Here is a 141,403-nt window from a genome sequence, read left to right as displayed (position 1 = left end):
CGGATACCGTTTGAAATTGTTATCAATTTCCAGATTATATCGATTGAGATTATACACAACTAGTATTGGAATTGTGTTTGTGGATTGATTATGAGTTGTTGATTGGTGTATACTGATCATGCATTGCCGGTATCTCGAGATTGTGCTGTTATGCCGTCAAACGTATTAGATTGAGATTTCAGGTATTGAGTTGTATATTGATGTTATGCTTCTCAACTATATCATTCCATATTGATATTGAAGATTTCGAAGACAGAACAGAGCCGAACATCGAGAAAATAAAGGTATAAATCAAAGTTAACCGGGAGATATAACTCGAGTTAGATACGACTTGAGTTTCCCAAAACCACATACTTACTTGTTATTGTTTTAATACCTTTGTAATTCTTGAATTTGTATGCTTATTCTATGGATTTATAGAAAAGCAGATAATAAAATATAGATATCGAGAACGGGTCTTTGGCAGAGGTGCCAAGTTTTTTGTAGAGGTGCCAAGACACTGGATGTGTGGTTTATATCGATGGGCTTAGGAGTAGATCGACTCCTATTGCAGAGATTCGATATAATGTGCCAACGTCCGGGAACCGAGATCCATAGACTAGAGAAGAGTCGAGTCAGAGATTAAGAGTCAAGGAATTTGATTTACACTTTTATATGGATTCATGTTTTTCAGATTTGGATACATGTTATTGATAACTGTTATATGCTTTTGTATATATTTATATGAAATGTATGTATACGTTGTATATACTGTGAATTATATTCTCACCGAAGTTATCCGGCTGTTGTTGTGTTTGTATGTGTGCATGACAATATGTGAAACAGGATCAGGGTCGAGAAGAAGATGAGAGATCAAGATTAGAGTGGAGATCCGGGCTTAGAAGTAGAGTTTTTGTTCATCACCGGACTTGTAGTAGATAAACACTAGTATGTTATGATTTTATTTTGTACAAGACTTGTACATTTGGATTATATTGTAGAAATCAAACTTGATCTTGTAAATGAAATAAGATTGATTATCATATGTTGTGCACTTATGTATTTTTTTTTATAAAAAAGTTAGACCCATATTATGTAATTGATTCATTTAATCCCAAAAACGATTTAAGAAAATGAATTAGGTTCGGGTAGCCACAATATTCATTCAAATTCAACAATATAAGTTTGAAATATATTTTGAAATTTTGAATTTTTATATCAAATCAAATCAGAATATAATTCAATTCCGACTTCAAAACTTAGTTTCTTGTCAGTTATTCTACGACATATATGGATTTTGACTTCAAATACATGCTATTCCAGCACTTTAATAATTAAAGGTGCTAAAACTAGAAGAAGCTTACCTCAAAAGAAATCTCTCGACGCGGAATTCTGAATATATAAATTGTTTCAAGTTTGGACAACGTTTCGAGGTAGATTCGAATGATAGAATTCAATTTTCTTTCTTTTCTCTCCAAGATTAAGCAAAGGAAATGAAGAAATCTGTACAAAAACTCATCCTTATCATTCTTAAATCGTGTGCAACAGGGCGGTGCGTGCATGTGCGCCGGAACTCGCGCATGTGCGCACCTTGTTCAGACCGCGCGCGGGTGCCTGCGCGAGTGCACGTCTTGTTCTGTCCAGAACGCTATTTTAGGTTCTGAATTTGCAAACGTGGTCAACATGAAGGTTGTAGAGCTATGTCTTGGCTTTCATGTGCCACTAACCTTACTCAGTTTGGATATCGGACGTGAGAGTTATGCTCATTCTCCCAAAATGTGTCAGTGTAGGAACCACTATGCACACATTACAATTCGGGATGATTTTGCCCCTATTTTCAAATGGATTTGGACAAAACGCAAAACATGAAAGTTTTAGTACTATGTATTAGATTTCGAATGCAATTAGTCTCGTTTCATTTTAACTAATACTCAGATAATTATGCTAAAAACCGTAAAATATGTCATTTTTCTATTGAGGTTCAGTACGCCATTCAAGCACAAATCAATTTCTAATACAATATTTCATTATCACCACCTACTCGCTCACTTCCATTGTAATTATATTCATCATATACGTAATCACATGAATTATCGATAACCAGCATAAGGTTTACGATAATACGATACAGGGTCCTTACATAACTCGTGTAAAACGTTCCCCCAACAAACCCTAATCATGGCAGCTCCTTCATGTAAATAATTCTCAAGTTTTGGATAAAATCTCATGCTTTAAAACACATGTTTTGCACAAAAATGAAATAAATAAAAGAGGTACTTGTTTTTCATGCAAATCATAATCAAATACATATTTATGGTTTGATAGATGAGAAGGAAAGAATTATGGCGTGCCTTTGCGTATTTTGCGCACGAAATTTCGTTGACGGTGCGAAGAACGACGACAATAAAACTCTAGGCTGAATTCCCTTGAAAAATTCGAAGCTTTTCCCTTGAAAATAAGTGTGTGCCGTGTGTTTGATTGAGGGGAAAAAAGTCATTGTATTGCTAGAGGGTGGGGCGTGTCAGCATGGGCGGCCCTGGGGTGGTCAATATGGGGCCACCGCACAGGGCCCCCAGCTGGATAGGGCCCCAATTAAAATGGGGTTAGGGGTATATGAGGTTGGATATTTGGGCTTCGAATTTTATTTTCAAATTTTCTAAAATTTAATAGTGGAGAGTGGGCTTATCAATCTGATACTTCAAATTCCATGTTGACCCCTACATTTAAAAAAGCCCTTACATTTCAAAGAGTTTTTTTTTCCTTTTTGCACCTAACCATTCAAAGTCTAAGATCGGCCCTAGGCGTGTGTTTAATGAAATAATGGGGTGGGGTTTGTGCTTAAATATTTAATCAAAACACTTAATAATAGCTTTGGCCCATTAACATAGTTAGTTAGGCCCATTAAGCTCATTAGTGTATTAATAAAATATTTTTTTTAGTACAGTTCGTGAAATTATTAGCCGAGTTGTCGAAAAGTTCGTATTTTTGTTGAAAGTCGAATACCGATAAAAATTACATCTCGGCGTATAAAATCACCTCAAAAACTCCTTATTTTCAAAAATAATGAAAAGCATCAACCTTCTTTAAAATAATTAAAATTACTTAATAAAAACATTTTTCATTTTTCAGTCATCGACCTTCGTTCCTCGATCGTAACTCAAATAACCTTTAAAATTACATTTTAATACATTCAAGTAGAAAACTACTTTAAATCATATAAACATAACACACATAATTAATTTGCAATTAAAACCAATTAATTAGCTATTTTCTATTTTCCCTATATTTGCATGCAGTTGGATTACGTCGTCTTAAGTTTGGACATTACAAATATGATCAAATTCACCTTTGGAATAATTTTTTTAATTTTCTTATAAAATAAATAATTAACAATTGGTAAAAAAAATGTTTTACAAGAAATTTAATTTTTAATAAATTAATTGGATAATTAGATAAAGATGTTTATTTAATTTATTAATTTATTTTTTATTATGACGATTAGTGATATATTTACAAGATACATGATTTATTAATAATATGTGATATTATGGTTTTAATATAATATTTGATATTATATATATTACATGTTATTTTAATTTTTTACTATTATTTAAAGTGTGTCTGGTTTATGGCACGTTCTCACCCCTTAAATTTGTATTCCAAGGTTCCATGGAAATTTAATGTAAATATTAAATTTATTGGGAGATCAAGATTTAAAGATGATGGGCTCAGATCCTCGAGTATTTTGAAGATCGAAGACATACAAATATTGGAAGCTAATTTAATATTGCATTTGCATCTTGTATTTACCTAGGATAGGAACTTGGATCCATATTTGGCTCATATAGATCAATTAGCTATCTGTTATCGATCATATTTTATTATTTATAATGCATGTGATATATTATAAAGAATTAGTATGTTCCTTATATTATTATAATAAATAGAGTTGCATGAATGTGGCAAACATACAAACAAACATGATATAATTTTAAATTAATTGATGAGACAAATTTTAAAAGTTAAAATATTTCATTTTGGATAAGATTCAAAATTTGTATCAAGCACATAAAAGGAAAGTAAACATAGCATTTTCTTTGTCATCCATCAATGGTAGTTACATGATGAACACTACTCATAGTCAGTGTTTGGCTCATATTATTAGGGATGCCTCAAACTTGATGCATAATACATGAGGATTGCAAGAGGTTGAAATTGGGCTACCCCTTTTTGAAAGTATGATTCGAGATCGTAATTAGCAATTTGGTTTTGCATACTCATTAAGAAAATTGGATTTCTTCTTTTCATTAGAATGTGGTGAAAATGTCAAAATAATGGAGGCAATTCATAAAAAAAAAATCATATTTTATGTCTTATAAAATATTTTAAAATAGTTATTAATGTTTACCCTTTTTCCATTTCAATATATTTACAAAGTTGTCTCGAAATACTCTATCTGTTACACTGGATCAAAATAAAATGATCAGACCGAATCTAAAATTTATTTTAAATTCCGAGAAAATAGCATATGTAATCAACAAAGCACCTCCAAAAGATGCCGCTGCCAATGTCTCTGCTGAGAAATTGGCTCTTGAAAAATAGTTGGACCGTGACTTGCAAGCTAGTAGGTGTACGCTAGCTTCTATGTCAAACGAATTGCATAGGCTGTTTGAGGAAGCTGTAAATACTGCTGACATTTACGTCACCTATAAGAGTTGTATTGTGCACAAACACATCTATTAAAGCATGCTACTGTCAAGAAGATCATAACACTATGCCTGAAAGAAAGATCCTCAGTCCATGATCAAGGTGTGATGATGATTGAGCTAATCGAGAAGTTAGTGGGCCTGGATCTTATCATCCCAAATGAATTGTTCACGAAAATTCTGCTACTGTAACTATCGTACTCGTTTGATGGGTTTGTATTGAACTTCAATATGAACAAGCTGTAAGCTACTCTTGAAGAGTTATTAAATATTCTTACCACGTATGAAGCTACCATCAAGAAAGAAAACCATGTTTTCCTAGTGGGCTCCTCGTTTAGGACGAAGAAAAGTCCAAAAGAGAAGAGAAAGAAACGATTTTCTCCTTCCAAGAAACACAAACCCACCAAGAAGCAAGCTCCAAACACTTCTAAAGAACCCACAACGTCCAACAAGACAAAAGATGTTTGCTTCCATTGCAAGAAACCTGAAGATTGTAAACGCAACTGCAAGGAATATCCCGCTAGCGCATAAAAGTCTGGCAATAATAATTTTTATATTGAAGTAATATCTCAATTAATTCAACTTCTTGGGTATTAAAAACTGGATGTGGTTCTAATCTATGTAATGATTTACATGTGATGACAAGAAATAGGAGACTAAATGATGGTGAAACTCTTCTAAGAATGGGCAATGGAGCAAGGGTTGCGGCGAAAATCATAGGAAATATTTACTAATTATTAAACAATAAATTTAAGTTACTGTAGAGATATGTTTTATATGTTCATGACTTGGTTAAAAACATTGTTTCTATTTCAATGCTTGATAAATATGGAGTTTTTTGTTTATTTGCTAAATGTGTTTGTAATGTTTACAAGAATGAATGTTTAATTGGAACATATGAATTACAAAACGATCTCTATAATATGAAAATAGAATGTATTCTAATTAAAAATGTCTAAATGAAAACGATTTCAACAACAAGAATGAATGTTTAATTGGAATAGATGAATTACAAAACAATCTCTATAATATGAAAATAAAATGTATTCTAATTAAAAATGTCTAAGTGAAAACGATTTCAACAAAAAACAAAAGAAAACAAGATAGTCTAAATAATGCACACTTGTGGCACACTAGGCTACGCTATATTTCCGAAATAAGAATGCACAAGTTAGTGGGAGATGACATGTTTGACATGTCAGATATAAATTCTCTTGAAACATGTGAGTCATGTATGAAAGAAAAGATGATCAAAGTCTCTTTCCTAGGGAAAGTGGAGCGTACACATAATCTATTGATTTGATCCATACAAATATGTGTGGCCCACTAAGTGTTGGCACGAGATATGAGGAATCTTACTTCGTTACCTTTACTAATGACTTCTTGAGAAATGAGTATACGCATTTAATGAAATACAAATCTAAAGCGAAAAGTTCAAATAATTCAGAGCTGGAGTAGATAAACAATTAAGAAATAGTATTAAAACACTTCGATCTGATCTAGCTGGAGAATGAGATTCTCTCACATTGGACCCCACCTGCCGAACCGTAGCTCAATGGTGTGTCAGAACGTCGTAATCGGACATTACTGAACAAGGTTCAATAAAACTCCATATGATATAAAGATGGGAAAAAACCCAAATATTCTTTCTTAAGAATATGGGGTATCCTACTTATGTGAAGCAGTCAGTGAGAGACAAATTAAATAATAGAGCCAAATTGTGCTACTTTGTGTGATATCCAAATAATTCCGTTGAATATGATTTCTAAGATCCCAATTAAATAAATATGTTTGTTTCAAGGAATTTCACCTTATTAGAGAAAGAATTTCTATTAAATAGAAAAGTTAAGATGTTAGAACTTGCAAAGATATGAGAAACACTCACTCCAGAAATACTAGAACTCATACCCCAGCAGTCATTTGAAAAGACACAAGCTCCAAGGAGATATGAAAGGGTCTCAATGCCACCTAATAGGATGAGCCTGCTTCTTGAAGAGTGCCAAGTTGAGCTCATTCATGGATGTGATCCAAGAAACTTCAAAGAAGCATTATCTGATGCTGATTCATCTAAATGGCTTGAAGCCATGCAGTGCGAGATGGACTCTATGTATTCAAACCAAGTATGGTCCTTAGTAGATCCACCTGAGAGAATTTTTATCATAGGAAGCAAATGAATTTATAAAAGAAAACTTGGGGCGGATGGGAAGGATTCACATCAGTAGGAAGTGAGCATAAAGTATGAAAACTTCATAGATCCATCTATGCACTAAAACATGCATTGAGGAGTTGGAACCTCAGATTTGAAAACACTATCGAAGACTTTGACTTTGTTAAAAACCTTGAGGAACCTCCTGTGTACAATAAGATTAGTGGGAGTGCAATTAAATTCTAGTACTTTATGTTGATGACAAACTATTCATTGGGAATAATGTAGGAATACTGCAATCAACTAAAAATTGATTAGCTACTAAATTCTCCATGAAGGATATGAGTGAAGCATCTTATGCATTAGGGATATAGATCTATAGAGATAGATGAAAAAGATAATAGAGCTCACACATTGATACCATACTGAGGAGATTTTCTATGGAGGAGTCCAAGAGAGTATATCTTCAAATGTGTCATGGTATGACTCTTTCTAAGTCTATATATTAAAAGACTAACGAGGAGATAGAAACCATGACTCGCATTCAATATGCTTATTCCAATGGCAGTATTATGTAGATATCTACTCGACCTAATATTACATTTGCGTTGAGTTTTGCAAGCAGATATCAGTCAAATCTCAGTCCATTGTATTGGAAAGTCGTGAAGGATATTCTTAAGTAGTTAAGAAGAACTCATAATTTTTTCATGGTTTATGGGAGTAGAGAATTATAATTGGAAAGTTATATCGATTCTAACTTCTAATCAAATGTGGATGATTCGAAAGCAGCCTTTCGATTTTTATTCAAGATCGACGTTGGTGCTTGTCTCTTGGAAGAGCTCAAAGCACGACACCACAGCAATTCAACCATTGAGGCCGAATACATAGTTGCATCAACTACAACAAAGAAGATTGTTGGATGAAAAATTTCGTTCAAGAGTTGGGTGTCATTCCTCAAAGAGTTGATTCGGTCCCAGTCTACTGCAACAACACTGGTGTCGTTGCATAAGCAAAGGAAACAATGTCTCATCAGCGATCTAAACATATACTAAGGATGTGTCAAATAATCCGAGATATTGTAGGAAGAAGAAACATATCAGTAGAGAAAGTCGCCTCAGTAAATAACGTGTTGATCCACAGACGAAGCCCACACCAGTACCGTTGTTTGAGAAACATCGTGAAGCAATGAGTTTGAGATCTATGGGTAGTTTCTATAAGGCAAATAAGAGATTATTAGAGTAGATGCCAAGTGAACCAACTTGTGGTTTAATATTTATTGACTCTTATGTAAAAACATTCTTTGTTTTAATAATATTTTACCGTTTTATCCAATTATGAAATTTACTTTATTTGATACTCATACAAACTGTATATATAAAGTATTTGAACATACAATAGGTATCATGAGGTCTACCTCCCAACATAAGATAGTGAAACTCGTTAGGAAACATATTGTATATTCTAAATTGGTTCTTAGTCGATTCAACCGCATAAAATAAGGATAAAGGTCGCTCGATCATTATACTAGCATCTATGATGTAAACTTCATGTTTAATTGGTAAGGACGTGGAGATTTCCATCATACAGATGAGTGATCATTTGATATTGCACTGAACAAACCTCATTCAGACTTTTCAAGTGGTTATCACTTATCGAGTATAATAGTATGTGGTTATGGTTGTACACCATTAGTCCTTTGACCTGGGACAACGTGGATACTCTACGTACTGGGATACACTTTTATCTGTTGACCAACTCTATTGAGGGTCATTAGGTGGCATGGTTGGGTATAGTTTCGAATTACTAGGAGTCAATTCATGTAGTCTAGGATTCACCTTTCGCCTACGGGTGAAGATATGATATGTAATCTGATGAGTTAATAATGCAATAAATCTTTGGCCAGAGTAAGACAAGTACATTTTGGTAGCATATCATCAGTTTCACATATCATATTACTATTATTAATCAAAGATACATCACATAGTTATCTAATTCATTTGCAAATCTCGATATATCAATCGTTCATTATTTGATCGGGATATATGAGTAGAAGGGGCCGTATTGTACGTTAACCATAAATTAAAAGTTCTTGCAGACAATATCAGTGATATGGGAAGATGCTACTAGACACTCTTACCACGATCCGCTCTTACCATGATCTGATGGATGCAATCAGGCTTCAGTTATGATGTTCTTGATAAAAGGATTGATGAAAAGAATGAGGCTAATTGGAGTAAGCCCAAATATGAACAAATATTATTTTGAATCACATGGCGTTGTGAATTCACATCTAGCTATATCCCTGAATTATTGAGTATCACACAAATATTGGATTCTATGTTCTCTTTGAGATAGTAAAATTCAATGAGTTGAAGTTGGCAATTGTAGTTTGATGGAGATTAAACAAATAGCTTATACAGAGTTTATAAGTTTATTTTATGTAATAGACGTTGTAGAAGTTAGTTGAACTGCTAATTAACTGAAGAAAGTAGAACTGTTTTCTTTTCACTGAATGAGTTAACAAACTGACAGCTATAAAAAATGGATCAGTGAAAAATTTGTCATTTGAATTCTCGTTTTCCATTATGTGAACGAGATTTTACAATCGATACATTGACGATGTCTTATTATCGACCAGGGTTATAATGTATTCATAATTATTAATTAAATAATAAATTAGTAGTAGTGACTATTATATATTGTATTATCAAAAATAATAATAATTTAGTTATGCATTATATTTTCAAGAGCGATAAATATATACATGATAGTTTTTTAATAATGGAAATAAAGTATCCTGATTCTAGAAAAGTCTTGATGAGATCGAAAATTAAAATTTATAAATATTTCGTTAAGAATTATATGAAATAACATAACTTTTACACACAAATTTTTTCAAAAATTTGTGTGTAAAAGTTATGTTATTTTATATAATCTTTAACGAAATATTTATAAATTTTAATTCCTGATCTGAACTGGACTTTTCTTGAATTTGTCCACCAAACTCTCTCCCTCCTCACAAACGTCAACCACCTCCTTCTATGGATTGGGCCAACCACCTTCCACCGCATCGTAACCCTGCTACTGTCTTCTGTCGGAATTTTAAATTACACGATATATTCTCAACGTAAATTTCGTATAGATATCTAGTACGATATATATGAGAGACAGAGTTTCTAATCGTGTGCCTGATTAGAAGAAGGAAGATTCAGTATATTCATTCATAGAGAATTACAATAAGAACTATTATCTCTTAAAATCCAGAAAAGTTGGGGTCGATATTAAATATGTGACAATAAATTATTCTAAATACCCTATTAATGCTTTAAATCATATGATGCTCAGATAATTTTTTGAACATTAAAACAAAAAAATTTAAATTCTCACCGCACTTGGGTACAAGAAAATAGTACACCAATATATAAATGTCCAGTTGGCCAAAGACATATAAGATATTGACTATGTAGACTCAAGATTTGACAATAAGAGAGTGAGAGGGCTTTTTTTTTTTTAAACAGTGTGGGCCAATTTAGTATATATATATTAGTGTAGAAATTGATGATTTTTTTTATATATATATTGTAAATATATGCATATTATATTGTAATAATGTCTGCATGCATAAAGTCAAAATCAATCTGAAAATTCTGATGGGGGCAGGCGGCCTTCAAAGAACCCATAACATTTTCACATTCAATCCGTCCCACATTCCATGTATCCCACATGCAGCCATTATTCTGTCACACAAATCATTAAACTGCTCCCCCTCTTCAAACGGGGGACTTTCCCTTTATTTCTCACTGCAAATTTATTAAAATATACTGTTATATCTATATACACACACACATCTATTTATATATATATATATATATATATATATATATATATATATATATATATATAGATTGATATCACTTTCGAAATATATATTGTTCTATTACATATATCCTCTGAACTCTGAAGTCTGATCTGCTATGCATGCAGTTGTGCTCTTTTGCGCTAACAACGATTCATATATGGTGTAATGAATTCCTTAGGAAGCTGTAATATGTATTTTAGTTGCTGTCTGTTTTTGTTCTGTTAAAAAATATCTTTGTTGTTTTACGTTGAACTAATAGACAACTGTTTGTTTAGGGTTAGTGAAAATTATATTTTTTGTCAAAACCTGTTTTTCATTTTTTATATCGATCAATTTATAGTCTTAATACTCTAATTTGTATTTTTTTCGAATTTAATGGACTTTGTTTAAAAAAACTAAAATTGAAAAAATGTAAATTTATTGGAATAGGAATGTCAATTAATTGATAATGAAATCGAAAGTAAATATCGTACAAATTACAAGAAAAAAATTATGATTTTCCATAAGATTAATATTAGTAGACATCTGTTTAGGTTTTTGAATTTGAATTTGTGGTTTTTAATTGGATATAAAAAAAAAGTATATTTAATCATTACAGCCATAAAAATGGCAAAAGTCTGAATAATAAATTCTAAAATAAGACTCACTGAATTCGACACCATTAGATAATTATTATAGTTAAAACTTTCATTACTCGTTTTTCTTTAAAATGTGTTAGAATTTTTTTTTTAAATCATTCGTCTATGCATTTGGCCAAAAACACATATATACATAATTTCTTCTCCTCTCCCAACCCTCGCTTCCAAATCCATATGCGGTAAAGACGAAGAAAAAATCGAGATCATAGAAATATTCTATTGCTTATCGAGACGACCATCTATTCTCTTTGTTTTACATCTTTATTACTGTAAATTAAGGTTAGTTTTTTTCTTCCAATTTGTTGTTTCGTTTGTTTTAGATGTAGATTCGTAAAAGAGATTGTAGATTGTTTCGTTTGTCTAATTCTAATTTGGCAATATAATAATTTATTATTGTAGTTACAATCATTAATTTTTTAATTTTAAAAATCATTACTATTAATTTTTTATATGATTTATTAAATATTGAAAAATATAATATTTATCAAAATATATATTTTTTTAAAAACAATTGTATGATAAATCTCAGGACTTGCATTAAAAAAAACAATTTAATATTATTGATAGGAGAAGAAATAAATATTTTTAGGTATAATTTTGCACCATTTAAAACTAAACCAATTAACTATTATTTGAAAATCCATAAGAAAGTAATTCAAACGTAAAATCGTAAAACATCGACCAATCTAACCTTACATTGTTTCAAAAATAAACTTAACCCTAACATCATCTCAAAAAATTCTCAAAAGCTTCATAAGCAATAAAATCTTAAAAGAACTTAAATCATTAGCATAAATAATAAACATAAGTACGGAAAACTAGCGACAGTCCTCGAGTTATGTGCACTTTCAGTCCAGCTAGTTCAACCATCAAGTCCTCCATTAAAATCAACATCATGCTCACCTGCATCAATCACACCTAGTGAGTCTATTGACTCGGCAAACCTTAACCATAATAACAAGTAATACATATACAATCAACATCACCACATGCAATAGTGAAAATACTTTTACTTAAAATAGCTTTTCATGTACATGCATAAACTTAAACATTTTCCTTTCATCATATCATATCATAATTCCTTTCATCATATCATATCATATTTTCTCTCATCATATACGTATATGTTTTCTTTTTATTAAATTCGGATCGTTAATTGTAACTTTCGTATCAGCTGAAGGTCGATGGATCCATTTTCGTGTAACCGCATATTGGGCGGAGGGACATCAACGATACTCTCACCCGTCAACTGAGCATTAGCCTTACATATCATCGTATCATCATAACCATCGTATTAGCCACGGTCAGTTCACCTCCTTCAACGTTTCATATTTTCATCACTTATAAAAATTCATACATCTATAATTTTTTTTTTAAACCAAGCATGCAACATGTCTTTTAGCATTAACTTTTCATCATATAATTTCATAAACATTTTAACATTATTTACAGCGTTCAGAGCACTGTCAGGACATCAAACAATTTTAAGTGTAAAATGACCGTTTTACCCCTAAGAGCATAACTTTTCATATTTATCCCTAGACCTCGAAACGACGCCCGAAATCATTCCAAACTTAACTTATTACCTTAAAACACTTCATTAAATATTCCTTAGGCTTAAAATTCAGGTTTTCGCTAATTTCCTCGATTCATTTTTAAACTTCGACGTGTATCTCGGTTTTGACTCGTATTGATTCAAAACTTAACCAAACTTGGACCAAAACTTAATAACACCTAAACAAACTGTATACAACCCAATTCAAACCCATTAAGACCCTCAATCAACCTAGGATACCTACTGAAAATTTCTAGATCAAATCCTAGCTTCTATTTTCGAACCCTAGCCTTACAAGTTTCGATCCTAGCCCTCAAGCAACTCGACCAGCCTCTATGAGCCCTTCCTAGGACCATGGCTGAACCCCTATAGACCCTACTGGACCGAGCTTAAAGGACCTAGAAGCCCAGCCCCTCAAACCCGATCACTCAAGCATACACGGCTCTCCCTACTCCACGTGATCCTCAAGCCCTTCGAACCACCCATTGTGCAGCCACCCTAGGACCATCATCCAGCCCTATTAAGTCTCCTGGTCAAGCCATAAACAACAGATAACCACCGTGGCCCTCAAAATGTCCTAGCCAAAGAGTCCTTGTCCCATAAGAGTTTTATTTTCGAGCAACCCCTTCCTCCTTCACGTCCGGCCCTTGTGTCAGCTTGTCTAGGCCCTTAAACTCTCTTAAATCGTCCTATTCCCATAGCCATATGATGGCAGCCCCTGTACGCATCATTAACACAAGTTTTAGAACATAAAAACATGAATTTTTGACATAGCATGACATAAAAACAAAAATAAATGCAAGGTTACATATTTATCATGCAAATATACATCAAATCCACATTTCTCCCATCTCTGGATTCTCCTCATTTGGGAGGGGTCGTGTATCTTCAACCACACTCTGATGGCCCTCATCATTCTCTTCTCGCTCCTGGCGAGTGGCTTGTCCTTCAATAAACATAGACTCTTAGTTCTTCTTCATGGCTTCATCTAATATCCTGGTGATGAACTGGCCCAATTGTTCCAGGGTCAAGTTCTTCATATTCTCATCGAGATGAAGCTGTTCGGCCCTCGTTTCAGGATGAGTTTGTTCACGACCTGTCTCCTCAAGAAGAGGCTGCTTGGGTCTCATCGAAGGACGTGATGACACTGAATTAGTTCTTCTCTCCCTCTCCGGCCTACCATCACTACGTCTCAACTCAAAATTCTCACAGACGGCACCAAGTGATACTCATTGAAAATTTAGGGTCTGATTCCAGTAGGTGACGCTAGTCCTAGGGCAGGCTTCGACTTGGCTCTAAGCCTGAAATCAAGAAGAATATTGTTAGAAGGGGACCAGGAGGATGTCCCGACGTAGCCCCTCCAACGCTCAAGTTAGAGACTGAGTATATTAGGAGAGAGCAGCTAATGATGCTGCTGAAAAACAATATATTGAATGAATAAATTAGACACTCAAACCTGGTTTTTAAAGGAAAATATTCGGGACCGTGATGGGCCTTACACCTTAGTTGAGGATGGGCCAGGGGTCCCCAATCTAGTTTGGACCTAACCTTAGTGAGCCCATCCATGGGGTATCAGAGGAGTTCTAGTTGATTAGGGGAGGGGTGGCGTGTGTTTGTGGGGTTTTGGGGTAGGGTTTGGGGCTTTTATTTTGATATAAAACAAGTGGTGTAAGCATAGTCCCATTAAAATGGTATAATAGGTCCATTAAGTCCATTATGTAATATTTAAAATATTTTGTTTAGAAAATTTTGTGAAATTATTAGCCGAGTTCTCGAAAAATTCATATTTTCATCGAAAATTGAATATTGTTTAAAAATACGACTCGACGTATAAAACACATCAAAACACTTCCTTTTCAAAAGTACCATATATATAACATATATCATATTTTAAATAATTAAAAGCAATCATTCAATAAAAATATTTTCTTTTTTCAGCCCTCGGTCTTCGTTCCTCGACCATGTATTGAACAATGTTTAAAACACAGTTTTTATGCATCCTAACAATAAACCATATTTTTTAAGCATATAATCATGCATATCATAATGAATTCATGTCATTATAACCATTTAATTAGTCATTTTCCATTTTCCTTAATTTTGCATGCATTTTGATTATGTTATCGTATTTTGGACCTTACAATAGTATACGATAAGAACTATAGAAATTTAATTATTACATAAAAGTTAAATGTCTCACATTGAAAATTAAAACAATTCGTAATGAAAATAAATTTTTATTAACTTTAGGGAAAGTAAATTTTTTGTTATGTATTTTTTCGAGTTTCAATTTTAGTCATTTATTTTTCTATTTTCATAATTTTATTCATTTTTTATCTAGAGTGATGATATATTTTCACATGTCAATGCCTCATTGGTATTAAATCAGGAAAAAAAAACCTAAAAATTACACAATATTAAAGATAAGCTAACTAAGACCGTAATTTAACAACATGAAGCCTAAAATGAAATTAAAAGGTTAAGCATATTAATATCATAATTATAATTATAATAATGTAAACACTAGATTACTACGTTTATACCCCCAATATGAAGACACTAACCCTCGTCTTCCGGTGCGTGGGGTTTTATATATACATATATGTGTGTGTGTGTATATATACATATATACACACACATAAATAAACACACATAATTAAAGTGTAAATCTGATTGAATTATTGGCATGTCTCTCTTTCTCTTCCCTTCCTCGAATATTGCAAAACACAGTGAATTGGGTTTTAAGTTTGACCGTGGAAAGAAGAGACTCAAAAGACGGTAAAACCACTTGGGACACCCCAATTGAATAAATAAGCAGGCAGACTCTTATTTTATATTTATATTTATATTTAAAGCCTGTCAAGCCACGGTAAAAACTGGTTCGGTCGACCCTACTCCTGCGGGCACTGTCCGCAGGGGTCGATCCAACGGCTCGAATTTTTCCGAGTCACTTTTTTTTTTACATGGAGGTGGGCCCGGATCACTCATGTGGAGTGATCCGGGCCGTTCATTGTCTGCCTGCACGGGTAGGGTGAAACAAACCGTAAAAACTCAACCATTCATTAATTAATATATATTAATTATGGTCTCGATAATAACATCCACCATTCAAATATAACCATGATTTTTTTTTATCTTTTCCCGAATAATAATTTTTTTTGTCATATATCTAACTTTTTTGGATGTAGTAATAAAATTGTAAAAATGTAAATTTATACAAGTTTCATGTGGATCTAGATATCTTGTATTTCATATATACTAATTACAATGTTGGAAGTAATTGGCATGTTTAATTTAGTATAATAATAGCAGGAGAATTAAAGATATTAGTAGTTGTAGGGAGTAGCAACTTTTTGACCCAATTTTGATTTTGAATCCACTAGGTCACACACACACACACTATGATCATTGTAATTATCTTCTTCTTCGGATGGAAAATCATCTTCGTGAAATTCTCTTACTTTATATTGTAAACAAAGATGGAGTTTGATGTGTTATGTCATACTAAAAATAGCATTTCTTGTTGGAATTTATTTTAGGACCAATACAAAATTTTCTTTCAGATTTTAAATTGGTTTTTAATCTAGATTAAAAGTTCAAAACTTTTTTTAAAAAAAATGTGGCACCTAGAACTCGTAGGCAAAGACGAAACAACTATGGGGCAAAGATGGGCTATTGCCCGTCAGAGTTATTCCACAACCATTAAAATGATTATAATTGTTATATTAAAGCATAAATTAAGAACAACAAATAAATACTATATCTCATATGATATGATCATATGAGATATCTGTGAGACGAGTTGATATGATCCATATTTGGAATGAAAAATAATTTTTTTTAATATAAATACAATATTTTTTCATGAGTCGAGTCGGGTTAGAAATTCGTGACATAAAATTGAAATATGAAACTGTCTTATGAAAGTCATTGTGACAAGCAAAAATGTATCCCTTCAATTCAATAAACTTTGAATGGAGAAGAGAATAGTTATCATATGCACGATATTTTAAACTTGAATAAAAAAGGGCGGCCATATTTTTAATTTTTATGGCGAACTTATAAGTTAGTTTAGAATTCGGATATTAATTTTAAAATAACAGTGTAGAGTTTCGATTAAATTATTACGAAATAAAATTACAAAGATAAACATATGTATTTGTAGATGTTTAGAAATTCATCCAAAAAAAAGTATCCACACATTAAAAATTTCTAGTTACGTCCCTATGCATAGATCTATTAGTCGGCGCCTAGGCATCCTTGCCACTTAGGCTAGCCGACTAGCACTTTTTCGATGTGGTCGGCTGATGCCTAGCACGTAGGTCGAATTTTAGAACACTGGTATATATTATATCACAACTAATAACTAGGGTATGACCAAATTACACAAAAATAATATTACTATTACTAATTTCATTAATTAATAAATTAAAAAATAAGAATTATTTAATTTAACAGGCTATATATGTAGTAGTAGTACTTTCAGAAATTAAAAGTTAATAAAATAAAATTAATATTAATTTACATGCATGCATATGATCATCAATATTCCTATTGTGTGGCAGTGCTGATGTATATTTTTTCAATTGAATTGTACTATTTATATTACGCGCAGTATTTAATTAATTAGCAAAAATGAGAATGGCCAGATCTTTATGTATATATGATATAAAAATACTAAATGATCAGTATATATAGATAACATTAATTTTGTCACTTCACATGCATGTTTTCTGTTTTAATCATGTAACTTGTCGATATTAAGTTTATCCAGTAAGTGCATGGTGTGTTTTTTTTTTGGTTTTGATCTTTTTTTTACGTCAGAAAGAACAAAACACATAGAATATCACATATTTGCATGAATGCTCTCTTATGTAACACCTATAGCTAGAATAAATATATATTACACATATTAAAATAAATTTAAACAAAAACAAAGTGGAGCAATAAAACAAAATGACGTCAAATATTCCAAAATATGAGGAAAAAAGCTTGTCCTTGATATATATTTTTTACTTTTAATATTTATAATATAAATTTTATTCTCGTCGCATTAGTCATATAAGACATCGGTCCGAATAAGTAATATTTGGTAAATTTATTATATATTAAAATGTTTAGAAAGGGAGAGAGAAATAGGGGGAAGGGGAGGCGGTGGGAAATGTGAGTGCGTTGGAGAAATCGTCGGAGAGCACCCGTGCGTGCCTCCTCGGAAAGAATTACCATCTTCATTTTATATCCTCCACGAGATAAGCTAAAAATTCATTATTAATAAATTAAAATGTATCTACGCTATCTATATTATATGGAATTAATATTATTTAAGCTGTATCTTCTTGCTATATTAAAATACGTACGTACCAAACATTTGTGGGACAAAATACATAATATGTCGACTAAAAAACGCCGTAAAATCGATAGATAAATATGTAGAAAAATATAATGTATAATTCGCATTTCTTTGATTTAATATATAGATTGTTAAAAGTGAAGCCATATATACTTAAATCTCTTGGGTTTTGATGCAAGATCGATCGAGAGTCCCGCTAACTCGAAGACAGCATAGCATGCAGCTACTTGGGATTCAAACCCTCTTGCTTTGACTTGGACCACCACCCATACGCATATATATATATATATATATAAATATATATAAATATATATATATATATAAATATATATATATATATATATATATATATATATATATATATATATTGTGTGTGTGTGTGTGCGTGCATATACCATTTGTATCTTAATCAACTGATCTCTAATTTTTTAGTATCATTTCTCCATTTCCGATTCTTGAAAATGCAGAATGCATGATCATGGCGTTTAATTAATGTATGCATGTCTTATCCACCCCGATCGTAATTATTGTATATAATATACGTGATGTATATGCGTAACACATCATCTTATCTTACACGCAAAAAAAAAAATTTATGATATAGTGTCAAGTAAAAAAATTGAGTGAAAAATGTTGGCATATGGTAATAATATTATTGTTATTTGATCTAAATAATATTCTACAATTATATTTCTGGTAGTCACCCCATCTTTCAGCATACAATTTTGGTTTACCCATTTTTTTTTTAAAAAAAAAAGAACTAAACCAGGGCTACGTTACCCAGATTGAGAGAAGGTTGACCCTATCACTCAGGCTGGCCATCAAGGTTTCGGGCATGGTTTTGCCCGTATGCTAATCGATTAGGTTTGCATGTGTGTATAATTATCTCCTGTGTAACTCGAGATTTAATTGTAACAAAAATAGATCTCTTGTGAGACGGTCTTACGAATCTGATAGATCAACATTATCAATATTCACAACAAAAAGTAATACTCTTAGCATAAAAAGTAATATTTTTTAATGGATGACCCAAATAAAAAATTTGTCTCATAAAATACGATCCGTGAGACTATTTCACATAATTTTTTGCCTTGTAACAAATATCTCAAGTTTTTTTTTAAAAAAAAACTCGATGCATTTCCAAAATAAATTGTTATTAATTAATTGATAACGAAGTTCAACGCAAGTCGATATGGACCTCTACCATATTCTTGGCCTCAGATTAACTCCGACCATTTTACCAGCACTTGCGTTTATCACACGCACACTCACACGCATACACACATACTTAGACAAAAACTTGGGAACATTATCGAAGAAAGTAACCTAAAACATTCCCCTTTTCATATACGTAAGAAACTCGTGAATAAAAGTTTTTTTCCCATTTCGTTTTTTACATTATTATTTATCAAAATTTTCGAATGTGATTTCATATGTCTGCTTGAAAGCTGAAACAACAGATACACATTTAAGAACACAGACTAAAACATAATTTTCAATTTGGACCACAGTGACAAAATACAACAACGCCTTTCATAATAATACCAAAATTTCATTGGGAAACATCAGGCATAAAATTCAACAGGCTATCAAGATTTCTCACTACAAAATAAAATCTTAGACAACAAAAACTTCGGTGTTTTTCCATCAGCTCTAGAGGTCTTGGACGCTCAGACCTATGAATAACAGAACGATTCCAGTTATTTAACGCAGGGTTATAACCGAGTCGGTGATCATGTTCAACGAAAAAATGAAAATAACTACTTAAAAAGAATTTCTAGCATCAACTCGTACGACCAATATACACGTCTAAAGAATGCAAATCATGCACAATAACATGAACTACTCAAAATATAAATAAATCATTACAATAACAATGTAAATTGGCAACAAAGATAAATTGTGTAAACAAGAGGAAAGGGTGTCGAAATAACTATGGCATACCTGGTGGGAGGGATTGCTTCAACTTTTCTGCCTTCTCAGCATCAAACACACAAAGAGTGTAAAGGTACTTGGAGCACCGAACTTTGAACTTTACAGCACCTTTGCTTCTCTTAATTTTAACAGAACGGGCATCCTTCCTTCTTGCAGTGAGAAGGAAATCCTTGATCTCATGGATTTGTTTAGGCTGCAAATTACAAATAGGCAGACAAGAGTTTGCTTAACAGGGCTTAACTGAAGTAAGATAGGAGCCAGCATAAAACATTATTCATTCTTAAAAAATTATATTTAGAATATCTTAAATAAAAATAGTGTGAAACGGGCGACAGGCCTAAAGCATACAAAGATACTTGCGGAGAAGACAAGGCCCAGAAGGGTAGGTTGTCCCCTCAGCCGCTTCTTTTTTCAGTTTTCTTTTAAAACTAGTATAAATTTCATGTGTAATATGAAGGGGAACTCCAAAAGTGATGCAATAACATGTATTAAAAAAATTTGGAACCAAAGCTAACTTTATAAGTTTACCTTTAAACCCTGATGCACTAATAACTAAGTTATCCTATATATATATATTTTAAATGGCAACCTTCTAAAACCTATTTTGGAACAAAAGAGATCAATTAAAAGCAAACTTAAGATTATAAGCAGTAAACAGACCTGGTGCAGACAGCAGACATATAAAAATTTCTAGTTTTTCCAAAACTGGAAACTCAATATTTATATCACACTTACAAATAAATCTTCAACTATCCTAAAGCAATTTTTAGCTGATAGAATAAGCATATATTGCTTGTAAGCAATTTTTCATTGACAAAATCAAGTGCACATAAATAGTTCAGGGTACTATATATCCTAGTTATCACACACCACAGAGCTTGCATTTCGGCTCAAGGCTCGGCCTCTTGGCAGAAAACACGTTTTTTGGATTTGAAGTCTTATGATTCAAACACCACCAACTCCACCTTTCAAAATTAATCAGGTTCAGATGATAACATGGCTTTGAAGTTGAAATCACAAAATCATAACTTTACAAGCAATCGGTCGCAGAACATTTTGTTTCCACATCACTGAAGCCAGCAAATTCATTCAAATATAATCCAACATCAGAGAAGCAACGAATTCTCCTATCACTTTCAAATTTACCACAAAAAAAAAAAGGACCAAATCCTTATCGACAAACTCAACAAAGCATATATTTTGATAGTTTTCGAACATTTCCCATCTAAGTCTCTCCATGTAGAAAATCAAATTTATAAATATCAATTAAACTAAATACATTAGCGGATTAAAGAGTGTAATTAGCAAGGTACCATTGTTTCCAACGAGAGATCGACGGAGACAAGAACCCTAAGCCTCCTACTATTTGATTATATTTTTCTACTTCGAATTCAAGATCGAAGCCTCAAAAGTCAAAACCCAGACGATAATAGCTATAGGACAACATTCGGCCCAAAAACAATTTGGCCACGGCCAATAGACTATCTACACTATAATATTTTAAGTGCGAGCGTATTCAATACAGAGATTTAATTAATTTTTTAAAATAATATTTTTATAAGTTTGATAGATTTTTATTGACTTTTATAGCATCTCATAAATTTATAAAATATTTTCTTATATTCTTGTGTATTTGGTTTGGGATATTATATGCATGACGGATTAATGGTCTCGAAAATGTGTTCTTTCCCTTTTTTTTTTTCTTTTAGAATTAGAAATAAATAAATATAACTGAAAAAAATTTGGTTACAAAAACATACTTACATACTTAGAAATAAATTAGTATCTAATACCTAGCATATATGTGTCAATGCTTGTATTACGCAAATGCCATATATTCAGATTTGCTTGATTTATTCGATGTCACCTTTAGGATATTGCCTTGATTTGTATTCAATGGTTATGTTGTTGATGAAGAGCATTTTCCGACGATTACATCAATTAACATTAATACTACTTATTTGAGATCCTTAACCAAGAAAAAAAAAGGAGAGAGTGATGGGGGAATCACATTTGAAGCCCAAAAAATTCATTAGAAAATATGGGGAACCAAAGGATAAAGTTTATGAACTGAGATATCAATATGTAAAAAGAGCAAGTAGCAAAAGATGAAAGTATAGTGGAAGAAACACGTGTTATAATTGAAAATATCATGAATATATCTATGGCTGAAAAGCCAAGGAACCATCTACATTCACTGAGAATTGAACATGGAAATGAACATCAAGTTCTGTGGTGATTACCAAAACCAGGAGTCGGATGTGATCATTGGAGGTTTCACAGAAGTTTGCCAAGTATAGTTGATCCTTGTGGAGTTTAAGGACATGAATAAAAAAACCCGAGAAAGTTGATTAATGGAAAAGGTTTGAGCAAAAGAAATTTCCGGCACGACTCACTGGAACTCTGAAAATGAGGGTTTTAAGAGGAAAAGTGGCACAAAGAATGGGTACGGTGGCTGAAGCTATAATAGACGTTATTATGTGATAGTGGGTATAATTATACCAACGATGACATAATTCTCGTTGAGCTAATACCTCACTATGTAATATATTTAAACATTTCATCTCTCGGTTAACACAAAAATTTTGTTAACAACTTTGTGAAAATTTTTGTTGAGCTAATACCTTTTTGTAACAAATTTGATCATTTTAATCTCTCTGTTATTTTTTTAAACATGCAGACCTCAGTCTCTATGACAATATTACTCCAAATACTCATCAATGTTTTTTTATATTTTTCATTTTTTCACGTTTAATATATGATTAAATAAATCGAAACAATTGTGATAAATTTGGATTTGTTGTAGAAAAATAGAATTTTTGGGAATTAATTGACTAATATGTTGAGTTAATACCCCATTTGTAACGATATTAGCTCAACGAAAATTTGAATTAGCTCAATATGAATTTGAAGTTGTTCAACATCTTAATCAATTAATTCCCAAAAATACTCATCTTCTACTACAAATCAAAGTTTATCACATCTGTTTTGATTTACTTGCGTCAATTAATCATATATGAACGCAAAAAAGAATGAAAATACGAAGAAAACATTGATGCGTGTTTGATGTAATTTTCTATAGAGACGTGTGTCTGCATGCTCAAAAAAATATAACATAGGGACTGAAATGTTCAAATCCATTACACATGGAGTATTAACTCAACGAGAATTTTCGCAGGGATATCGTCGCAATTTGCATATTAACAGAGAGACTAAAATGCTCAAATCCATTATACAGAGGAATTAGCTTAAAGAGAATTTCACACTAATATTTGACACAATTATCGTATCAAAGAGTTTTTTTTTTTTGTGAGGTAATATAAAGGAGTGTTTTAGAAAACAAAGAATACCGCGAGAGATACTATATAAAATTGTATACCATAGAAATATATTTTTAAAAACCAAAAATCATAATATATACCAAAATTTGGCAAGTCAAGAAAAATACCTTACTACAATCGAGGGACTCTAGTTTCCGGAATTAAATCGAATTAAAAAAAAAAACAAGTTTATTACTTTTTATATTATTTTAAAAATAAGTTTTCAAATGAAATAAAGTAATATATTTAGAAAATCCAAAGATACAACCCGATAAATTCCCACTACATCATAACCGAAATTTGGATTATTGGCGGCTCTACTCTACATTAAGCTTGGAGCATTGCTTTTGAATGAACTGGCGGGCGGGCTTCGAATACAAGCTGCTTAGATTCGGGAAGCTAAGGAAAAGTGTGAAAGGCATGAATCATCGTCGGGTACTCGAGGAAATATGCTTCTTTCACGGATATCTTGAGCCGCTCGTAATACCTTTTCAGCCAATCTTTCTTGGAATCGTATCCCGCAGCCACCACCCAACTTGGATATGTCCTCTGCGTTTGGGCCGTTCACGTTGATCACTTGGTGGTCTCGGTTCATGCCTTCCCCCTCCGGTAGAAACGCTTTCCACATCCAATCGGTTCGTTTAACCGACACGAGTATTTCGACCTCCTGTAGCTCTGTCTCTGCTTTGGTGCGCTCCTCTCCTCCGAGAAAAACGGCTTGATAGCCACCACTCCGATCACCTTCGACGCAGGATTAGTTGACATGAGTGTGTTTTGTTTAAAGACACATATAATCCATTCAATAAATTAATCAACTCGCCATATTTCTTGGTGGGTAGTTGCAAATGGAAATAATTATCAGAAATATTTTATTTGCTTGGCTTCAGATTATAGGACTATATATTGAGCAAAAAATGTATCATAAAACTAATCACCTTGTTATTGCACATCAAATAGTTATTGAATTGGAGATAAGATGTTAAATCATCAAATAGGGAAGAAGTATTCCAGCTCCAGGGTAGAGTATCATTTCACTCGCTCTTGCTAGATTTCTTGTAAAGAAAGCTATTGATACAATTTAAGATACGGTTGAGACTGCCAAAAAAAGGCCAGTTCACTAAAAGAAACATGGTAAACCTTCTTGCAGAAATAGTCCGCTAGTTCTTTATAAAACAGCTCTCTTGTGCCAGTCAAGAAAGTCGTAACCAAGAGGTTAGATGCCTGAAACAACCTGCTGCAATAGAAACACAATCACCAGTCATTGAACTAAGGATGAGTTTCTTATAGTTTTTAAGGATGAGTTTCTTATAGTTTTTAGAAAAGCTTCGGATCAATGAACTGTGCAGTGATAAAGCAAGGATACCGACAGATGAAAGGTCAAGACGTTTAAAGAAAAATGAGTTAAATACATACCAAATTTGTAAGAATAGGTCATCTTCTACGCACTGCAGCGGCCTGACCGCGTCCAGCAATCGCCTGCTGTGAGGCTGGTTGTCCATTAGCTTGTTCCTCAGGCATGTTCATTGCTTGAGTCATGGCATTCATGGCAACGAGCCCAAGAGGGATCAAGTAAATCCACTGAGAAAATAATGAAATTAGCATTTAGCGTGTATTTGTATCCACGTTAAGCACTAACTTGAAGATGAGGGGAAAATTAAATAGCAAAACAAAAAGGAGTGCGTCAGTTTGAACTCACGTATTTAGCCCAGAAGGACCTCTCTGGCTTCATTTCTTCACCTTGTCCATCTTCACCAACAGCTCCTGCTTCTGTAAATATTGGAGTCCTGCTTCAAAATATTGATTCCAATTACAACAATTCCTATGATGACCATGAGCTAGAAATATGCATTCTAGGTTGAAAAAGATTACTATAATGTGTTTAGGCTTATTTTAGAACTATATCATGTGCACTTATCCTAAAATTCTCTACTTTCAACTTGGAACAATTATACGAATATTTGGTACTTTGAATAAATCAGCTCAGTGGCAAAAACATTTTGGGCACTTGGCACATAATAACTTTTTTTTTTTTGATTAAAGACTATTTTGATATAATAATAATTTTGAGTTACAATAAAACGCGGATAAGTAATCCGCGGTGAAGTAACTCCTTTGCTAACATAACCTAATTTGAACCACCGATGAAACTATTGACCTGGCAATACAAACTTCAAATCTCTAACTACATCATTTATGCATAAATGACTAAATTCTTGTAATCTCGTCGTCCATGTTGCAATCCTGAATTTTACTTTTTCCCATACTTGTTCAGCTGAATCATTTTCATCTTCAAAAATTCTTCTATTCCTTTCCAACCATAAGGACCAAAAAACGCAGTAAATAATCATATGCCAGAATTCCTTCAATGTTGATGGTAATGGGCAATCCGAATCAACATATAACAACTCTTTAGCCTGGTTTGGAAGTGCCCATTGTACTCTCATTTCTCTTTGAACTTTTATCCAAATGCAGCGCGCGAATGAGCAATGCAGTAGGATGTGGTCCTGGTTTTCTTCATCTTGCCGACATAAGCAGCACCATTGAGGCCTTAGAACGCAACTCCTCCATCTCTTTTGCACCATGTCACAAGTAGGCAACTTCCCTAAAGCGACGATCCACGAGAAAATCTTAATCTTATGTGGGACATTAATTCTCCAGATTTTTTTGAAGCAATTGAAGAGTGGAAATTCAGAATCGGGGAAAAAAGAATTGTAAAAAGATTTGACAGAAAACACCCCAGACAAATCCCCCAACCAAACTCTATGATCCTCCAAACCCAAACGCAATCTAACTCCATCTAAGACACCTAACATAATTGTGAACTCTCCTATCTCCTCATCAGATAAATCTCTCCTAAACCTCACATCCCAAGTATAAACAGAAAAAGCACCAGTGTTTGCGACATGAATGAAATGACTGATAGGTTTGTTGATTGAGATACAAATACGAAACAATGAAGGAAATCTGACATTAAACGACTCCCCACCCTCCCAGACATCCTCCCAAAATCTAATGAGATTACCCTGATTTGGCACCACCCTAATAAGTTGATGAAAAGCCTGGTAAGACCGAGAAATAAATTTCCAAGGACTTTTGAACGTTGTTTTCTCCGCCAATCCCAAATCCCACCCGTTATCCTGTAACCCGTATTTGCTTTTGATAACCTTTTTCCACAACGTGTCCCTCTCTATCGAACATCTCCACAACCACTTTCCAAGTAGAGCCTTATTTCTGAGGCCGATATTCCCCAATCCCAAACCTCCCTTTTCTTTTGGTTTACACACCTGCTTCCAACCTATCACATGACAATGTTTATCTCCTTCATCACCATCCCACGAGAAATTCCTCATTAACCTTTCCATTTTTGCCGCCACATTTCTTGGAACTCTGAAAAGGGACATAAAATAGGATGGCATAGCGCAAAGGACTGAGTGGATCAAAATAAGGCGTCCACCTCTAGATAGAAAGGCTTTTTTCCAGCTTACTAATTTCTTAGCCATTTTTGAAATCACGGGTTCCAAAACTCCATCTTGGTGGGATTTCCTCCCAACGGTAGACCTAAATACTTGATGGGCCATGACCCCTTTAGCCCCCCAAATGTGACTGCCATTTCTTCCACTTCCTCATCTGGAAAGTTCAGACCAAGCATGACACTCTTGCCCATATTTACTTTCAGCCCTGAAATGATTGAAAAACGTTTGGGTGTGTTTACTATCGCCATCACATCATTCTTTGAATCTGCGAAGAACAGAGCATCGTCTGCGAACTGTAAGTGTGAGATTTCCAGCTTTTCCTTTCCAATTTCGAACCCCTTAACCTCTTTAGATTCCCTAGCCTTATCCACCATTCTTCCCAGCACATCGGCAACAATATTGAATAGAAAAGGTGATAATGGATCACCTTGTCTTAGCCCTCTTTCCCCTCTAATTTTCCCACACGTTCGCCCGTTCACAAATATCGAGAAAGAGACGTTAGAAACACATCCCCTAATCCACCTCCTCCATCTCTCACCGAATCCGTTATGGAGTAGAGCAAAATCTAAAAATTTCCAGTCGACATTATCATATGCTTTTTCTAGATCAACTTTTAGCACCCATCCCTTCTTTTTCTTTTTACGATATTCTTCCACCATCTCGTTCGCAATGAGACAACAATCCAGTATCTGTCTTCCCTTGATAAATGCACATTGGTTTTCCGCAATGGTGTTATCCAAAACCTTTTTCAATCTGTTAACCAAAACCTTTGCCAAAATTTTGTACAAACTTGTAACCAAGCAGATTGGTCGGAAATCCTTAATCTTTCGCGCATCATGTTTCTTGGGAATGAGACAAAGGTAAGTTTCATTTGTGATTCCATTGACCACCCCAGTTTCAAAGAATTCTGCAAACACCTTTAACACATCCATTCGCAATGTATCCCAATTTTTTTGAAAAAATTCCAAGGTGAATCCATCTGGCCCTGGCGCTTTTGTGCCATCACAATCAAACACTGCCTTTTTGATTTCTTCCTCCTCAAAATGTTTTTCCAACTCCTCTGCTTCAACACTCATAATCGGTGCCCAATGCAGCCCATCAATGCCCATCCCCGAATCATCGGATCTCCCCCCTTCCCCTTTTGTCTTCGTGAACAATTTCTGATAAAACTTTACAATTTCAAGCTCAATCTGCTTTTCCTCAGTAATAACTCTGCCGTCTTCCACTTCCACTCCCTCAATCAATGCTTTGTTCCTTCTATTATTCAATACTGCGTGAAAGAACTTTGTGTTTTGGTCCCCTTGTTGTAACCACTTAAGTTTCGCTTTTTGGCTTTGAATCAGAAAATTTGCAAAGGATGTTTTTTCCAGCTCACATTGTACCACCCTCCTCTCATCGTTCAACTCCTCTGACCAAAGTCCAGCTGCCTCGAGACCATCCAGTTGCTTAATTTTGTTGCTCAGCTCTTGGATTCTCACACGGACGTCTCCGAACACTTCCTTATTCCAATCTGAAACATCTTTTTTCATCATTTTCAGCTTCTGCATGAATTTATATCCTTCCCACCCCTGAACCCCCTCTTTGTTCCACCATGACCTTACAAGTTCTTTGAATTTGCGGTGAGCCAGCCATGCGTTTTCAAATCTGAATGGGGCCGGTCCCCATCGCAGCTTAGATGTGTTTAGCAAGACTGGGCAATGATCCGAGGTGAGTCTTGGAAGCACCGTTTGTCTGAAGTTCGGAAATAAATGCCTCCATCCTGCAGAAAATAAAAATCTGTCCAACCGACTACAAATTGGGGCTGCTCTGAAGTTGGACCACGTGAATTTGGCATTTAATAGCGGTGGATCAAAAAGCTCCAACTCCTCTATCAAAGCATCAAAGCAGGACATACTTGTAGTTAATGAATTGCTGTTTAGTTTTTCTCCCAAATTCCGCACCACGTTGAAATCACCTCCGAGGCACCAAAGATCACCACAAATTACTTTCAACCCCGCTAATTCATCCCAAAACAATTCTCTCAACTTCGGCTTCACAGGCCCATAGATGGCTGAAAGCCACCAACTTATCTCATCAGACTTGGAAATCTCAATGGATACCGAGAATTCCCCAATCAGATTGTTAAGGACTTTCACTATTCTGGGATCCCACATGATAAGAATTCCCCCAGACCTACCAGCCGAAGGCAAACAAACCCAATCAACAAATCGTGATTTCCAAACACTTGCCACAAAATTGGTATCTATCTTTACACGTTTTGTCTCCAAAAGAACCACAATTTTCGGCCTTTCCTTTTGAATTATTGATCGAACTAGTTATCTTCTCCTCACTGCCCCCCACCTCTAATATTCCAAGCGCAAATCTTCATCTAAAAAATTTTGGACCCCTCGAAGTGGAACCTTATCATAACTGATTCCGCATTGAAGTCTGTACATTTCCCTTTTTAAGCGACATTTCAGCGGCTTTTCTTTGTATCCTACATTTACAGCTAAACCAACCCCTGCTTCTTGTTCTTCGAACAAGTCCTTATCCTCCCCCACTTTCGATGCTGATAAATCTCTGATATTACAAGGCTTTTCATCAACTTTACCTAACCCACTCCCTACAAGACCACTAGACTCGCCCAAGGCTTTGAAAGGTGACGATAAAATAGCATTTAACGATACAAAATGATATAGAAAGGATGAATGATTACCGATCAATACCTGTCCCACAAAAGGTTTATTAATTTCTCGGCGTTCATCGTTTGTGTTGGTCTTTTTAAGCGTTGGGGTTGGGATCAACGCATCCAAATCTGCAGCATATTCTTCAACCGGTTCAACGTTTGAATTGATCTTCGTAGACTTCGGAGTTGAGAACAACTCATCCAAATCTGCCGCAGCGTCTTCAAAAGGTTCAGGATATTCTGAACTGATATACCCAACACTGTCTGACTCGATGGAGTCAAACTCCTCTTCTAGCAATTCATCCAGGGGCGGATTTAGTGTAGGGCGAACGGGACCGCGGCCCCCCCAAAAAATTTAAAAAAAAAATTTAGTATATATTAATTTTTTTTAAACTAAATATATAAACAGATATATATATACATGGCCCCCCAAAATGAATGATACGTCCATGTATCTCAGTGGCTAAAGCCAATTATAACATTTGCTCCACCCGATTTCGAAACCTGATCCCTCACTACAAAAAAAAGACCCCATAGCGACGGTTTTGTTAAAACCGTCGTTATAATAGCGACGGTGTTTACACAAACTGATCGGCGACGGTTTTGCAAACCCGTCGCTAGGCGAGCCGCCGTCCCGGGTCAGCTAACAACTGGATTCAGCTGCGTTTTTGGTAATTATTGCTGGAAATAATTGACAGTACTCATACTTATTTTCAGAAAGCAGGTAATTCTACATCCTCTTGAACTTATGGATTATTGAATTCATGTTTGATTTATGAGATTTTATTGTGTTATGATGTTAGTTGATTTAAACGATCAGATTTTATTTATTGTTTCAGGTGTAGTTTTTTTTTCATAAATGGGAAAATCCGGTACAATTGATAAATTCTTTAAGAGGAAGATACCAAATCAATTAGATTCACCCAACTCTACAGCTCAGTCCATAGCCTCGGATGATAATCTTCCACCTGAGGTTGAGTCTCAAAAGTTTAGAAAGGTTGAAAATATCGGGGTTGATCTTAACTTGTTAGAGCGTGATCCAGGATTGCGTCGACAAATATGGGAACTCTCCCAATGAACAAGAGGAAATTCGTCGAGCTTATCTAAATCTGAAAGCATTTCAGCCAATACTTTCAGAATACCCACTAAACAAAAACAGTCTTCATCCTCGCAGGTTTCAATCGTCCTGGTATGAGCTTTTTCCTTGGTTAGAGTATTCTCTAGCAAAAGATAAAGCTTTCTGCTTTCCATGCTTTACCTTTAACAAGCCATCTGGATGTCCGAAGCAAACTGCATTTACAGTTGATGGATTTGATAATTGGAAGAAGGTTCGAAGTGGAAAAACATGTTCTTTCCAATGTCATATTGGAAAAGATAATGTATCATCACCCCCATCGTATTGCAGAAAAGGCATGTGATGATTTAATGAACCAACCTCGACATATACAAAGATTTTTAGAAGGGGCGGATCTAGGATTTCGACACTGGGGGGGCCGCTTACAAAAGACAAACAAAAATTTAGAAGGGAAAAGACAAAAATTCTACGGGTTATATTGAACAAAACATCAACCGTACGTTTCTTAACAAAAGTATTTCTAACTAAAAGGAATTCGACGTTCCTTAAAGTTTTCAAAATCTTCAATGATAGTATCAATACAAATATTTTTAGCAATTTCTCTTTCAATAAATATCATCAATGCATCCGAGAGAAAAGCATCCTCCATTTTGCTCCGAAACCGAGTTTTGACGATATTCATAGCAGAGAATGATCGTTCTGTAGTAGCTGTAGAAACTAGAAGAGTCAACACAAGCACGATCACTCTAAAAACAAGGTCGTATATATCAGCTTTTTTAGTCTTCACCAACCATTGACACAACTCAGAAAGAGTTGAAAGACTTTTGTAGTATGGCCCTATAGCTACATTATGCACATAATGCTTCAACTGCATCTCTAGTCGCTCTTTTTCGTCACTAGTAAAATCTTGTGGATAAAACTTTTCAACCAATTTGCATATATCCAGATATCTCAATGAGTCACATGCATTTTGAGGATTTAAGGCAGAACTAAGCATAAGTAACTCCACCGCATCTTCATTAAAACGCACATTAATTTCTTGCATTTGTGAATCTATCGTAGCATAAAATAAGTCTACCCGATAATGATGCTCAATGGTGAAATTGCCTTGATGACGACGAGCTCTACCTCGCCTATCAACATATTGAGCACTAAAATCAGGAACATCAATATTACGAGCCACGCAAAAAGACTTCACTTTTTCAAGCAAATCATCCCATTTGTCATCCCTTAGCTCTTGAAGTAATTCTTTTGTAGATGACACTAGCTCCATTGCATTCAAAATGTCTTGAGACTTACGTTGCAATGTCTGACAAAGAACATCTGTGATCTCCATAATTTCTCTCATAAGATGCAAGATGAATACAAAATCAAATGAAGTCATTTCATCATAAACAGATGTTGCATCTGCTCGTTGGGAAGGAAGCCCATCTTCCATAACTTTGAGCAATACCGTACATGATGCACTAAACATCTTGATCAAGCTCGACACAGATCTAAAATGAGAACTCCAACGCGTGTCAGCTGCCCGTTGTAAAGTGCACAACTGATTAAGTCCACGCCCTTGTCTCAAGTTCATTAATAGAAATCAACTGAGCAATGTCATCTGTGTGAGCTTCCTTCAATTCATCATTACGCTTGCACGAAGCACCAACAATATTAACTATGAAAGTTAATTTATCGAAAAACTGATGAATGGGAGTTACATTTTTTGCTGCTCCAACAAGAGCCAACTACAGTCTATGGGCAAAGCAATGAACATAATAAACCGACTTACAATCTTTCAAAATCAAAGCTTGCAATCCATTGAACTCACCCCTCATATTGCTAGCACCATCATAACCTTGACCTCTAATATTTTGAACATCCAAATTGTAATGTGCCAAAGAAGAATATATAGCATTCTTTAATGTCAAAGCTGTCGTATCTGACACATGAACAAGCCCAAAAAAACGTTCTTGCATGCATCCATCTTTGTCCACAAACCTCAACACTATAGACAATTGTTCTCTTTTCGACTCATCACGAGCTTCATCGACGACTATGCAATACTTGCTCCCTGCAATTTCTTCACGAATTATATTTTTCATTCGGATTGAGAACATGTGAAGTATTTGCTTTTGAATATCATGGCATGTGTACTTGGCATTTTTCGGGGCTTTCTCTATTGCACATGAAAGTTCATCATTATACAAGGCCACAATATCAAGAAATTCAAGAAAATTTCCACGATTAGATGAATTAGAGCTCTCATCATGACCTCGAAAAGGAACGCCTTGAAGTGCAAGCAACCGAACTACATGTATACCAACTTTCAACCGAAGACGATTTCTTGCATCTGTTTCTGAGCTAACTTTGTCGAAAAATCTTTGTATATGTCGAGGTTGGTTCATTAAATCATCACATGCCTTTTCTGCAATACGATGGGATGATGATACATTATCTTTTCCAATATGGCATTGGAAAGAACATGTTTTTCCACTTCGAACCTTCTTCCAATTATCAAATCCATCAACTGTAAATGCAGTTTGCTTCGGACATCCAGATGGCTTGTTAAAGATAAAGCATGGAAAGCAGAAAGCTTTATCTTTTGCTAGAGAATACTCTAACCAAGGAAAAAGCTCATACCACGACGATTGAAACCTGCGAGGATGAAGACTGTTTTTGTTTAGTGGGTATTCTGAAAGTATTGGCTGAAATGCTTTCAGATTTAGATAAGCTCGACGAATTTCCTCTTGCTCATTGGGAGAGTTCCCATATTTGTCAACGCAATCCTGGATCACGCTCTAACAAGTTAAGATCAACCCCGATATTTTCAACCTTTCTAAACTTTTGAGACTCAACCTCAGGTGGAAGATTATCATCCGAGGCTATGGACTGAGCTGTAGAGTTGGGTGAATCTAATTGATTTGGTATCTTCCTCTTAAAGAATTTATCAATTGTACCAGATTTTCCCATTTATGAAAAAAAAAACTACACCTGAAACAATAAATAAAATCTGATCGTTTAAATCAACTAACATCATAACACAATAAAATCTCATAAATCAAACATGAATTCAATAATCCATAAGTTCAAGAAGATGTAGAATTACCTGCTTTCTGAAAATAAGTATGAGTACTGTCAATTATTTCCAGCAATAATTACCAAAAACGCAGCTGAATCCAGTTGTTAGCTGACCCGGGACGGCGGCTAGCCGAAGAAGACGCCGGAGCTTTGCCGGTGACTGGAAATAGTGAGGAAATCAATCTGGAAACAGGTGGAACAAATTACAAACTAATTAATTACAGCAATAAAACAAAGAGCAAAATATTAAAAGATGGAACAAACTAATTAATTACAGCAATACAGCCCACGAAAAATCAGATGGAAGATCACATCGACGAGCAAATCTACGAGATAAATACGAAACAATGTCAGTACAAAATAAAAAAATCGATACTCCGAAAAAATTGATAAGAGTATAGAAAAATAGCGACGGTTTTATTAAGAACCGTCTCTATATAGCGACGGTAAAGCATGTTACCGTCGCTATATAGCGACAGTGATGAGAAGCCCGTCGCAATATAGCGACGGTTTTGACAAGAACCGTCGCCGATCTGGATCGGCGACGGTTTTTGCAAACCCGTCGCTATATTGCGACGGGTTTAACCTAACCGTCGCCGATCTAAACACCGTCGCTATTATAACGACGGTTTTAACAAAACCGTCGCTATGGGGTCCGTTTTTTTGTAGTGAGGGATCAGGTTTCGAAATCGGGTGGAGCAAATGTTATAATTGGCTTTAGCCACTGAGATACATGGACGTATCATTCATTTTGGGGGGCCATGTATATATATCTGTTTATATATTTAGTTTAAAAAAAATTAATATATACTAAAAAAAAATTTAATTTTTTGGGGGGGGCCGTGGCCCCCGTTCGCCCTACACTAAATCCGCCCCTGATTATTTCCCAAACCCGCCAATATCTTCTTGCCATTCACAACAACTTGAGCGTATGTCTGCTTTTCATAAACTTCATAACCCTTTGAATCAAAAGTTTCAACCCTGATTCTGATCTCTGTAGGTCTTCCTTCCAATGGAATACTCATCTTGGTTTGAATAAATCCACCTTCAGTACCCTTCACCTTAATCTTCGCTGCTCCGATCATTCTGAAGTGTAGTGTCTCAGGGCTAATGGCCAACAATCCCCCACAAAGATCTCCAATAATTTTAAATGTATTTGGCGACCATAGATCCCAAGGTAATCCTCGTATCCAAATCCAGCTATTGCAGCAACTTTCAACCGAATCCAACGTATTAATGTCCTTGGACCATCTATCGAATTCCAAATACACTTTGGAATCGAAGTATCCTTTTTTTAAGTTGATGTAGAACGTATACTCATCCGCATTCGAGGGCCACCATAGAGCTTTGTTGGCTTGAAATGGGAATAGCTTAATGTTTCTGGTCGTGACTTTACGGAGAACTTCTTCAATTAGCTTCCACGAACAGGTTGCTCTGTCTCTGGTAATGATGATAGCTTCATTCCAATTCTTGTGGACTTGCTGCATGTTATGTTCGTCCAAATCTGACTTAAGTTCCCTTTTGCTATGCCTCTCCACCAAACCCTTCTTTTGATGGATAATACAAGGATTGGGATGAGATTTTTCGTGATTGGGGAGTTGCCGAGAAAACTGCCTGTAATAATCTCCCGATATCAGCTTATCCATTGCCTTGGATAACTTAATCCACCGATTGCGTTGACGCCACTTGGTACAATAGTAGTAAACTTTTTCCCTTCTTTATTGAACTTAGACATTTCAATGAATCGTCTGCGTTTGTTTTTGAAACTCTGGATTGTGAAAACCGCATTACTGCCTCTGAATCGGCGAAAGGACGAGCCTGCTTGCTTTGAGTAAATGTATTCTCTGAAAATAAGATTAATCCACCGTGCCTCATCGCGATTAAAGTCCAGCATATAGCAAGCATTCCTGGTTTTTTCGGACCACCATATGGATCTGCCATCCGAGCTCAATCTCAAGGCAAACGTCTTAAAATCAATCCTAATCGTCTCGTCCCCATTATGAGCCCGTGGTGCGAGAGATCCATCCCTGAAATTTCTGATGTTGTTTGCAGTCATTACGAACACTGGAAAACGAGTTGAAAGTTAAGCTTTGATTTTTAAAACGACACTTAATGGATGGTGACGCCGGCCGTTGGCCGGCGCCGGGGTTTGACGAAATAGAAGATCGATAAGGCTTAGAAGTTGTCGGAATAAATTTGAAAAAAGGAAGACCCGGTAAACCTAGATCTGGAAATGGGCAGGAGCATTTTCAAAAAATTCTCTCACTAGTTTTTGCAATAGTGAAATCCCATTAATTGGCACATAATAACTCACACAAACAACCACGCAACTCCAAAAATCTATATCTATATACCTATAAAAGTGTGGATAAAGGGCATTGTTTTCCAATTGTGCAATGACAAAATTAACCTTTTATATACTCTTCAAGAAAAGAATGTAACTTCTATATTAATTTTATCAAATAACTCATCTTTATACTACATTTAAATGTTTTATCCTTTTAATTTTATCTCTACGTTTTTTTCCCAATGATTTTATTGTAATTTTGTAATTATATTTTTAGTGCAATTTCTAATTAAGTAATAAATTATAGTATCACAAAAAGATATATGAAAAATTTATAACTATATATGCAATAGTAGAATAACTAACATATTTTGATGGGTTTTTAACAAAAAATTGAAAGTAAAGAGTTTAATTTTGATTTTAAAAGATAGTACGATTTCAAAAAATATGGAAAAAAACATCTATAACGAATATATATGTTATGGGCATAATTATTTTATTAAATTGTATAACTAAAAAATTACATGTATTGCTTGTGAAATCAATCATCAATCAAGACTTTGAATATGTAATTCATGAAAAGAGATTTAATGAACAATAAAAATACTCTAAGTTATTTCTACTGTAAAAACAATATATAATATAATCCTTATAATAAATAAATTATAATGATCGTTGATTAGTATTTGTCAAAGTATCAGAATTTTTACATATGAAATTTAATATCTTTATTTAATTATTTTGAAATCAAACTAATTAATTCAATAGATACAAAAATAACATTTCTTTATGAAAGTTTATTTCTTTTCTTATATTTCAAAATTTAATGGTGAAAATCATACCAAAAGTTTAAAATCTATATTTAATAATTATTATATGAGTTTATTGATATTTATCATATAATTCTTTACATATGTTGATTTATTTATTATTTTAAAACTTATTTAACAAGAAATTAATAGAAATCAATGTTAGTCTACGAAATATCGATATAGAATTTATTGTCCATGATATAGATTTGTAAAAATAAAAAGTAAAAACATTCTTAGGAGGTTAAATAAAAATTATAAGTTATATTTTACTATCAATATTACTATTTCATTTGTTTTAATATTGTTTTTATGAGTTAGTCACTGTGATTTTAAATTGATAATTATTTGTTTTTAGTATGCTTAGATTTTGTAGATTATGATTTATACATTGATAAAATCCATAATTTGGTTGATTTTTAGATTATTATGCTTTATATATGGTGTTTGAATATATAATTTTTTTAAAAAAATTGTTTCAGTTTATTTTGTTCTATATATTATGTTCATTACAATTTATTATATAACATAAAATCAACTATTTGAATTTTAATTTAACAATTTTGAAAGTACGTCTAATATGATAAGAAATTAAGCCCAGATAAATAACAAAATGATTCAAATTGTTTTTTAGAAAATCAATTTTTTTTAATTTTTATAATATAATTGATATTACGTGTAACGCACGTGCATCATGCTAGTAAACTTGAAATACATATGGGATCATTTGTTCAAATAAAATAATATTAAATGTAAATTTAAAAGGACAAGCCAAAAAGATATTACCTAGGGGCCATATCACTGCTCTTCAAGACTGTATGAGACTTAAAAGACCACTTTGAAGGCTGATTTAAAATTAGCAAGTACAAAGAAACAATAAGTAATATAATACAAGACAAGTCCCAAGTAACCAGTAAAAACTTGTGAAGAAAATAGAATACATGGGAAATAAATGGAAGGTAACCAACATTCTTAATGGTCTGTCAGGACAGGCTTACCAATCTTAACAGGCGGGGATATTGGCAAAACCCTGGAGAGCCATAATTAACAGCCAATATATTCACACCTTCCTGTCATCCATACAAAATCTCAAAAACAAAAATATCGAAAGATACTCCTTGACAAGAAAAAAACAGCGCACTTAATCATCACATAGCCAATTCTTCACCCAAGAAACCATTAAAAGACCATAAAATGGTTGATTTCACATTTCAATTCCTTGTTCAAGTTATATTTGAGGACATCAAACAAATCCAGTTAACTAAATTGTTTGGTGACTTGGTCATAAATTGTTTCAGGTAATATTTATTCTCATTACCTAGAAAACAGACTTTAGGAATGTTTGGTTGATCAATTATTAGACGAAAGACAAAGCAAAGACTTCAAAATTAGTGGACCAAATACATCATAGAAAATTTCAAATTTGCTTTATTTGTTTGCGCAAGGATTGAACAGCTGTTAAAGAGAAGGAAAGCATTGTTAAACATAGAGTATTATAATCCAAAATGCATGAATTTCCAATTTGATCAATTATTAGACGAAAGACAAAGCAAAGACTTCAAAATTAGTGGACCAAATACATCATACGAAATTTCAAAATTGCTTTATTTGTTTGCACGAGGATTGAACAGCTGTTAAAGAGAAGGAAAGCATTGTTAAACATAGAGTATTATAATCCAAAATGCAAGAATTTCCAAATTTGTGGGAATGACAAACAAATCGTAACGGAAATAACATCCATTACGAAGTTTCCAACAACTCCTTTCAAAGTCTTTCAAGTACTACATGATTAATAACCTGATTCCTATTGCGTGGACAGAGGAAAGGGTGCATCGGAAGTAGAAAATTAGGAAATACAAAGTTACTAGTTAGTTGCAAGGACACGGGGAGCAGTTCAATGGCGATCGTAGCGAAAGTGAAGAAAATGGAGCCGTAATTATTGCTGTAGTCTTTGCTTTTTTGTCTCTTTTAAAACTTTGAACTTTCGTATGACCTAGAGCTAACAGTAATAATTTCAATTTTTTCCTGATAATATTTCAGGAAAGTGTATTGTCAACTCTGAATTCAACAAACTAACATGCATGTCCACAAAAGTTTCGACCAATGAGATCCATGCCTATACATGATGACGATCTACAATTCGATTACAGTAGTACAGCATGTTTCACCACAGAAAATTGCATGGTTAGGGAAATTATTACCATGTGTATGACAAAATGCTCATCCAAAGTATCCCGAATAAGACATCTCTGCAAACCAACCAGAACAGTAAATAAAACAATATCGTGGATACAAAACACAGATCGAAGCAACGAAATAGTCATTTCAAAATTAGGATTACACAATAACAAATCAGGTCAGTATAATTATAACATGTGGATTATTTCATGCTATTGCACACAGAATGCTAAAACACCAGTTGAAAGGTAAGAGTGTTTATTGCTGCAGTATTAAAGGTAAGTTCATAATATTTAATTTCCACGTAAGGTTCATCCACATAGAAACTGGATGACGAGTTGTCAACTTGAAAGACTAAGAACTCAACATCATGAATAGATACGACTACCACTAGAACTAAGATAAAAACTCCTACTTAATTTTCACTTTTCAGAAACTAAATGAAATTTCTTTTAATCTAGACCAAACTCAACTAGAACTTGCCAGGAAATAAAGAGGGGCATAAAAAATTATGAAGATCAAGAGCCAATACAGCTGGAGGTACCCTTAATCTTTATCTTAGAACCTGTCCACTAACAAAAAAAGCAGACACAACTAAGGCATGCCGTTGCACTTAATTTAACAGCCTCAACATGCTGGCCAAAAACTTTGAGCGAAACTTGCCAGATTAAATATCAATCCAAAATGCACACCGCACACTCAAAAATGCACGTGTAAAAATCATTCAAGTTCCAAACACAAATTCATTTGCAAACCCACCGCCTTAACAGATGAGAAAACATAGTCTCGTCCAAGAGTGTTCAACAGGTTGGATGGTAATCTTATCCTATAAAAGTCATCTTCTTCCAAAAGTCTCTGCAAGATTATTTCGCAAAGTGTGTCACACCCAGTAAGAAGAAAAATCTCAAATCCAATATGTTCAAAATTCAAAGGTAACACTCAAATTCGAGTCATAATGACCGGAATTGCAACATGGGTTTACTTTGAAATCCACTTTATGCGTCTCAGTGAAGATGTTCCTCGAGAACCGAAGCTTTGTGAGTGTCTGTCACATATAACTAAAATTAATGTTCATCCCAAAAAACAATAAAATGTGCTACAAACAATTGATTTGCTAACTGCTATCCTCTTGGAACAGGGCATCATCAATTTATACATGTTAATAAGAAATATTTGACATTGCTATTCGTAATCGATTTCCAACAAAACTTTTGAACAAAATCACAGAAACTATACAAGGAGCAAAATGGTGCTAATGATTTGCACTATACATCGGCATATTCAGCTCACAATTAATCTAAATCAGGCCAAAGGGATAAATTCTCTTGCATCTTAAAACATATGAATATCAGTGTCAGATGAAAAGGAGATTTACGCCACAAAACACTGCACCTGATTCCAAGTGCTTGTCCTCGAACTAGCAGAACTATTTCAGCATTCTTCCAATAAGTTCTTTGAGAATAATTTATCCCCAAAATCTCAGTTACTAATCAGATGCTTTTCCCATCAATGTGTCCACGTTTTTCCTTTATTATTATTATTATATATTCTAGCTAAAATAAATTTTGTTCGACCCACATACATTAACAAACCAGTAACTAAACAAAAAACCAACGCTGATGCACAAGTGTGTCTAGTAGAAGTGCCGGAACAGTACCACGCCACCATGCGACCACGTTTTGAGCCTACCCGAGAAACTTCCTGCGGGTGAGAACTCGGACTCGCCGAAGGCGTGCTCGAGGGTGAACTGGACTTTGGAGTCCGGATCCGAACTGGAATCCAACGACCGCATACGGGCAGAAGGAGTCGGAGAAACGGGTCGGGTGCTTCCAACAGGGTCAGGAGATCGGCCGCCCTCGAGCCCAAACTTTTCATCGTCTACGGGGAGCTCATCGGATTGGAACCCATACGACGTTGTAATGGACAGGAAGAGGACTACAGACAGCAAGATTGAAAGGTTGGATTTCATGGCTGATTCGATCAAAGGTTTGATGGGTGAACCGATTATGCTTTCAACTCCAAACTCAGTGGGCAGTTGTACATTTTAGGAAACATCAACAAAAAATTAAACTTGGAAAATGGTACAATTTTGGATTTTTGTTTCACAACTTGTTAAAGCTCTGATTTTAATATATTAATTTTTAATTTTTGATTATTTTGATATGATTAATGACAGTATTTAACAAATCATTAATTTTTGATGTTATATAAATATATTTCGATATTATACCAGTATTTTCAATATAATATCGTTATTTTTTATTGACACATCAACCATTGAATCAAATAATTAAAAATTAAAAATTAATATAAAAAAACAATCTTTATGAAAACGTAATATAACAAAAGTTCAAAATTGAACTGACAAATAACTATTATCTCAATTAAATAATATGAAAAATCAAGGATAGGTTTAGCAAAATATGAAATAATATTAATAGTAATAATGTTAAAAATTTTAAAATTAATAATTAACATCAAGGGGATGGAGAGGAGAAAAGATCACCGTATGCATAGTATTTTGGATGTACCTTATACTCATGGAGACACTAAGTCAGCCCTTTTTGGAACGAGTACGTGGAAAGTGTCGAGCCAGATGGTTCTCATGTCGGTTTTTATTCGGACAACCGGGTATTTATCGATGGTCAAGTCACAGCGGCCTGTCTAAACATTCTTAATGGCCACGCCTATATTGGAGTGTTAAATGCAGCATCATCTCTCTATTCAGTTGAACAAATTTTTTTTTCTCATGAGCTTGCTAATCTCTAGCAATATCCTAGTGGCTTTTGAATTTCAGCATAACCTTGAGGAGATGAAAGAAGAGTCATAATGGGCTGATGACTTTGAAGCTAGACATGAGAGCTTACGATTGAGTTAAATGAGATTTTTTGCTAGAGGTGATGTATAGAATGGTGTTAGGATCAAACGTTTATCACTAAGCAAAAAAATATAGCTGTTAGCCAAGTCGCATGTGACAGTGCAGAGTGTACCTACAAGGTTGCTAATGGATCTGGTTGTTAGACCCATAATCCTGGGGAGAAGGTGACTTTCTACTAATGTTGTCTCATATTCCTTAGAGATCAATTTTACCATTTCCCTACCGTCGGTCCTGTTCTCAACAGAGACAGTACTACCCATTAAGTTACGGAGTCACTTTTTTACAGCCCACCTAACTAACCAGATCAAGTGGCGCAACGTTAGCAGATTTACATATGAGAAATTCTCAAGAGATCACTCATCACAGTACTACTCTTACTCGTGCATGCATAACACAGCATTCTCTCCCCCAAATAATATAGAAATATGTTTGTTAGAAGACTTGAATTCATGACATCGCTCTGATACCTACTGTTATGATCAAGTGTTTACCACTAGGCTAAAAATTAAAATTATTAGTCAAGACGGAACTTTCTTTCCTTGTACTTTGGCAGTACAGAGTGCACCTGCTTGGGTGCTAATGAGTCGAACTTTTAGGCCCATGAGTCCGGAAAAATATGTGTCTATTTGCTAGTGTTGTCTCATTTCTCTTAGAGACAAGTCTTACTTTTTCCTTACCACCGGTCATGTCGCCAGCAGAGAGAGTTTACCCGTTAAGATATGACATCAATCTTTTATGGCTCACCTAGTCAATCAGATCAAGCAGCATAACGTCTGTAGCTTTAAGCACGAAAACTTCAAAGGAAACCACTCATCTCAGTACTACAATTACTCATACACGCTTAATCTAAAAAATGGGATTCTCGACCCATTGGATTGTTAAAGTGTGAGATTATTTATATACTTCCAGGTTCTCCATAGTGATAAATGGACATTTAGCAAACTCTTTCACATCCACTCGTGGTCTTCGTCAAAGTTTTTCTCTCTCCCCTTATCTATTTTTAATGTATTTTGAAGGATTATTTGCTCTGATTAAATTGCAAGTACAATAGGAAGCTTGTGTGTCCTTAATTGTGCACGAGTTTCCCTCTTCTATCACGCATTTTTTGCTGATGATACAATGTTATTTGTTGTGGTGGACAATGCTATTTCTCAACAAATCGAGGATATTCTTCTTTCCTATGATCAAGGATCTGGGAAGGTCATAAGCCTTCAAAAATCAAGTGTTATTTTTAACCCCAATGTTACTCACTCCATGAAATATTTGGCTTTTTCTATGCTAAGGATGAATTGGAATGAATCTTATGATCTTTATTTCGGCCTTCCATCTTTTGTGGGTCATAGTAAAACACAAATTTTTAACAGATTGTTGGATCGAGTATCTCATAAATTTCAAGATTAGAATGAAAAGTTGTTCTTTGTTAGGGGGGAGAGGTAAATCCTCGTTAAATTTGTGGCTCAAGCCATTCTCACATACACAATGACAATGTTCTAATTACCACGTGATCTATGCAATCGTATTCAGGTGAAATATTGGTGGGGTCACCACCAGTATGGTAAAGGCATTCTTTGGGTGGATAAGAGATCTCCAAATTCAAATTTGCAGAAAACATGGGTATATTTTCATGAGTTGCAAGTGTTTAATCAAGCTTTACGTGCCAAAGAAATCATGGCAAAAATTTCTGGTTTCTCAAAATAATCTCGTTGCCCAGATATACAAGGCGAAATAATATATGTCTACTTATTTTCAGTTCAGCAAATATATGGTTACATGGAATTCTAAGCTATAAGAATGTAAGGACGCGATGCTATATACCCAATTATTTGGTAAATTTAAGCTTTAATTGTTTTAAAGTGTGAAATAAAATTATTAAGCCAAATAAAATAATTGTGCTAAAACTATGTATTAGATAAATATTGATTTATAAACGATATTAAAATAGATATTTGAATTTAATAGCACGCAGGACTGGAAATAAAATAAATTTTGTTAATTTCTAACTCCAAATAAAGGGAGATGCACAACAATAAACATATATATGATAATCTACAATGCATTTCATCTCTCCTCAATTTTCCTACATAGGTCAATTCCCTTTTCTTCTTTCTTATTTTTCTATATATTCATCAACCTCACACCACTTTGACGGCAAAAAACTTCATTGTCGGTCACTAAAATTCATATTTGAGCACATATTTGGTAAGCTCTCGGCAATAGCTATCTTTACGTACTTTTTTGTGTAACTTTACCGACCCACAAACTCGATCATCGACACTTCGCTGTCGCTCTTCGCTAGTATGATGCCATGGACCTTCGTTGTTGGTTGTACTCCAGTTTTAAGAAGTTTGGAATTCGATTTCAGAATTTAGTGTTGTTTGTTCTCCCTGTTGAAAGGTAATTCAAAATCTAGGGATTTCACCATTTTGGTTAAGTTTAGTTCCAATAGTGATTAATTGTTGGGCTTTTTGTTGTATGTGCAAATGCTTCGTCGATTGGAGATACATTCGAATTTTCAGAAATTATTTTGAATTTTGGAATTTTTGATTTAGAATTTTTAATTCGATGTTTTATAGCATTAAAAATATTAAATGCTAATTTCGAAATTTATTGGAAAATTATCAAAAAAATTAGATTTTGATAAATGTGGATTTTCAAATTCCAGCTTGTGTGTTATTGAGGAATTTCAGTTTATTAAGTTAAATAAATAGATATTTGGACTTTGTCGTGAGTTAGAATTTTAAAGTCTAAATTATGATTCTAGAATTTTAGGTTAAGTTGTTTAATATTGTAAAATAAATAAATTTTAATGTGCAATGAATTATTTTACCACGTTTGAATTTTTCAGAAAGTTCTTAAAATAATTATTATGATATTGTAGGTTTTTGGTTGAGGTACGCTCAAAACAATATTATTTTGATACTTATATTGGTGTATAAGTATCAAGTGGTTATTGTTTCTATTATGTCTTAAATGTTTATCTGATGCATTCATGTATGATCTGAGAGTAAGTGTGATTACTTGAGAAATAATTCATATTTTATATTTTTATTAAATGTTTGAAAAAAATTAAATGGATACTCATCAACTAGTCACATTAATTGTGTTAGCATAACATATTGCTTTTGACGATGATTGATGTTGATTATATTGAGTCACCAGATGAACGAGTGGGATAAGATTAGCTACATTCCCAGATGATACGTCGGATGCCCTTGCAAGCCGCATTCTCGGTGCTATGTTCATAGAATATGCGACGATTTGATGGTGTATTACTGGCATGTGTGACCACTGTTGATGATGTGATTTTTTTGGACTTCATTTGGTATTTGTTATTCCATTATAAACATTCATGCATCGCAAAGCATTGGGATAGATATAAAGAATTACTTAATACATGTCCACATCATGGTTTTGAAACATGGAGAATAGTTTTTCACTTTTATGAAGGTTTAATACCTAAAGATAGGCAAATGATAGAATTTATGTGTAATGGAACTTTGAAGATAAAAACTCAAATGAAGCTATGAAATATTTGGATTCATTAGCAGAAAATGCTCAAAATTGAGATAATATAGGCACATTAGAGCCACCAACAACTAAAATCAATAATTCAACAAATCGGGGTGGTATCTATAATCTTAAATATTGATTTTCAGAATCTAAGCCATGAAAATTTGGTAAAAATTGAATAATTTGATGTTTAAAGTTGAAATTAGATGCATCAGGAGGAAAAACTAAACAAGATGGATAATTGGTTCTAATAGGATTCATATGGTGCCTAAGTGTTCTTAATTAATCATGTTCTTGATTATTATTATTATTATTATTATTATTATTATTATTATTATTATTATTATTATTATTATTATTATTATTATTATTATCTTGATTATTAGAATTATCATTCATGTTTAAATTATTTTCAGATACTTGAATAAGTCTACCACTTTTTTACGACTCCAAACACTAGTACAAGTAAAAACAACCCAATACTCATAAATAAAACATAAATGACAAATGTAAACTTAATTTATACCTACCCGGCAACGGCGCCAAAAATTTGCTACTACTTAAAATATAATTCACTTAAGTGTAGGTTGTCTGCAAGTAATATATTTCGTAAGTACGAGATCGATCCACAGAGAGGTTATTTTAAGTTTAAATTTATTAATTTATAAATTACCAAAAGTAGTATTAATAAGTTAGGTGCGGGAAAATAAAAGTTAGTTGCGGAAAAGTAAAAGTTAGATGCGAAAAATAAAAGTTAGTTGCGGGAAAGTAAAAGTTAGTTGCAGTAAAGTAAAAGTTAGATGCGAAAAATAAGTTATTTGTGATAAAGTAAATGTTATATTGTTAGATGTTAGTATTAAATCATAATATTGCATTTAGAACAACCGGCAGAGCCACGCTATCGTCTAAATGAAATATATGATATATATATATATATATATATATATATATATATATATATATATATATATATATATATATATATATATATATATAATATAACAATAATAATAATTGATGAAATATTTATTGTATCAAAAGTAAACAACAAATCAAGATAATCACTTCAATGGTATCAAGCATTTGATGTAAATTGATAACAACAAATAATTCATTTTTATACCTACAATAAAAAGAAGTTAACTAATTTTAATGAAAAGAAATAAAGAAATAATATACAAAATATAAACAATCTTAATTCATCAACAATTCATCATCTTCATCTTGACATAATAGATTTAGCTTGCCATGAGTTTACTTTTGATCAACACTAAAATCATCACTCATAGTTGGGAAAATGAAAAATATATTGGAACTTAGAACTTTTATACACACACTATATTTTACAATGGGATAGAATGATTCTTAAGCTAGAATAAGGCCTCTATTTATAGGCCAAATGAGAGAAAGGGTCAAAATTTTTATTAATGCCGTGTAGTTGTAATAGTAGTTTTTGTCTCTTCCAACTTCAATTCAATAGCCCTTCTTTCAGTGCTATGTTCCACGACACTTTGCTCAAAACAGCAAACATATAGGCCATTGTCTGTAGATGAATTTAGCCATTTGGTTCACCTCATTTGATTAAATATTGAATTATTTATGATTTTTTTTTACTATAAGCTGGTCATAGTAAAAGTAAATTTGTCCTCCTTTGATCATCTTAATGAACTTTTTAGTCATTCATGTCGCAAAGTTGTAGATATTTTCTCAAGGATTCCAAACATGTTTGAATTACCTCCATTTGAATTTTGTAGCTTGAGTTATCAATATTTTACCAACACGTAGAAAACCTGAAAATAAAACATATTTAGTAAGCCATTTAAATATAAAAAAACAATACTAAAATAACATAATTTTATTATTTTTAATGAAACTTAAATTTTAAAATATAGGTTTTAACATATAATAAATTATTAATTTTAAGTTTCATCATGATGCTTTAAAGAAAGACAAAAAAGTGGAAGCGGGTCTGCATTGGGAATAACCACACCCAGTTCAACCATCTTTCCTCAAGGTTTTGGAGGCAATGTGCTAATGCCGGTGGATGCACTAGTATACCGACCTTTATTGACATATCAGCCTTCACAGTCTTATCAACAACCAAAGCAGCAAAAGTTCAAGGCTAGGGGAAAACAGTTCAAGAAAAATTCACGTAGTAGTTACTCTAGTTCCAGCGTGGAGGATATTCAGTTGGGTTGCCAGGTATATTATTTTGTGACCGCTGTGGTGGTAAGCATTACAATACTCAATGTACATAGGTATAAGGGTCGTGAGATAATCCTGAATTATGTTATTAGATTCGATGATAAATAAAGATAACTATTCTAATCAAACTAAATATGTCTTGCTTTGAATGGATTCTGGAAATGGATACTCTGACAAATTATTGAGATACAGTTGATTGTTTCCATGGAGTTATCTTTAGGGGTGGGAAAAAATACCGAAATACCGAAAAATCGTGCCGAAAAAAATACCGAACTTACCGAAAAAATCGGTATACCGAAAATCGAACTTTTCGGTATCGGTATCGGTATGAAATAATTTTTTTCCGGTATTTCGGTATATACCGAAATACCGAAAATAATTTTTTATTATTATTTTTTTTAGATTTAAGTTCGGTATACCAAAAAAATGTCGGTATACCGAAAATATTTTCGGTATACCGACGGTTTTTCGGTATACCGACAAAATTTTCGGTGTCGGTACGATACCGGTATGAGTTTTTTTCATACCGAAAGTTCAGTATACCGCATGTGCGGTATACCGAATTTTCGGTATCGGTATCGGTATGAAAAAATTTCATACCGATATTTTCGGTACGGTATACGGTATCGTAGTTTGGTACGGTATACCGTACCGTACCCACCCCTAGTTATCTTTCACAGTCACTTATTCCATTTATGTCTAAAATTAAAATGTATACTCTTGGCAACAGAAAATGCAGGATTCATGATCTATGTGGTATATTTGACACTGGAATTATGATTGAAAGTTTCAGATATTCCTGTTGTCAAGGAATTACCTGATGTATTTCCTAATATGATTCTTGGATTTCCACCTCAAAGAAAAATAGATTTCGGTATCAAGTTGATACAAGACAAATCATATATCTAGAGCACCATAATGTTTGGCTCTAACAGATTTGAAAGAATTCAAAGAACAATTACAAGAGTTACTGGAGAAATGCTATATCAGACCAAGTATGTAATCTTCGAGAGCTCCAGTATTATTTGTAAAGAAGAAAGACGGAACAATTAGAATGTGTATTTATTATGCACTTAAACAAAGCTAATGCGAAGAATAAGTATCATATGCCACATATTGTTTACTTGTTTGATTGGTTTCAATGCACATCATTGTATTCCAAGACAGATCTTCGTTCCGAATACCATAATCTCTGAGTTCGAGGGGAAAATGTTCCTAAAATGGAATTTCGTACACATTATGGTCAATATGAGCTCCTAGTCATGTCTTGTGGATTGAAAATTCTCTAGATGACTATTTTTTCGAAATTTATAGACGCATTTGTTATTGTCTTTATCGACAACATTCTTATATATTCCAAGTCAAATAAGGAGCATAGATAGTATTTGAGACTAGTCCCTACATTCTCATTCTCAAGATTTAAGGTTATTCCTTTCACACCGCTGGCAAATTCAACCATTTGCCCAGCTTGAATCTCATTCCAGACACACAAAGGAGCACAACTATATGCCAAATTTTCTAAATGTGAATTCTGGTTGGATAAATTAGTATTTCTAGGACATGTTATTTCGGCTCAAAGAGTATATGCAAATCCGAGTAAAGTTGAAGTTGTTTTCAATTGTACAAAACTGACAATTGTTTTTAAGATTCGTAGCTTTTTGGGGTTAGTTGGTTATTATAGATGTTTTATTACTGATGTTTTTTTTTTTTGGACGGATGAATCTGAGTCAAGATTTTAGACTTCAAAGGAAAAGTTGATAACATATCTAGTGATAGTTTTGCCTTCAGGCTTAGGTGGATTTTTTGTATGTACATATGCATCTCTAAATGGATTGATTTGTGTTTTGATGCGAAATAGGCGAGTGATTGCATATGCTTCTCGTCATTTGAAGCAGCATAAGACTTGATATTTAGTTCATGACTTAGAGTTGACTTTCATTATGTTTGCATAAAAATATATGACGTTATTATATGTATGATGAATATTTGTGATTTATTCTGATCACAAAAGTTAAATATCTTTTCACACAGTCCAACCTGAGCATGAGACAATGTCAATGGATGGAGTTGCTTATTAAATTTGATTGTGAGATTCAGTATCAATCGGGGTGAATTAATCTAGTTGTAGATGCCCTTAGTAGGAAAGCATAATGATATACTAACATCTCTTACTATCTCTAAAGTCAATGAGCACTTGGGAACTTCAGGATGAAATTGTCATATCACTGGGAACTTCTTTGTAGTTTCATCTTTCCAAGTTGAGCTACATATTATATCCAGCATCAAAACAGCACAAATGAAAAATCAACACTGTTAGGATCAGTTGATTGGTTGAGATGTGTTAAGAAGGGGGTTGAATAAAAACTCACGATTTTTATAATCTTTTCGAATGAAGTGTCAGTTCTGTAACAAACTGAAACTAGGATTCTTGTCAGTATAAACTGACTGAAAGATAGAATAAATAACTGAAGTAATAACACAAAGATTTATGGATGTTCGGAGATTTGAATTACTCCCACATCATCATTCTATCACAAAGATATGATATGCACTAAAAGACTTTGATCGATACAAAACTTGTACAGACTCACTTCAGTTTGGACTTAACAATGTCAAAATTGAAACTCTTAGTTTACTAAATATCTCACAGTTCTTCGACTGAACTTAGCACAAATGATCTAGTTAAAGATCAAATAAACAATAAAACAGTTTGTGCTTATATGCTCGAAAAGTAGCCTCAAATGCTACAAATAAATGTGATAAGTTTGCGCTTTTTGATTCTTGAATAAGAGCGATGAATTGAGCAGGGTAATAACAAGCTTTTGAGAATAGATAGATCGATTATTTTTCTCAACTGCTCTTCTCACCTATTTATAGGCTTATCTTCAACGGTAACATTAAATATTATTTGAATCTTTATATCTGTTGATTGCCACGTCAATATTCCTCTGACATTCGTACACTGTAAACTCTGAAATGCGGCGTTCCACTATGAGTTGCAGTATGCTTTGTACTGTTGTCGGTTGAATGTCCTTTTCAACAATTGATGATGTGTACAACTGAATGATCAGCTGATTTGCTGGTAAGCTCATAACTGAATATGTCAACTGATCAGTCAGTAGTTTTTGTAAGTTCAGTTCAGCTGGTTTCAGTTGACTTCGATAAACTGCACATTAATCTTCAGTTAGGCAACTGTAATTTGATTTAAGTATGATTAGTTAGTCCAATAAATTAATCACTTTGTTTGTAAAACAGCCGAAATTAAGTTTCCAACAAACACATTTATAGATTGAAAGAATTGGCTTGGACAATTCAGTCACACAAGTTCAGTGTTGCCTCATATGGAAGTATGAACTTTAATGGTAGACTTGTGCTTCCTAACTTGATAGATATGAAAGAAACTATACTACATAGGCAAAGAATATTTTGATTGCTTCCAGTCGAGCAACTGGAGCATATTTAAGAATTATTTTTGCGGCTGAACATGCACATATACAAACTGCAAACCAGATATCAGGTCCGCTGGCAGTTAATTATAATAGTGAACCTATCAAATCTCGATAGAATGTTACATCGAATGGTATTTCTCCTTCATCTTTATCAACCTTACATGATGAACTCATGGGGGTTGTTGCTGTTAAACACGACTCCATTCAGAATTTTTTAAGTAGTTTTTTGTTGTACATTTTTAGATTGACAAATATTCTAGTATCCAACTGCTTAACTTGCAGTATTATAAAGAAGTTCAATTCACTAATCATGCTTGTCTCGAACTTATTCTGCATTAGTTTAGCAAATTTCTCGTAATTAAAACAAGAGGTTGTTCCATGTATACTTTCTCATACAATAGTCCATTCAATAGGCACTCTTCACATCCATCTTAAATATTTTAAAGTTTTTATAAGTAGCATAAGCAAGAAAAATTCGACTAGCCTCTAATCTAGACAGTGGAGAAAAGGTCTCGTCATAATCAATTATATCTTCTTGTTTGAAACCTTGGACAACCAGTGTAGCTTTGTTCCTGATTACAATACCATTTTCATGAAATGTGTTCATGTAAGCCCATCGGATTCCAATTATTGTCTGATGAGATGGTCTGGATACCAATTGCCAAACATTGTTCCTATCAAACTAATTTATCTCATCCTGCATAGCTTCAATCCAAATGTTATATAATAAAGCTTCATTGAATTTCTTAGGTTCTAATTGTGAAATAAAAGCAACATGCAAGAATTCATTAATCGTTTGTTGTCTAGTTTTGAGAGATGCAGAAGGATTACCAATCACCAGTGAAGGTGAATAAGTCTTACTCCATTTATTTACTCCATATATAACATGATTAAAATTAGGATAGCCGTAATCCTAAAAATGACCTCATTTTGAAGATTTACCATCAATTCTTGTTTGAAATTCGAATTCATAAGCTTTGAGATCTGTAAACAGATAGTGAAGTTCAAGCGTGTTAAGGTCCTTTGATTCTCGCATAGCCATTGTTTTTTGACATTTTATTATCTTGGGAGTGCTCTCATAATTTTCAAGGCTATTTTTCTATTTCCATATTCTTTCCCAAGAGCAGTCATTTCAATAATGCTCACTCTTTCATCGAAGTCCACTTCGATATGGATTCTCCATCCTTAATCTTGATACTATGAAGTTTTTGGATTGCCACAGGCAATTTATTCCCCTTTGTTTGATAATTATCTTCTCAGATATCTTTGGCAGTGGAACACATTTTGTTCTTGTTGAAGGTATTTTTGTACAAAGTTTTGTATAATATGTCATTGGCCACATTTCCTTGGCCACATTGTCCAGATTTGCCTTCTTCTTGTCATCGCTAGTCCATTTCATCCTTGGTTTTTCAATCATCTAAGGAGAACAATGAGAAATGATAATAGCAGTGTTTGTTTTCATGATCCTCATTGGTCCATCCATGATGACGTACCACATATCATCGTCTTAAATATGTAGACGAGTTTGCATCATGATCTTCCATTCGTCAAAATTTTATCTAGAAAACATTGAGATCTTGCTGAATGATGCCATTTCGAATATTGTGTTCAGAAACAAGAATAAATCGCTCTGATAACACATGTTAGTATTGAAAATAAATTTAGAGGGGGCTGAATAAATCAATCTCAAAAATATTTTTGTTGGGTTAGCAACACTGAAATTATGTTCTTGTAATTGGGTTTTAATTAAGTTAATCAGAGTGAATTGTACGAAAGTAGACTTACTGAAATTGGTTGAACAAATTGCTTACCAAGAAAATCAGCTTGGGTTTGCTGAATAGTATAAAGGTAGATAAACCGAAAAGCAAATAAACACAAGGTTATTTCTGGATGTTCAGAGATTTCAAAACTCATACGTCACCCTTCTTCCTCACAGAAGGTTTGCACTAAAAGATTTTGGTAATTACATGTAATTTGAAATCACTCACTTCAGTAGGATTTAACATTGCCTAATTGAAACTCTTAGTAAAACTTCAATATAAACATTTTGAGCTGTATGACTTATTAATCTCAATTACACATATTCACACGGAAATTTTAAGCACAAATTTGATACTCAAAATGATCAGATAATGATGCACGAGCTGGCTATTTCAGTTCTAATCTCAGCTAACAGAATATTCTGTTTAGTTTGAATCCAAAACTATATGAATACCCTTTTATCAATAAGTCAAGAGATCGTTGGCACGAGCTGACTATTTCAGTTCTAAGCTCAGCTAACAGAATATTCTGTTTAGTTTGAATCCAAAACTATATGAATACCCTTTTATCAATAAGTCGAGAGATCGTTGGCACGAGCTGACTATTTCAGTTCTAAGCTCAGCTAACAGAATATTCTGTTTAGTTTGAATCCAAAACTATATGAATACTCTTTTATCAGTAAGTCAAGAGATCGTTGGCTAATCACGTTATATATATATATATATATATATATATATATATATATATATATATATGTATGTATATTTATATATATATATATGTATGTATATTTATATGGTCTTTTGTGAGACGGTCTCACGAATCTTTATTTGTGAGACATGTCAACTCTATCGATATTCACAATAAAAAGTAATACTCTTAGCATAAGAGTAATACTTTTTCATGGATGACCCAAATAAGATATATGTCTCACAAAATACGACCTGTGAGACTTTCTCACACAAGTTTTTGTCATATATATATATATATATATATATATATATATATATATATATATATATATATAAAATGAGGTCATCTTTAGGATTACGGCTATCCTAATTTTAATCATGTTATATATATAATCCTAATCTTTAGGATTACGGCTATCCTAAAGATGACCTCATTTTAACATAAAATTAATTTAGAATTGTGAAACGAAACAAGATATTGAGTTTTGAAATTGATAAAAAAATCGTATTGATCAACACATGAAATATGTTTTACGAGTGTTTTCCAACTATATTTCAAGATATAATATTTACATATATTTAATATATTATTAAAGTTGAAGGACCGACTTACTTTGTCATTGTCTGTTTTTAAAACAAAAAATAATGTATATTTTCAAATTACAAAAAAAAAAATTTGTTTAATAAAAATCTCATAAAAACATATCTTAATAAATTCATAACTCATCTATAACTATTATATCCTAATAAAATAATTTTATATATTTATATATACGTTTGAATTTTTAAATGATTATATCACATATAACATAAACAATTATTATAAAATAATATTTTAAAGAATTTTAATTTTACATCATCTTTAAAATTTTCACATAAAATTATTTACCACAAATAATTTAATGCCAATGGGCCTTTTATATATTATTATTAAAATTGAGAGTACTTAATTTTGACGTTATGATATATTTTTAATAATCTGAAAATACGTTTAGGGGAGTTCATTATTCGGATAGAATAAAACAAAAGACTGAAATAAAAATTTCGGTTTTTTGACCGATTTTGAATTTTTTTTTAAAATATCGCTTTTTCGCTTTGGTTTGATTTGTTTGACTAAAAGCCGAAATAAACGAACTGACCGTAATTTAGTTTAAATTTTAGTGTAGTCCATGATTTTAAAATTTTAATATATTTTACCCTTAAATATGCACAACTACCATCAGTTTGCTGGTTGAATTATAAAATTTCTTATGTTAATTCTTGTTTTGTCGATTTTATTTTGTATTTGTTAGTTATATTTTGATTTAAACTTGTTAGATTTAAATTTAGGTTTAGTGTTTGATTTTCCTTGAACCCAGTAGTATTAGGAGTCTTTGAAGTTTATTTGAACTGCACAAGTCCTTGACACGATAGAAATATATATTTTTCGCTTTACTTGGACTTTTTCTATTTATTATTACATTGTTGTGAAAAAGTACAAATTTATGGTAAAAAGTAAAAATCTCAAACTCTCAAAATTTACCAAACTACACACTTTATAATATTTTTCTCTCTATTCAATTGTATCAAATCTTTACAAATGGAGACCTATTTATAGGATTTATTTGGAAAACAATCCAAAAACAATTTCATCATTACCTACATTATCACACACTAATTTTCAATATTTACAACTCTTATTTTCAACATTCAAATATTCAATACATACATTTTAAATATATTTTTCAACACTCCCCCTTGTGATGATGATCATAATGATTGTCTTCATTATGTGTTTTTATATTGCAAACCTTACTAGGAAAAACCTATTGGGATAAAACCATAGTAAGGGAAAAAGAGTACAGTCACGTAAACTCCCCCTCATGTTGACACGAACAATTCTTCACAAATTTCGTAGATTGCGCATCCCAATATTATATATGTGCTTTCTGAATATTGACGTAGGAAGTGCCTTTGTGAAGAGATCTGATGAGTTTTTACTTAATTGAATGTTATGTGACGAACATCAATACATTTATTCTTCTCAAGCTCCTTGGTGAATGCGAAGAACTTAGGAGGAATATGTTTAGTTCTGTCGTTTTTTATGTATCTTTCTTTCATTTGAGTAACACATACAGCATTACCTTCATATAGTATCACAGGCTTCTCATCGAATGATAATCCGCATGAGATTTGGATATGTTGTGTCATTGATTTTAACCACACACATTCACGACTTGCTTCATGTAGTGCAATAATCTCGGCATGATTTGATGAAGTTGTTACAAGCGTTTGTTTCTGTGAACGCCAATAAATTGCAGTGCCTCCACGAGTAAATACATATCCAGTTTGGGAACGTGCCTTGTGTGGATCAGATAAGTATCCAGCATCGGCATAACCAATTATACTTGGATTAGCATCTTTTGAATACAAAAGTCCCAAGTCTGTCGTTCCTCGTAGATAACGGAATATATGTTTAATTCCGTTCCAGTGTCTCTTTGTTGGATATGTGCTAAATTTTGCCAACAAATTTACGGCAAAAATATATCAGGCCTTGTACAATTTGTAAGATACATAAGGGCACCGATAGCACTTAGATATGGTACTTCTGGACCAAGAATATCTTCATCATCTTCACATGGACGGAATGGATCCTTTTCTATGTTTAATGATCTAACAATCATTGGAGTACTTAAAGGATATGATTTATCCATATTAAAACGTTCAAGGATCTTTTCTGTATAATTTGTCTGGTGAACAAATATTCCGCATTCTTTTTGTTCAAATTGTAAACCCAGACAATACTTGGTTTTTCCAAGATCCTTCATTTCAAATTCTTCTTTTAAGTATAACACAACTTCTTGAATTTCCTTATTCGTTCCAATGATGTTTAAATCATCAACATATGCAGCAATAATTATGCATCCAGATGTTGTTTTCTTAATGAAAACACAAGGGCATATTGAATTATTTACATATCCATTTTTCATCAAGTGATCACTTAGTCGATTATACAACATTCGACCGGATTGCTTTAACCCATATAATGATCTTTGTAATTTCACAGAATAACATTATCTGGGTTTTGAACTTTGTGCTCCAGACATCTTAAATCCTTCACGGATTTTCATATATATATATATATATATATATATATATATATATATATATATATATATATATATTACTATCAAGTGGTCCATATAAGTAAGCTGTAACAACATCCATAAGAAGCATTTCTAAATTTTCAGATACTGCCAAGCTAATCAAATACCGAAACGTAATTGCATCTATTACGGGAGAATACGTTTCTTCATAATCAATTCCAAGTCTTTGAGAAAAACCTTGTGCAACATGTCGAGCTTTATATCTTACTATTTCATTTTTTTCATTTCGCTATTGAATAAAAACTCATTTGTATCCAACATGTTTTACACCTTCAGGTGTAAGGACTATAGGTCCAAAAACATTACGTTTATTTAGCAAATCCAATTCAATCTGGATGGATTCTTTCCATTTTATCCAATCCTGCCGATTTTTACATTCACCAAAAGATTTTGGTTCATGATCTTCATTATCATTTATGATGTCGAATGCCACATTATAAGAAAATATATCATCAATTTCTTCTATGTCTTTTCGGTTCCATATTTTTCCAGTATTAATGTAATTGATAGAGATTTCATGATTCTCGTCAGTTTGTGGTTCTGACAGAACATTTTCATCATCATGTGTTTCTTCAGGAACAACATTCTCTATTTTGTGATCATCATGTGTTTCTTCAGGAACATCATTCCTTATTTTGTGATCATCGTGTTTCTCTATGAATTTTCTTTTTCGAGGATTTTTATCCTTGGAACCGACTGGCCTTCGACGCTTCAGGCGTTTAATGACATCATGAGTATCTTCAATTTGTTTCTTTGGAATTTCAATTCGAGGAGGGGCATTTGCAGCATGTATATATGATTTAGTTACCCCTTTTGTGTCTGCAAATGAATCTGGTATTTTATTTTCTATTCTTTGCAAGTGCACAATTTGCTGTACAACTTTTTCACATTGTTGTGTTCTTGGATCCAGATGTAACAATGATGATACATACCATGTAATTTTCTTTTCGGTATGTTTCTTTTCTCCCCCTAACATTGGGAAGATTTCCTCATTAAAATGACAATCAGCAAAACGTGTTGTGAACACGTCGCATGTCTGAGGTTCAAGATATCGAATGATTGATTGACTATCATAACCGATATAAATTCCAATCTTTCTTTGAGGTCCCATTTTCTTTCGTTGAAATGGTGCAATAGGCACATATACCATACATCCAAAAATTCTCAAATGAGAAATGTCTGGTTCTTTACCAAATGCAAGCTGCAATGGGGAGTATTTATGATATGCACTTGGTCTGATGCGAATTAATGAAGCAGCGTGTAAAATTGCATGTCCCCATATAGAAATAGGTAGCTTTGTTTTCATAATCATTGGTCAGTTGCAGACGTTTAATCAATGATTCAGCCAATCCATTCTGTGTATGTACATGAGCAACATGATGTTCAACAATGATTCCCATAGACATACAATAATCATTGAAAGTCTGGGAAGTAAATTCACCAACATTATCAAGTCTAATTTTCTTGATTGTATAATCGGAAAATTGATTCCTCAATTTTATTATATGAGCAAGTAATCTTGCAAATGCAACATTTCTAGTTGACAATAAACATACATGTGACCATCTGCTTGAGACATCAATCAATACCATAAAGTATATGAATGGTCCACATGGTGGATGAATTGGTCCACAAATATCACCCTGAATATGCTCAAGAAACATTGGTGATTCAGTTTGGATTTTGGCTGGTGATGGTCTTATAATAAGTTTTCCAAGAGAACCTGTTTTACATTAAAACTTATTATTCTGAAAGATCTTCTGGTCTTTCAGCGGATGACCATGTGTATTTTCTATAATTCTTTGCATCATTGTTGAACCAGGATGTCCTAATCGATCATGTCAATTGGTTAATATTGAAGAATTATCAACTACCATGTTTGATTCAATCGGACTTATATATGTATAATGCAATCCAGTAGGGAGCATTGGTAGTTTTTCAATCACATATTTCTTTCCTGATTTATATGTGATAAGATGTGGGGACCCGGACGCTAATCCAGTTCTAAATCATCTTTGGGACTAATTAATCAATTATAAAACAGGGTCTAAAATTTTTATTTTTTTTTTTAAAGTGCGGAACGTAGTGAAATTAAAACATATATACATATCAGTATATAAAATACAAATCCTGTATTTCAACATTTATTCAAACTAGGGTTTAAACTAAAGTCAAGTGTTTAACCCTACATCTAGTCCAAGTCCGGTGCCACCACTCTAATCACGATCTAGCTCTTCATCTCCTCGACCCTGGACCTGTCCCACCTGTTGTCAAGTACACATACAGACAAGACAACAGCCGGATATACCGGTGAGAATATAATCCCCAGTATAAATCAATGAAACATGCAATCATATAAACAATATAAAGCATGTAATCAGGTAACATGAATATGTATCAAAATTTGAAACATAAACAATCTCAAATCAAACTGTCGACATCAATCATAATTCAGACTAGACTCAATCCTAGTCTAGGGATCCCGGTTTCCAGATGTTGGCATGCGTATATCGACTAACAGTGATAGAAAAGACTCCAGTTCTATCCACGCCGATATGGTATCGATCAACAGTAATAGAAAAGACTCCAGTTCTATTCACATCGATACGGTATCGATTACCAGTAATAGAGGAAGCTATTATTCTATCCACATCAATATAGTACCGATTAACAGTAATAGAAGCAACTCTAATTCTATCCACATCGATATGACATCGATTAACAGTAATAGAAGAGCTACTAATCTATCCACATCGATACAATACTGATTAACAGTAATAGAAAAAGCCACCATCCTATCCACATCGATAGCCAAACATCCAGTGACAGACTCTGGCACATCCGCCCATACACCATCTTATGACATCGTGCAATGTGCCCGTGGTGATCCCACCACTAACGGCACTTCTGTCATAAGATGACTCCTCTAATACCTGCTGTCTAAACTCAAGAGAACAAGTATATCAATCAACTCAATGCAAATATCAATGCAATAAAGTAAAGTATGTGATTTAGGGAAACCCAAGTCTAAACCGACTCAAGTCCATCTCCCAATACCACATTGACTTATACCTTTCCTTCGTCGGTTTCTGGCTCAGTCGACGTCCTGAACTCACAATCTGTCTGGTACTGACAATATCAATAATATCATATCAATATACCAGTCAATATCCATAACAATCTGATCAATCTGGATTTAATTCAAAATTGACGGCATAACTGTACAATCTCAATATTCCCGTCAATACAAATTCACCAGATAACAGTTACAATCTATAACTCATATCCAATACATTCTATAATCAATCCATACTCCAAATCTGTCTGATATCAACTGATTATAATCAGAAATTCATAACAATTCCATAATCAGTCTATTTCTTAAATCGGACTTCGATTCTACGATGTCTAACATATCAAGAACATCATATCTGAATCCTATTCAATTCTGACAATAGCATAAATTCAAAGCATGTCAAAACGTAGCAAAACTTATGTCAAGTTGTAGCCTACGTCGATAGGATTACAGTACCGAAGTCGGATTATGATTTGGACAGACGGATATTGCACGGCGGAATTTCGAATTCACAAGAACGAAACTTTCCTCGGCTTCCACTTCTTTTCTCTGAGCAAATTCTATATGTATATATATTTATATATATATATCTCGCATGCACATGATACGTGGCATCTCAAGAATTTGCCCAAATCTTCTCGCGCATATGCGCGCATGTCTTCGCGCATATGCACGAGACTAGTGTCTCCGCGCGTGCTGCTTCCATCGCCTCGCGCATATGCGCGAGACTAGTGTCTCCGCGCGTGCTGCTTCCATCGCCTCGCGCATATGCGCGCACGCTATCGGCGCATATGCGCGGGGCCAATCGAAATTTAGGGGGCTACTGTCCCCTTCGCGCATATGCGCGCAATCACTCGCGCATATGCGCGAACCCTTCTGTTCGATGCGCGCATGTGCGCGCATTGTCTGCGCATGTGCGTGCTGTTTCCTTTGCACATACACACACTTTTCACACATACGTGTATTTCGTGTCCCGATTAATCCTTTCATAATCATATCAAATTATAATTCAATAATTACCGATTACTGGGATTAATTTTCCGGGCATTACATTTCTCCCCCCCCTAAGATACGATTTCGTCCTCGAAATCATCGATAATCAAATCATATCATTAAGAAGGACTGTAATTACAGGCGAGTACGTATTTACATCAGTAAAATAATGCTGGGAATTCCTGTCTCATGTCAGATTCAGTCTCCCACGTAGCTTCTTCAACGCGATGACGAGTCCATTGAATTTTCACAAGAGGAATCGTCTTTGTTCTGAGCTGTTTTTCTTTACGATCGATAATCCGAATCGGTTTCTCGACATAACTCAATGTCTCGTCCAGCTCAGTCTCGTTTAGCTGAATCACATGAGAATCATCAGGAAGATACTTCCGCAGCATTGATACATGGAAGACATCATGTATCTCGGACAATGAAGGCGGCAATGCAAGTCGATAGGCACGATCTCCTATCTTTTCAAGAATCTCATATGGACCTACATATCTTGGAGACAATTTCCCTTTCTTTCCAAATCGGACAACACCCCTGAAAGGTGAAATCTTCAGGAATACTCGGTCTCCTGCCTCAAATACCAACGGTCGTCGTCGAAGGTTGGCATATTTGGCTTGTCTGTCCTGGGCTGCCTTCATCTTCTTCTGAATCAGCTTTACTTTCTCAGTCATATCTCTGATCATATCAGGTCCAGTCTCAGGAACTTCAGAGATATCATCCCCGTAAAGAGGGGATCGACATTTCTTTCCGTACAACGCTTCAAATGGTGCCATCTCAATACTCGTTTGATAGCTGTTGTTGTACGAAAACTCACAAAGTGGTAATGCATCTTGCCATCCAGTGCTAAAATCAAGCACTACAGCTCTCAGCATATCTTCCAATGTCTGTATCGTACGCTCTGACTGTCCATCAGTCTGTGGATGATATGCGGTACTCAAATGTAACTTCGTACCAAGAGCTTGCTGCAGGCTCTGCCAGAAGTGCGAAGTAAATCGAGGGTCACGGTCTGAAACAATCGACTTCGGCACTCCGTGCAGTCTCACCACTTCTCGAACATAGATATTGGCCATCTGATCATATCTATAGGTCATCTTGTATGGAATAAAACATGCAGATTTGGTCAATCGATCAATCACGACCCAAATCGCATCACAACCTCGGGAGGATCTCGACAACTGTGTCACAAAATCCATGGAAATGTAATCCCATTTCCATTCAGGAATGGACAAACTCTGTATTAGTCCTCCAGGTTTCTTCCTCTCAGCTTTCACCTGTTGGCAATTCAGACACTTGGCTACAAATGTAGTCACATCAGCTTTCATTTGTTTCCACCAATACTGTGTCTTTAAATCATTGTACATTTTCCTGCCACCAAGATGAATGCTAAAACGACTGTTGTGCGCTTCTAACAGTATTCGCTGTCTCAAATCCGAACCATTCGGCACAACAAGACGATTATTCACATACAAAATGCCATTTCGAACCTGATATTCCGATCGATGTCCAGCTCTAACCATAGCAATCGACTTCTGTACATTCTGATCACCTTTCTGAGCTTCTTTAATTTTCAAAAGTAGCTTTGGTTCAACTCGAATAGCACACAATCTCAGAGGCTGACGATCTGTCTCAAATACTAATCCAGACAAACAACAGTCCTCTATCAAATTGGAGACTCTCATAGTCGATAAGGATAACGAACATACCTTTCGACTCAGTGCATCCGCTGCTGCATTGGACTTTCCTGGATAATACTTGATTTCACAATCGAAGTCTTTTAATAAATCCAGCCATCTTCGCTGTCTCATATTTAATTCAGATTGTGAAAACAGATATTTCAAGCTTTTATGATCAGAATATATCTCGAATTTCTCACCGTACAGATAATGTCGCCATATCTTCAGTGCAAAGACTATGGCTGCCAATTCAAGATCATGAATTGGGTAACGAGATTCGTGGGATTTCAGCTGTCTCGAGGCATAAGCAATCACATGCCCCCACTGCATCAAAACACAACCCAATCCTCGGTGAGATGCATCACAATAAACGACGAAATCACCAGTGCCTGAAGGAATCGTCAACACAGGAGCACTGGTCAGTCTCTTCTTTAGTTCAAGAAAACTGGTCTCACAGCCTTCAGACCAGACAAACGGAGCATTCTTCTGAGTCAACTGTGTAATCGGTTTGGCAATACTCGAAAAATCTTGGATAAAACGTCGGTAATACCCTGCCAAACCCATAAAACTACGAATTTCTGGCACAGAAGTAGGTCTTGGCCAACTAATCACGGCTTCAACCTTACTAGGATCAACAGATATACCATCTCCTGATATAATGTGACCCAAAAACACTACCTGTTTCAACCAAAACTCGCATTTCGACAATTTAGCATACAATTTCTCAGCTCTCAGAATTCTCAACACGGTCCTCAGATGATTAGCATGTTCAATCATATTCTTTGAATAAATCAATATATCATCAATGAATATGATAACAAAATCATCCAAATATTTCTGAAAGACACGGTTCATCAATCCCATAAACACCGCCGGTGCATTCGTCAAACCAAAAGGCATGACAATAAACTCATAGTGTCCATACATGGTTCTAAATGCAGTCTTTGAGATATCAGAATCCCTGACTCTCAATTGATGGTATCCAGATCTCAAGTCGATCTTGGAATAAACAGATGAACCTTGCAACTGATCAAACAGATCATCAATACGAGGCAATGGATATTTATTCTTTACCGTTGCCTTGTTCAATTACCTGTAGTCGATACAAAGTCTCATCGACCCATCTTTCTTCCTCACGAACAGTACTGGAGCACCCCAAGGAGATACACTCGGTCTGATATAACCCTTGGTCAGTAAATCCTCCAACTGTTCCTTCAACTCTTTCAATTCGATTGGTGCCATCCGGTATGGAGCTCTCGAAATCGGAACTGTTCCTGGCATTAACTCTATGCTGAAGTCTATCTCTCGAATCGGAGGCAATCTAGGAATCTCGTCTGGAAAGACATCAGCAAATTCGCACACCACTGGCAAATCCGCCAATGATGGGCCCTTCTTCAGTAAATCAACTGAATATACCAGGAATCCATCCGCTCCCTTCTGCAATAATCGAGTCATATTTATTGCAGATATCAAAGGAATTCTAGCACGAGAACCCTTACCATAAAATTTCCACTCTTCAGCCATCTCAGGTTTGAATCGAACTATCTTGTGGAAACAATCGACTGTAGCTCTGTACTTTGTTAACGTATCGATACCGATGATACAATCAAAATCAGATAACCCAAGCACAATACAGTCTAACTCAATCGTATGCCCATCGTACTGCAGTGTACAAAATTTCACAGACTTCACTGATATCAAACCTGTCCCTAACGGAGACGAGACAGATACTACAGTAGCTAAAGACTCAATAGGCAAAGAATGCATCAAAGCAAATCGCTCAGATATGAAAGTATATGATGCGCCAGTATCAATCAATACATATGCAGGATAACCAGAAATAAAACAGTTACCTGCCACGACATCATCAGGTGCATCCTGAGCTTGCTCCTCAGTCAACGCAAACAATCGGGCCTGCTGTCTAGGAGGCTGGCTCACTGTCTGGCCCCCTCCTGGCCTCTGCTGTGACAGAGTAGACGGTGCTGGCTGAAAAGAATGCACGGCAGAGGGTCGTCTCCCTGGCTGAGCAACTGATCCCGATGACTCAGCTGCCTGTGATCCCTGGGCACCTCTCTGGGGACACACTCGAGCAAAGTGTCCATGCTGCTTACAAATGCGGCAATTGCCGAACACTCCTCTGCACTGCTCTGTGGAATGCCTCCCTCCACAGGTGCTACAGTATGGTCCTGTATAATTCTGGCCCTGACTAGTCTGTCTAGAGCCACTCGAACTAGAGGAGCTACTCCCAGCTTTCTTGAATTTCTTCCCTTTAGCCTTCAGGAAGTCTTTCTTCCCACTTCCACTACCACTCTCAAATCGAGGAAATGGTGGAGGCATCTGTGAACTCGGTGCTGAAGGCACAAACGAAGCCTCTTTCTGTCTTATCAATCCGGCTTCAGCTCTCTTGGCTCGGTTCAAGGCATCGGTAAAATTGTTTGGCCTTCCGGTATTTACCAGGGTAAATATTTCAGGATTTAGACCATTTATGAACTGGTCTGCAACGGCCTCATCACTCCCAGCCACATGAGGGGCAAATCGAAGCAGAGTAGAAAACTTAGCCACATAATCCTCAATGTTCAACTGGCCTTGTTTCAAATTTGCAAACTCGGCTCCCTTGTCCTTCCTATATGAAACTGGAAAGAACCGTAGATAAAATTCAGTCTTAAACACATTCCAGGTAATGGCCGTACCTCGTAATTCCAAAGCCCGTTTTGTCGTATTCCACCAGTGTTTAGCAACGTCATGCATCTGGTGTCCGATCAGTTTCACCCTCTTTTCCTCAGTATACTCCAAAGAGTTAAACAGTGATTCAATGTCGTCCAACCAACTTTCACATTCCACGGAATTCTCCGTTCCTTTCAAAGTCGGTGGATGAAATGACTGAAATCTTTTCAACAATTGCTCCATTGGAGTAGGGGTCACATCCATAGGAGGATTCGATGTACTACCCTGTTCTGGTACTCTTCTCGGAGGCATATCTGATAATCGAAGAGGTTAGTAATTCCAACTACCACTTACCAGTTTCAATCCTCCTCGGATCATCTTACAGCTGATCCATTCCAATAATATACAATACCATATCAATATCAGATAATTCAGGTAGCATATATTAAAACAGGAATCATGCTAGCACTCAAAAGCAGGAAAGAAAATCTCAATCTACCCCGCTCACTAGCTCCTATCTTAGTCTAAGGGATCTATCGCTCTGATACCACCTATTGTGGGGACCCGGACGCTAATCCAGTTCTAAATCATCTTTGGGACTAATTAATCAATTATAAAACAGGGTCTAAATTTTTTTTTTTTTTAAAGTGCGGAACGTAGTGAAATTAAAACATATATACATATCAGTATATAAAATACAAATCCTGTATTTCAACATTTATTCAAACTAGGGTTTAAACTAAAGTCAAGTGTTTAACCCTACATCTAGTCCAAGTCCGGTGCCACCACTCTAATCACGATCTAGCTCTTCATCTCCTCGACCCTGGACCTGTCCCACCTGTTGTCAAGTACACATACAGACAAGACAACAGCCGGATATACCGGTGAGAATATAATCTCCAGTATAAATCAATGAAACATGCAATCATATAAACAATATAAAGCATGTAATCAGGTAACATGAATATGTATCAAAATCTGAAACATAAACAATCTCAAATCAAACTGTCGACATCAATCATAATTCAGACTAGACTCAATCCTAGTCTAGGGATCCCGGTTTCCAGATGTTGGCATGCGTATATCGACTAACAGTGATAGAAAAGACTCCAGTTCTATCCACGCCGATATGGTATCGATCAACAGTAATAGAAAAGACTCCAGTTCTATTCACATCGATACGGTATCGATTACCAGTAATAGAGGAAGCTATTATTCTATCCACATCAATATAGTACCGATTAACAGTAATAGAAGCAACTCTAATTCTATCCACATCGATATGACATCGATTAACAGTAATAGAAGAGCTACTAATCTATCCACATCGATACAATACTGATTAACAGTAATAGAAAAAGCCACCATCCTATCCACATCGATAGCCAAACATCCAGTGACAGACTCTGGCACATCCGCCCATACACCATCTTATGACATCGTGCAATGTGCCCGTGGTGATCCCACCACTAACGGCACTTCTGTCATAAGATGACTCCTCTAATACCTGCTGTCTAAACTCAAGAGAACAAGTATATCAATCAACTCAATGCAAATATCAATGCAATAAAGTAAAGTATGTGATTTAGGGAAACCCAAGTCTAAACCGACTCAAGTCTATCTCCCAATACCACATTGACTTATACCTTTCCTTCGTCGGTTTCTGGCTCAGTCGACGTCCTGAACTCACAATCTGTCTGGTACTGACAATATCAATAATATCATATCAATATACCAGTCAATATCCATAACAATCTGATCAATCTGGATTTAATTCAAAATTGACGGCATAACTGTACAATCTCAATATTCCCGTCAATACAAATTCACCAGATAACAGTTACAATCTATAACTCATATCCAATACATTCTATAATCAATCCATACTCCAAATCTGTCTGATATCAACTGATTATAATCAGAAATTCATAACAATTCCATAATCAGTCTATTTCTTAAATCGGACTTCGATTCTACGATGTCTAACATATCAAGAACATCATATCTGAATCCTATTCAATTCTGACAATAGCATAAATTCAAAGCATGTCAAAACGTAGCAAAACTTATGTCAAGTTGTAGCCTACGTCGATAGGATTACAGTACCGAAGTCGGATTATGATTTGGACAGACGGATATTGCACGGCGGAATTTCGAATTCACAAGAACGAAACTTTCCTCGGCTTCCACTTCTTTTCTTTGAGCAAATTCTATATGTATATATATTTATATATATATATCTCGCATGCACATGATACGTGGCATCTCAAGAATTTGCCCAAATCTTCTCGCGCATATGCGCGCATGTCTTCGCGCATATGCGCGAGACTAGTGTCTCCGCGCGTGCTGCTTCCATCGCCTCGCGCATATGCGCGAGACTAGTGTCTCCGCGCGTGCTGCTTCCATCGCCTCGCGCATATGCGCGCACGCTATCGGCGCATATGCGCGGGGCCAATCGAAATTTAGGGGGGCTACTGTCCCCTTCGCGCATATGCGCGCAATCACTCGCGCATATGCGCGAACCCTTCTGTTCGATGCGCGCATGTGCGCGCATTGTCTGCGCATGTGCGTGCTGTTTCCTTTGCACATACACACACTTTTCACACATACGTGTATTTCGTGTCCCGATTAATCCTTTCATAATCATATCAAATTATAATTCAATAATTACCGATTACTGGGATTAATTTTCCGGGCATTACATAAGACACATATATTTCTCATTCTCTTCATTCATTGTTTGAGTATCATACCCCTGGGAATATATATCATTAAAACTCAACAAATTTCTTTTCGATTGTGGTGAATATAAAGCATCATTGATCAAAAATTTTGTACCATTAGGTAACAAAAATTTTGTTTTACCACATCCTTTAATCAAGTCTACATGACCTGATATTGTATTCACCGTTGTTTTTGTTGGTTTTAGTTCCAAGAAATATCTTTTATCTTAGAGGAAAGTGTGCATTGTACCACTATCAGGCATGCAAACTTCAGCTTTGCTCATAGCATTTTATAATTTTTGAACTTCAAAAAAATATGCAATGAAATAAAATTACTGACAATATATATTTAAATATAACACATATCATAATTATACAATAAAACATTATTATATGAATACATGAAAAATAAATTATTGTTTATTTATATTCTACCACTATATTGTTCATTTTCAGAGAAATCATTGAGAAAATCTACAGCATCAATATTGTTCATTTCTATCCCACCAACATATTGATCATTTCTAGAGAAATCATTCATAAAATCACCAGCATCAAAATGAGTTGAATAACTCAAACGGTCACTTCGTTCAGTGAAGTTGATCTCCTTTTCTTTCCCCTTTAATGATTCTTTATAGAGTTTCCAAAGGTGCTCAGGGGCTCGACAAATACGGGACCAATGTCCTGGAGTACCACATCTGAAACAAGAACTTTCATATCTTTCAGAGTGATTCTCATTAACACTTGTATTCTCATGATGCCTTTTCGGTGGATGGTTTGGGAAGCTCTTTTGAGATATATTATAAAAATAACTATCTCTATTGTTTTCAAAACCACGGCCTCGACCACGACCTCGACCTCAACCTCGACCAAAATCTTGTCTTTGAATTTAATTTTGGTTTCGAGGTTTAAATTCATTTTTACTTACAGCATTTACTTCTGGAAATGATGTTGATCCAGTGGGTCGGGACTGATGATTTCTCATTAATAGCTCGTTGTTTTTTTCAGCCACAAGAAGACAAGCGATGAGTTCAGAATATCTCGCAAATCAACGTACTCTATATTGTTGTTGTAGAGTAATATTTGATGCATGAAACGTGGAAAATGTTTTTTCAAGCATTTCCGATTCTATGACCTCATGTCCACAAAATTTTAGCTGCGAGATTATTCGATACATCGCTGAATTGTAATCACCGACTTTCTTAAAATCTTGGAATCTTAACATATTCCATTCAGGGGCAGTCGGAAGTATAACTTCCCTTATATGTTCAAATCTTTCTTTCAAACCTTTCCACAAAGCCATGAGATCTTTTTCAATTAAATATTCACATTTCAATCCCTCGTCGAGATGTCGACGCAAAAATATAATGGCTATTGCCTTTTCTTGTGATGTCGATATGCCATTTTCTTTTATGGTCTCACTTAGACCCAATGACTCAAGATGCATTTCTACATCGAGAGTCCATGGCATATAATTTTTTCCCGTGAAGTCGAGCGCAACAAATTCGAGCTTTGTCAAATTTGACATGATGGTACTAAAAAAAATTACGATGCATTTTATTAGTTAATGAATATTGCAATACAAAGTAATGGATAAACAACAAGTACAAGAATTTTTAAAAATAAAGAAAACACACGAGTAGGATATTCTCTGATAAATAAAAGACTCGTGAGTATGATAACCAAAATAATTAAAAATAACCTTGAGAAAGCCATCTTCTTTTTTCTTCGAAAATTTTAGTGAAGAATAATTTTTAGAGAAGAAGAGAAAGTTGAAGTGATTGAATGTGTTTGTGAAATCATATTTATAAGACAAAAACTAGCCGTTTTTTACCGTTTATGACCGTTGGTGTACAAAAAAATAAAGGTATGTATTTGTATAATTTTATGGTAATAATATGATGTATATAATATTAGACATGTTTAAATAATTATGTATATCATATCATATTATTATAATGATGTGTCATAAATTATTTTGTTTAAAAACCTTGTAGGCTTTTATACTTGTCGTATCTCTTACCAGGAGTGTGGGATGTCGTCTTAACATCCTCCCAGGATTTATAACAAGTTTTTGAAAAATTTATTTGTATTATTTCTAATAATAACATTATATTATATATTAAATATATACACAATAAATAAATAACAATAAAATAAATATTATTACTTTTGTTGTCTTTTTCTTCTGTTTGGAGCTTGGAAAAGTATGGAGGACTTTTAGAGTTTCGTGCTGATAGCGTGTTGTGAAAAAGTAAAAATCTCAAACTCTCAAAATTTACCAAACTACACACTTTATAATATTTTTCTCTCTACTCAATTGTATCAAATCTTTACAAATGGAGACCTATTTATAGGATTTCTTTGGAAAACAATCCAAAAAAAATTTCATTACTACCTACATCATCACACACTAATTTTTAATATTTACAACTCTTATTTTCAACTTTCAAATATTCAACATTTAAATATTCAATACACACATTTTAAATATATTTTTCAACATACATATCATTTTTTTCATTTATTTTCTTGAATTCTGTCATTATATAATTGAAATTCAATTAATTGAGTTATCTCAAATAATGGATTGTAACATTGAAGTCTTTGCAAAATTAATTAGTTTGGTATTTTAGTAGCAGAAATGGTATTTTTTTTAATGAAATTTATGCTTTTTTAAATCGTATATAAATCGGTTCAATATAGTATAAAACCAAACTGAACCGAACCTAACCTAACTAAAATGGTTTGGATTTTGGATTACATATTTTATAAATCGAAAAACAAAAAAATAGAACCGAAGCTTTCCTAAATAAAAGTAAACCGACCGATAACACCCCTAAATACATGTTTTCTTAAATTATAAAAACATTAATTTTATTTAATAAAAATCTCATGAAAACCTATTTAACTAATTTTTATTTATCTATAATTAACATATCTTCTTAAAATATATTTTTATCTTTATTTATTCTTTTAAATGTTTATAAAATAATATCACTTAAAATATAAAAATATTAAGACTGAGATATTACGTTTTTAATCTTGCAAATTGCATTTTTTTTTTAATTTTTGATCTTGTTATTAAGAATATTCACGATCCTAGTCTGTAACTATTAACTTGGAATGTTTACATTTTTAGTTATTTTTCATAGAAAGTTATTTTAACAATGTTTTTCATATGAGCATTGTCTAGTATACACGTAATTACTTTTCATGGTTCTATGCAGGTTGATCTTAACAACTTTTGGGTATGAATCTAACTTTAAAAAGAAACCCCCTAATCATAACGTGTATTCATATCTTTTTAGACTTGTAAAAACTTTTTTGAATTGAATCAGTATCTTAAAGATAATATAAAAACTAAACAATGGACAATAGTAAAAATATATATTATAATTGAGTAATAAGATCAAACATGTGTAAAATAATCACTAAAAACATGTTTTAAAATTTTAGAGCTAAAAATACTAATCAAATTGTTTAATAATTTTTTCCTCAATTGATAGCATAATAAATTCATTCAACATATTTTTGTGACATGATTGATTGAAGAGAAAAGTTCTGGTAAACTTTAACTTTGACAAATATTTAGCATTTTTAACGTGATCTAGTTGTAAAAACAAATAAAGATTGCAATTTTAGATTTTTATGCTTTTATAAATATGAGAATTAATGCATCAGACTTAAATTTATCATATTTATGTTTTATTTTATCTATTTATTAGTTTGAGATAATTACAATTACAATAAAAATAAAAAATGTTTTTTACGCTTAAGTCTATACAATCTCGTTTAAACTTGAAAATCTTGGAGCTCGACATCTACTCTTCGAACTTCAAACTTTTTAGAACTTTGCTATTTCAATGAAATACTTCAAATTAATTAATAATCTAAAATACGAATTATAAGGAAACCGACATAATTATAATTCTCTCCAATTAAACTTAATTATAATTATCTCCGGGCAGTAGCATTTACGTCTGACCACCGTACTCCAAAACCCAACCCCGGCCTGAATCCCAAAATTCGCACATAATTGGAAATTTGTTTTCCTGTGGATTTTGATCTTAAACTTCGACAAATCCGATGGAACAATCATCTGATACTGATCTAGATTTGCTTCTTCAATCGCACGATGATGATGATGATGATGAAGAAGACTCTGCTGCAACTGAAGCTGATCATTACTTGGTTACTGTCGATGAAATCCTGCTCAATCACTCCTCTCCGTCTCCACCAGCTTCACCCCGCAACGATGATTACCTTCCCCGCCGGCAGGAACAGTCACAACATAGGGATGCAAATGTGTCTACTTTTAATTATTCGGCTTCTGGTGCTAGTGGCGATACCTATACAACCAAGTACATGGGTAGGAGGGTTTTGCCACATTTGTTTGGTGGTGGGCTGATAAAATCTAATTCCAAACCAGGAGCTGCTCTGGAGGCTGCCGCAGCTGCCTCTCGCTCAATTCCCACGCCCCACGCGGTGGCCATCAAGTCGATGAGAGCTACCACCGGTGCTATGCGGAGCGTGGTTTCTGATACTTCCGCAATGGCTGCTGTCGGTGATGAATTGTTACTATCACAGTCATCTGTGGCTTCGGGCGGCACTCAGAATTGGTCTGACGCTGGGAATTATCTAGAGGGAATAGGCTTTTCCGAGTCGCAGGAAGCAGAAGACGTTGGATTGGAGGAACTTCGATCTTCCGAACTTGATTCAATATCGGAAAAAGCTGATGCTGGTGGAGGACATTCTTCTGGACAGGGTGTCAATGAGGCTGAGGTTTTAACCAACCTGAAAACTTTAACGGAGGTGGGTGATATGAATGAAGTACATCGGATTGCAAATGAGGAGGAAGAATGTGCCACTCTGAAGTTTGAAACCCTGAATGCTCCCCCTGTGGAAAATGAAAATGAATCAGTTTTGGATGAAGAATGTGAGGTAACTGCTGAAGTCTTTCCTTCTGATATAACTGGTGAAGATGACGTGACAGCCCAACACCTGTCCATTTTTGTGGATTTAAATATGCCATACGGTGATGAATATAAGACTAGAGGAGAAAAATCAAGTGATTTCAGCGAAGTAGTTTCTGAACATGGGGACCGAGATTATGCTAGTTCACCAAGTGATGTTTCGGATTTATTGTCTCCACCGGACATTGAGAGGAATGGTGGAGAGTTACTGAAGAACTCTCATTCTTCCATAAAGCCGCTTGATTTGGCCGAAGAATTTGAGAAGAAGCAAGCGTATACAGGTTTGCACTATGAAGAAGGTGCAGCTGCGCAACCAATGAGACTTGAGGGTGTTACAAAAGGCTCTGTTGTATTGGGCTATTTTGATGTTAATGCTGACAATGTCATTAGCCGGATGATATCATCTCCATATTTCCGGCGTGATCATGGATCACCTCAAGTTGTGGCAGTACATGTCAACTATATTGCAGTAGGAATGTCAAAAGGAACGATTTTTGTCGTGCCCAGCAAATATAATGCCCATCACGTTGACAACATGAATGAAAAGGTCCAGAGTACTCCTGATTTGGCTGCTTGTTTTCATCACTGGTTTGAGCCTTAACACCTAGTTTACTAGAAAAAGGAGTTGATTCATTATTTAGTTTAGCACACAACATATGGTTATATTTATTGAACTTGCACATAAACACAGCTGTCTAATAAATTGGGTTCGCGTATTATTGACTTATATGTCCTACTGAATGGTGAAAGTATGTATGATTTCAGATGACATTGCTTGGGTTACAAGATGATAGATCTCTTGTCTCTGTGACTGCAATGTGCTTTAATCAGAACGGAGACTTGCTCTTTGCAGGATATGGCGATGGCCATTACACTATTTGGGATGTGCAAAAGGCCTCTGCACTCAAAGTCGTAATGGAACATAGAGCGCCAGTAGTACACTTGTTATATCTGGGGCCGGATTCTCAAGTTACACGACAATTTCATGTAGTTAGTGGTGACAGCAAGGGTGTGGTCAAGTTGATTCGGTTTTCAGTGGTTCCATGGGTTAATGTGATATCATACACCAAATCAGTGGTAGAGATCTATACATTATTAGGAACTTTGTGGTAGGTTATGTCCACTTCCGCTAACTTATTAACTTATTGTTTGACACAGAAACTGTTTGATGAAACAACTAGCAAAGTACTGTGTGCTTCTCCATTGCTATATGGTGAAGGCCATGGAGGTGCAATGGCCTTGTCTCAGGGTAGCAGTTCTGCTTCTACTAATAGTGGTGGCAGCACCGCTGGAGGCATAGACGATGAAGGTGTTGTCATGTTCGTCACGCATCAATCTGCTCTGGTGGTACGGGATTCTTTTGGAGGACTGCAATAATCACTGTACCTAATGTTGTTGTGAATTTAGGCCGGTTTAAACTTATTGTATCTTGTGATATCATATCTTGACAGGCTAAAGTCAGTCCCAATGTGAAAGTCTATGCTCAAATTCCTAAACCTGATGGTGTCAAGGAGGGTGCCATGCCATATGCCGCACTGAAATGTATGTCACAGTCTCCTGGTTCTTCATCCGGTATGCATGGATAAAGTGTTCATATTTTTCAGCTTTTCTTGTTGCAGAACTTTCAGCCGGAATATTTGTTTGTTTCAATCTTTCTTCTCAGAAAATACCCATGTGGAAGCATTAGATAAAGCTTTACTACTTGCAATTGCTTGGGACCACAAAATTCAAGTCGCTAAGCTGGTGAAGTCCGAGTTAAAGACAGTCAAGAAGTGGGACCTTGAAAGTCCAGCAATAGGTCTGGCATGGTTGGATGATCAGGTTTGTGTTTTATGACATTTTTAATCTTTCATCATACTAGATGCCTGTTAAGTACTATTGTTCTCTATCCTCTCAATGTAAGTTTCTTCAAATTTCCGCGGATTTTGACCTGTCATTCAACTAAAAAGATGACCGACAGAGACTGTAGTAAAACCCACATGATTTAGCTAAAAAACAGTATTCGAAATGTTGGGCTAAATTGAGTAGTTGTTAATGATTTTCTTTACAATTGTACATGTTTCTCACACTTTGAATTTCATTTTTCATGCTCTCCCTTTCAGAACTTTCTCCTACCCATGCTCTATTTACTTGAGATGCTAGTACTTCAACAATGATCCTAGTTCTCTGGCGTTTTTTCTCTTTCTCATTTCAAATGTGAAGCCTAATTGCGTGATGTCCTGTGGGTGATAATATAAGTGTGTTTTGCATTTGTTCAGATGTTGGTCGTTCTCACTTTGGCAGCTCAACTCTATTTGTTTGCAAGTGATGGAAATGAGATTCACCGTACAAGCTTTTATGTTGATGGGTTTCAGTGGGATGATTTGATATCATATCATATATATTTTACAAATGCTTTTGGGAACCCTGAGAAGGCTTATCACAACAGTGTTGCCATAAGGGGAGCTACTTTATACATTCTTGGACCAGAGCATCTTGTTGTTTCCCGCCTTCTTTCCTGGAAGGAACGAATTGAAGTTCTGCAAAAATCGGGTGACTGGATGGGTGCCTTAAACATGGCCATGACATTTTATGATGGTCAAACGCATGGTGCCATAGACCTTCCTAAAAATTTGAATGACATACAAATCTGTATCATGCCCTTCTTGGTGGAGTTAATTCAGTCATATGTTAACGGAGTATTTTCTTATTTATTGGTAATATGTGGCAACCAAGATGTACTTATGGATCCAGATGAGATAAAGGAGCAGTACACACGTGTTGGTGGTGTTGCAGTTGAATTTTGTGTCCATATTAGGAGAACAGACATCCTCTTTGATGATATTCTTTCAAAATTTGAAGAGGCGAATGCTAAAGGTTCCTAATCATTTTTCTTTTATTTTATCTCAACTATTTAATTAGGTAACATGAACTATGGGTTCTTAAGTAGTTACAATGACGTTGCCACTACGGGTTAACTTGTTTTTATGGACTGCATCTTAGTAAATTTCAACTGAGTGTTGGTGTTTGAATTTCATTGTTTAATACTGTTGTTTGTTCCTTTAGAGATTTTTCTGGAGCTTTTGGAACCTTATATTTTGAAAGATATGCTGGGATCTCTTCCACCTGCGGTATCTTTATTTCTGAGTATATCAGTTACCTTCGTAGTCTTTTATATACTCACTAATCAGCTAATATTTTTGTACATTTGATAATTGGAATGCTTTTAAGATCATGCAAGCTTTGGTGGAGCATTATTGCGAGAGAGGTTGGTTGCAGAGGATTGAACAGTGTGTACTCCACATGGACATGTTGTCTTTGGATTTTAATCAGGTAATATTATGTAGTTATTTCACATATGCTGTTGCTTGTTTGTTTTACAAAGTGACAAATGTATCTCAACATCTTCTAGTAGGAAATCATGGTACCAATTTCTGTTCTAATATTTCATTTGGCTTGAATATTTTAATAGATTTTGTCCTTTTCCTCAGCTGGTTATCTTATCATTCTACTGTAGGTTGTCCGCCTATGCAGGGAACATCGATTGCATCATGCATTGATATATTTGTTTAACAAAGGTTTAGATGATTTTAGGACCCCTCTTGAGGAGTTCCTGATTGTTTTACAAAATAGCAGATTAGAAGATGCTGCTTCACTCGGGTAATTTGATTCAATTTGTAACTGTATTGCACCCATTGTTTATGTATCGTTTTGAAGAAAATTTTGTCATTCAAAAATCTAAGACTCTTCAGTGAAAACTACTTTCTGCATATCTTCCTTTGTTGTTATACTTTGTCTAGACATTCACGTGTATCCCGTGAAAGCAGGTACAGGATGCTTGTTTACCTAAAATATTGCTTTCAGGGTCTTGCTTTTCCTCCAGGTTTGGTTTCAAACTTATGCTTTGTGGCCTTTATTCATTTGAACCTTGGTGGGAAGAATTTTTCAGCTGATTGAGTTCGTAATATAGAATTTTAGCTGGGGATCAAAGACGATTTATGTGGATATAAAATGATAAACCTTTTATTGAAAAATGGAAATAAAATGACAAAGGAAAAGCCGTCAATGAAAATAAAGTACTGATAAGCTTATCTTTATTTTGAATAAATCTTTTTTTAGATATAGATTATGATAGGATAAGATTCTAGATTCGTTACAATTTAAGTCTATCTTTTCTGTCTATTTAAATGTATATAGTAATCTCAATACTTTGAAAGTGAAACGAGAATTACATAGCTTTCTCTATCTCTCATACTATGTTCTATATTTTCTATATGGTATCAGTGAAGGTTGATCATGAATTTTAAGGTTGCGATGGTTGGAAGTGGATCGCAACACTAGATCCACCACCAGCGGCAGTGGTGGCAGTTCTTCTACAGTTTCCCCCGGCAACTCATTTTCATCCTCAAGCATGGCTTTGTCTGATAATTCCCTTCAACTTACAATCCATAAACTCAATGGCAGGAATTACCTAGAGTGGGCTCAATCGGTCCGCCTTGTCATTGATGGGAAGGGCAAATTGGGCTATCTAAATGGTGAGGTCAAGGCGTTCGCCTCCAAATATTCAAAATACAAGCACTAGAAGTCCAAAAATTCCCTAGTCACTGTCTGGCTTGTTAACTCGATAGAGCCTGTCATTGATAAACCATTTATGTTTCTTCCTACAGTCCACGATGTCTGGGAGGCTGTTAGAGAGACATATTCAGACATGGAAAACCACGCACAATTGTATGAATTGAATACCCGTATGTGGCGGGTACAAGAGGGCCATGGGGATGTCACCTCTTGCTATACTGAGTTGTTGTCTATCTGGCAAGAACTCGATCTCCTTGAGGTTGAAGAATGGGAAAGCAGAGCGGATTGCACTCGATTTAAGAAAAATGTGGAACGAAGTCGAGTCTTTATCTTTCTCATGGGGTTGACGAGATCTTGATGAAGTTAGAGGTCGTGTTCTTGGACGAAACCCACTGCCCATCATTCAAGAAGTTTTTTCAGAGGTTAGGCGTGAAGAGGCCCGTCGCCTGGTTATGATGGTGAAGTTGGATGAGACCAGAACCGACTCTGATGGCTCAGCCCTCGTGAGCAAAGGCAGTAACTCTACTCTGGATGATGGCAGACCCAAGATTTGGTGTGAGAAGTGCAATAAGCCATGGCGTACCATTGACACTTGCTGGAAAATCCATGGTAAACCTGCCAACCTCAAGAAGAAATCTGGTGGACCAAAACGGACTGGTCATGCTCTTCAATCAGGTAGTGGTGACTCCAGCCAGCCCCTACTGCTTGGGAATCACCTGCTTTCACTAAGGATCAACTTGAGCTTCTTTCAAAAATGCTCCATCCCACCTAGGCAACTCTAATTCCTCTTGCTCTGTAGCCCAAACTGGTAATTTCCTCCTCAGCCAATCTAGCAAATTCGTTTTCTAATACCTCCTGGATTGTCCATTCAGGGGCCTCCTCAGCCAATCTAGCAAACTCGTTTTCTAATACCTCCTGGATTGTCGAGTCAGGGGATACACATCATATGACTGGAACATCGCAGTTGTTCACCACTTATTTCCCATGTGCTAGAAACAAAAAGGTTAAAATTGCCCGTGGTACATTTGCTCTTATCGATGGAAAACGAATAATTGTTGTTGCTCGTCTTTAAACTCTTACCAAAAACTTTTTATTAATAAAAGACTATCTTTGTTTCGTTGTGAATCTTGTGCATTTTCCACCTCAACCTTACAAAGAGTCTACTCCATTTACATCTATTCATAGTGATGTTTGGTCTTCTAGGGTGATAACCTTATCTGGAAAACGTTGGTTTATCGCTTTTATTGATGATCATACTTTATCACTTGGACATTTCTTTTAAAAGATAAATCAGAGGTTGTGCCTGTTTTCAAGAACTTGTACAACATGGTTCAAAACCAATTTTAAGTTGCAATTAAAATTTTTCAAAGTGATAATTGGGGGAATTTGTTAATCATTTGCTAGGGTATTTTTTCGAAGACAAGGGGATTGTAAATCAAGCTTCTTGTCCCCATACTCCACAACAAAACGGATTATCTGAACGGAAAACCAAACACCTTATGGAAGTTGCTCGAGCAATTAGTTTTCAAACTAATGTTCCGAAGCATATTTGGGGTGAAGCAATTCTTACTGTTGCTACTTAATAAATCGTTTACCATAACATATTTTGAATTTCAATCTCATGTTAGCATATTTCGAAAATGCTTCCCAATACTAGACTTCTCACAGAAATTCCCCTTAAAATTTTTGGTAGTCTAGTCTTTGTGCACCAACATGACCCCAACCGATCCAAACTGGATCCCAAGTCTCGTCGTTGCATTTTTGTTGGGTATCCATCTAATCAACAGGGGTTTAAGTGCTTCGATCCTTTGTCACAACGAATGTTTGTCTCTATGGATGTCACGTTTTTTGAATGACAGTCGTACTTTGACACTCATCTTCAGGGAGAGCCTAAGTCCAATGAAGATGAGTGCCGAAATAAATCAGCCCTTGAAACTCCTGATAATTCTGTTACACCGTCTGATACAACAGGAATGGATAAGAAACAGTTCAAAGGTCTTGTTTATACAAGGAAAGGCAAAGCATAAGTAAAATGAGACTATCCCACCACAAAGCCATGAATCGGATCTAGGGTCAAATCAAGATACACACAATCTTATGTCAACAGATCCTGATGTTTCGAGTCAAGGTATGCCCAAACTAACTCCATCAAATACCATTGATTTTCCTTCCTATTGCTAAAAGGAAAGGTGTTTGATCGTGTACCATTCATCCCTTGTCAAATTTTGTAACCTATAGAAAATTATCACCCACATTTTTTGGTATTATGTCTCAAATAAATTCTGTTAGGATTCCAAATAATGTACAGGAAGCTCTAGCGATACCTAAATGGAAGGAAGCAATCTCTGAAGAAACGAGAGCTCTGGAGAAAAACTCTACGTGGGACAAGGTTGAACTGCCAAAAGGAAGTCTACAGTGGGGTGTAAGTGGGTTTTCACTACAAAATACAATTTTGATGGCTCGTTGGAAAGTTTTAATGCCCGCTTAGTTGCCAAAAGAGTTCACCCAGACATACGGAGTTGATTATTCTGAGACTTTCTCTCCAGTGGCAAGATTGAATGCTATCCAAGTGATATTTTCTATTGCTGTGAATCTTGATTGGCCTCTAAATCAACTCAATGTGAAGAATGCCTTCCTAAATGGTGAGTTGGAAGAAGAAGTGTTTATGAATCCTCTTTCTTGTTTTACCGATCAGTTGGGTCAAAGATATTTCGACTGAAAAATATCTGTATGGTTCGAAAGATTCACAAAATTCGTTAAAGATCTAGGATACAGTCAGGGTCTGACAGATCACGCCTTGTTCACAAAGAAATCATCCAACGATAACATCTTGGTATTAATTGTGTGCGTTGATGATATAATATTAACATGAGAGGAGGATATCAAGGAAACGAGAAGATTGAAGAAAAACTTGGCCAAAAAATTTGAAATCAAAGATTTGGGGCAGCTAAAGTACTTTCTTGGGATGGAAAAGCTAGATCTAAGAAAGGAATTGTGGTTTGTCAATGCAAGTATGTGCTGAATCTTCTAAAGAAAACTGGGATGGGTGGATGCAAGCCGTCTAATACTCCGATAGAGGCAAATGGTAATCAAGTAGAAATTACAGATAGTACTCCAGTATAAAAACAGGTGTCAACGAGTAGTTGGGAGATTGATCTATTTATCTCACACACAACCAGACATTGCCTTCAGCGTGAGCAAGGAATCAATTTATGAACTCACCATGTGGAAAACACCTAGAAGCCATATATCGGATTCGCAAATAGTTGAAGTGAACACCATGAAACGGTCTGCTCTTTAAAAAAGGGTGAAAAAAGAGAAATTGAGGTATATACTGATGCAGATTGGGCAGGTTCCATGTCAAACAAAAGGTCAACCTCGGGATACTGCACTTTCTTAAGGGGTAATTTGGTAAACCTGGTGGAGTAAAAAACAAAGCATGGTGGATAGAAGCACTGCAGATCTCTGGCTCAAGGGGTATGTGAGGCCCTTTGGCTTAAGAAAGTGTTAGATGATTTAAAAAAAAACGTGAAGTACCCAAGGTTATAAAATTCGCTAGGCATTAGTCGGGCGCCAGCCCAGCGCCTAGGCAGGGACTAGGCGCCGTTAATCGGATTTTACGATATCAAAACATAATAAATCATATACTAGAACTTCAACACAATAACATCAAATTTAAAATACGTTCAAAATATTCCCAATATAGTCTAATGTGTCATCTCAATAAAATAAGAAAGAATTCATATTTCTTCCAAAATTCACAATAAAATGGTCGTAATGTGTCATCACAAATTTATTCCACTTCTTCTTTCCCGAAATTTTCAACAACTTGTTCTTCATCAGACACAAAATCAATATCATCATTTTGATCATCATCTTCTTTTTCAGATTCAAAATCATCCTCGTGAAGTTCTCTGACTCTAGAGCTTCTTCGGGGTTGCAGATGTTCATCTGCCCCAGTTGCTTCATCAACTAATTGCCAAGTAAGCCCCGAACCTGGTTCAACTTCATTTTCTTCCCTACCATCCACAGTCCAACCTTGTGCATTTGAAGCATCTTTTTCAAGAAGGACGTCGAATCATTTTTTCCCATTCGTCGCTACAATTTGGAAAGTACCAATCCCACACAAGGTGAAAGTGTTCTCGTGGACGGTCGCGTTGGGAAAATTGCAAACGTCAGACAGAGTGCAAAAAAAGAATCCAAATTTCGCTTTATGTCCTCAGTGGTGTGTATTGTGCAAAAAAGAACTTGAAAATCAGGATCACATCTTGGTTCACTGTTGCTACACAAGAAGTATTTGGATAAAGATCATGCAGCACTTGGGATTCGAATGGACTTTTCCTCTAAAATCAGGAGATATGTACCTTATGGAACATAGCTACCTTAAAGGAAAAGACCTAAATCATTTCTGGCTAATCATTATTCATTGCTTATTTTGGTCGATATGGTTGGAACGCAACAGCAGACTATTCAATGACATAGAAGAGAATTCGGACAATCTGTGGGAATCAATTAAGATCAGAGTGGCAAGATGGACAGTGGCGACACCGGCATTTAAACATCTGATTTTATCGGATATAGTTAGGGATTGGCGTTTCATATCATGTTGATTGTTAACTAGTCACAAGCTAGTCCTTTTATATTTACTAGTACTTTTTTCGTGGATGGCTTGTCCACTCCCTACTGTAATCTTAACTTATTATTATCAATAAATTAGTTTCTTATAAAAAAAATAATTTGATTCGACATTGTTCAGGGCCATTTTGATATCTTCTTTAGCTCGAAGAAGCTCCCCATATAGAAACCCCATGGATGGCTTTCTATCTGCATCAACCAATCGGAGAACTCTTACCAAAAGAGCAAATATTTTCAAACAAAATGTCTCACCATTCCAAAAACTCATGCTCATCACAGTAGAGTAAGCCAATTTCCCTTTGTTTGTCTTTGACCATTTACAGTTCTCCCACATATCACTTGTAAACATGGCCCTTAAACTAGATTTTTTCTCAATCAAACTTTGCAATGTGAGGAAGTTTGATGCAAACCTGGTAACTCCTGGCCGGACTATGTCTTTTTTCTTCGTAAAATTTCTCATCAATGACAAAGTTTTATGGTGAGCATAAATGAAAATTGTAAAAGACTTGGCTTGGTCGATAATCTTTTTAAATTTTGGAAGCTTGTCAATACTTTCAAGCATGAGATTAATAGTATGAGTTACACATGAACTCCAAAATATCCCTGGCCACTTTTCTTTCATCAATTTAGCCACAACCATATTGTTGGTGGCATTGTCTGTTACAATCTGAACATCATTATGAGCTCCTACTTGTTCAACACACTTGTCAACATACTCAAAAATAAGTCCAGCTGTATGTGCCTCGTATGAAAACTCTTAGACTCTAAAAATACAATACCCTCCTTGCAATTAACACAAATATTTAACATGCTTCTTCTTTTTCTATCACTCCATGCATCTGTCCATGCATCTGTCATAATTGAGCACCCATTCTTCTTCGTGTTTCTTCAACAGTTGCTTTGTTCTTTCAGCTTCAGCTTTCAAGAGTGGCTCTCTAAGTTGATATTGAGTTGGAGGCTTGAACCCTGGTCCAAATTGACCCACTGCCTCCATTAGTTGCTTGAAGCTATCATTATCAAGAGCATTGAAAATGATTCCATTTTCATAAGCCCATTTCCCAACGTATTGTTGAACTTGTTTTTTTTTTTGATAAGAAACATTTATTTATTAAAGTAGAATTAGAGTTTACAAAACAAGTGGATGAGCGGTCCACAAAACAAAAGAGTGATTAGTTCATCTTTAACTCTATGAGCAAATAAATCTCCAATCCCTAACTAGGTCCGAAATTCGCATATGCTTAAACTTCTTTGAACTTGTTGAGTTCTCTCTTTGAAAAGAGCTTCATTTATATTTTTTTGGCGAATCACTTTATTCCCACTTGAACTTACATTTTCTGGAGCAATCATCGATGTATATCTATCTATGGGGCCAAGTAGATGAGGCTTTTTAATTCCATCCATTCCTTCAATATCAGCATATTATTCTTCGTCAATAGAAATATTCACCTCCGCTCTACAACTTTTTTCTTCCACTATTTTGTTTTTCTTGTCCATCCCTTCTAAAATAGCCTGTTTACACTTATTACGATCTTCTTGAGATGCGTTTCGACAACCAGATACATTTCCAGGTATATTTCCTATGTGCTCCTTGATTCTATACACTCCACCAGACATCATTTTTCCACACAACTTACATCCAACTTTGTCGAGGTTCTTAGGATCAATCAACATACCAAACTCCCATCGATGTCATTTGACTTCTCTTAAGAATCCCAGATTCAGGTTGAGTGACGGATGCAGTCGACGATGGATTACCTTGCCATTGTTACCCTCCAAATCTTGTTGAATACGAAACACTTAAAGTAAACCTTTCAGCAATAGACCTGAAAATTTGATGTGATAACACCACACAAACAAATGATAATACCAAAAATCTCAATGATAGTACCAAAAAGCTCAAAGTTTTGACAATGCACGGCCACAGAATAACAGAATCTATACAACATGATTTTTAAGAAAAAGAATCACCATTTTAACAATACATGACCACAGAATCGCAATATTTGAAGGTGTAGATGCCGAAAGAATTAAATGCACAGGCTGATTGAACCAACAGCTCACTCTGGGGAAAAAAACTTTCGACTGAATTCACGGCCACATGAAAAACCAACAGCTCATGCCGAAATAATTAAATGGACGGCCACTCAATCATACAACTTTCCAAAAGTTTTAGATCACATTTCCAACGAGTAATTCAAAATTAATCTCAAAACATATCAAGTTTTCTTTTGATCAGAAATTATGATTTAATATATTATAAAAAGTTGTTACAACTTTAGTGGATGAGCGGTCCACATTACATTGAATTCATGCTTCTACAGTAGTAACCCTATAGCATTTTATCAAAAGTTAGCTAGCAATAGATAAAACTCCAATCCCTAACAAGGTCCGAGACCGTCAGATGCTGAAAATGTGGTACATTGATTGTCCATGTCGTCACTCTGAATCTGATTTTCTCCCATAAATCTTCCCATGAGTCTTCTCTATCCCTGAAGATTCTACTGTTTCGCTCCAACCAGATAGACCAAAAGATGCAGTGTACGACTATGTACCAAAATGTATGCAGTCCCTTCCCCTCTAGGAAGCCCGACTCCATTATGAACAAGTCTTTCGATTCTCCTGGGGAAATCCACTCGAATCCCAAGTGGCACATAACTTTGTTCCAGATTCTAGTCGCAAATGAACAATGCAATAAAATATGATCTTGGTCTTTGTCAGCTTCCTTGCATAGAGTACACCACTGTGGTGATAATATAATGCGAGGCATTCGTTTCTGCACCGCATCACTAGTCTGCAATTTTCCCAAAGCCACAATCCAAGAAAACACCTTTACCTTTAGTGGTATAGGTACTTGCCAGATGTTAGAATAGTATGGGAAAACATTTATGTTAGAATAGTATGGGAAAACATTTATTGATTGTCTGAGAAGAAAGAGTTATAAAGAGATGACACAGAAAAAACACCAGAAGGATCACCTAACCATAGTTGTCAATCGCGTGTAGCGGCCCGTAGCGCAGAGGTTGCCCGTGGCTATAGCGCGTAGCGAGGGCTATTTGAAAGTGTAGCGCCACAAGCATATAAATATATAATATATAACATATACTAACATCAATTCAATCTTTCATTCTTAAATAGCAAATATATAAGTTCAAAGCATATAAAACCTCAATTCTAAAACTAGAAAAACATAATTTAAAATTCATCTTCATTTTCCTCATCAAGATCGAACCATCTTCTTCATTTGAAATTGCATAACGTTCGGCATCATTCTCTTCTTCACTTTCTTCATCAAAGTCAAATTCATCATCATCTATAAAATTCAGTGTGGAAGATGTTTCTATTGGCCTTTTCCCTCAGACTTAGATGTGGCCGCCTTTGAGCTTCCTGTAGATGTAGGGGTCGCCTTCGAGGCCCCTTTGGATTTCCTCAATGTATAAGGAGATTCATCTACTCCAACAGCATCTGCAATATCTTGCCAAGTTAAATCATCACCATCATGAACAAAGTCAGGCTCTTCATCCTCCAGTCTCCCTAGCAGCCATTCATTGGCATCATCCACTTCAGTCAATATGATAGGATCGATGGTATCACGACTATCGTATCTACGCCTCAGAGCTCTGTTGTATTTGATGAACACCAAATCATTCAGTCGTTTTTTGCTCCAATCTATTCCTTTTCTTGGAATGAAGCTGCATTTATTTATATATGTTTATAAGGCACGTGGCACGAGAACAAATTTTTAAAACTTCACAGTAATAGAAAATAAAAATTGTAATATTATAAAAACTTGCATGTTCTAACACACTCCAATTGCGCTTGCAACGAGAGGAGCTACAAGTGAGACTGAGTATCTTTTGGGCAAGTTTTTGCAACTTTGGCGTCGAAGCTCCATATGAGTTCCACCATGCAGCTAGTTAATAACATTAGTTATATTAATATTTCTCATTGAATTTATTTCAAAAAAATAAGGAAAAACTTGATTTCATACCCGGTGATACAACATTTCTCATTTTGATTGCAACTTCTTTCCCAAAAAGACCTTCGACTTGTTTGTATTTTAACAACTCTGTATGTATTTTTGTCTCCGTCTCAGCATCAAAAATCAACCTACTGATTGCATTGTACAACCCCGTAACTACTTCCTCATCTTGTTCTATCTCAGAGTTTGAGTAAAAGAACTGAGGGTTCAAGAAATAACCTGCTGCATGCAAATCTTGATGGAGTTGCAACTGCCACCTATTGTCGATTATCTCAAAAACCTCCTTGTACCTATCTTCGTTATTACCAAAGGCTTTTGCTATTTTCTCCTTAGCCCTATCCATTGACTCGTATGTATAACCCATGGCAGGCTTCTTCTCCCCATCACCAACCGAAGTACCTCCAATAATGGGCCACCAACTTTCAGAGCATAAATGATAGAATTCCAAAATGAAGGCATCAAAATAATTTTCTGTGCTTGCTTACCCGTCTGTTCCTTCGCAAATTTGCTTTTACTCCAATTTTCTGAAGTAAACATCTTTCTCAAATGTTGCTTATGCTGCTGAAAGCTTCTCATAGTCAAGAAAGCGGTGGCAAAACGAGTTTTAGCTGGCCTGATAAGGTCTCTTTGGCCGGTGAACTCTCTCATCATGTTCAACAACATAGTTCGGTTGTAAATATATCCGTTAACATTAATTGCCCGCTCAAGTGCCCTCTTCAAATCTGGCATTTTGAATATGTCCTCAAAAATCAAATCCAAACAATGTGCTGCACACGGGGCCCAATACAAGTTTGGATATTTATCCATCAACTTCTTTCCTGTAAAGAACAAGATAATAAAATGATAGGTAATGAAAATGAAACTAATCAACGAAAGTTAAAAGACGTTATAACTTAGTATATTAGATTTTCTTACCCGCATAAACATTATTTGATGCACTGTCAGTGACCACTTGAACAATATTATTCACCCCAACTTTTTGCACAAACTTGTCAAGCAACTCAAACATCTTCTCACCCGTGTGAGAGTAGCTAGATGCATCAACTGGTTCAATAAAGATGCTGCCTTTTGGGGTATTCACCAAGAAATTGACAAGTGATCTCCCCTTTCTATCTCTCCACCCATCAGCCATCAAAGTACAACCATTCTTCGCCATCTCCTCTTCATTTTGTTTCAAAATCAGCTTTGTGGTTGATCTCCTCCTTTAAAAGTGGTTCTCTCACCTCATGGTAACTAGATGGTTTCATCCCAGGACCATATTGTCCAATTGCTTCGATCATTGGCTTCAAGCTGTCATATTTGACCGCATTGAATGCGATCCCTGCATCATACATCCACCTTGCAAATTTTTGAACTGCATCAGACCTCAACTTTTTCCGAACTTCATTAAATTGGGGTGCTTTACCACCTTGATTCTTTGCGTCCACCTTAAAGAAAGCATTTATAGGACCCAAGGACCGTGGTTTTTTGGGCATTAACATTGACGAGTTGCCCGAGGAAGAAATAGATGCCGACCGCTTTCCACGAGAGGATGGATCCCCGTGTGTATCAATATCATCTCCTTGCTCTTCTATATCAAAAACATCATCAAAGTGAGGCATGAAATCCATGACAGTTTTTTGGGCTAACTTTTCTTCAAAATGATCTTTCATTTCTTGCTTGACACATGCTGGGGCTTTTGGACAAAGTTTTGTATTTTTAAATCCTCCAGCAAGATGTTGTTTGAGCCTTGTTATCCCACATTTTGTAACTTTCTGACAAAAGTTGCATAATATTCCATCAGAAATCTTGTCCGGATTAACCATCCTCCCATAGTTCCATCCAATATCTTTTTTTCTCAATTCTTCTTGCGAGCGCTACAAGCGCTATTGACAACTGTGCACCTAACCAAACCCGAACGTCCCCTAACCCCATGCACAACCTAACGGAGTCTAAGACACCTAAAAGGTCACTGAACTCTCCCAACTCTATGTTGTTTAACTCTCTTCTGAACCTCACATCCCACTGAAAGTTAGATACTCTCTGAGAATCGAAAATAGAATAGAAGTGGTTGATTGGCTTGTTAGTCGACAGTGAAAGACGGAAGAGATTAGGAAACAACTCTCTAAAGGACACCACACCCACCCACCTATCCTCCCAAAAACGTAGGAAATTCCCCCCCGTAAGCACCGTGCCAATCAACTGGTGACAAGTCGAGTAAGAACGAGAAATAAACTTCCATGGGCTTCTGAAAGTCGAGTTATTCACCAACTTTACGTCGCTTCCATTATCTTGAGTCCCGTAGATGCTTGACAAAACTTTTTTCCACAATGGTTCCTGTTCCACCGCGCATCTCCACCACCATTTACTTAAAAGCGCCAAATTTCTCATCCGAATGTTCCCCAAACCAAGACCTCCTCTCTCTTTCGGCTTGCACACTTGTTCCCAACTTACAACATGGGAGTGCGTCTCCCCGTCGGGTCCATCCCACAAAAAGTCCCTCATCAATTTTTCCATAAGCTGTGCCACTCGAGTAGGTACCTTGAAGAGGGACATAAAGTAAGTTGGCATGGCACTTAGGACCGATCTAATCAAAGTCAACCGGCCTCCTCTTGATAGGAATGACTTTTTCCAACTCGCTAATTTTTTAGACATTTTTGTAATCACGGGTTCCCAGAATTCCATTTTCCTTGGATTACCTCCCAAAGGTGCCCAAGATACTTGATCGGCCATTGCTCTTTCTTGCACCCAAGACTTCTTGCCACTTTGTCAACATCGTCATCCGAGTAATTCAAACCTAAAACTGAGGTTTTTTCGAAGTTGATTTTGAGTCCAGATTTCATGCAAAACAATTTCAATAAGCCCATCACTTCCATCAAATGGCTTTCGGATTGTACAAGAAAGAGCGTGTCATCTGCAAACTGGATGTGTGAAATTTCGATTTTATCCCTCCCAACCACAAGTCCTCTTACAACATTTTCAACCTTGGCCTTGTTGACTAATCGCCCCAAACCATCAATAACCAGATTAAACAGAAAAGGAGATAAATGGTCTCCTTGTCTGAGACCTCTTTCCCCTTTAAACTTCCCCCAGGTCTGCCTAGGCTCGCCCAAGACCTCCTAGCGCCTCTGCTGGTCGCCTAGCACCTTATCGGTGCGGCTGGCCTCCGCCTAGGCCGCATTTTAGAACATTGGAAGTACCCATTGAAGCTATATTGTGATAATAAAACTGCCATTAGCATTGTGCATAACCCAATTCTGCATGATAGAACCAAGCACATTGAAGTTGACAAGCACTTCATTCATAAAGGAGAAACTTGAGGTAGGAGTCATTTGTACCCTATTTTGTTCAAGCTAAGTTGCCGGTTGCGGATATCCTAACCAAGGGGCTTCCAAGACTACAATTTGATGATCAAGTTAGCAAGTTGGGAATGATAGATATCTTTACACCAAGTTGAGGGGGAGTGTCGATAGCTTATCTTTATTTTGAATAAATTTGTTTAGATATAGATTATGATAGGATAAAATTCCAGATTTGTTATGATTTAAGTCTATATCTTCTGCATATTTAAATGTATACAGTAATCTGAATACTTTGAATGAGAAATGAGAATTAGATAGCTTTCTCTATCTCTCATATTATGTTCTATATTTTCTTTACAAAGGTCCTATGATGCTTGTACTCAATTAAGTGCATCTAAACTATTGATCTGTTCTCATTTCTTCAAATTGATGACTGGTTAAATTATTGATTTTTCATGTCTCGCGTATTTAAATATTAATAAAGTCAGAAATAAAAGTTGAGTGTTAAGACTGCCCCTGTTTTGTAGGACGTGGAAGTCTTCCACTTAAACGTCTGCCCTCCCTTAGAGAAGAGCTTCTGCAGTCTCTGTTGATGACTTCCAGTGTTCCAAATACATGGGCTGTTACAATCTTACCGGCAAATGGGGTCTATGCCAACATACTTCATCTGTTACAATTGGATACTGAGGCGACTTTAGATGTTTTAAATTATGCATTTACAGAAGATGAACTTCCTTTATCAACCGATTCTTCCCAGGAATCAACCTATTCGTGCAAGGAACCTGGTCAAAGTCAAATATTAGTTCAGAAAACTGTTGATATTCTTGCAGGTATACTTGATGCTAGTAATTCTCAAAGAGGAAGTCCTCTCTGCTGCGATGATATGCACTCAAAGCAAATTTGGCCATCAAAGAAAGATTTAGGTCACATGTGTGATTATATAGCTTACCATGTGATGTCTGCAAGAGCAAAGGTCTCAAGAGATATCCTTGGTCTAATTTTGGAATACTTGACGTCAGATGTCGATATCTCTTATACTGCCTTGGGGAAGACCGCTGAAATCTTGAAAAGAAATGAAAAACAGCTGTTATCATTACTAGAAGTAGTGCCAGAGGCTCATTGGGATGCTTCTGGTTTGTTACATTTGTGTGAGAAGGCTCAGTTCCATCAGGTATTTTAACTCATGACCTTAATACTGCCTGACATTTTTAAACTAACACAAAATGTTACGGGCCAAGTAAGGAAATTAATCTCATTTTTCGTTTATTAACTTTTTCCTTTACCAAACTCTCTAAAATAATTTTATGCCTTACATGGGGGTAAATAACAGGTAAACTAGTTTATTTTTGCATATTTTAGTCTCTTGACGAAATCCATACTTTCCTACACAGGTTTGTGGCTATATCCATTCCACCAGGCATCAATACGTTGCTGCTTTGCACAGTTATATGAAAATAGCTAATGAACCTATACATGCATTCTCCTTTATCCATTATATGCTCCAACTACTCTGCACTGAAGAATATGATACTTTTGAATCAGCTGTTATTTCTAGCATTCCAGTTCTTATTAAACTGAGCAGGTAATGATTTTAGGGGCAGAGCTTCAAGTTACTTTCTTATTTTAATTTTTAACTGATGAAAACAAAGGATTTATATTCCTTTTCTATTTCCTGATTGTTGTTTTCCCTTGATGTTTTACAGAGAAGGAGCATATTTCCTGATTACCGACCAACTTTCTGGAAAGTCTCAACAAATTTTGTCTGACCTGCACTCTCAACAGGAAAGCCTTTTCCTCTACTTGAAGACAGTTGTTGAAATTCAAACAACTGGTTCCCTTGACCTCTCTTGTCTAAAAAAGGCTGATGTTTCAGATATTCCTAGTGCTAGAAGAGCTCATAAGAAGTCGATGGATGTTGAAGCTTATCTAGTGGCAATATCAAACTCCCTAAATCATCTGCGTAACAATGAAATTCATGTTACTGATGAAATGACTGAGTTGTACTTTGAGGTAAAAGTTTCAGGAACCATCACTGTGCTCTTTGGAGTCTAGCTTTCATACACGTTTGTTGGTTTTAGAAGATGAAAGATAATTCATATATATTTGAATTGTCATGGTAACACAACATATGGAAAAACAATTTATACTTTATGCCCCCCAGTTACAAAGAGTTAGGTGAAAATTGCGGTCTTAAAGCAAGTAAGTGAAAAGTTTATGCTAAGATACTGCTTATTTTTTATTATGTTGTATGGGTGAAAATGCTTTTTTCTGTCTAACTTCTATTGGGGATAATAATTGTCGTATTTGGAAAACGATCGAAATATGGCGTTGGGTTGTTATATAAGTTAAGAGGATTTGAGTTGTTTTGTTACTACAAATGATACTTTTTGGTAAAACAATTGATAGCTAGATCATACATTTGGTCTCGAAGTCCGAATCACGTGTTTGATTTCTATGAGTATTGAATTGCAAGGTGGTGCAATTATGGGAGGGGGTTGTTGGGAGTAATAAGCTATGGAAATATAGTGTTTGGGTTGTTACGCGGTTTAGAAGTTCTTTTTTTTTATATCTAAAACTATGTTATTATTATAATAATAGAGAAGATTACAAGATAGTGGATGAGCGATCCATGAGACATCACACAATTCAGGGAACTACAATATTATAAGTAACAAATAAATTTCCAAAAAAGCCTCCATGTTGTCCATCATAGCATTGCTAGGACTTTCCCATTACCTATATTGTTTACTTGTTCGTAGTTTTTGCATCTAAGAAACAAAAGATGAGTGAATCCTAGAGAGAGAAAAATTTGAAAATGCTCCCTCTCCTACCTAACGTCCAGTCAACCGGCTTCTCCCTTCTCCCAACCAGCACCTTCAACTATTGAGCTTGGTCGTTTAAATTGTTCCCACTCACCGGCGCCGGCCGGTGGCCGACGGCGACTTTTACCCGCATCTTTTCATTGTAGTCGGTTCCGTTAAGCCTCTCGGTTGAGTACATTCCTTCGAAATGATTATGAGAGAACATTACCGTAGGGCTATGGCTTTAGAGGTCCGAATAGAACAAAAATTATTTCAAATCGCACTGGGTAACAGGGGAGATTCAATTTTCTTCACGGAAAGAACTCGACAAGCGAGTTACACGCTGGAAATTGGCCGGGAAAGTGCCCACTGGTTGAGGAAAATTATGGGCGAACATATTACCAACCCCAAATCGCAGATGACGTTCCACAGACTCAGAAAGGGGGAAGTGGTTATATTAGTGCAAAAGTTTGTCAACTCACGAGGAAGTTATCTTCAAGTTTCCAAATCTGAGCGGTCCGGTAAGAAGCAGAGAATCATAATTCCAAGTGGACTACATGAGAAAGGCTGGAAATCACTGGTCTTCTTTATCGGGAAAATCCTGAATAACGGCTTAGGGGAAGGAGTAAAGTATATGAATGGCAATCAAAAATATCGTCAACCTCTGTTCAGTGATAAAACAAATCCAAGGCCTAATGGATAAGAGAAGATCGATGCACCTAAAGAACTCGGAAAGTGTTTGACTAAAGATTGGAACAAGGCACTGATTGTCACGAAAGACTGCGTTAATAAATCCTGGGAAATGGTAAAATCAGCACTTGGTAAGGCGGTAGATATGAAGATTGAGATTTTCCCGTTCAAGGCAAATCAAGCATTGTGGTGGCCAACTAGGAGAGAAGATTTTGAGTTTTATTTGAAAATTGGAAAGTGTTTCCTGGATAAGGGTATTTCCATTTCCTTTCAACAGGGAAGGACTGATACCAACACCATAGAGGAAGTCTACGAATGTTGTAACAGCTGGATCAGGATTGTGGGGTTACCATGGGATATGTGGACGACGGAAATGCTACAAATCGTGGGGGATATGTGTGGGGGATTGGTGGATATTAGCCAAGATACTATGTTCCTAAGGGATTTGGCAGCTGCTAAAATCAAAGTGGTGGGATTAGAAGGGGGATTCATTAAAAGTTCGTTGATATCTCAATCGCCGAGGGGTCCTTTGAATTTGCGCATTTACGTAGACTCAATCAACATCCAGGCTTATAAGGTTTACGAGAAAAGATCCTATGCACAGGTACTCAGGGAAGGTGCTCGGGGAATAGCTGGGTGGAGCAGAGTCAAAAGGCCTACTGGGGAAGAACATAGTCCCGGAATCCAAACAGATGAAGGAACAAATACGATGACCAAAACCGAAAATGAAAATACTGCAGTCCATAGGGAAAAAGGAAAGCAAATTAGCAACGTAAGTCAGGTGTCTGCGGTAGGAGAGGAAGCTTTCAACCACCGAAATTGCAATTATAGCAACACAAAGATTATTCAAGGGATGGAAGTGTTTTTGGGTAAAGACTATCAATGTTACAAAAAAGCAAATTTAGAAGATCAAAAGGGAAATAGAGGATTGGGATCAGCACCAGTGCGAGGAAGCAAACAAATCAAGATACTCAAAAGGCTAACTCCGAAAGATTTGGATGCTTTCAACAAAGAACAAATACAGTCAATGAAAGATAAAGAAAATGTGCATACATGCCGGGCAAACAAACCAGAGGTTGTCTACACTAGAAGAAAATCAAAGAGAAACATTCAAACGGCAGTACATCAAGATCCTTTCAGGGACGATCAAGATGATACTTTGGAGGTCAGGGATTTTCAAATGAACCATAGCAGTGGCTCTGAGGATGATAGCGATTCAAACGATATGGGCTCTCACATGTCAATAAGTTCTGACTCATCCACACACACCGGAGTGGGGCTGGAGGACATAGGCGATCTCTTTGCATCACCTGCGGCTAAGGCTCACAACAAAATCAATTCTTCTCAATCTCAATCTTCCGAAAATTCAATTCCTAATTCGGTTTTTCTTAATAATTCTGGGGTGGGGAGTGTATTAGAGGCCGAGAGAGGTTTAGTTGTTGGTGACAAGTCGGGTATGTCAGACATAAAAATCCACGAGGTTGATAGGGGAAGTGTAGGGATGGTAGTGCCCGAAACTGTTGGAGTGACAGATTGTTTGGAATTAATGGGAATCAAAAAGACGGAGATTGGGGTAGATTTGACAAAGGAAGGATGTTGTGCAGTGGGAGGAAAATTTTTCAAATGAAAATTGTGTCTTGGAATATAAGAGGTGGTGGGTCGGCAACGAGACGAGGTTTCATTCGAGAATTATTAAGGAAGGAGAAACCAGATTTGGCTATTCTCCAAGAAACAAAAAAAGAGTTCATAGATAGGAAATTTATCGCAAGTGTGTGGAAATCAAGGTTTGTTGATTGGGTTCATTTATCATCCATTGGATCTTCGGGTGGTATTCTGGTAATGTGGGACCCGAGAGTAGTTACGGTAACAGATAATTTGATTGGGGAATTTACTGTATCGATATGCATAGACAAAAATAATGACTTAGACAGCTGGTGGTTTACAGCCGTATATGGACCATGCTCACCAAAAAATCGACAAAAATTCTGGGATGAATTGGCTGGACTGAGAGTTCTTTGTGGGGAAAGGTGGTGTTTGGGAGGGGATTTCAATGTTGTGCGATATTTGGTGGAGAAATTCAATAGCCACACACAAACCACAAGCATGGCGGGATTCGACATGTTGATACAAGAATTGGAGTTATGTGACCCCCCATTGATAAATGCAAAATATACGTGGTCAAATCTGCGGTCCACACCTATTTGTAGTAGGCTTGATAGATTTTTGTTCTCGAGAGGATGGGTCGATTTATTCCCATTTCAAAAACAATCTGTTTTGCCTCGTATTACATCGGATCACTTCCCAATTGTGCTGGAAACACAGAAACTTAAATGGGGGCCTTGTCCATTCAGATTTGAGAATATGTGGTTGCAAAATAAAGAATTTAAAGCTAAGTTTGATGGGTGGTGGAATAATAATCATGTTCAAGGATGGGAAGGTTATAAGTTCATGAGAAAACTAAAGATGATTAAGGAAGAGATCAAAGTTTGGAACATCGAGGAGTTTGGGAATATCGAGATGAAGGAAGCAGATTTTCGCAACAAAATTACATCACTGGATGAAATGGAGAGTGAGGGGAGGATTACTGCGGAAGGGGTGGCCAAAAGACTGGAAAAAAAATGTGAATTGGAAGAGTTGTTGTGTCAACGGAATAGAATGTTTCACCAAAAAGCAAAATTTACTTGGTTAAAAGAAGGCGATCGCAACACAAAGTTTTTCCACTCCGTGCTAAATCATAGGAAGACAAAGTCAATGATTACCAAATTAGAGTTGGATGATGGTAGGGTGATTGAAGATGAGGGTCAGATAGTTCATGTTATTGTCGATTATTTCAAAGAACTGTACAGCACAAGACCAGTGATTAGATTTGGGATTGATGGAGTGGTATGGGGAAACATTGATAATGACATGAGAGAGGAGCTGGAAAAATCTTTTTCACTAGAGGAGGTTAAGAAGGCAGTTTTCGATTGTGATAGATGCAAAGCGCCCGGGCCCGATGGCTATACTTTGGCTCTTTATCAAGATTGCTGGGAGACAGTGAAGAGCGACTTAATGAGAGTCTTCGAAGAGTTCCATGAAGGGGGAGTCATAAATGGGTTGACAAATGAATCATACATATGTTTGATACCAAAGAAAAATGATTCGTTGAAGGTCAGAGACTTTAGACCCATAAGCCTCACAACAAGCTTATACAAGATTGTTGCAAAGGTTTTGGCTACTAGGTTGAAAAAAGTTTTAGCACATACACTTTCAGAAACTCAAAATGCATTTACCGAGGGGAAACAGATTTTAGATTGTTGTTTAATTGCGAATGAGTTGGTTGAAGAGGGTAGGAAGAAAAAAAAAGATGGTTGGGTTCTGAAAATTGACCTTGAAAAAGCATATGATAATGTCGAATGGGATTTTCTGGATTTTGTACTACAAAAAAAGGGATTTGGGGAGAAATGGAGAGGCTGGATGAGAGGATGTGTTTCAAATGTGTCATTTTCTGTTATGATCAATGGGAGACCGAGGGGGAAATTTAAAGCGTATCGAGGACTTAGACAGGGATGTCCGTTATCACCTTTTCTGTTCAATATGGTGGTCGATGTTTTGGGAAGATTGGTTGACAAAGCAAAGGAAGGAAACTTTATCAGAGGATATGAGGTGGGCCGAGAGAAGGTTGAGGTCTCACACATACAGTTCGCGGATGATACTTTGTTCTTTGTGAAGACGGACGAACACATAAGGTTTCTGGTCTTGATTCTGAAAGCTTTTTGTGATATGTCAGGACTGCGGATTAATTGGGAGAAAAGTGCTTTATTGGGTTTAACTAAAGAGGTAGTAGATGGGGAAGATTTAGCCGCAGAAATTGGATGTCAAAAGGAAAGCTGGCCGATGAAATATTTGGGAGTCCCTCTAGGGGGTAATCCAATGACCACCTCATTCTGGGAGCCTATTATGATTAAGGTTTCTAGGAAATTGTCTACTTGGAAAAAGGCATTCTTGTCAAAAGGAGGTAGAGTGACCCTTATTGCTTCGGTTCTTACAGCCTTGCCGATATATTACCTTTCTCTTTTTAAGATACCCAAAGGAGTGGCGGGGGAGATGGAGAAAGTCATGAGAAATTTTTTATGGGATGGAAATGATGGAGATTCACATTGTCATATGGTGAGATGGGAAAAAGTGTGCCGACCGAAGGAAAAAGGAGGATTGGGCATTGGGAATTTATGTTTGAGAAACATTTCTTTAATGGGGAAATGGTGGTGGAGATTCAATGTGGAAAATGATACATTATGGAGGAAAATAATCAAGAGTAAGTATGGGCTACAAGAAAACGGATGTGATGCGGGGTTGGCTAAGAATGTGACTTTTAGATGCCCGTGGAAGTTTATTTCAGCGACATACCCGACTTATCACAGACTTACTAAACTAGTGGTTCGAGGGGGGAATAGAATAAGGTTTTGGGAGGATATTTGGGTGGGGGAGGCATCTCTCAAGGATTTGTTTCATTCTTTATTCCAGTTATCTTTGTCTCACAGTTATCCTATTGATCATTATGCTTTATTTGACTCATCAACAAACTCTATTTCATGGGATTTCAGCTTTCGTAGATCTCTCCGAGAGGAGGAGATCACTCAATTAACTTCGCTTTTGAGAACCTTGGAGGGTGTGAGATTAGCGGTAGGTGTTGATGATCTCAAAAAATGGGAAGGGGATAATTCTGGGATTTTCACTGTCAAATCTTTCTACCACTCTTTTTTCAAAGATTATAATAATCCAGATCGGTTCAAGTTCTACAATGTCATTTGGAAAATAAACATTCCTTCCAAAATTCAGATATTCTCATGGACAGCGATTCTCTCGAAATTACCGACAGCCGAGGTCATGCAAAAGAGATTACCTACTTGGTCGCTTTCCCCAAACTGGTGTGTGTTATGCCGTAACCATGAAGAAACACAAGATCATCTGTTCGTTCATTGCAGATTCACTTATGCTTTGTGGGCAAGGGCTTTACAAGAATTGAAGTTGCTTTGGGCTACACCGAAGACAACTCAAGACTTATTCCACACTGATTTGGGCCGACTGCTTGGCAAAAAGGAGAAAATTTTCTGGAAAATGGTGGTTCATGGAATTACTTGGCAAGTGTGGTTGGAGAGAAACAAGAGAATTTTCCAAGATCTTGAGGAAAATTCAGATGATTGTTGGGAAAGAATAAAATTCAACACGGCAAATTGGACTCGGTTGGATAAAAACTTTGAGGGACTGTCTACTTTTGATCTTTTCAGAAATTGGCATTATGTGTATTGCTAGAAGCTAGAAGCTTATATAGCTACGATTAGTGGACCTCTAGTCCACTTACTGTAATTTTTAATTACCATTATTAATAAAATTATGTTTCTTATCAAAAAAAAAAAAAAACAAATAAATTTCCAATCCCTAGCTAGGTGCCTACGTTCGATATTAGCAGGTGATTAAACTGTGGCATCTTAGTCGCCCAAGTCACAACTTTATGTGAGCATTTTTTCCTTATTCCCTTCTCATTCTCTCTTTTTTTCTTGCTTATTGTCTTTCTTTTGTCTCTTGTACTTGTATTTCTTCTTTATGATGAAGATACAAAATTGATACTGTTAACCTATTTATTCTTCTTCATGTTATTTTAGTGGGAGTTTGTTGTCATGTTATGAAAATTTCTTCCATATGATTGCAGATGTCCATAAATTTCTATGGTTGATTTATAATATTGGTTTATTATGATACACTTTATTATTTTTTGCTGGTATTTTCTGAAGTATGTCGTAGTTAGTCAAAATGGACGAATTTAATGCGATATCCTGAAATTGTGGCGTCCATGTAGTTTAGTTGTTAAAAGTAATAATAACTTGGTCAAATCTTTGAACGATTTTTTTAAATGTTTTCTAAGCTTTCTAGCAACAATGTCATATTTTTTAAAATTATTTATTTGTTTATTCCTAACATTTGTTGACAACTATTGCCCTTATTGATGTATAAAGTACTGCTATACTTACCCGAATCCATAGTGGTACCTTGGTATGCTGGATGTGTCGTCAATAATGAATAACCACCTTTTATTGGAAAAGTTGGAAGGAACATGAATGATAAACTTGTATAATATTGTCGAAAAATACAATTTACATCACTCCGCATATTGAATATATAAAATACATCTAAAGTTACAAGTCGTATCATAATCCCCTTCATATGTCAATGTAAAAGTGGTGCGCCTCGGGCCATTCAAACATGAATATAATTTTTCTTTAAATAATGAAACATGTTATGTATAAGAAAACATGTTACCTTGATTAGATTTTTGTCTCTCTTTGCACCTGACTGTAAGTTCGTAATATTTTTACTCCTTGAGGCACCTTGGTTATAAGAAATACGGGTTTTGCCCCAAGTCTTTGACTGCCTCTTTTCTTTTTCTCCCGACTCTGTATTTGCCAGCAAACCTCTATGCCCGCACCTTATTTTATTTACATATTTGTGAACTTTTTGCTTGTAAAGTTTACTTAGGGATCGTCATCCTCAAAGACCATTTTGCTGTTCATTTATTTCTCCCATCCTAATTTTTTTGCCTTTCCCTCAATTCATATTCGCTCCACCTTTTTTTTTGAATAAAAATTTGCTCCTGTTAGCAGGGGGCGAATGTAGGTATCAGTCACTTAAGTCTTATTTATTTATTCTCTTTGCAAACGATTGAATTTTCTCCTATTACTTTTGCAGCTGTTGTGTCAATATGAACGTGAATCTGTTCTCAAATTCTTGGAAACTTCTGAAAGCTATAGAGTGGAAAATTGTTTGCGATTGTGCCAGGAATATGGAATAGTTGATGCAGCTTCATTCTTATTAGAAAGGGTTGGGGAAGTTGGAAGTGCTCTTCTGCTTATTCTTTCTAATCTTCGTGACAGAATTGTCAAACTTGATGCTGTAATTCAAAAGGGATGCTTTGATAGTAAACTGGATGATCTCAATCCCATTATGAAGAAGAAAGATGTACGTGCAATGTAATCTTGTTCCACGTTAATTCGACAAGCGATTGTGGAGTGATATATATGTACTAGGGATTCTTGCTTCTATTATATTATTGTTTTGGGAGGTCTACCGGGACATTAGATATATAACATCCGTCTCCGTTAATCCATTTTCATTAGATTTTTGACCGTATCTAATTTTTTTCTTTGAAAATTAACCTCCATTTAGAATGTTCCACGTCACTTTGCCAAAATTACCCTTATTGGATGGCCTTCTAATTTTCTCAGTGACCTAGAAACACACCCCCCTCCCCCTAAAAACAGCTACCACCCTCCATCGCAAACTCGCTGCACCATCCTCCATTGCCAACTTGATGGCTAGCGATCGGAAACATTGGTCTAGGAATCCTTGACTGCAACACCCCAGTAATTTGGAAATACTGGTCTAAAATTCCATGACCGCGAACACCGTAAAGCCACTGTTGTCCTCAGACCTGCAGTTGCATAACCTCAACTGAGTTCATCCTGCAGCTCTCCACCACTGGTTTTCCTCAACTTAGTCGGTTGATTCCCACCCACACGCCACCATTCAAATTCTTTTGTGTCTTCTCCTCTGTTTCCTTACCCACCATCACACAACCACTCTTGATGTTTTGGTCATTGATAGTTCGCACAATGTTGACTGCTACTGAGGTGCCAACGGTCCAATTCAAGAACCCTGTGAAAATTGAAATGGGAGCGGTGGTTGTTTCTATTGCCAGTGCCTTATAAAAGCTTGGGTTATGCAAAATGGCAAGGGTTGATCAACGAAGGAATGACTGTAATTTGGTTTTAGAGAAAAGTTTAAGGGGAAGAATACGAAGATTTTTATAAAATTAAGGATTAGAATGTCTTTCATTTAATCTATTAAACAAGGGCAGAAAAGTTCATTAAATATGGAGGTTATATATCTAAATTGTGTTAGTGGGAAGGTTATTTTCTTAAAACTTCCCGGTTCTACTTTCTTGGACTTTTAACTTTAATATCAGAGTTCTTGTTGATAATCAACGTAGATTTTAAAAAGGCCCAGGGCTTATAGGCTGGTTCAATGTGCATGAGCCAAATACTGATAGGTGGGTGAAAGCAATTCAAAGTGGATCGTCGTGGCATTACTTCTCAATTGGCGCACAATGTTATGATCCCATATTGGTTGCTCAAGCAATTATGGACTAGCATAAAATCATGAGATAGTTTTCCATTGTTTAACTGGTCTTTTTGTTTTCGGTTCTTCTGTAGGGCTTATAACCTAAAACATATAATTCAGTTTCTTCATTTATGCCTCCTCTCTTAATATTGTAAATGCTTAAATTCCTGTTGCAGGTCGCTGATATATTTGATCTTGTGCGTTCTTGTATTGGATTATGCCAAAGAAACAGTCCCCGCTTGGAACCTGATGAGTCTGAGCACCTTTGGTTTCAGTTGCTTGATTCGTGAGCCAATTGTTCTCATATATATGATTGTTTCTTACATGAGGCTTAAAGGATTCATTCAAGTCATTTTATTTGTCATTGATGTAGAGGAGTTTAATTGCTTTGTGTTTTACAGTAAAAAAAACTTATTGCTTGTCAGGCGACTGTTGCTGAAAACTGAACATCAGTGGACCTGCATGTCTTTTTCTGTTCATCTTTAAGTCTTGAATATACTGTAATAATTAACTTGATTTTGTCACTTTAGATATTTATATATTACCAAGTGACCTCTTAAATATTATCATTAGGTACAGAATCTACTGTTGGATGATGAAGTTGTAGTCTTGGCAATTAAACATCACTTCTGCCAGATTTATCCTGGACGTTCTAACCTGTGTTGCCATATTTAACAGTACTGTCATTTATGACATGACAAATTTGGAATTGTTTAGTGCTTTGACCTTAAATATGCAACATTTTCTGATGAAGGTGCAAAGACATCAATGTGACATGCAGTCAGCACTTTATTTATTAGTTTTTGCCCCTTAATTTTGTGAAGAAATGTCTCGTCAGTTTGATATAATGATATTGCCAGATTTACGTTTTTACTGGGACATCATCGATGTTAATCACTTTTTTAAAATCTTTACTGAGCGGTGATTCCTGACCACCTGTGATTACTTATATCGGAAGAACCGCCATCAGTTTTCTATTATTTTATATGACAATTGAAACAAGCATGGAGGATACTGCGATTATTCTCTACATAAGGGCAGCATGTTTCAGATGCATGCTACATCCAATAGAACATGCTAATTTCTACTGTACAAATATGTTTGAAGGATGGTTGTACAAATTTCTATGCATGGCATAGTTTCTTGTAAAGGTGTCTTATCTAATTAGATTTCTAATGTTCTTCGACTAGAGTTGCGTGCATTGAACATATGATGAATACGTTATTGACTCATAGTTAACTTTTTGGTCTTTTCTTTTTAAACCAATTCTAATCCTGTCATCTTTTTCCGTTACAGGTTTTTTGATTTCTTGTCAGATTCAAGTAATGCTAGAATAAATTCGGGGAGAGAAGTGCTCAAGTACTCTCTTGATGGATCATACAGTCAGGTGGAAAATGAAGATGAGTGGAAAGCTACACGAAAAATCTCCAGGCCTCGTAGAAGTCACATAAAGAGGAAATTGTTTACCATATTCATTAAAGAAATTGTCGAGGGAATGATTGGTTATGTTAAGCTTCCAAGGATCATGTTGAAGCTTCTTTCTGATAATGGCAATCAGGAATTTGGTGATTTTAAACTTACAATACTTGGGATGCTAGGAACATATGATTTTGAGAGAAGAATTCTGGTGAGTCTACTTTTTCTTGTATACTTTTACTTTATTTATGTTTTTGACATATAATGATGGTATTTTATCATACAACTGATGCAATATAATCGTGGTTGGTTTTATTTCATAGACGATTTACCCTTTAAGCTTTGTTTAATTGGTTGAATATCAATGCAGAACATTCTGAGTTGTAATTTTTCCTTTTTAGTGTTTGGTTAACTTTTTGTGAGGTAAAACAATTGTTCAGCTTCTTCCCTGGTAAGATGCGTTCCTTGCACTTGTATTTTTTTTTTGGTTCTTTTGCATAACGAGGTGGTAATTTGTGTATAAGCTTGCTAGACTGACAAAAATTGCTGTGTATAATAGCAATTTGATTGATCTTGCATTGCATCATTGTTATGCTGTGTAATTTTTACATGTTCAGTGTCATTTCTGTGTGACTTTTGACCTGTTGGCAGCATATAATTTTTTGGTAATTACCATTATTACTGTTTTCTCTATTAAATAGGACATTGCAAACAGTTTGATCCAGGATGATACATACTATACCATGAGTTTACTGAGGAAGGGGGCTTCTCATGGTTATGCCCCTCGGAACTTTGCCTGCTGTATCTGTAACTCCCTTCTTGCCAAAAACTCTGATTCTAATGTTCAAGTATTCAGTTGTGGTCATGCAATGCATGTACACTGTGAACCTGAAGAAAATGAGGAGTCATTTAGGGGAACCTCTGCTGGATGTCCTATTTGTAGTTCTAGGAAGAAATCTACTCCAGGGGCAATTGGGAAATCTGTGTTTGACAATAACGGCTTAGTAAGCAAGTTCTCATTAAGGGCACAGCAAGCATCTGGGACGCAAACATTGCATCCTCATGATCAACACGATATCTTTGAGAACTCATTTTTTTCTCATACTGCTTCGAGGGTATGTTTTTACCTCTGCTCGATAATCTTTTGCTGTTATAATTATTTACACATGCTCATTCAATCAACTTTTGCCATCCCTGAACTTGGTGGCAACAGTTTGAACTCTTGAATAATCTTCAGAAAGACCAGAAATTAGTTCAGCTTGAAAACACAGTTCAGTTGAGGCTAGCACCACCTGCTATTTACCATGAAAAGTTGAAGAAAAAAATAGAAATTTCAGGCAGAGAAAGCACTAGTCGTGTTTCAACCACAGAAAAATCAACTAGGCAATCAAGGGATAAAAAACTGAAGGGATTATCATTACGATCCACCCTGAAAACCAATATATTCAGTGAGTAATTTTATCCAAGGGATTCTACATACATCTTATTCTCATGGGAAATTGAGACTAATATATCTTGATAATTTTATTTGTTATTTTGAAGGGAATGGAAATATACGTGAGAAGTGAAGCAATCATTCCTTGTACGCCTAGATGGTCATGCTGCTACTATCTATCTGGTTGAGACATTTTGCAGAAATAATATATAGCTGTTTTTACCCCTTTTCCCTTTTCGTGATTTTCAACATCTGATGTATATATGATTTACTAGTGATATATGTATCTCTTGTAAAAAGAACACAAGTATAAATAACAAAATTCAAGGAAAACCTGTCCATATTTATATAACCGGATTGTAGCCTATTTTTTTACGAATTTTTGACACTATTCAACAGGTGTGCTTAAATTTGTTATAATTCCGTTAATAGTTTTTAAAAGATGACAAATTTGTTGCCTTTTGTATGGAGTTATAAACTAGATATAGTGGGATTAGAATGAACAACAAAGTATGAGTATTATATCGAGTATGAGATCAGCTTTACTCAAATTTAGCATGAGTGCATGCCGTGTTATGATATTCAGTTCTCACACTAGTTTCTGATGTTTTGGGCAGGCAACCAGAGGATAGCCAACAAATTGAGCGCTGATGGCATAGATAAAGTTGATATGACTTACGGGATGTGACAGACTACATTATAACAAATCTCATTTGCCATTTTGACAGCTCTTGTCCAGATGAATCGCTTGATATTTATCATGTTGTTCAAATATTTGAGATGCACAATGCAGCAGCGTGCGTTCATGAACTTCTCTATCTTACAACCAAAATTAACTCAGTGAATATAATCGAGCATATACAGGTTGCTTAACAGGATAATTATTGGCTCTATATCTTCTTCTACCTCAATCTGACATTAGAAATATGTTGGAGAATTTAGGTTTTTATGAATAAACGTTGTATATTATTTGTAATTATCATTGACTATTAAGTTTCCTTCTTGTTGGAATATTTCTAGGAGTGATCGCTTTTATCCCTTTTATGAAGCGGTGATAAGGCTTTGCTCTAGGTATAAATCATTGTATCATGAGTGGGAAGTGTTAATGATATTTCGTTTTATCCTACTTACTCTCATTCCAAATATTTAACTGACATTCATGTCAGTATGGTAATTTGCAGGCAATGAGAGGAATACTTCAATAAGCTGTGATACATATTACTGAGGTTGACAAAGCTAATCAAGTATTCTCCAATGGTACAAAGGGAGAGTGTTATTTTCTTGTGACATATTATTGGATACTGAACCTGTTTAGTTTTCCATTTCTTTCGGATGAAGAGGTGCAGGGCAAGTATACCGTATGTGGGATATTGCTTCAAGAGAATTGCTTTCTGGATGACCCTCGTTGATTCCTTGAATGCACAAGTACAACAGGAAAATTTTGTTGTGCATTGATAGTGGAATATATTATGAACCTCATAACAAGGTCTCGAAGAATGGGGTTTGATATAAAATCTGCAGCTGCTGTCAAGTTTAATATCAGTATATTTAGTATTATGCCTTGTTGCCGAAAAATTGTCGATCTCCCTCTCCCGGAGGTTTATAGAGCTTGGATGGCTTCAAAAATTTCTTACGATCCAACGACTGAAGCACCCCAGGCAGCATAGAATCTACCTGGGGGCATTTAGTTATAGTTCAGGTTCTTCTCATTTCATCATTAGCTATTCCCCCCGTTACCTTTTTGTTGTTTCGATTCTGTATAAAGCAGGGCCATCTTTGATCATTTCATAAATAAAAACAATACAATTTCCTCTCCACTGGTTTTCCCATCAAACTTCAACCATTATGGTGTGTGATAACAATCAACATAAGCTCCAATCCATACCAACGATCGCCTCAAACCACATCCGTCGAGCAATGCCCCATCGCTCTCAGCCAACATGCCCTCTAATAAACCACGAGTTTCAATTTTTGCTATAACTCGATCAATTAATCGCACTCTCATCTTCATCAATACACGGTGATTCTCGTCACGGCATGAGTTGTTTCGAACAACATTCTTAAAACTTTGTCCATATAGTTTATAAAATTCAAAAATAAATAATAATAACAATAAATAGTAACAAGTTCACATGGAAAATGAATTGCTATAATTTAAATAAATAATATAAATAGAAAGAAATTCGCATGGATATTGACCTTGTACCATTTTATCTATTATTTTTTATCCTCATGTGTCAACTTTGTGGCGGAAAATATTGCCTCTCTCGCTTTCTTTCCTATTTCAATTTGTTTTGTTATTACCATCGTAACATGGAACCGTTGTGCCTGTGCCACAAATATTAGGTCGAAATCCCAAAATTCGCCCGAGATTATCCGCGAATACCCAAGGATTCCTGAGGCTAAACCAGTAATTTCACATGTTCCGATCTCCATTGATTATGTATGTATCCTCCACTTTTTCTTCGACCTATAGATAGACCCAACATTTCCAAGTGTGCAAATGGCTTTGCAGTTTTACAGTGCGGCTGCGTTGAGTTCATCGGTGCAAAATTCGGTGTCGCACAAGGTTATTTTGGGCCAACCTGTGGTCTGCGTCGCAGGTGATTGCCGCCGGATGGTGACGAGGACAGAGAAGCGGCTGAGAGTGGGCTCACGGGTCAAGGCGAGCTTGGACGCCGCCGCCGCGGTGGCGGAGGTGGGCAGAGTGACTGAGGTCAATGTGCATACCTTCTGGCCCATCGTGAAAGCAGCTGGTACTAAGGTCGTGGTCGTCGATATGTACACTCAGTGGTGAGATTTATCATAATTATCCCTGTTTTCTACGTGCGTTGATCCTTCTTATTGTTGTTGATTTATAGTTGTTTCTATCTCGACGATTCTTGTGAAATTTTGTTGATTTCAATGGAATGTTGATTGTTGATTTCATTTGGGAATCACTAGGGTGGTTGTGAATGGATCAAACGAGGTTCAATGAAGCAGCAGTGTGAAACGAAAATTGGAGCCCCTGTGAATGCATTTTTCCGTAGCCCTCCAAACATTGCGCCTAAGATGAAATTTTAAGTCTATAATCGTACACTGGAAAAAAATGTCTTGCTATGTTTTTTTTTTTTTTTTTTTATAAAACAAGGAATCTGAATTAAGTAGTTGCAACCATCTTTGATAAGGATCGACAAGTTTCCACTTTGTTTGTGTCTGGACGTTTTTATGATCTTGCAGTTTTGAGTAATGAAAAAAGGCCCCATTCCGGGGAAGGAAATCAATAGTTAATGTTTGCTTCATTTAGTCAGATATCAAGATCCACCATCTTACGGACGTGATCCATTTAGTGATGCACTAACTAGAGTATTTATGTCATGATTTGATATGCATTTTCGAAGTGATTGTTCACAATTTCGTGGACTACATTGTATATGAATCGAATTCACGTGTGCTGATTCAATACCATGGTAGCAATAGGAAGGGCAAGGAACCTTTTACGTTTCAGTTCATCGGGTGAAGTTCTTCCCCTTTTTTGTCACTGAATATGTTTAGTGTGGATTTTTTCTTGGTTTGTCTATATCTGACTGGATTGTTGAACTCATCCAGTATCATAGGTATTTGGCATTCTTGAATCCATTATTTCTTGCAGTCTTAGGATATAACAATTTCCAGTCTCATTTCATAGCCTTGGAAGTTCCACGGAACTTCAGGAGATCTGGAGTTTATACTATGAATTTAAAGGAATCCGATTTTTGTCATAACCGGTTATATATCTCAAGAATTGAACAGTGTTCATTCTTGGGTGGTGGGTTTGTTTTTTCAAAAAATAATTACGATATTTAAGGCGCCAACATTGTCATTTTCTTCAACCTTATTGCATCTGCATCCAGGGTTGAGATCTAATGCTTTTACTGCTTCAGAATATGCTAAATCATTTGTCAAAACCTTTAGATTCGTTTTCCAACATGCAGGTGCGGTCCATGTAAGGTGATGGCGCCAAAATTTCAACAATTGTCTGAATCGTATGACGATGTTATCTTCTTAAAGCTTGACTGCAACCAAGATAACAAGGTGCGTGCAATCCCATTTCTTGCTCTAAATCTATGCAACTCAAGGTTGATATTTTATAATGATCTGTCAACAGCCTCTGGCAAAAGAACTAGGGATTAAAGTGGTTCCTACATTCAAGATATTGAAGGATAGCAAGATTGTAAAAGAAGTTACCGGAGCCAAATACGATGACTTAGTCGTCGCCATCGAGAATGCAAGAAGCAGCTAGAACTATTATTAGCTTGTTTGTAACTTTGTTAAGTAGATGAACTGTTGAATTCATTGAAAAATGATTACAAATTCGTGCATATATTAATTAAAAGATGGTGAATGATGCAAAAATATTGCAGTCGTGCAAATGTTTTTGGGATAACGTGTTGATGCTTGCATGGCGACACTTATAAAAGATAATTTGATCTTGAATGCCCATTCACCTTTAATTGTGTATATAAAATACACGAAGCTTTTATCCATTTTAAAAAAATATTAATAAGAATTCCTCCCCCGTATCCTTGTTGCACAAAGCCATTGTCTTGGGATCTCAATATCATCTCCTGTAACAGTTGGAACATGCCAACTGCCCTGTTCTGACTCCTGCAATTCATTTGCACACAATTCCTAGAGCTTCAGACATGAAACTAACAGGTATAGAGATCCTTTACTCATTAACTCACCTGGATGACAATTGAATATGGTGGTGGCATATGCAGGCTCAGGCCATTGATAGAAGGTTTTACCCGGACCTGCCATTCATCCGCACAACACAACCATTTCAATCTCATATGTTAATGACAATCCAGTTTTGCTAATGTAACGCATATGTTAGCATCGATCAAAAGTGTTACTGCAGCATAAACTAAAGTAATAGGTGACCAGAAGTTAAAGCTAGCTTTCTATAATTGATATTAAAGACGGAACAGTTGAAAAAAATGCATATATAAGAGAATGCCTGCTGCTACGTTCTGATTGGCGTTGGAAGATAGGACAATTTAGAAGAAATCATTTGTATACAAGTAACAATCCCTAGCAACCTGCAGCATCAAAGAAGTTCGAATGAATCAAATGAAAGAAACGTGACAAATACCTGATGTTTTTCTTTCCATCTAGGAAAGAAGCTACTGCCTAAAAGTTGAAACAAGTGGTCTCTCATCTCATCATTTGTCACCAGCAAACACTTTGAACTTACAGCAGCATACAACCAGTACCTAGGGAACGAAGAGAAAAACAGATAACAAACCTGTACTGCGGAGACCTCAGTTACAGCTAAATATCTGGCATTGTACGTGATCTCAAAGTACAAGTAGGGTGCACTAAGACAAGAAAAATAAGAACAAATAAATGAGATCGGAAAGCATTGAAATAATGAGAGAATAATTGAAATTTGTTTCAACAGATGAATAAAATTTTGTGTAGCGTGTTGTAGATACATGGCCACTAATATAATAATGAAAAGAGTCTCCCATATTCTGCCGTTTATACTCCTCTACCTGATTCCTTTCACTTTTTATAGCATAGTTCTTTTGACTGAACTGAATGTCTCACCAAACAGATCTTGTGCGTGGATCATTTTTATTTGAAGAATGAAACAAGAAACTTTGTCCGATGATTATCTCGATCTAATAGATATTAATCTGTGACATCATACGCAAAATCGGGCCTCGTCCAGAGCATTCTAACGTCAGCAGATATTTCTTTATTAGTTTTCATTGAATCACATATGAAAAGAGAAACAACAAAACTGAGTTCGGGTAAACCACTATTTGAAATCAATCAATATGCGTGGTCGTGGAACTCCCAGAATTTCACTCCAACAAATAACGATATGAGCAAGATGTATATCTAACAACTTCCGTCACTACAATGGAATTGAAATAACCAATTTTCCTCGTAAAATTATTCGTTAATATCATGCATATATAGCAACAACAAAACCTTGTAAAACATTGTAGTTCATCAACATCAATAACATGTAGGCATTAGACCCAAATGAGCTATATCGGCTACATGGATCTCTCTACTAAGCATTACTGAAAAGCATTATTTTCAACTCAGTTGATGGCTGGATTATTCGCAACTAGCATATGTAGGCATTAGACCCAGATGAGCTCTATCGGCTACATGGATCTCTCTGCTAAGCATAACTGAAAAGCATTATTTTCAACTTAGTTGACGGCTGGATTATTCGCAACTAGCATACAGGAACTGTATGAAGAAAAGAACACCAAAAATTGTGATTCAGAGTTCAGATAAAATGATTATTAAATAATACCAATCATCATTTGAACCGAGAGGTGTTGCATAGAGTGCTCCAGCCCTTTTCCAACTTTCCAATAACCTTTTGTTGTTAGGGTGCTGAGCAGGACCGCCAGTCACTCTACTCTGGTGTAAAATAACAAGGGGCAATTTCTTTGAAGGGCTGAGTTGCCGTATTTCTTTCACAACTCTATTGATCTATTACAAAAGGCACCTGTGAGTCATTCACACACATGAAAGACGAAAAACACCCAAGTCTTATAACCTTCATTTCTAATTGTCTATTACAAAGGACAGGCGATAAAAGGAGTCAAAATTCATCTTTACCTGAGAAAAAGTGAAAACATGTTGATTAGTAGCAAGGCCCAAATTTGCACCATCAACTACAGCATCGAATGGACCATGCCGTTGAAGCCACTCCTGTACCAGTACCCAAGCTCTTTGTTGTTAAATGCTTAGCCTAAGTTAAATATGGCACCTTTTCCAGCATAACAATGAAGTTGTCAGATTACATCATTAATAACAACAGGTGATGCCCATGACATCTTATTTCAATTTAATTTATTATTTATTATAAACAAAAAATGACCTGCCATGATTATAGGACCAACACCATATCCCATAGAATTTACCATCCAAACACAGAGAAGTTATCCTCGTTTCTTTTTAAACTCAGTACCATTTCAAAATGTCATCAAGCAAAGTTGCAGCAGTCATAAAAGGTTATGAGACTTGGTCAATAATCTCATCTAGTGTTGGAAGTCATAACCATTGGAATATACACATCATCAAAATTTAAAACCTACAGTACGTAGAACACTAAACCTTGGACAATGACGACTTAGCAAAACTGGAATTTATGTAGTACACTAATAGTCCAGTTAATATGATTTGACGGCTAATTGAAGAAAATTGCAATATATCAAATCCTATAATTTTCAGGATGAAGAATGCTATATTTCCACACACAGCACAAATTACAGAGGGTCTTAACCGTGGAAACCAAATGCTAAGTCAATACCTGAAATTGAACAAAGTCTTTTCTTGCTTCCTTTTGGCAAGCCAAATCAGCCAAACACTTTGCAAACTTATCGGTCTCCCTTGGATCAATATCAATACAATCTAGCTTTTGCCCACATGACTGACAAACCCCGGTATTAGTCATAGAGGTCCTCACCAATCTCCATTTTCCTGTCCCCAACCACCCTTGACCATGCCATCCACCACCTCCCTCCACAATCCCTTTCTTCACTCTCTCTGAATCCCACTTTTCCAACCCAATTTCCGCAGCCCTCTTGGACCCAAACCAATCCTCCACCACCACAGTGGTATCCTCTGATACCTGTCTCACTGCCGCCCTCAACCTATGCAGCATTTCATACACTTTCTCTTCCCTCTCAGCCGCAGAACTAACTTTCAATAGTGCTGAAAGCTCGGATTCTTCAGCCAAAACCATGTTATCCATCATATGTGAATCCACCTCGTATGCCTCATCAGCCATCCCCTTCTTACAAAACCCAAAGAGAGCTGGCCCATAAGACCTCAACTTTGGAACAATACCATTTGCCTTCATTTTCTTAACTAAATTGAAAGCCCGCTCAGGATCATTTTTGGCAGCTGCCAATCTTGAAACATTAGTAAATGTTGCTTCATTCGGCACCACCTTATCAATGCCCATCCGTTCAAAAATCTCAAACCCTCTTTCCAACGTTAAAACATCCCGTCCACCCTCCCCAATACCATCACTTTTTGTTGAACATAAATAAAGTAAGACATTGTAATGATACACATTCAGCTGAACATTGTGGATTATCGCCTCATCGTAAAGGCGAAGGGCTTCTGCTAAGTCAACGCTCTTGGAACACTGATCAAGTTTCACACGCAGAATCATCTCTGGGGACTCTCGAAGAACCTTTTTCCGGGACCTCCGAGCGCCCGAATCTCTAGGGTCTTGGACAACAGCTTCAGCTGATGTGGTGGAAAAATGGGTTCTTTTTCTCGCCATCAAAAAGGGATATTTTGGTTGGGTTTTGGCATTATTCGGAACAGGTATCAGGGGACAGTAGTGGAACAGATAATTGAGACTTCTGAGGTGGAAGCAGAGTGAACTAGAGTTTTTGGGGAAAAATAAAAGAAGAGGAAACGCTTTAGCTGATAAAGAAGTCATGCGAAGGAGCATTCCCGGTGGAATTTGACGATATTTGAGGTGCAAGTCCTTGACCATCCACTCCCACAACGCAAACTACGTGTTTGATGGATGTTCTCTTCGCATCCACGACATGGAAAACACTATGGAGTGATACAATCAACCTCGGAATAGAGAATGAGAAACTTTTAAGCCGAAACTAAGATTCGCTTATACATTCACAGCAAACATCGGCAACTGCTGCCGTTTCTGTTCAATATGCGAAGATACTGTATAGATAGATGATAAAGTGAAAATTAGGAAATACGGTTTATTAAATAGGGAGTCAATCGGGTTCTAATTGAACAAAAAGAGTGATATTCAAAAAATAATGTTGTCAATATTAAAATTTAACTTAAAATAAAACTTCACCCCAAACATTAAAATTTAACCCAAACTCCACTCAAAATTCAATCCAATGATTATATTTTTTTGAAAAAATTAGACTCTAAAACGATTTAATGATGAAAAATTATACTCAAACTTCACCTAGTTATGAAAAATAGATTTCAAACTCGACCCAACGAATGAAAAATTAGATTCAAGCTCCACCCAATGAAAAATATTAAACTCAATTTAATCAACTATGAAAAATTAGACTCCAACTTTAAGACGAACTCTTTTTGACTCAAGTAAAAAATTCAGACTTCCCCCGATTCAAATAAAGTGATAAACTCTCGTACATATTAATTCAAAAGAAAATGCATGTGTATTTTATCTTTTTTACGATAACAATTAAAACTCAATTTAAGCAAAACAATACAATTAGAGACCATTAAAACTGAATTGAATCAAAACATTACAAAATTTACCCAGCAGTTAGTTTTTTCTCCTTCTTCAACTTCATCTCATTTCAACACAAGCATCATCTGCAATTTGTTCTTCAACTTCACCAATTCCATCATCATTCTCTCTCAAAGGTGCATCTTTTATACAAACAAAACATCTCCATGAAGCACTGATTTGGAGTCTACGGTAATCTCATTGCATCCAGAATAATGAAAAGGGAATTTTTTGAGATTGGGTTGGAAGAGAAGACAATGAGTAATCATGTATTGATACAACCTCAAACATTTCAACTTCTTGTTATTATTGTAGCAGATTTTTTTTGAAATTGGGTCATGTTTTAAAACTCGACTCCCAGATTACTTGAGGCCTAGATTTGTGTGTTATGATGAAACTTGGTCGTGTTCTCAAAACCTGACCCAAGGAAACCTATGTCGCACTTACGTTTTTAAGTTTTGTTTTAGTAAAAAGTGTTGCCAAATTTATATGGTTGTGTGTGGGGTTGAGTTGTCATGAATCTGAGTCGAGATTTCATGAATCTTGGTTGCGTTTTAGATTCATAAACATTCGACCCAAATATTGCCAACAAGTTATTGGAAAGGATTTTTGATATCTCATTTACGTTTTTAATATCAGTTTTAGTAAAAGTCGTGCTTGACCTAGAACGAACACACGACTCAATTTTTAACATCAGTTTTAGTAAAAGGTTGGCTTGTATTTTGGGTCGAGTTTATGTTGTTTGAGTCAAGTTCGAACCAGAATAAACGTAAGATCCAGATTGAAAAACTCGATCCAAATTTCAAAAATTGTCCTTTTTTTCATGCCAAATAACAATTTCATTTTTTTTTTGGGTGCTGATTCATTTCCCAACCAAACTTGAAAGAAATAAGTTTTATGAGTGCAAGCTGACAATAGAGTCTCAATACATTGAGGTGTCCGATAAGTTCGTTTATTTTTTTTAGTGAAAATGAGATGGAATATTGTTTGATCAATGGCCTCAATTGCCCTAAAATTTATCTCATCATACCTGAGGAAGATGGATTTAAGTTTAGGCATTTTACTGTGAGATTGAGTCTATGTTTGGGTGATTTGAAGACTAAGATTGATGAATACAGAAAAGAGGAGGCAGAGAAGTGAATGGTAAAAATTGAAGCTATTCGGTTTTTTATTTTGTGAACCTATATTGGGTCTAGGGATGTAATCGAGTCGAGCCAAGTCGAACTCTTGAATGTTTGAGTTTGGTTTGTTAATAATCGAGCCGAGCTCGAGCTTTATTTAACAAATATATGCATGACTCACGAGCTTATTCAAGCCTTTATCGAGCTTAAACAAGTTTAATAAATATGAATTATACATTTAAATTTTCATTAAATTAATTAAAAAGTAAATTATATATTTAAAGAAAAATATATTATTCTTATTAAAATTTGTAAATTTATTATAATAAATAAATATAATATATTTTTCTATATATTTCATAAATAATATGCAAAATCAATAAACCAAATATCAAAACTATTATTTTTTCATCTAAAAGATTACTAATGAACTTACCAACGAACATGTTCACGAACTAACGAGCCGAATACTGTAAAGCTTGAGTTTGGTTTGTTTATCTTAAAGAGCCTCATTAAACGAGCTCTTATCCAATCGAGCTTCGAATAGCTCACAAACGGTTTGGTTCGTTTACATCCCTAATTGGGTCCTCAACATAAAAGTAAGCACGGTGCACCGGATTCGGAGTGGATTAGATTAGTTGATTACTTGAAGAGTTTGAATAATTATCTATGAGATAGATTGGCTTTCGAGAATCAGATTTATGGGTTGTGAAAAGACCTAGAAATAAGTCTAGAAGTTATTAAAATTTGACCAAACAACGTAAGAATGATCCGGATTTCAGTGTGTTTGGTAACTTCTATATTACTGCTTTTATTCATCATTTGCAGGTAAATAAATATTTAATATTTTTATAATATTATTTCTAATTTGATCTCATACTAATGTACTTGTGTAACTCGTTTTTTACTATATTTTGACATATAAATGTTTTTCATCTGTTGGTGAAATATTTGCTACTCGTAGAGAGGGTTCAAATGTCCCGATACTTCAGATGTGTCATTATGTGACAAAGAGTTGAAGTAAGGATCATTCTCCTTCGATGAATGATGTTACCAAATCATTCAACAGTGTTCCAAACGAGGTAAGTACGAAGAATCCAATTTATATACTTTTGCATTAACTTATATAATCTTTGCTAGCTAATGTAAAAAAATAATGTAGGCTATCGTAGGCATGCTTACTCTAATTGTTGCAGAGTTGTTGTCCATGCACTATTCGACTGATGATTCCTTTGATTCGACTCATGACGTAGTGATACTTCGCACTACGGAGTTAATGAGTCAGGGTGTCAAAATCGTGTGTAGTCAACTTTCATTGGTCGATCCAAAGTAAGATGACTTGGATATACAAATTTCATTATTCTTTTTAATAGCATTTTAATATTTTTTTTATTGCAGCGGTGAGAGTGAGGTCCATACCATCGTTGTTGCATATTTTTCAATGACGAGAGAAAATGCTTATCAGTTGAATGATGAGCGGATTGCGGAATTTATGTTGTATTTGTTGTGTTTGAGACAATATATGGTCATTGGACTGATTTTTTTTATAAGAAAAAGATATTGTTTTTGGATATAGACAACGTTTGTTTGAGTAGTTTTGTTATTTATATTTATGAAAATTGTATATGTGTATTTAAGGATGACAATTTTTCCCACGGGTTCGAGACCTCACGTGGAAAACCTGAAATGAGGACGGAGATCCTCGATTTTTTCGGGTTATGATATTTTTAAAAATTCCTGAAATAGTCCAGGAAGGGTATGGATATATTATCCTTATCCCGAACCTTCCCCATCCCCAAAAATAATATTAATAATATAATAATAAATTTTTTTGAAAATATCAATAATAATATTATTAATAATATAATAATAGAAGTTTTGGTTTGAAGAATACCCGCCCATTAATATTTTTGAAAACGGGATGTGGCGGAGACAGTGACTTGATCTCCATGGGTTCAGGTTCGGGGATTCATCGGACACGAAAAAGCAGGGATTGATGCAGATATGTTGGTGGAGATGAAATTTGGTGATGAGGATGACAAATCCTACCCCGCCCCATTGTAGTGACCCGTTCCAGAATCACCTACTAATCAAGAACTAAGCATGCAATTAACTTAATTAATAATAATCAGAGATAACAGCGGAAATATGGCCAATGACAGTAGTTATACAACCCAATCGAAATCAGAACAACTCAAAATATATTCGGTACAACCATATCGAATAGAATAGTACTGAAAACTAAACCAACCAGCTACTCACTGTCCTCCTCCTGCTCTTCCCGAGCCATCCAACCTGAGGCCTGCCCCGTGGGAATGGGGTGTCCAAGATAAACAAAAACCGAGGACGTGAGCGATAAGAACGCCCAGTACAAAAGCATGAGTATACAAGCCTATATGAAATGCACATGCTATGATATGATACCAGGGTAGTCAAGAAACAGGAGTAACAAAGGATCTCAAAATGCTCAGTCTAGAGGCGCCAAGTGGATAGTGCCGCGCGGTACTCCTCTGGGTCACTGCATCCACTACAAGAATAGACGTGGACCTAAAATGTCCCGGATCACCGAAGCCCTCCGGACCCGTCGGCCACTGTGTACTCTCGGTGTCCATGCGTCCACAAGACAAGACAGGGCTGAGCGGCCCCACAAGATATAGCTTATCTCGAAAGAGATACAGCTCAACAGTAAAGGCTATCTCGAAGGAGATACGGCTCAACATGAAATGCAACATGCATCATAAAACGTGACATAATGGCATGCATCATATGACATATATCAATGCACCACATAATCATGCAACACATATAAGGATGTATACTCGACCAGGATATCTCGGATAGTACTTCCGTACCTCTATCACAGCAAGCCTAGCCTTACGCAACACCGCTAATCAGGTCTAGAACAAGCCTACGCATCAAAAGCATACCCAATGAACAATACTACCATGCTCGACTAGCAAAACCAGTACTACCAAAGGTTTAGGGTTTACCTTCGTCCGTCGACAGCCCTTTGATGTCGATTGCCTCGTAACTCAGGCGTCACTACGCTACCAATCCTGGCAGCTCTTGGCTATCGCTCGACCGACAACTAACCCTAGAAACCTTCCAAACTTCTCAAATATGAGACATAACTCAAGAATTTGCAATGCAAAGTGAGGAAATCCGAGTACTATTTATAGGCTATGTTCGGATCCACCGAACCCACTTCGGAACGTCCGAACTCCTACGTGTCCATCGGCTCTTGACACCTCATGATCGGATCCACCGAACCTACACTTCGGATCATCCGAACTTGCATGTAAACTGACGTGTCGATCAACTCTTGACACCTCATGATCGGATCCACCGAACCCACTTCGGATCGTCCGAACTCTTCGGTGCTACCGAACCATCTTCGGTCCGTCCGATCATGACCACGGTCAAAATTACACATTAAACCTTCTTAATCACCATTAATCCGTTAATTACCCAATTTGGAATTCGGGCTACTACACCCATTGTCATCCCTATGCATATTGATTGGATAAAAGAATGTGTTATTGGGTTGGAGTTTTCGTAAAACTCCACATAAACTCCACCCATGATAATACATAATCGCAAAATCTGTTGGGGCATGTTTTTGTAAAACATGACCTAACAACACCAAACTTGGGTCAAGTCTCAAAAACACTCGACCCAATACTTTACAATACATTGGATTGGGTTTATAGAAGCTCGACCCCATTACTCTAACTTGGGTTGAGTTTTAAAATAACGACCAATCGGAAGGTTACGAGCTCGATCGGCCCATTTTCCAGCAACTGTTCGTGTGAGATTTGATCCGATTTTAGGTAAGGATTTGATTTCGATTCTTGGTTGTTATTGGTGGATTAGTTTGTAAAAGTGAAGTATTAAGCTTTTCCCCTATATTTCTAGTTACTTTTCAGCTATGTTTCCGACGTGTGAATAGTTTTTTCGGCGAGCCACCTTCGCAAGATCACCGTTGTGCGTTTTAGCCTTGATTTTTGAGGTATTAAGCTTGAAGTTTCAGATTCTGAACTGGTTTTGTTGGCTGCCCGGAAATCGAATTTTAATCCATTCGAAAAAAATAGTTTTATTCAGTTGAAATGCATTATATTGAAGTGTATAACAAATTTATATTGTAGGTTTTATCGTTGAACGAGTTCATCCGATAGTCCTTAAGAAATTACTGTGGTATTGTAAGTTGTAGTTGAGGTACGTTAAAACCTATATCATTATGACGCTTATATTGGCGTGTAAGAATTTTCGGTGAATGTTGTTTGCTATTATGTGCATTGAATGTTTATTCTATTGAAGTCATGCCTTAATTGTGTTGGCATAACATATTGAGTCTCGACTCCTTTGACGGCGATTTATGTTGATTCTGTTGAGATATATCGAGTCATCAGAGGGATGAGTGGGTTAGGATTAGCCACATTCCCAGATGACAGCTAGGGACGAGCGACTTAGCTACTTGCATTCCCGATGCTGTGTGCATGGACGAGCGACGATTTGATGGTGCATCACTAGCACGAGTGGCCACTGTTACTGTTGATGATACTATTCGTTTGGACTCCATTTGGTATCCGTTATTCCATTGTTACCATTCATGCATCGCATGTCATTACATTTAGTTGGTATTATTACATGTCTTTTATATACGTCGTGATTTTACTGGTTTGTCGTACCTCTATTTTCTTTTTATGTTGTGGTTGTTTTTGATGTTATAGCAGGTCATTCCAGGAGATTTGACGCGTCTGGTGGAACGTTAGCGAGTGGTACCCAGTATTCATTTGGTTTGTGTCAGAGTTCCCAGATATCTATTTATTATACTGGTTTGTTACATTTGCCGGGGAGATGCCCTGTATAGCTGTATGGTGTTGTTTTGGATTTTATTTGTGATATGTTGTGTCTAGTCCTAGCCAGTGCGGCTGTAGGATATTTATTTGGTTGATTGTGAACTTGACGTTATTTTCGAGCGTATATTGATGTTGTTGTGTTTTGGAATTTTTGGGATGTCGTACTTACAGGGAGGTCATGCCGAAATTTCTGTAGGCCCAAATGAACGTTTTAAACTTGTTTGTGCTGTTTACATCGATTAATCCTTATTGTTTGGTAATTAAATATTAATTAAGAGCACGGGCCCTCACAGTTTGGTATCAGAGCGTAACTGGAATACGCTCGAATTAAAGTCTAGGACACTCGAGTTTAGACACAAATAAAATGATTGTGCATGTTTTTGATTATTTTCTCTTACTTGTTTCTAAGTTTGAATTAATTGAATTAGCATGACTAGGGGTGGGAAAAATACCGAAATTACCGAAAAATAATCATACCGTACCGACATTTTTTTAGGTATACCACATTTTTTCGGTATATCGAATTTTTTTTCGATATCATTATGGTATTGGTGTGAATTTTTTCCATAGAAAAATTTCGGAATTCCGGTATCGGTACCGGTATGAATTTTTTGATATCGATATTTTTGCCACGGTATACCGAAAATCCACCCCTAAGCATGACTATAGCGTATACTTGATTAAGTTTTGGCATTTAGTTTAGAAATTTCCTATTAGTTTAAGTTTATGTTCTTATACTAAACCGATTATTTTATTTCTGCCTGTGGATTAAATCCTTTTGGCTTGTAGATGGCACCTGGACGTAAGGGCAGAAAAGCAAAGAAAGTTGTTCAATAATATGAAGCTCCTAATGTGGGAGGACTTAACGAGACTGGATGGAGAAGACGAGGTCGTCGTCTTCGTGGTGAAGCATGAAATGTTAACGTTGAGCATGAAGTGAATCAGTTGACTAGAGGAATGGGTGAAATGGAACTAGTGATATCCCGATTTCAGAATATACGTCCTCCTCGATTCTTTGGGAATGAAGATGGTGAGAAAGCTGTAACATGGTTAAAAAGTATGAAGTGCTTGTTTAAAATGTTGGAGTACACTCCTGATTTGGAGCTTAAGTTGGCTATTTGTCAATTAAAAAACCGAGCTCAGTTATGGTGGGAAACTACTGAGGAAGCTCTGAAAGAATTAGGTGAAAGTGTTACTTGGGATGTATTTTGCGCTCAATTTGCTCGAGAATATTCACCGCCTTCGTATTATTCGGCCAAGGAAGCTGAATTCAATAGATTGACTCAAGGTAACATGACTGTAGTAGAGTATGCCTCTAAATTTTCAGCGCTTCTTGCCTATGTTTCTCATGTTGCTAACAGTGATCGGAACAAGCTATCGCATTTTATGCAAGGATTGAATCGAACCATTTGCACCTTAGTAGTAGCTGGAGCGCCTGATAATTATGCTGATGCTGTAGAGAAAGCCAAGAATGTGGAGGAAAGTCTACTTTTGGCAGAACCACAGTCAGTTCAACCATGTTTTCCTCAGAGTTTCGGAGGTAATGTGCCGATGCCAGTGGGTGCACCACTAAGGCCAAAGGAAAACAATTCAAGAAATAGACTTCTAGTCGTTCTTCTAGTTCCGGCAGTCAACATGGAGGTTCAGTTGGGTCACCAAGTGGAGTATTTTGTGATCGTTGTGGTGGTAAGCATTTCAATACTCAGTGTACGGGAGTTCTTGGATTTTGTAATATCTTTGGGCAAATTGGACATTATGCTAGAGTATGTCCGAATGCAGTAAGACAACAATTTCAGCAACCTCGGTTTGGTAAGGGTTTTAGAGGACAAGCAACTAGACCTTTTGTTCCGGCTCAGTCTTTTCACCAGTCTAGCTATCCTCAGCCTAGAGGTTCTGTTCAGCAACGTTTTCCAGGGCCACATGTGGGGACCCGGGCTCTAACTCAGTTCTTTTCGGGATTAATCAGATCATTGTTCAAAATACGGGTCAAAATTTTGCTTTTTAACATTAATTCTAATGCATACAATCTCAATCACAAAAGTGTTCTATATTTTATTTCAACAAACATAAATACATGTCTTATTCTAGTACATTTAAACAAACTAGTGTTTAATACAAACTACAATCTAAAAGTAGTACAAGTCTAGTAAAAGCCACTAGCAGTCTTCTGTGCCCGAAGTCACCACCCTATCTCGATCTCATCTCTGCCGTGACCCAGATCCTGCCCCACCTGTTGTTATGCACACATACAGACATAACAACAACCGGAAACTCCGGTGAGAACAAATCCCAGTATAAAACATGTATGCATGCATAAACAAAATATAAATCATGAAACAAATCATCATGAATAATATAAAAAGCAATAGGTTCCATAGTCTATGAAACCAAAGCAACATACGCATGCAATATCAATCAAATCATGTCTTGAATCAATTCGACTCTACTCTAGGGATCCCGGTGTGAATAAGACGTCACTGTCTGTTACCTACCCTCCCAATCGGGGTAACTGTACGTCTTATTCCTAGACTTCGGTCGTGTCTGTATCGAATGTCTACAATCGGATGAAGTCTGCTCCTATGAGTCGATACACCGAACGTCTAGTTTGACAAATCTGTCAATGACTCTCCTAACTCAATGCTTGAATATAAATCTATAGACAAAGCATGATCATATCAAGAGATTTGAATATAAATCTATAAACAAATCCAAATCATATCAAAGAGATAAACAATAAATCTAGTATGTGATTTTGTTGGGAAACTCAAATTGAATCTCATTTGAGTTGTGTCTTTCCCAAACAAAACATGAATTATACCTTTCGTCACAAAATCTGTGTCGTGGTTGAAGTCTCGAAGGCGAATATGTCAATATCGAATCTGAAATGGAAATGTTGATACATATTCTATCAATCTTTAATCTCAATCAACACATATCCAATTCAATACTTGACCTCGGTACCAGTTGACGGCATAACGACGTAATTTCTTAATACCGGTCAATCCAAATTCAATACAAATCCATATCAATTCTCAACAATAAATAATCAACATCATATATACATCATACTCTCAAAATCTGCATATTCTCAATCAAGATATGCTAAAATTCATAACAAATGCATACGGTACTATTTCTTCGATCCGATTGCGAATATAAAATCATCAACTTCACAAGAACCCATAATCTACTGTAATTCCCAATTTCCCCAATCACAACATCTCAAATCATACTGGAAATGAATAAAACTTACATCCTTAGGTAGCCCTTGAAGAGAGGAGCTCAAAACTGAAATTGGATTTAAGTTTGGATGGCTAAATCTTGCACAAACTCAATTAAAGGATGAAAATCAACTTTGAAGCTTTTCTGCTAATGTTTCGTTCCTCTGGCTGCTGAAATGGAACGAAAGAATGCTAACACCTCATATATATATCATGCATGTTGAGGTGCAAGTGTCTTATTTTTCAAGCACCACGTATGACCGCGGGTGCGGTGGCTTCAGCAGCGCGGGTGCGCTTAAGCTTTGGCAAGTCTTCCAAAAATTCATAAAAGTCGACCGCGGGTGCGGTCAGTTCTGCACCGCGGGTGCGGTGACCCTACTGTAAAAATGGCCAACTTTCTGCCCATGCACCGCGAGTGCGGTGTGCTTCTTAGTGCGGGTGCGGTGTCCCCTTTGCCTCACCTTCAAAATTTAGAATTAATTAACCGCAGGTGCGGTCTATGCCTAGGCGCGGGTGCGGTCTTCATTTCATGCCACCCTTCATAATCTCATTTGATCAATCTATAATCTAGGGCATTACACGACAGCAGGATCAAGTTCATGCTCTAACTCAGGATCAGGTTCAAGACGCACCAGGTGGAGTTATTGCAGGTATCTGTCTTATTTTTAATCATCCTGCTCGTATACTGATAAACACATGAGAATTTCATTCATTTGTATCTGCTATATTTGTTGATGAGCATGAGATTGCTACTACTCCGTTGATAGACACTGTGTCAGTCTCTACACCTGCCGGTGTGTGTTTGATGTCTCATGAGATAATTTTGAATTGTGTGATTACATTCGATGATAATATTATGATAACCAATCTAATCAAGCTAGATATGTCTGACTTTGAATGTATTATGGGAATGGATACTCTGTCAAATTATCGAGCTACCGTTGATTATTTCCATAGAGTTGTCAGATTCAGACCGTATTATGGCAGTAAATGGAATTTTTATGGTAGTGATTCACAATCACGTATTCCATTAGTGTCAACATGGAAATGTTTAGAATATTGTCAACATGCAATGAAGGATTTATGATCTATGAAGTTAATGTGACACATATAAAAAGATTTGAAGTTTTAGATATTCCTGTTGTCAAGGAATTCCCTGATGTATTTCCCGATGAGATTCCTGGATTTCTACCTCAGAGGGAGATCGATTTTTATCATTGACTTGGTGTCTGGGACAAATCCTATTTCTAGAGCACCATACCGTTTGGCTCCAGCGGAATTGAAAGAACTCAAAGAGCAATTACAGGACTTACTGGAAAAATGCTATATTGGACCAAGTATGTCACCTTGGGGAGCTCCGATATTGTTCGTAAAGAAGAAATATGGAACGATGAGAATGTGCATTGATTACAGGCAGTTGAACAAAGCCACTGTGAAGAATAAGTATCCTATGTCGCGTATCGATGACTTGTTCGATCAGTTGCAGGGTACATCAGTGTATTCAAATATCGATCTTCGTTCTGGATACCATCAGCTTAAAGTTCCGGAGGAAGATGTTCCGATGTAATGCCCAGGATTTTTATCTATTAATCTGTGATTATTGATTAATAATTTGACATGATTATAGACAGAAAGGATCGGACCGGGGAAAGACGAGAAAGGACACGAGTTATGTGCGAGGACAGTACACCTTGCGCATATGCGCGACCAGAAGGCGTGCATATGCGCGAGATGGGTAAAGGGCCTCGCGCATATGCGCGAAGTGAGTGCGCGCATATGCGCGAGCTGTGCGGAAGCCAAATGACAATTCTAGAGAACCTCACACATATGCGCGGGGATGGGGCGCGCATATGCGCGAGCAGCAGAGAAGAAAAATGTGGAGACCTGTGGGTCTCGCGCATTTGCGCCGAGGAGAGTCGCGCATATGCGCGAGACGTGCAAGAAGAAGAATGAGCCACTTGGTCCCTACATGCAATATATATATATATAACAAAGTTCATTTCCCCTTCAGAATTCCGAGAAAAGGTCGAGGAAGGTTACGGAAAAATCCTTACGCCTTTTTATATTTAGATTTGTGATTGTGAAAGATCCGTCCGTCACAATTGCAATCCGAATTCAGTACTGTGTTTCTATCGACGCATGCTACAACTGGACGTAAATTTTCTTAAGTTTTGATATGATTTGAAATTATGGTATTACCAGAATCAGATATGATTCATATATGGTGTTTCTGATATATTAAACATCGTATAATAGAAACCAGATTGAAGAACGGTTATCGTATGAAATTGTTATGAATTTCGGAGTTGATTTGATTGGGATTTGATATCAGATTTGGACTGTTATTGATTATGAGATATTGGAATTGATATTTGACTGATATTGTATTGGAAGGTCTATTGAGATTATGTCGTTATGCCGTTGAAACAGAATTTGATTGAGTTCTGAGTATATCCCGTATTGATTGAGTGGGGTATTGATATTATACTCCTTGATGTTGTCATTGCCAGATTTAGTATTGACAGATTTGAATCAGAGGCTTCGACAGAGCCAGATTGACAGAAAGAAAGGTATAAATCAATGTTGATTCGGGATTGCACAACTCGAATTAGATTTGACTTGAGTTTTCCTAAATCACATACTTTATTTTATTGCATTGATATCTGCAATTATGAAATTGATATGTGTGGTCTATTGATTGATATGCAAAGTATGTATTGAGTCATAGGCTGATTTGCTTAGTCTTTGGCTGATTTGCTAAGTCTTCGGCTGAGTCGCCAAGACATTGGAAGTTTGGTTTATGTCGATGTTGCTTAGGAATTGATTCATTCCTATCATCGAGATTCGATATATGAGACAATGTCCAGAAACCGGGATCCCTAGATTAGAGATGAGTCGAGTCTGAGATGACGAGTCACGAGTTGATCTACAATGTTATATCATTTCACGTTTTCATATTTTGATAAATGTTATTGATATGTGTTACATGCTTTATATTTGTTTATATGATTGCATGTATACATTATTTATACTGGGATGTATCTCTTACCGGAGTTATCCGGCTGTTTTTGTGTTTGTATGTGTGCATAACAACAGGTGGGACAGAATCGGGAACAAAAAGAGGATGAGAGATTAAAGATTAGCGTGGAGATCCGGACTTAGAAGTAAATTTGATCTGCAGAACTTGATGTAGTTGTGGAACATTAGATAAGATGAATGTCATTGTACAAGATTTGTACTTTAAGGTTGATATGTATATCAAACTGATTACATTACGTTTCCACACTTGTATTTTATAAAAAAAAATTTATGTCCCACATTACTTAATTGTTACATTTGAAATTAATAACGATTAAGAAATGAATTAGGTTCGGGTCCCCACATCCGATGACAGCATTTCGAACCCGTTCTGGACATTATGAATTTCTAGTTATGCCTTTTGGATTGACTAATGCTCCAGCGGCTTTTATGGATTTGATGAGTCATGTTTTTCGAGAATTTATAGACATATTTGTTATTGTCTTCATAGATGACATTCTGATTTATTCAAAAAGCAAAGAAGGAGCATCGAGAACATTTAAGGTTAGTCTTCCAGACACTCAGAGCAACGCAATTGTATGCAAAATTTTCTAAATGTGAATTCTGGCTCGACAGAGTAGTATTTCTGGGTCATGTTATATCAGCTCAAGGAGTATCAGTAGATCCCAGTAAAGTGGAAGTTGTTATCAATTGGCTAACACCGACGAATATTTCTAATATTCGCAGTTTCTTGGGATTTACATGATATTATCGGCGTTTTATTGAAGGATTTTCTATTATAGCAAGGCCTATGACCCAATTAACGCAAAAATATCGATGTTTTGTGTGGACTAGTGAATGTGAGTCAAGTTTTCAGACTTTGAAGGAAAAGTTGACAACAGCTCCAGTGCTTGCTTTGCCATCAAACTCAGGTGGATATGTTGTTTGTTCAGACGCATCTCTAAATGGACTTGGTTGTGTTCTAATGCAAAATGAGCGAGTCTCGTCAATCGAAGCCGCATGAGACCCGATATCCATTCCATGACTTAGAGTTGGCCGCCATTATGTTTGCATTGAAGTTATGGCATCATTATCTGTACGGTGAGCAGTTTGAGATTTATTCATATCATAAGAGTCTTAAATATCTTTTCTCACAGCTTGACTTGAATATGAGACATCGTCGATGGATGGAATTTCTTAAATACTTTGATTGTTGAGATTCAATATCAAACAGGTCGAATGAATCTTGTTGCAGATGCCCTCAGCAGGAAAGTTCAGAATGCTATACTGACATCTTTGACTATCTCTAAAGTTCACGAGCACTTGGGAACTTCAGGATGGACTTATCAGATCACAGGTGACTACTTTAAAGTTTCATCTATTCAAGTTGAGCAACAGATTTTATCCAGCATCAAAGCAGCACAGAGGACCAATCTGCACATTCATAGATTAAAAGAATTGTCTCGAATAGGTCAAACAGAAAAGTTTAGTGTTGCCTCAGATGGTAGTCTGAGCATTAATGGTAGACTTGTGGTTCCTAATTTGATAGATTTAAAAGAAGCTATACTACGGGAAGCACATTGTAGTCAGCATAGTATTCATCCAGGAATTCGAAAGATGTATCATACCTTGAGAACTCGTTATTGGTGGGATGGTATGAAGAAAGATATTTCTCATTTTGTGGCTAAATGTTTAACGTGTCAACAAGTTAAAGATGAGAGAATGAGACCTGGTGGAATGTTACATAGTATTGAAGTGCTGCAGTGGAACTGAGAGCACATTGCTATGGATTTTGTGACACATTTACCTCGTTCTAATCGTGGTTGTGATGCGATTTGGGTGGTTATTGATATATTGTCTAAATCAGCTCATTTTTCCGTATGATCGTACTTGTACTTATATGAAAAAATGGCGAAATTGTACATTAATCATATAGTAAGATTGCATGGTGTGCCAGTAACCATAGTATCCGATCGTGATCCAAGGTTTGCTTCGAATTTTTGGGGAATTTTACAATCAGCTTTGGGTTAAAATTTGGCTATGAGCACTGCCTATCACCCACAAATAGATGGTCAATTAGAAAGAACCATTCAAATCTTGAAGACGGGTTACAAGCAATAGTGGTGGATTTCAAAGGTGGTTGATAAGAATCATTATCTTTGGTTGAATTCTCTTACAATAATAGTTTTCAGGCAACAATCGGTATGCCACCATTTGAAGCTTTGTGGAAAAAAGTGTAGATCGTCGATATGTTGGGAAGATGTAGGAGAAAGACAGATGTCAAAGCCATAATTTTTTCAAGAAATGAAAGATAAAGTTGAATTGATCCGGAAAATGATGAAAGCAGCCCAGGATCGTCAAGCCAGTTATGCTAATAAAAGGCGTAGACCTTTAGAGTTCCAAGTGGGCGATTATGTTTTCTTGAAATTATCACCATTTTGGAGTACTATGAGATTTGGACATAAATGGAAGTTAGCTCCGCGTTATAGTAGTTTGTATGTGATTGTTGAGAGGATTGGTACGTTGGCTTATCGTTTAGACTTGCCGCCGAGTTTTTATTTGATACATAATGTGTTTCATGTAACTATGTTGCGGAAGTATGAGACATATCCGTCTCATATCTTGAATTTCGAGGATGTAGAGTTGGACAGTTCTCTTAGCTATGTTGAACATCCAGTGAAAATTTTGGACCGCAAGGAAAAACAACTCAAGAGCAAGACGATTCCATTGGTTTTGGTACAATGGAGTAGAAATGGAAGACAAGAATTTACATGGGAATTAGAGGCAAATATGCGACAAGAATGGCCTCATTTATTTAAGAATGTAATGAATTACGCGATATATTCTAAATTTCCTATGTATTATCAGTCGTAATGTTTTGGATATCAGTGTTGTGTCTGTTAGATTTCGAGGACGAATCTTTTATTAGTGAGAGAGATTGTGAGGCCCAATAAGTATGTATAGGCCCAACCTATTTCTATTTAATTACTTAAACCCATTTGTTAGAAGCAATATAGGAGATCGCTCAATCCGGTAAGGAAGCTCATCCTCTGCCTTGCATCCCTTCGTTCTCTCCTTTTTCTGCAGCAAGCGTGCAACGCCCCAAGTGAAATAGCCAAGCCTGGTGAACGGTACGGTTTAAGATTTTGTATGATTTTGACTATTTGGTTGAGTTTAAGTATAGTTTTGTTGTTAAGAGTTGTGATTTATGGTTTATAGTATTGTTGTTATTAGATGTTGTGTAGCGGTGTTGTAGCGTCGTGGTGGTTTAATTCATGGGAATTCGTATGTTGAGCCGATTGGTATGAGGTCAATTGGCATGGTTAGATATGATTTAGAGGTTCAACTTTCATGTTGAGAGTGTTGCCGAATTATGAAGAGAAGTGGTATTGCGATTCGATTTTTGTTGCATAGAGTTTGTAGTTTGCTCCAGGTGACAGTGCACCCGCGCTCAAGAGAAGACCGCACCCGCGGTCCATTTAGGAGCGCACCCGCGGTCGTCATTTTGGGATTTTCGGATTAGTTGCGGAGAGTTTAGCGCACCCGCGGTCGGAGAGGCAGCGCACCCGCGGTCTGTGAACAGTAGAAGCGTGTTTTTCAATTTTAAGTGATTATAAGGCATGAGTTGGCTCATTTCTGTCATTTCTTTCCCCTTCTACTCGATTCTTCTCTTCAAGGGAGAGCTAGGGTTCCATTCTTTTCATTCCTATCTTTGATTCAAGGTTCTTGTTGGGTATTTGAAGTGGGATAAAGATTATTTTGGGTTCAAGGAGCTAAGGTAAGCTTATGGGTTTGTTTATTTCTTGGTTTTGGTGTTGGGAGAAGTATTGGGTTTGTGGTTTGTGTCGGTTTTATGGATTAATTGATATGGGTTTATGATTATTGAGATGTTGATGGTACAATTTATGGTTTATTGTTGTAGGAATTCAACCAAGAGTATAGAATCAAGGTTTCTATTGGTTGTAAGTGGAATTTCATTCCTTGTGCTCACATGATATTATATGTACGGTGTTTCAATGGTTTTAATGTGATGTTCCCTTCATTTGATTCATGTTATGTATTGATACACTTTGTTGTATATTATGGAGGTATTTTATGTTTCAATTGTGAAAAAGGGAGTACAAGAGAAAAGAGTCTTCAAAGTATTTGATTTAATGCCAAAGAGAGAGTTTAAATGATTTATTGGATTGATAGATACATAGTCAGAGATTGCCTGCAATTAATTGATCAACGACCATAGGCTTATATCCCTCAGAGTTATCGATGTATATCGATGGGATATAGGTACAGAGACAGAGATACTATATATATATCAATCCAACAGAGAAAAGAGAAATACCATCTTATTGTTATATTATGCTATGTTATTCATGTTTCAAGAGTTGATGGTATTTAATGATTTCAAAGCCATGTTTTATAGAGTATGATATATATATCCATTTCTATGTAAGAGTTCCATTTGCTGAGTTTTATATTCATTTCAGTTATTTCATGTGATGCAGATAAGAGTGACGGGCCGAGACGTTGATTGTGGGCCGGAGTCATATGCATAAGAGAAGCAAGGAAGAAGGCTATTTTGCTAAATTTTTGACATGATCACAAAAATGATATTTCGTATTTTTGTTGTATCATTTGATTGATCATGTATATACTTTTGATTATACATTGACATGTATTTTAAATCCTTCTTTCTTTTTAGAAAATTTTAAATTTCGCTGTTATTTTATTACAACCGGTCAGAGGCGTTACACCCAGCGGCCAGATTTTTAGTGCAGTATCTTAGCAATCTTCTTCCTCCATTCTATTAAACTTTTCTTGACATGAATCGGAAGGTTACGAGCTCGATTGGCCCTGTTTCCAGCAACTGTTCGTGTGCGCTTTGATCCGAATTTAGGTAAGGATTTGATTTCGATTCTTGGTTGTTATTGGTGGATTAGTTTGTGAAAGTGAAGTATTAAGCTTTTCCCCTATATTTCCAGTTACTTTTCAGCTAGGTTTCCGGCGTGTGAATAGTTTTTTCGGCGAGCCACCTTCGCAAGATCACCGTTGTGCGTTTTAGCCTTGATTTTTGAGGTATTAAGCTTGAAATTTCAGATTCTAAACTGGTTTTGTTGGCTGCCCGAAAATCAAATTTTAACCGCTTCGAATTAAATTGTTCTATTCAGTTGAAATGCATTATATTGAAGTGTATAACGAATTTATACTGTAGGTTTTACCATTGGAGGAGTTCATCCGATAGTCCTTAAAAAATTACTGTGGTATTGTAAGTTGTAGTTGAGGTACGTTCAAACCTATATCATTATGACGCTTATATTGGCGTGTAAGAATTTTCGTTGAATGTTGTTTGCTATTATGTGCATTGAATGTTTATTCTGTTGAAGTCATGCATTAATTGTGTTGGCATAACATATTGAGCCTTGACTCATTTGACGGCGATTTATGTTGATTCTGTTGAGATATATTGAGTCATCAGAGGGACGAGTGGGTTAGGATTAGCCACATTCTCATATGACAGCTAGGGACGAGGTACTTAGATACTCGCATTCCCGATGCTATGTGCATGAACGAGCGGCGATTTGATGCTGCATTCCTAGCACGGGTGGCCACTGTTACTGTTGATGATGTTATTCGTTTGGACTCCATTTGGTATCCATTATTCCATTGTTATCATTCATGCATCGCATGTCATTTCATTTACTTGGTATTATTACATGTCTTTTATATACGCCGTGATTTTATTGGTTTGTCGTACTGGGGTCCGACCCATGTTTTCTTTTTATGTCGTGGTTGTTTTTGATGCCATAGCATGTCATTCCAGGTGATTTGACGCGTCTGGTGGAGTGTCGGCGAGTGGTACCTAGTAATCATTTGGTTTGTGTCAGAGTTCCCAGATATCTATTTATACTGGTTTGATACATTGCCAGGGAGATGCTCTGTGTAGCTGTATGGTGTTGTTTTTATGTTGTTTTGGATTTTATTTGTGGTATGTTGTGTCTAGTCCTGGCCAGTGCGGCTGTAGGATATTTGTTTGGTTGATTGTGAACTTGATGTTATTTTCGATCGTATAATGATGTTGTTGTATTTTGAAATTTTTGGGATGTCCTACTTACAGGAAGGTCATGCCGAAATTTCTGTAGGCCCAAATGAACATTTTAAACTCGTTTTCGCTGTTTACACCAATTAATCCTTATTATTTGGTAATTAAATATAATTAAGAGCACGGGCCCTCACAATATATTATTAGTTCATATCATATAATTACATATGATACAATATCCACTTATATATATAACATATATCATGTTAGTTCAATTCGATCATATATTTTAATTACATAAGATATGATATGGTAATTATATATTATACAATATCACTTATTTATCATAATATATATCATGTTATTTCAATTTGATCATATCTTATAATTATGTAGGATCGGTTGAATGTTTAGAAAAGTGGTGTTGAATAAACACTGGACATAATATGTAAGTTTCTTTGATTAGTTTAGATGGGTTGTCAACTAAACTGAATATTCTCGAGTATCTATGATAGTTTGCTAACGTATAAGTATGGAAAGAAATTAGAATGATATATTAGAACAAATCACGGGATGAATGGGAAGGGGTAAATTGAAGTTAAAAAAAAATATATTTACGGATGTTCAGAGAACTGAAGCTCTTACGTCACCCCTTCTTCCTCTAAGAAGGTCCATACTAGAAGACTTTGGATAGTACAAGTAGTTTGCAAGATCCCAATTCAGTTTGATCTTAAATACTGCCAAACTGAAACTCCTAGTATCTCATTTGATTAATAGACAGACTGCAAACTTTTATACAGATATAATGCACAATGATAATATCTAAACACAAATTATTCTTAAATGATCAGATAAAATTCTTTTAAGATGTGCTGAAATGATTCAGTTTCACTCACGTATATGAAGGGTTTTGGAAGACTTAATCTTATTAGTGAATGATCGATCCTTTCTTTAATTCAACTTCTTCTCTATTTATACTATCAGAAATAGATCCATTCAATCAGAAGTATGTGTTGGCTTGTTTTTAATCCATGTCAAAGCTTTTCTGACAGTTCTTACAATGTTGTGATAAGTCTTGACTCGTACACTATTTCGATCAGTTTGTTCAGATTGCTTGATGTGGACATCAGTATAGTGTTCTGACGTAGACTGATTCTGGGTAAGCTGAGGTTTGGTAAACTCAAATCCTTTAGATTTATTTATTCAGTTTAGAAGCATATTAGTTTTGTTCAGTTTCTCCTAAATTAGTTTTGTCTTAATATTATTTGTTAACCACAAAACTATACCAAATTCTTGATCCAACAATTTCTCCATTTTTAGTGTTTGAAAAAATAATGAAAAAACTCCAATGTAGACAACTGAAACTGAGAAGCAACTAATGAAAATTTATTATCCAAAATTGATGCAAAAAAATTATTCTTGTTCTACATTTCTGTTCTCGGGTACTGATCCAGATTGTTCTGGTTCTTCCCTCTTTCTTTCAACACCAGGAGTAGCCACATACCGTCGTAGAATATGCACAACTGAAGCCATATGGGCTGACATATTGTCGATCTTAGAGGAAAACTAGGTATGAACTGAATCTATTCTGGAAGATACTGACATATTGTCAATCTTAGAGGAAAGCTGGGTATGAACTCAATCGAATTTGGAAGATAGGTTGGTGTGAACCAAATCTATTTTATGTGAAAGTGCATCATGAGAACTGATAATTGAGAAGTTGAGGTACAGTTCTTTCTCATGAAGTCCAGCTCAATGAACAGAGAGTGGACATCTTTGGATAAATTCTTGAAATCCTTGACCAATTTGTCTTTTAGATTTTCAATGTTAGTATCAGTCAATTTTTGACCAGTCTTGACTTGAGAAAGAAGATTAGATATGCTAGTGAGATTCGTAAGAATGTCGTCCATTTGAAACTCTTCTCTTATCTCCATATCTGGTGATTCAGCAGGAATGTGTTCTTTGGGCGTAGAAAATATGATCAACTGGTTGCTTGGTTCATCAATGTCCAATGATTCAACCAGAGCATGTCCTCTCTCGGGCACTATAGAAACTAAAGGAACTTCTGTACTAGTTGAATCTTTGTTAACTGAAGATATTGGAGCAACATGAGGAATTAGAGATTCAGCCATAAAAATGTATCTGAAATCACGACACTGGTAGTGGGAGCTGATTCTTCTATAACTGCTTCTTTGGATGTTGTCTTATCCTCATCACAACACCAGTGTCTTATCCCCATCTGATCAACATCAATCAATGGGGCTTCTGCAACTATGTCAGTTGACACTGGCGTGTCTGAAAGTAGTTTGATTGAGAATTCAGCTGAGATAGCATCTTTGTCAGTTGAGCTGGATGAAGGGGCTAAGGAGCTTTTTGCTGCTGCTGGTTGGTCCAGAGCCAGTCCCAATGATTTCTTGGAGGATTTGATGCTCTTGGTGTCAACTGGAATGAACAGCTTTTGGTCCATTTCCTAGAATTTGACATGCATTTGAAGATAGCTCAAATCTACATCCAGCTGAGTGAATGTGGCCCTATCATCGTGAGCAGATGGGCAAGTGGGATCATAATTCTTCTTCGGTTCCTCACAAATCATAGTCAGTTTCTTGATGCGCATGAGGTTGAATAAGTAGTCTCGTTTTTCCATAGCATGCATGACTGAGACGGCTTTCACGGCTTTCATGACCATCTTCTCAAAAGCAATAAATTTCTTTAGTGTCTTTATTATTCAGTTTTCTGGCAGGAGTGACTGTCCTGAACTGATACCATTCATCATAAAACTCAGCCTTGCTTTCAGCGTATTCATTTGTCTCATCTATTAAGAGGTCAATTTGAGTATGGTCAGCAGATTGAGGCAACAACTGTTCAGCTTCTTCTATTTTTTCTTTCCCTTTCCCTTCAGGTTGTTTGGATGTGTAAGAAAAAGCTATCTCAGATCATGTACTTTCGATTTTATGTATAATTAACTATTCCTTTGGGTCTAGCTACTATTAGAATGGTAGGTGGAGAAACTGCTTGAAGAGGAGCAACCAATCCAACCAATTTCAGCTTTTCTTTGGGCGGACTAGAAGCGCATTTGACAGTTGGTTCAGCAGCATTAGTCTGAGACTCAGTCAAGCTCTTCGGTGGCATCTCTTTTTCAGTATGTACTAAGACCAGTTTACCAGGTGAAGAAATTCGTTTGGTCTTTGTGGTTCTGGCTTTCTTGATAACTGAAGGAGGTGTAATATTGGTATCACTCTGAGGAATGATCAGTTTCCTCTTGGGCTTGGGATTAGCAATCTTAGACCGACCAGCTTTGGCTGTGGAATCAGCTGGTTTGGATGATGTTTTCAATTCCTTCTTCACTTCGACCAGTTTGGCAGTAAGATCCTTGGGCCTGAGAGTGAATATTGAAGACACATCCAGTAGTCTTGTTTTGTGAAGGGTCTGTGATTCACTTAGAATCACACCTGTTTCTTCAAGGAGATAGCTGATAGGAATAATGAATCCAAAATATTGCTCGGTCAACTGAACCACTGCTTTCAAAATAGTGAAGAGAACCGAAGACAAGTTTACTTGAATCCCTTTAATAATGATAGTCATAACCTGAAATTTTTCCAAAATAATGTAGCAAAGGATCCAGCCTTGGCCAATAGCAACTTGGCCACAATGTTACACATAATTCGATACTCCAGCTTCATTTCCTTTTTGGGAGCAGAAGTTTAGATGGCTTTCCCAGAGGCAATGCAGATGATCGGCATCTCTTCAATATCACCAGCCTCAATCGAAGAGAAATTGGTTAAATCTTCTGAGAGCAATTGAAGGAACTACCGAAGAAACCCTCATCGATTATGATTTCATTCCCGCCTATAATGAAACGTCCACTACTCGTTTTCTTAAAAAATACTACAAATATTTTTTTTAACTTCTCACAATTCTTTCCTCTTAGTAATCGGTTGAACTACTTAAATAAATATATAAAATATTTGAACCATTTTAAAATAAACAACCAATTCATATTTGAAAATCAAAGGAAACAGTTTAAATCATAAAATCGTCAAACGTCTGCAAATCCTAGCTTAACAATATTGCTAAAACTAAGACCCTCTCAAAAACCACTCAAAAGCGTAATAAAAGTCGTAAAAATATATTTAACATAAATAAAATCATAATCTAGTGCAGAAAACTAACTCTGGTCATCGGGTCATGTGCACCTTCAGTTCAATCAGATCATCCATCAAGACCTCCCCTACCCTCAACATCAAACTCACCTGCATCGATCACCCCTAGTGAGTCTAAAGACTCAACATACCATATCTTGATAACAAATAATATGTATACAGATCACAGGCAACGGTGAAAACACTTTTACTTAAAATAACGTTTTCATGATCATGTAAAAACATAAACATTTTCATAATCCTCCTAATCTTTAACATATTCATATCATCATAAACGTATTCGTATCATCATCAACATATTTATATCCATCATAAACATATTCATATTCATATTAGTATTCGTTGAATTCAGATCGTTGATTGTGACTTTCGTATTCGTATTGGGACGATGGATCCATCTACATGTAACCACAGTACTAGGCGATGGGGACATCAGCGACACTCTCACCCGTCAACTGAGCCTTGGCATTACGTATTAACATATCATGTAATTGGAAATACGATCGTCGGGCTCCCTCTAGGGCCTTCTACCGTAAACAGGCTCCCTCCGGCGCCTTTTCCCTCACGATATCTCCATTTGTATCATCGTATTAGTCACAATCTATTCACATCCTTCAATATTTCGTATTCTCATCACTTTAAAAAAATCATGCATATTAATATCAATTTTATTTTAAACCAAACATGCAACATATCTTTTAAATGTCCATATTAAATCATAAAAATCCATAAACATTTAAATAAAAATTTTAATATATAAAACGACAATCAGAGCACTGTCATGACGTTTACCATTTTCTAGGTGTAAAATTACTGTTTTGCCCCTAGACGTAAAAATTCTCGCTTTTTTATTTTTCTCACTATTATTGACATGGCTTCTCCCAAATAATTATTTAAGCTTAAATATAATTTTCCATAATTCTATTAAGCTTAAATCTAGGTGTTTCAATTAATTCTTTAATTAACGTTTCGTGAGGCGATTAAATCCCGAATAAATCCAAAACATAATATTTTGATTCCAAAATTTAACCATAAACTTTTTATTACCTAAACTACCCATTCAAATCGTGAACCACCCCCGTGGACCCATGGTTCGACTTTCGTATTTATTTTAGACTTTTGACACCTATTCGAAACTACCGAGCCATCTCCTAATTTATTCGAGCCGTGCCCGAGCCACCTTGAGCCAAAGGGACCCTACTGACCATCCCTAGCCAAAGGACCAGCCCTTAACCACTCAAAAAACCTCCTGCCCGAATGCACCAGAACCCACGGCCATCTCCTTTTATTTGTTGGGGTCCTTATCAATCTAGGACTCCTCTAGCTTATTAACACTCGGTCACCCACCCAGCTTACCATCATTGGACCACGCTCCACCCTAGCCTAGGCCAGCACCAAGCCATTAAACCACGCACAAGGCCGTGCGACCAGCCCCCACGCCAGCCGCGAACCAGCGCGCAATTCTCCTTCAACAGCTGTGGCCGCCTTCATCACGAGCCACCGCTGCACCAACCCAAGCTCCACCCCCTAGCCACCTTCCTTGGACCATGCCCAGCCCCGACCAAGCCCAGCCCGAGCCCCTGAACTGCGCTGCAACCCTGCACAGAAATAAGAGCTGCGCACGCCCCTTCCTTAAGCTTATGGACTCCTTATTGCGTTGGGGTTCCTACTTGAGCCACCACCGAGCCCAAGTCCTCCTGACCCTAACTAGAACACCCTAAGCCTTCGCCCGAACCACCTAGCCAGGCCCCTCCCAAGCCTACCTGCTGCAACCTCTCGGCCGCACCAATACATGCACGGGGATAGTCCTTTCACGCAAGGACTCTTCCCCAGCACATGACTCGAGCCCTAGCCCTCCCAAGACTCTGTCTAGGACCTAACCATGACCACTAAGAGCCCTACTCGAGACCTGGTCGAGCCCCATGTCCCCATGCATAAAAACCGAACCCTTGACCAACAAACACGTGAATAATGGTTCCAGCTAATAACAATTTGTGTGCAGCCTGTTTGCATGAATTAAGACTCCTTAAACTCGTGTAGAACAACCCTTAAACATTCCCTAATCATGGCAGCCCCTTATTGCACATATACATCAAGTTTTTGGATCAAAACATGCTTCAAAATTTCACGTGTTGTGCAAAAACGAAAATAAATAGAAAGTGTATCTTGTTTTTCATATCATTCATAAATAAATTCATATTATAGTGTGATGATGAGTAAAGGGAAGAATATTGCTTGCATTTGGATTTTTAACGCACGATTAAACGCACGATTAAACGATTAAACTTACTCCTTTGAAAAAATATGTGTGTGTCGTGAATTTGGAAGAAGTAGTCTTGTGATTTGTTGGAGGAAGGGGCGTGTGAGGTGTGATGATAAGTTGTACGTTTTGGTGCTTAAATATTTAATTACAACACTTACTAATAGCTTGGGCCCATTAACAAAGTTAATTAGGCCCATTAAGCCCATTAGTGCATGTTTAAAATATTTTGAGTAGAAAAGTTTGTGAATTTATTAGTCTGGTTGTCAAAACGTTCGTATTTTTGTTGAAAATCCAACAACAATAAAATTTACGTCCCGACGTATAAAATCACCTCAAAACTCCTTATTTTCAAAAATAAGAAAAAGCATCACCCTTATTTTAAATAATTAAAAACAATTATTTAATAAAAATATTTTTCTATTTTTCAGCCTTTGGTCTTCGTTTCTCGATCGTAACTCGAATAACATTTAAAAATACATTTTAATGCAACCAAATAGAAAACTACTTAAAAATCATATAAACATGTCAACATAATCAATTTAGCAATTAAAATATTTAATTAAAATACAAAAGAAATTTAATAACTTGCATGCATGTCGTACACGTGGACCTTTTATTTTTCGGGACGTTACAGATAATGAATGTAGGGATGGCAATGTGTATGGTATGTGTCGGATTTCATACATCCATCTTCATACCCATTTATTAAATTCATCCCCATACCCATCGGGTATTGAATTTCACCCACATCCTCATACTCATTGGATTATAGGATACTCATACTCTACCCAAATACCCTATTATCATATACAATTGAATTTTTTCAAATTTAAATTGTTTCAATGAAGTTATGAATATTTAAAAAATTATTTAAATGAACAATATGAAAAATTATTAATCATAAAAATTTTCAAAATTAACTTTATAGAAAAAATAACAAAATATTAAAAATAGTTTATATTAGTTAAATAAAAGTACGCAATTCAACAAAAATAAAAAAAAATTCTATTTTTGAAGTCAAACATGAAATAAACTTACCAATGGAGAAGATGAAAAATTGAATGAAAAATAAAAGAGCGGTAAAATCTTGAAACGTAAAGGTGAAAGCGAAAGGGGAGAGAAAAGAAAAAGTATCGATTTACTTGAATTTGAGAAGATGAATCTTTAATATAAATAAATATAATTACTATATATGTATGATATACTTGGATTTGAGAAGATGATCTTTAATATAAATAAATATAATTACTATATATATACATATATATATATTTAATTTAAACGGGTATCCGGGTCGGGTGGGCCGGATTATATCAAACTCGCCTCTATACCCAAACCCGAAAATCCCCATACTCGATTACCAAATTATTTAATCGGGTCCAAAAATCCCTCCATACCCTCTTCTATTCGGGTCGGGTATCGGATCCTCCAACGGGTTCGGAGGAAATTGTCATCCCTAAATGAATGTAAGCTCCCATGTAGCGGTTGCGACTCTTCTTTCGAGAATTTTGAGAAGCTCAGGAACATAAATGTTCAGAGACAGACCCATAAATGATTTGAACCCTGACGATTTGACTGCTTTGAAAACATCTGTGAAAGAAGCATCTCCCATGTCGTAGATATAGGCGAAATCCACTGCAACAACATTCATGATGTAAGGAGGTGTTGAGATTGTTGCCATTTGAAAATTCTTTTGAAAGTTGTTGAGAAATTGAGAACAAAATTGCGATTGAAAGCAGAAGAATTTAGAGAGATTTGCATAAATTCAATACTAAATGTAAAGAATGTAAAGGGTCTAGACTAAGTATATGTACGGTGGCTTTTCAATTTCTTTTGACACATGGCAAGAGTTAATTTTGAAATAAATCGGTCAAAAGCCAACGAATATTTATAAGGAACTAAACTAAATTAAGAATTCAGTCGACTAAATGAAAAGGTCAATTATTCCGAGAACACATTGCCTCAGTCTAGTTGGTAAACTAAACTGACATTTAGTTGAGTTCGAGGATAATTGATTTCTATCTTATCAACCGATGTTCAGTAATCTAAAATGCCCCCCCAAATAAGATATTATGATAAATGAATGAGTCCTAAGATATTTATGAAGAAAGAAAACTTAGTCTCAGGGAGAAGTTTGGTGAAAATATCCACCGCTTGTTGTTCAGTTAAGACATATTCCAGCCTTATATCCTACTTCAATGCATGATCTATGATGAAATGATGTCTGACATTTATATATTTGGTCCTGAATGTAAAATTGGATTGTAGATTTGAAGGATCGAGTGCGCTAGTGCCTTCGAAGGAATTTCGAACACTATATTCTCCAATGAGCTGCAATAGCTCGTGTTCTAAGAATATTAATACCGATGAATTAAATCGAGTTTGGTTAAAACCAAGTGGAAGAAACTTGAGTAATCCTTCGTGAAGAAAACTGTTATATTAAAAAATATTTTAACTTATGTAAACTGAATAATCAAAAAAAGGTAGATTGGTTCTTGCATTCATCCGTTCAGTTATTGTGACAACTGAACTGACAGATACTCCAACTGATCCAAACAGTAACAATAGTTAATCAGTTAAATACACAAAATATGTTTATGCATGTTTGGAGAATTCAACTGCTCCTACGTCACCCCTTCTACTTCCTCGGGTAGGATCCACTAGAAGACTTTGATTTATACAACTATTTGTACAAACCCACTCAGCTAGGACTTACGCTACTGCTTAAACTAAACTCCTAGCTACGACTGAAGGCAACACCTTCCAGCAACACTTCTTTAACGTCTATGTGTCAAAGACTACATACACACGTTTAACGTCTTTGTGCAAGACTGTATTTGAGTGGTTGAGAGAGTTTGTGTGTGAGAACTGAACAAAGATGTTCTCACACACTGAGGGAAATAAGCTTCTAGAATAAGCAGATAACATGTTAAAGTGTCCCTCTTGAGTGAATGCTTCTGAAAGCGGATGTGCAATGTGCTTGCTCTTTCTTTTCTCTCGTATTTGTGTTTTTGCTTCTCTTCTCTATCTCTGCTTATTAAGTCTTCATTGATCTTCTCTTTATATATGCGGAAAAACTGAACGTACAGTGAGCCTCATTTATTATATCCGTTGCATCTTGAATTCGTTTCTTGGGCTTTGTGTCTCGACTTTCCGACTGCCCTTCTGAAACATTTTGTCTTTAATGCTCTGATGCAACGTCCATTGTTGTCCTTTGACTGGACAATGGCTTTGTACTTTCACGCACAACTGGAATCCACTGAAAGAGTTTGTTTTCATCTACAACTGAAAGATTTTGACTGAAGCTTCGAACTAGTCAGCTGAACTGATCTTCAGTTGGACTGGTGAAATCGGTTGACTCGTCAGTTGAACTGATTTCACTCTTGTTCAGTTAAACTGATCAGCTGAGTTTATTCATCAGTTGAACACTCCTTTGGCTGGCCATGCTTATGAGATTCTCCTGATGAACCACCTATTAACTAGACAATCAGCTGGACTGCTCAATTGATGTCACAGTTAGACTGATTCAGTTTGTGCGATCAGTTAGGTCTTCACTCTTCAGCTTGCGATGTAAACAACTCGTGAATGATCCTAGCTACTACACACTAAGGTAGATTATTAGTAACACAAATTAACAAGTTTAGTTATAATCAAAATCAAGATTGCGAACTTGAAAAGTTCCAATATAGATGATTGCTATGATAATTGTATTATCACAGAAGATTAGAGATTC

General features: G+C 35.9%; 8 protein-coding genes and 1 long non-coding RNA gene across 12 annotated transcripts; 5 read left to right on the top strand and 4 right to left on the bottom strand.

Moving 5' to 3' along the window:
- Positions 1-19,744: 19,744 nt before the first annotated feature.
- Positions 19,745-21,625, bottom strand: LOC140807518 (large ribosomal subunit protein eL38z/eL38y-like). The gene is made up of 3 exons (XM_073164389.1): positions 21,482-21,625; positions 20,178-20,361; positions 19,745-19,909 (listed from the first exon to the last, which is right to left on the bottom strand). The coding sequence occupies exons 1-3, from the start codon at positions 21,482-21,484 to the stop codon at positions 19,887-19,889; spliced, it is 210 nt and encodes a 69-aa protein (XP_073020490.1). The 5' UTR covers positions 21,485-21,625; the 3' UTR covers positions 19,745-19,886.
- Positions 21,626-24,423: 2,798 nt separating this feature from the next.
- On the bottom strand, positions 24,424-41,123 carry LOC140807173 (uncharacterized). Of its 2 annotated transcripts, none has more exons than XM_073163907.1 (9): positions 40,699-41,123; positions 40,024-40,086; positions 39,801-39,896; positions 39,065-39,112; positions 37,862-37,933; positions 37,650-37,708; positions 25,185-25,272; positions 24,902-25,066; positions 24,424-24,719 (listed from the first exon to the last, which is right to left on the bottom strand). In XM_073163907.1, exons 1-8 carry the CDS (start codon positions 41,008-41,010, stop codon positions 24,920-24,922), a joined length of 885 nt encoding a protein of 294 aa, XP_073020008.1. In that variant the 5' UTR covers positions 41,011-41,123; the 3' UTR covers positions 24,424-24,719; positions 24,902-24,919. The 2 variants fall into 2 exon arrangements, with proteins under 2 accessions (XP_073020008.1, XP_073020006.1); XM_073163905.1 differs by having other exon boundaries at positions 24,424-24,722; positions 40,699-41,122.
- A 30,655-nt stretch (positions 41,124-71,778) lies between these two features.
- On the top strand, positions 71,779-104,862 carry LOC140807434 (uncharacterized). The gene is made up of 20 exons (XM_073164269.1): positions 71,779-73,340; positions 73,559-73,870; positions 73,952-74,140; positions 74,245-74,365; positions 74,457-74,614; positions 75,052-75,649; positions 75,839-75,903; positions 76,004-76,105; positions 76,290-76,432; positions 76,600-76,655; positions 89,770-90,413; positions 90,634-90,824; positions 90,946-91,252; positions 99,457-99,726; positions 101,064-101,173; positions 102,184-102,514; positions 103,005-103,418; positions 103,517-103,751; positions 103,846-103,921; positions 104,356-104,862. Exons 1-19 carry the CDS (start codon positions 71,907-71,909, stop codon positions 103,869-103,871), a joined length of 5,706 nt encoding a protein of 1,901 aa, XP_073020370.1. The 5' UTR covers positions 71,779-71,906; the 3' UTR covers positions 103,872-103,921; positions 104,356-104,862.
- Positions 86,062-87,803, bottom strand: LOC140807662 (uncharacterized). Its single transcript, XM_073164612.1, has 2 exons — positions 86,877-87,803; positions 86,062-86,779 (listed from the first exon to the last, which is right to left on the bottom strand). Exons 1-2 carry the CDS (start codon positions 87,115-87,117, stop codon positions 86,280-86,282), a joined length of 741 nt encoding a protein of 246 aa, XP_073020713.1. The 5' UTR covers positions 87,118-87,803; the 3' UTR covers positions 86,062-86,279.
- Positions 104,863-106,202: 1,340 nt separating the features above from the next.
- LOC140807436 (thioredoxin F1, chloroplastic-like) lies at positions 106,203-108,114 on the top strand. Its single transcript, XM_073164274.1, has 3 exons — positions 106,203-106,531; positions 107,692-107,791; positions 107,865-108,114. The coding sequence occupies exons 1-3, from the start codon at positions 106,242-106,244 to the stop codon at positions 107,997-107,999; spliced, it is 525 nt and encodes a 174-aa protein (XP_073020375.1). The 5' UTR covers positions 106,203-106,241; the 3' UTR covers positions 108,000-108,114.
- Positions 108,115-108,195: 81 nt separating this feature from the next.
- Positions 108,196-112,472, bottom strand: LOC140807435 (proteinaceous RNase P 1, chloroplastic/mitochondrial-like). Of its 3 annotated transcripts, none has more exons than XM_073164271.1 (6): positions 111,045-112,472; positions 110,351-110,443; positions 110,040-110,221; positions 108,855-109,080; positions 108,445-108,513; positions 108,196-108,364 (listed from the first exon to the last, which is right to left on the bottom strand). In XM_073164271.1, exons 1-6 carry the CDS (start codon positions 112,245-112,247, stop codon positions 108,257-108,259), a joined length of 1,881 nt encoding a protein of 626 aa, XP_073020372.1. In that variant the 5' UTR covers positions 112,248-112,472; the 3' UTR covers positions 108,196-108,256. The 3 variants fall into 3 exon arrangements, with proteins under 3 accessions (XP_073020372.1, XP_073020373.1, XP_073020374.1); XM_073164272.1 differs by having other exon boundaries at positions 108,855-108,975; XM_073164273.1 differs by lacking the exons at positions 108,196-108,364; positions 108,445-108,513 and adding an exon at positions 108,520-108,801 and having other exon boundaries at positions 109,008-109,080.
- Positions 112,473-117,877: 5,405 nt separating this feature from the next.
- On the top strand, positions 117,878-120,532 carry LOC140807696 (uncharacterized). The gene is made up of 4 exons (XR_012112742.1): positions 117,878-118,121; positions 118,258-118,327; positions 118,846-119,410; positions 119,641-120,532. It is a non-coding gene; the product is annotated as an uncharacterized lncRNA (long non-coding RNA).
- A 5,917-nt stretch (positions 120,533-126,449) lies between these two features.
- Positions 126,450-126,983, top strand: LOC140806614 (uncharacterized). The gene has a single exon (XM_073163172.1). It carries the CDS (start codon positions 126,450-126,452, stop codon positions 126,981-126,983), a length of 534 nt encoding a protein of 177 aa, XP_073019273.1.
- Positions 126,984-127,544: 561 nt separating this feature from the next.
- On the top strand, positions 127,545-130,269 carry LOC140806613 (uncharacterized). Its single transcript, XM_073163171.1, has 4 exons — positions 127,545-128,033; positions 128,933-128,988; positions 130,043-130,104; positions 130,190-130,269. Exons 1-4 carry the CDS (start codon positions 127,545-127,547, stop codon positions 130,267-130,269), a joined length of 687 nt encoding a protein of 228 aa, XP_073019272.1.
- Positions 130,270-141,403: the final 11,134 nt, after the last annotated feature.

The sequence above is a fragment of the Primulina eburnea genome, chromosome 12 (assembly GCF_022965805.1).
Source record: "Primulina eburnea isolate SZY01 chromosome 12, ASM2296580v1, whole genome shotgun sequence".
NCBI lineage: Eukaryota > Viridiplantae > Streptophyta > Magnoliopsida > Lamiales > Gesneriaceae > Primulina > Primulina eburnea.
The sequence above is the reverse complement of the archived record's forward strand: the minus strand, read 5'-3'. Positions and strand labels throughout refer to the sequence as shown.

Coding starts and splice junctions, on each gene's coding strand:
- LOC140807518 (XM_073164389.1), bottom strand. Junction 19,910..20,177: donor GAAGCAATCCCTCCCACCAG/GTATGCCATAGT, acceptor TGTTATTCATAG/GTCTGAGCGTCCAAGACCTC.
- LOC140807173 (XM_073163907.1), bottom strand. CDS start 41,010: ATGAAATCCAACCTTTCAATCTTGCTGTCTGTAGTCCTCTTCCTGTCC. Junction 37,709..37,861: donor ATCCCCGCCTGTTAAGATTG/GTAAGCCTGTCC, acceptor ATTTTAAATCAG/CCTTCAAAGTGGTCTTTTAA. Junction 25,067..25,184: donor GGTCCTTCTGGGCTAAATAC/GTGAGTTCAAAC, acceptor TTATTTTCTCAG/TGGATTTACTTGATCCCTCT.
- LOC140807434 (XM_073164269.1), top strand. CDS start 71,907: ATGGAACAATCATCTGATACTGATCTAGATTTGCTTCTTCAATCGCAC. Junction 76,656..89,769: donor GGGTCTTGCTTTTCCTCCAG/GTTTGGTTTCAA, acceptor CCTGTTTTGTAG/GACGTGGAAGTCTTCCACTT. Junction 90,414..90,633: donor AGAAGGCTCAGTTCCATCAG/GTATTTTAACTC, acceptor TTTCCTACACAG/GTTTGTGGCTATATCCATTC.
- LOC140807662 (XM_073164612.1), bottom strand. CDS start 87,117: ATGGCGAAGAATGGTTGTACTTTGATGGCTGATGGGTGGAGAGATAGA. Junction 86,780..86,876: donor ATCAAATAATGTTTATGCGG/GTAAGAAAATCT, acceptor TGTTCTTTACAG/GAAAGAAGTTGATGGATAAA.
- LOC140807436 (XM_073164274.1), top strand. CDS start 106,242: ATGGCTTTGCAGTTTTACAGTGCGGCTGCGTTGAGTTCATCGGTGCAA. Junction 106,532..107,691: donor GTCGATATGTACACTCAGTG/GTGAGATTTATC, acceptor TCCAACATGCAG/GTGCGGTCCATGTAAGGTGA. Junction 107,792..107,864: donor ACTGCAACCAAGATAACAAG/GTGCGTGCAATC, acceptor ATCTGTCAACAG/CCTCTGGCAAAAGAACTAGG.
- LOC140807435 (XM_073164271.1), bottom strand. CDS start 112,247: ATGGTCAAGGACTTGCACCTCAAATATCGTCAAATTCCACCGGGAATG. Junction 110,222..110,350: donor ATGTTTTCACTTTTTCTCAG/GTAAAGATGAAT, acceptor CTTTTGTAATAG/ATCAATAGAGTTGTGAAAGA. Junction 108,514..108,854: donor GATGGAAAGAAAAACATCAG/GTATTTGTCACG, acceptor GATGAATGGCAG/GTCCGGGTAAAACCTTCTAT.
- LOC140806614 (XM_073163172.1), top strand. CDS start 126,450: ATGAATCTTGTTGCAGATGCCCTCAGCAGGAAAGTTCAGAATGCTATA.
- LOC140806613 (XM_073163171.1), top strand. CDS start 127,545: ATGATGAAAGCAGCCCAGGATCGTCAAGCCAGTTATGCTAATAAAAGG. Junction 128,034..128,932: donor GGCCTCATTTATTTAAGAAT/GTAATGAATTAC, acceptor CTTTGATTCAAG/GTTCTTGTTGGGTATTTGAA. Junction 130,105..130,189: donor GCGCTTTGATCCGAATTTAG/GTAAGGATTTGA, acceptor CTATATTTCCAG/TTACTTTTCAGCTAGGTTTC.